The sequence below is a fragment of the Falco peregrinus genome, chromosome 3 (assembly GCF_023634155.1).
Source record: "Falco peregrinus isolate bFalPer1 chromosome 3, bFalPer1.pri, whole genome shotgun sequence".
NCBI classification, from domain to species: domain Eukaryota; kingdom Metazoa; phylum Chordata; class Aves; order Falconiformes; family Falconidae; genus Falco; species Falco peregrinus.
Genome location: NC_073723.1, coordinates 32,520,557 through 32,664,735, shown reverse-complemented (window position 1 = coordinate 32,664,735; position 144,179 = coordinate 32,520,557). Strand labels below are relative to the sequence as shown.

The 144,179-nt window shown below is 39.8% G+C and overlaps 1 protein-coding gene across 3 annotated transcripts; it reads right to left on the bottom strand.

Moving 5' to 3' along the window:
• Window positions 1-45,935: 45,935 nt before the first annotated feature.
• Window positions 45,936-110,466, bottom strand: TRIQK (triple QxxK/R motif containing). 3 transcript variants are annotated; one of them, XM_055800131.1, is made up of 5 exons: window positions 110,375-110,466; window positions 93,083-93,186; window positions 92,523-92,603; window positions 60,847-60,932; window positions 45,936-51,167 (listed from the first exon to the last, which is right to left on the bottom strand). In XM_055800131.1, exons 3-5 carry the CDS (start codon window positions 92,581-92,583, stop codon window positions 51,054-51,056), a joined length of 261 nt encoding a protein of 86 aa, XP_055656106.1. In that variant the 5' UTR covers window positions 92,584-92,603; window positions 93,083-93,186; window positions 110,375-110,466; the 3' UTR covers window positions 45,936-51,053. The 3 variants fall into 3 exon arrangements, with proteins under 3 accessions (XP_055656106.1, XP_055656108.1, XP_055656107.1); XM_055800133.1 differs by lacking the exons at window positions 93,083-93,186; window positions 110,375-110,466 and adding exons at window positions 94,885-94,890; window positions 95,454-95,592; XM_055800132.1 differs by lacking the exon at window positions 93,083-93,186 and having other exon boundaries at window positions 110,375-110,434.
• Between the last annotated feature and the right edge of the window lie 33,713 nt (window positions 110,467-144,179).

The window sequence follows — 144,179 nt, the reverse complement described above, 5'->3', positions numbered from 1 at the left end:
TAAAATCTGTTGTTTCTTTATACATTCAAGAGACCTATATGCCCATGAGAATGGCTTTTATTTTTGAATTTGTAGAAATGGCAAGAAGATTTTGGGATTTTTTTTCCTAGTTGGGGTTGACCCATCAGCAAAACTGTTTTCTTACGTATCCATTCATCGAAGTATTTGCTGAATGACTTTTGGTTTTGAATAAATGACTACAATACAATGTATTGCAAAACATCTCTACATTAGATATTCAGTTCCATAGTCTGAAAAACAAATTCCTGTGATCAGAAGCTCTTGCTCCAATCCCAGAATTTGTTTTCCTGAGATGAATTAGTTATTTGTTATTAGTATTGCCAGCAAAGTAAATACACAAGACCAGCAGCTGAACATAAACAAGAAACAAATTTTTAGTTAAAAAATGAAAACTACTGAAAATATTTTTAGAAGCATTTTCTCAGATCTGATTTTTTATACTTATCTCTTTTGATCCAGCCAACATCCAGAATGCACTGACACTCAGAAACAGTAGTGAGAAAAAAAAATTCAGCAGCTGAAAAACCCCAACATCTAATCTGTTCAGGAGGAATAGTGTTTCGAAGAGACTGGAATCAGAAACCATATTCTGTTTATTTTCTCTAAATGAATTGGACACATTTATAATAAAATCATGCTTTTTTTCTCTATTAAATTAATTTAGGTAAATTAATTATAAAACAATTATCTGAGTTTTTATGTCATGCAGGAAGTGTCATTTATATGCCAGTTGTATGCAAAGACAGAAAAGGTTGCCCTTTGATTTTATTGTAATGCATGCAACAATGAAACATGATTTAATTCAAACAAAGACAAGAGGATGAAAAGAATTTTTTTTTCTTCAGAAAAATCCAAAGCATTTGCATGCAAGGCCTTGAAGCATTTCCACATTATAAATTATATATTTATATGTAAATGGACTTCTGGCTTCTGTCCAGAATATTTGGCAAATTGAATGCTAGATTCTGCTGTCTTTACCTCTGTTGAGTTGTGAACTATTCCCTTAACATTCCTATAGATTTCTACGGCCTTGCATAACTTAAGTTACCATATGTAAGCTACATGTGAAGGGGTTTATAACAAAATGGGTGCATCCAGGAGCTGCCCACTTCCCATTTGAGAAATATAGCGTCCCATACCTGCGGAGCTGATGCAGGCAGTTGAACCTTGGGATAAAAACAAAAGGTTTGACTGTTCTTCCAATATCAGAAAGATTTTCTCCATTGAAAAAGGATCCCTTCCACACTGGCATGAACTCATGATAGCTCAAAATCAGTTTGTGTGGCTTTGAGGAAGCAATGGTAAAGGAGAAGAAAAGTAAAATTCTGCTGTACTTACAATAGCCCAGGGATTGACAAGGAACACCCTAATCACTGAGTGAAATTGTGATCCCTTGTAATGAAATTGGCCACTTCAAAGTAGCCAACTATGTCTTTGTTTTGCTCAGGAATACCAGGCTGAACCCAAGAATTCTCTTCTGAAGTAACCAGTTCATACCTTCACAACTTCAAGGTCAATTAATTGTTTCTTGGCAAAATTATTTTGTCAATGAATTGCTGACCAGCTCCTAATTATAAGCCTTATTTCATAGCCATCAGTAATGAACATACTGCTGGAAGGACAAGGGGTTTAAATGACTGCATTCTGACTCCACAAGATGACTCATCAAGTTAAAGGTGACAGACTAATAAGATCTATAACTTCAATATCAAGGAAGTGTAGGATGACATATAGCAGAATACACTTTCCCACTCTGCTTAAAAAAGGCAAAGTAGTATATTACTTAATCCTTTATTGTCAGTGGAAGAGAAGCCTTTGAGGAGATGACAACAGTGTGGGAATATGAACAATAATGCACTTGGACACCATTTTGCACAATTTCGCTTTCCTAACCATTTCCTACCACAAATAATTTATAAAATATGTATTTTGTTGATTATTGATATATATTTTGCTTGCATTACTTCTCAAAAAATAATTCCTTTAGTCTGTTCTCTTTTGGGGTTCTTGTTTGAAAAAAAAAAAACAAAACAAGAAAGAAGAATTTTCCTTTGCTTAGAAAACCCTGGATCTCCACCTAGAGATCTCAAGTTTCAAAGCAAAAGCTTTCCAGGTGAACACAAACCCCTTACCCCAAGACTTTTTTTTTTTTTTTTTTAAATTGAACTAGTGGTTTTCTCTTTGGAAATGCCATTGCAGCACATCATAAGAACTGTAGTCAGACATCTTAATGCTGCCATTCTTTTGTTTAGGCTGAATCTCCATCACCATATTTGCCTCCACCCCACTACAGGTAAGAAAGCAGGAATATATTGCAGGACAGCATAGAAATACCCAAGAAAGATTAACGTAGGAGTAAATGAAGCTTTACAGCATACTATCCAGATGGAGTCCCACACTTTTTCTGGAGCCTGGGCCACATCAGGTAGCTCTTGCTACCTCTACAGTGCATCACAAGAATCTATGTGGGCACTGAGTCCATAGAGCAAGAACAGAGATGGAGGTAACAAAGCATCATTTCCAACTGAACTATTTCTGATATATGCTGAAAGCTGAAATTTTCCACTACAAAGAAAAAGTAACTCCACCAAAATTCTTTTTTTCACAGTATGGCAGCGGAGATACAAAAATCTGGCATTGAGTGATAAAGCTGATATGGCAGCAATGACACAGGAGACAGGAAAAAGTCTGGTGTCACACAAAACTATTAACAGCAATATTTTGCACATACCAAGTCTGATACAAAGTCTGATCGTTTCCACATGTAGATTTCAGAGCATGAATTTATAAAAAAGCTTTGTTCCAAAAGGCTACGATACAAGCACTTTTGTTTGTACCAGTATCTGAGTCCCATAATATAATTTTACAACAGAATTTAAGGCAGCAGTAGTTCTGCTTGTCTGATGTTCCAAGAGAAAGCTCTTGATAATGACTTAAGAAAATAAATAAATTTGGGTTTTAAACTATGACTTTCTATTTTAGAACACATATTTGCTTAAAAAATGGGTTTCGTCTCATTTGATCAAAAAGCTTTTGCCTTGTTATACAGAACAGGGGGTGGGCTGTGTCATGAAATTCAGACACAGTAAATCTGGACTCATGTTTTAGTACTGGGCTACCCATGAGGTCAGAGACACAGCTGATCTCCTTCAATCTGGAGTCCCTCCTGGAGAGTTAGTAAATAACTAACTGTTCCACTTAGGCAGGTGCTGTTACAAGGCAGATTATAATTACATCTATGCTGTGGTTGCAACAAGAAAAACACAGTGCCCTGAGATCTGAAAATTATGAACGACTTCAGGTTCAACCAGCTTGTTTTAAAACATGGACTACAGCAAAACTAGAAAGCCCAATAAAATAAAATATCACAGTCACCTAGTATAATTAAAGCGAGTGAGCCAAATGATTTACTGGTTAACTGTATAATTCCCCTGGATAAGAATACATCTCATCTGTAGCGAACACCATTACAAACATAGTATCTCTGTTGCTTTTTGGGGGGTTACAATCTCCTGCAGGTCAGTATGTCACTGCCCTCTTCAGTGTGACACTAAACAGAAAAGGTGAAATATTGTTAATGCGAGTTTTGCTATTGATTTCAGCTAAGCCAGGACTTCATTCCATCTGTTTCACCCACTCTTAAATTTTAGTAACATTTATCTATCCTAAGAAATTTCAATGGCAAAACCTGCCACATTTGACATGTATGTAAATCTAGAAGCTTGGAATTTGGGGTGAAGGGAGACGAGCTCTCGAAAATTGGTTCCACATTCACCGAGATATTCTCAGGCTGCTGTGGGAATCTCCAACATGTTAGTGCTTGATCCTACCTCTCCCCAATGTCAAAAGCAACATTTCTTCAGATTTCAGCAGGAGAATGTGGTAACAGTCACACAGAAATGAGTGAACTCTGCCTTTTTATGCTATCCCTCATAAATCACCTTTGTTTGCATAAGGCCCGAGGCAAAGTCCATTGAAATCAGTATAAGCCTTTTTACTTTGGATCGAGTCCATTATCTCTGCTTCTCTTCCTCCTTTTTCTTTTGGCTGAAATGTCACATCTCACTTAAGCGCTACAAGGGTGGCCAACTGAAGAGATGGAGCCAGCAACAGGAGTGTCATGAGAATACATGAATGAGATATGTATATTCATAGAAAGAGTAATTTTAAAGCAGGATAACAGCACGAAGACGCACCGGTTGCTCTTACACACTGATAATTTACACATTTTACACATTATTACTTTGCTGTTCTACAGCAAAAATGTAGTTACTATAGCAACTGGTTTGTCATATGATCAGAATGCTATTTTTAATATCACTCAAATATACATATTAACATGCATAATATACGGACTGCTTATGAGGGCTGAAAATATATATACTAACATTTTTAAGCTTATAAGGGATAATATTTTCTGATTTCTTTTACTGTCTCTATTTTTTTAATATGCTATGTAATTAAAGACTCTCTTTGGGTCCTGGTGAACCCATAGAGTTTTTTCCTCTGTGGTACAGGAGATCAGAGGTGCCTATGGGGTTCAGAGCTCCTGACAGAGCCCCAGGGCACTGCCAAGGTCTGGCTAGATGTTACCAAGAGCTTTGGCTCCCGAGTACCTTTATCACCTTCTTCTCCTTCCTTTTTGTACCATGCTCCAGAGCCAGCTTATTTTTTTGGCTGACCTATGTCAAATAAATCAAGAAGACATCTTAAAGCATCAGTTTCTTTTCTCAGTCTAACATATAGGATGTTTATGGAAAGACATAGTCTAACTACAACAGACACAAATAAGCTGTTTCCCAGCAGCACCCCTGAAGTCCCGTGCACAAGACAGCTGGTGTGATGCCTTTCTCTTTGCTGCTAACCTGAATTTAGCAAATAATGGATTTTCAGTCCAGTGGTCGAAGTGAGCATAGGAGAGGGGATATTCAGGGAAAAAGCAGTTTTAGAATGGTGGTGGGAGGGTGTTGCATACTTTTTCTCTTAATCTAATTGACTATATTATTCACAAATTTTTGGTGGTGTGGGGGTGGGGAGAATAGCCATGCACTCAATTGCTGCAGCAGGCAGGGAATATACTCATAGCAGAGCTTCTCAAATTGCACCAGCTTACAGTTTGTTTTGGAGGCCAACGCAAAGCCTTCCTATTGCTCTATTGAGTCTTAAACTATTTAAGATTGAAACCGGTTAGGGAAGGGGAGGGCTACCAATTCAAATTATTTCAACCTTTTTGCTCCCTGTGGAGACTTAACATGCTGTCAAGCCCCTCTGACTTCAGCTGATGGCAGACTTAGGCGGTTTCTACTCCAATATATAAGTTTAACCTTACAGCTCCCTTCACACAGAACTCCATCTATACCATGCCCTACAGCTTCCAGCAAAGTTGCCCACGTTGCAGTTCTGAATTCTCAAAGGTAACCTTGAAGTATAACCCAGGTTCTTTCATGGCATAGGAAGCTTATAGGAATCAGTCTGCTTGTCACTGTCTTACGGATAGCAGAGAGAGGCGACAGATGCAGAGCTGCCAGAAGTCAGGAAAGAGGACTTGTGGTATTGCTCCTGCATGCCTGAGCCCAGGGGATCAGGTCAGTTCTAAAAATCCTGCAGAAAAAATAATTCACCTGTCTCTCAGCACATTCATATTATCCGTGGAGCCTTCAGTATGTGTCAACCAGAGCTTGTGCTGACTGGGTGACTGCGTTGCTGGTTGGCTGGTGTGGGCTAAAATTATTCTCAAATTGACCCAACTCGAGTCCCAAAGGAAAGTATCTCTCTCCTAGTGTCATACTGCTGCAGCGAGCCCACCACAAAGCACTCAGCTTCTAGGATGCCTGTCAGTACTTTTCACATGAAAAGATACAGTGCTCCTGATTCAAAGAGCCTGAATGAAATTATCCCCTCACCTGACCAAAAAAGGGTCCAAAAGTCAGCACCCCAAATGGTTTGGGATCATGAGGAGGTTTGCAGTTAAGATAGCTTTATCCTAATTCAGTGGCTAAATGGGTTGGACAAGTGAAAAAGATCTTCCTGTAGATAGCAGCTCTGATATCTTGGCATGAGAAATTTATATGTAATTATTTGTGCAGGAGGACAGAATCATGATAAATGCGTTATATAAATCCCAGTAAATATATAAATCAAAACTACTATCATATAAAGCTCTGTTTCTGTTCCTATGCTATTATCATGGTACACAATAGAAAGCTTCATTATCTATTTACATCAACACTCTCACAGGCCAGAATGCTTTTTTGCTTTCTGTTGCCATTATGCTGTATTATGTGTGGCAATGTCATAGCAACCCAAGATAATACAAGTACTGTAGGGCAACAATGTAATATTTCCTGGCTTTTGTTTTTGAATGAGACAGAATGAAACTACCCACTCTATGCAAGCAATCTACAAATACCAAAGATGTAACACAATGAGTAGCAACTAACAAAGCAACATTACTTATTGCAAGCAAGCATTTTTGTCCATTACATTCCAAAAAGGTTTAAAATAACTAAAGGGTACAATTACAGCATTGCAAAAGTTTGAGCAGTACACATAGCAGCGTAGTTCACAGGTTTGGTGTAATGTCACCACGCACTTACCCACATTTGATCTGACTGAAATACGTATGAGACGTCTGGATGACAATGATGTATCTATCACATGTGAACTGGGTCAGGTTCTTGGATTAATAGGCTAAAGGCTAAGGATCACCCTAGGATATGTTTATCTGGCATCCACCACAGCAGTACTATTTGCAATCAGAGTTGGTGAGAATAACTAATCAATATGTGCATGCAGAGTAAAATGACATTTTTAGTCACCTGAGACAATGAGTTCAGAGTGCCTTCTCTGAAATATGCAGTGACTACCATGCCGTGACCTTGGCAGAATAATGTATTCAGGCAATCAGGTACAGGAAAGAAAAAAAAAAAGAAAAAAAATAATAACAAAAAAGAGTATCATCAGCCAAAATGGCAAACTTTCCTCCTGCTGGACTTAGCTTGTGCCCTGAAATCTCTCTGATACTCTGAGGATGATGGAACCTGCCAGAGTTCGGCTTGTCAATATATTGGAATGCTCACCACAAAGTGCACATTGCTAGGGGTTTGGTGTGGTGCCTTTTATCTAGAAATGATATACAACAAGACAGTTCACACCAGCAGGATATGCTTTGTGGCAGGACACTGCATTAACTTGACTTTCTTTTCTTCTTTACAAGAGATTTTTCCCCATGCTGAACTAACCAGTTGCATTGGGACCAGATGACAACCATTTTGCAGACTCTGATATATAGTTGCTATGCACTGAAACTAGACATTTTAAAAGATCTAAATACGGTTTTATAAGCAGTAGTAGAAGTGTTCTTACCTATCAATGAACACAGGAAAAAAAATACCATTAAAGTTTGGATTAAGCGTTGTTAAGGCTGACATATGGAACTACTGACCTGATGTTCAGATGTTTGGGAGGAGGCAAGGAGCATACTTGGGCAAACAGGGAATGAATGAAACTGCTTCCTAACCCAAAATAAAGGAATATGCAAATCCCCTCAGGAATCTAACTTACATGGATGCCAAAGCTTTGCTGACCCCTGTGTGTAGGAGTGGATGAGGATGAGAGAAAGAACTCGCTTGGAGGCAGAGGAGGCAGCTTTGGTTAGAGCCAGAATTAGGATTGCAGTGAGGCTCTGCGGAAAATCCCATCCAGAGCAGAGGGTGCTGTCTAGGACAGGCTTGAAGATACAAGCAAGAGAAGACAAAGTAAACCCCCCAAACAATCTGAGGTCATTTGATCCTCCTGTGTTCATGGTACAGGATACTGGTATTTTCTTGTAAACAGAATTGTGTGTAACATACCTGACAGGATTTATTTTTTTTACTTAACTGGCATGATGTGCCAGATGTCCTAACTGCTGGACAGTTTCTTGGATTAAAAACAGAAATGCATTTTATAAATATAGTTGAGCCACAAGACTATTTCACAACCATTTAAAAAGTGCTCATTTTTATAGAGCAGATGAAGCCAGAGTTAATTAGCACCAGTCACTGGAGACAGCAGTAACTAACTCACCTTTTTTTTTTATTATTTTTCAAAATGGATTGCAATTACTCCTCCAGTAATACTGTGATAACAAAGTTTAATACACAGAAAAAGTATTAACAGCATCAACGATGCATCATGGGAGAGCAGTAACTTGAGAAAAAATAATGCTTTTTTGTTCAGATCTGGAAAGAAAATATTTTTCCTAATAAAGAAATGTATTTTCATCATTGTTTTCTAAACCCAGAAAGACTGCAAAGATTCAAAACAAGAAATCTTAAATAAGCCTTAAATACTTTTATAATTACATACATCTGCATTATTTTATACAGATGTTTATAATTAGGAATGCATTATTAGAACAAGCAAAGGTCTTTTCTCTCTACAGGCAAGCAGGGCCATGGTTTCAGGAAACTGAATAAAACCTATTTATTGTCCCTGCAGGTTTGTTGGTTTGGTTTTTGTTTTGCCCTTTTTTTAAAAAAAAATATTCTGATGTTTCATCTTAATACAGTTTGCTAGCAGAGCTCAAAAATAGCCTAGTTCTATCCCATCAAGTCTTAATAATACTGTTAAAGAATCAGATATAAAATATTGCTGAGAATACTCACGGGAATGGCTAAATCATTCACAACAGCATAGTATGGAGACTGTAAGTGCAAGGCTGTAAAAAACCCAGGCTTTTCATTATTGTCCCTGGGAAACTGTGAATAATGCCATCACTGTCCTCCCGATCAAGTTGGAAAATGAAACTAGACTTTCAGTTCACTCATCTTGGTAAATTAAATTTTAATATGTTATGAAAAGATAACAGTAGGCTGTTCTATATAGTTCAACATGCAGTATAAGTCTCTTAAAAATTCCACTGCAGGTAAAACCTGAAGTCTAAGGATACAAAATCCTTTAGATTTGTAACTATTTTCCAATAATATGGCATTTTGTTTCCAAAGAACTGTGTTAGAGAGGCATGCTGTAAAAATCCAGAGATGCTGCCAGTAATTAGGCAGCTGGGTGGGCTAGAAATCTTCTCCATTACACTTCTGTTTCCTTGCCAGTTCTTCATGTTCTCTCCTGAAAGAATGTTTTGTTTTTGTTTACATAGCTCTTGTAGGCAGAATGAATAAACCTTTTTCCCCCATGCTTGCCAGCCTTCACTAATACAATATCGGCTTCTCTGTTTATGGGCTTTGGACAGGCATTTCAGAATATTTGGTCTGACCAGAAATCAATTTTCCTGTCACTAGAAGAAAACATCTTTATAGCACTCAAAGTATTTTGAACTATCAGTCAGGTAAAATTGAAGATGAAGTTTACACGTGTTTTAGAAAAAAAAGATGTAGACAGAAACCTTAGGTAAGCTGAGTCAGGACCAGTCAGGCACCTGCTAAAAGGCAATTCCCTACGGAAAAAATACCTTTCCCTCCCAAATTCCCAATTTCCTGCCTCTCTCCTTCCTTCTACCACCATCTTTACACTGTGTTATGTCTGTTCTTCTGAGATACTTACTATCTCCCCATTCAAACCACCCCTTTGGGGCTCTCAGGCTGAGCAGGGCAACCAGACAATGGGAGCTCTCAAAAGAGAAGCAATTTCTTTTGCTGCCTGAAATATTTTGGCAGAAACTCATTGAGCATGCACGGGAAGAGCTTAATCAAATGCCTAAGATGTTGTGATTGTTAACTTCTGCTCAAACTATCCAAGTACATGGTCCTCATGGAAAGCAGCAGCTCAAAATCCAACGATTTATGTTGTTTCTTGGAATAGCAGGGATTAATATTTTACATTTTTAACATATGGGGCACTTTTTGTTTCCCATTGTCTGAAATGAAAAGAAAACAAAAAAAGAAAAAGAGTATGAGATTGATTTCTAATTTTCAGAATAATTACTTTCCTTTGGGTGGAATCTAGTCACAGTGTGTTTCAGAGCAAGGGAAGAAAGTTTCAGAAACTTATGAATTCTGAACAGAAATAGTTTTCAAATATAGCTATTTGTCTCTCAATGAATACATACTAAAACAAACTGTAAAAAGAAACAGTTATTAAAAAAAAGAGACACTAACATAACAGAGAAAAAAATAAATTTAAACAATTATAAAAAGCAAGAGTCATGTAGCCAATTTCACTGCAAGATCCAAAAAATATATTAAACAGTAAAAAGTTTAAGACTTTAGTCACAGTATGTTGTTACACTGGACATTCAGAAACTTTAAAATAAAGTTTTCACTATATAGAATAATATATACAATATGAGTAAAGCAATGCTGCTACAGAAACTTTAACTCTTTCACTACTAGACCAGTAGTAATTTAACACTGCTGAAGAACAAGTTCTTCATATTCACCTGGAACAATTACCAGTAGAATCAGTATAGTTTTGTGACATTAGATTTTGCATTTCATATTAACTTCTCATAGTTAACATTTTTAGACATTTTCAGGTCCTGTTCTGAAATGCTTCATTCTCTGCTCAGATCTGAATATTTCTGGAAGTTTGAGAACAAACAAAAATAAGTTATTCCACATTTTTGGAGTGGAACCAATGTTATTTTTTAGCAGATTAAAATTAAATACTCCGAAGATATTCCTTACTTCACCACAAACATCGTACATTACTATATTCAAGTCACTAAGTCTGTTTTCCTGTGTTCCCATAGATAGCGAAAGATACTTCCATTCTTGCCAACTGCAATGTTTTGGGCATATAGTCAGTTATCATCTCAGAGCCCTTCCAAAATCTATGAAAACCTGGAAAGATAGTGAATAAAAAAAAAGTTAACTGTCCATTTCCTTTTGCATCCACTTTCCAAATGCCCACAATCCATGTCCAAAAATCTACAGGTTTGAAATAGAAGATGCTCTGGGCACTAGTTTTAGAGGAACTTGGAAGTAGATCATAAACTTTATGTAATAAGCAGAACTCTGGAGATACCTGCACTTGCTCAGTTTAAGGCCAAAATTCTTTTATAATTTCCAGGTGTAATCCTTCACACTGCTGTGTTTACCTCCAAGAGACACAAGCACAGCCCCTGTAGCCAGCAGAACCAAGGCTTCCGTTGCACAGCGGCCATCCATCCCTACCAGCAGGGCTCAACCTGTGCCAGCTGCTGCCTTCCACGCGAGGGATGTGCTCTGCTTCAAAGCAGTTCACCGCCTGGATAAACAATGCTGCTGTTCATTTCGACAGCTTAAAAAAAATATCACCGTATCACTGACATGCCACTGAACATGTCAGAAGCTAGGCCATTTCGCTGCGCTGAAGTGCTTTTCCTTTTATTGCCAGGCCTATAACAAGATTATTGAAATGATTCAACAATAGTCAAGCTGCAGCTATAGATACTTGTTGAAAGTAAATAATAAAAGCATTTTATCAGAATTGCTGTCATTTTCCTGTTGAGGGATACATCTGTTTCATAAGTACATTTTTATGTGTGCCTGCCTTATGTGAACCTGCTCTAATTTAGTTACACTGATAGGTACAGTTGTAGCTTTCTTTCTAACAATATTAACAGATGAATAGGGCAGTCATTTTCAGACAGCAATTTGCCACGGCTACAGTCAAAGTGGATTGGTTTGAGATTGCACCCTAGTAAGAACAGGGGTTTTTATTATTATTGTTGCAGTTACTTTGTTGTTAGGATGGTTGATTTTTTTTTGGGGGGGGGTATTTTTTTTAAAAAAAACAGGCTGCTGGAAACTGTTAGTTATGCAGTAATTTGAGATAAAAATTTATCACAAGGAAAATAAATGGGGGTCAAAAACATTCTTATGAGAAAACCAGCGGTGAAGTACAGCCTACAGATACAGGAACGTACGGAGACCATCACTTCTCTGCGTCCTGAGTACTGTCTAGAAATGTGAACGGTAATCACACAACGCAGCTGCCTGACATACATACAAACAGCAAGGGCCATTTTTAGAAGAGGACAGCGAAGGAGAACTGTAAAGCAAGTGAATGTATCATTGCATTTCTGTGTGAGGAGAGGAATCTGTGCCTGTACTTGGAGATGCAGAAAAAACACATACTATTTGGAAAACCAAGTGCTTTTGTAGTCTGATTAAAACCTTAAAGGTATCAGCTAGGTAAGTCTAGATATTGTTACTAAAACCAGCAATCCCATAAACCCTGCCCAAGCACTACCAGCACCTAAAGGCAACTAACCACCATCCCTGAACCACCCAACCACCTTTGCTGCCAGGTAAGTTTCAACTTGACCAATTTCAACCCGTTTTAACTGACAACCAATGGTCTCAAATATGTGAAGTTCTACCTAGAAGCTGGTGACTCGACAGAGGAAAGAGACCTAAACCAACATCCCCACCTAAAGGAAAGCTGGGGTTCAAGTTCATAGGTTCCCCTTTCTGCTTGACCTCCTGGCCAGCTAACCAAAACACTGCCAGTGTCCTGGGCACTAACAGGCTTTCCTGCCCTGCCCAGCCTCACAGGGCTGCCCCCATCCTACCCATGGCCCAGGACCCCATTTCAGTCCCCCAGGACCATCAGTCCTTGCCTCAGTGACACTGCAGCAGGGCTGGTCTTCAGGTCCCCACAGCCCTGACCTGCTCAGCCATGGGGCCTGCTGAGCCAGGCCTACCTGCAGGTCAATGTCCTGGCCTAGCCTCGGCATGTCCCTGTCCCCAGGGAGGTGTGCAGTGCCCAGGGCTGGGGCTACTAGAATCTGTTATCTCCACCTTCCAGATCCTTTAGGCACTGAACCTGTGGTCCTGCAAACACATAAAGATATCTGCATATCTAACCCCATGTGCATGTGCTAGAGGTTCTCAGACTTAAATCCCTTCCAGGGGTTCAGGTAGGGAAATGATTTATCACTTGAATACCCACAAGGAAAGCCCCATGAAGATTTTCACCCAGTGTTTTCCTCATGGTAAACTTGCCAGGAGGAAGATGTTTCACACAAGTCTTCACCGACACACTTTATTCCGTTATCTAACCTTGCATTAGACACGAGCATCCACCCTGCATCTATTTTCAGTGACTCATAAGTCAAGGCAATGAATAACGATGAACAGCTCTGGATCATCTGTATTTCCTCTTCAGTGAAGCAATGGTTATAGTGATACCCCTGCCCCATGAACCCACCCCTCTTGTATGATGAGGCACAAAGGGAAAGATGGCCACAAATAAAATACTTTTCCTTTTAAATAATGACCTTTTCCTGGGTTAAGATGCTCAAAAGGTTAAAGATATTGAAAATTAAAATAAACCAATAAACATTAAGATAAAGCAAACACTGAATTAACAGCTTTTCCGTATACAAATTTCCACTGCTATGAGTATACAGATGTCAGAGTGTTTAATGCATGTTACTTCTCTTTAATTTCCTACTTGCTTGTTATCAGCTGGTAAATTTCAGGTAGCGGGAAAGACTGCCGAAGCTCCCGTTCCTTTAATTTGCGAGGAACCAGAACAAAAGCCCAGTCATCCTCCAGAGACAGCACGTTCTGAACAATTTTGCAAACTGGCAGTAATGAAATCCCTTCATCCTCTTTAGTGTTTGCACCTGACAGTGAAATTCAGAAACTGTCAATTGCTGGAACCTGGAAGTAACAAAGCATGTTTCAATATTGATTGCCAGAACCACCCCAAGAATATCTATTGGAGGAAACACAGGCAAAGTCTGCCCGTCTCCTTCCCTGGTCCTGAGCGATATGGGGCAGTGAAACCTTACAGGGTAAGTTCAAGATTGCAAAGACAGCTTGGACTGTGTCAGAAATTCTCTTTCAACAGTATTTTTTTCAATTCCCCTGGTTTTGCCTATAAAAGTACTACTTTCCCTCACATTTATCTCCATCCTCTTCTTTTAAGTAATTGAAGGAAGGAGGTTAGGCAATCAGCCCTGAGGGAAAACGTAAATCAAAGGTTACCTTCAGGGGTATTTTCCTTAAATTTATTTCCATGAAAACATACAATGGAAACAAGATATCCATTCCGCAACATAGAGGGAGAGCTGCGGCTGTATGAGCTCAGAGACGTGGCATGATGCAGGCTCCAGAGGGACCACTCCCCACCCCCAACCTCACCCTGGAACACTGAGGAAGAAATGAGCTCCTCCCTCCACAAAATGAGTCCTGCCTCCACTCAGCTTCGCAGGGGCTGGCAGGAGCGTCGATGTCAGCTTCTACAGAGCCAGAACTTCTCCCCAGGATATGAGATCCAGCACGGCACTGTTAAACACATCCTGAAAATCTGCCTCTTCTCATGAAAAAAGAGTTGGAGGTGGTTTCCCCCTTCTCCTCCATAGTGGAGGGAAGCTCTTTGCACTGTTTGTAATACATCCAGATATCTTCTTGAAACAAAATCTTTCCGTCATGAAGCATTTCAGCCAAAAACCTGGAGAAAACTTTGGTATAACTTCCCCTCTGAGATGACAGTCCTTACTGCAGAAATAGGAGAGTATAATTCTGTGACTGGGAAAGACCTTGACATCAGCAATGTGGGGAGTCATTTTGAGGAAGGGAAAATATTAGTTGAAATGTTATTGTTTCTACAATAAAAACTGGTCTCTTTGCTTGTTGGCCTTTTTTAAAGAAGCGAAACAGCTCAGATATTTTTATGCATGCACGTGTGTAGACAGATAATTTAAACAAATATATATGTTAGGTATTAAAAGCCTAAATAATTGTGGAAGTTTATGTTACCCAGAAAAAGCAGAGTAAGGTCTTTGAGTGCAGGGACTTTTCTTCTCAATTATACAAAGTTTAGCACAGAGAGTTCTGGAAAATACCAGAGATTCCTGGGAAACACAGTGGTATACAAGGTAGCTCACCTTTCTTGTGCAGCTGCACTTTTTCCTATCACTTGTGTTGGTAAAGGCATGCCCATCCTTTTCTTCCTAGCTTCTTCTCAAAGATTTGCTGCTCTTGCATTCAAATTTTAAAAAAAATAAAATAAATCATTAAACTAATGAAGACAATATGCAGTGCTTTAGAAACACAACTCCATTGGAGTCTCAGCTTATGGTTGTCATACAGACAACTGCTTGTCGTCCTTTTCTAACTGGAGTGGTCACAGTGAAGACATGAAAAAGACAAATGCTGAATCTTCCTGAAGTAAGCATTTCTTTAAGTCAGCTGGCCTGTGAGCAGCAGAACTAGCAAAGCCTTTTGTCCTAAACATACATGCCCAACAACCCACACTTACATCCACCACAGATCTTCCTCATTCAAGTCCTCCCACTTATTATAAGCTCCCATGCCCATCAGATGGACGAACCAGCAGTAGCTTATGTAGGGGCTTTTTGTGAAATAGGCATCCAGCAATTTGTTGAGGAATGCATGTCTGTTATTTTGCTGGTCAGCTACACAGCACACAGCTGTTGGGCTCATGCTGCAGATGCACTCTCAGCGGAGGTATTAATTTTGGCTATCCTCTTCTATCTGCTTGGTGACTTTCATAGATTTGGTACATTCCTATCTTTGAAGTCAGTTTTGGTAGAAATTAGTAAATGGGCTCAAAAAGTTAGGGTGGAGAAGACGACTAAGATTTTATGATTGCTTAAATCTTTTCACATAAAGTTAAAAATGCCTAGTCTCAAAAAAATCTTTTAAAAGATATTTTATCCACCAAATTTTCCATGCAAGTGGTTAATGTGCCACAATGAGCAGAAAATCTGGAAAAAGATGTTTTCAGACTACTTTTCTTGGGCCCAGCGTCTATTTTTTCATTCCCACATTAAACAAAAGAGCCAGTCATATGTAGGTTAATAAAGTGAACACAAGGGAGATGTACCTCCAAATTGGAGCCAGACGGTGAATAACATAGCAGGAATGTACTTAAACCTCGGTACCAGCTCGTGACAAGGTCTGCTCTCTGTCTTAGCCCTTGGATTTTGGAAAAAAGCTTCAGGAGCTAAGAGAAAAACTTTCACCCTGACAAATACTCCTTGGCTGGAAAAGACTCCTGGTTTAATTCAGCACAGATGTGACTTTTAATGAAAGCATTATGGCTTTGCAGCTGCATGGATGATACAAACCTTTTTAAAGGAATAAATGACTCAAAATGCTTTATTTTCACTGAACCATTATGCTTGACCTTTGCCGGGGTAAAATCCTAAGACCAGCTACAATGCTGTTTATGGTTACCTGCTTCTTATACAGTCTAATCTTGGGAAAAATGGGGCAGCCTGACTCCTGCTAGATGAGAAAAGAGCCCATACCTTCCAGGTGGGACTCAGCACTCTGCAGGATTAGGTACTTGGTGAGTATAGACACCAATGGTAAACAAAAAGGAAAAAATCTGAATGCACCAGGCAGCTAACAGCAAAGAAATACTGGGTCACATTAGCACAGAGTCACTAGATAACACTGAAAACTAGGTCAATGTGAGGAACACTGGGAGCTTTTTCTACAGCAGTCGTTCTCCAGAAATTAAGCTGGATCTAAAGGCTAGCTATTTGGCTTGCATTCAGACACCTGCTTCACGCAGGCATGGGGGTAAATTGTAAACTTTTTTTTTTTCTCTTCATTTCATGTCTTAATTCTGCTGAGCAAGAGACAAGACAGACACCTGTGTAATAAGCTTTCTTTACATTTAGTCAGGTAGCATCATCTTCATTTCACCCAACTTCTGTCTGACCAGAGAAAGTCCACTAGGCTCCCTCTTCACAGCAGCATCTCTGGGGGTAATTCACCACACATACCCTAGAATGGGATAAATCTGCTCCTAGAGACAACCTGTCTTTTTCTACATAAAGAAGCTCAGACTAGACAGTTTTCAGATAGCCATTAAGGTGCAGCAAATCCCACCCTTATTATATACAACCCCAGTGAGTAATTTAAAAAAAAAAAAAAAAAAGCCAGAAAAATAATGAGGATCAAGCAAATCTTTCCCATCTCACAGAACAAGCACTATTGTTCTAAACACAAAACTGAAAGCTACATTTAGGTAAGATGTTTTGGTCCATCTCCTTTCTTGCTATTCTTTCTGTATGCACATTATTCTCCTGACTTACTTCAAATTTGTTCCCCTATAAGGAAGAAGAAATCAAAACTCTGTGGTCAACATTTTCTCTCGCCCAACATGCCCTGTACAGGCAGTGCACTCCTCTGGCCCCGACTCAACAGAGCACTTATCCATTTATTTAAAGACTGATGAATCAAGGCCAGAGGTACCATCCTGTGCTCAGCAGTAAGCTAATAAGCCAAATACTGTGGAGTCAAGTTTGACATGCTACAAACTCACATTTCTCAACTCGGACTCCTGGAAGTCTCCACGTTACTGTAAAAATTTGGTTTCCCACTGACTATACCCTTTGTACTGGAGGTGTAATATGTTACATCTTCTTATTGATTCAGTGAGTTTTAAAAAATATTTACCAATATTCAGATAAAAAACTGGTATAACAGTCTCCAATAATTGACACGTAAAATGTATACAATATGCAAAGCACATGAATATTAAAGAAATACTATAAGAGAAAAGTGCATTTCCAAGGGTAACAAGAAAAGGAAATAAGAGGACCCTGGACAAGTGATGAGAGAGCCGTAACAATTCTGTTTAAAGGGAGAAAGTTTAAAGTTATTACTCTCTAGCAAATCACCCTGAATGAATTTCATCATTCTTGATTCAAATGTGGGGTTTTGACACATTAATTATGAAGAAACTGTTCCTGAACCATACAATATGAATAGAGATGCCATAAGTTTAAGTAAAATGCTATTACCTCCTCATTTTGCAAAATTCACAGTCTCATTCAAATTAAACAGCATTTCTCTGCAATAGATGAAATGAATATTGCAAAAATGAAATTGTATGCATGGGTTCAGCAACATTTTAATCATTTTATATATATATGTATGCATATGTGTTTGTGTATATATATATCAAGAATGGCATGCTGGCAACTTTGCAGTTTAATGAGTATATCTTTTTCCCATAGTAACATACCCTCTTATCTTCTGGAAAATGAGAAACATTCACTACAGCAGTATAACGAAGTAATGTTCGTTAAAACAGGGTATGTAGGTAACAGATTTCGATTACCGCCTTACACCACCCACTTAACTAAAATACAGAGCACTCAATGCATTCACCTGATTTTATTGCTTGTACCCTCCTGCTCCCCATTTATTACTGAGCTACCACATTTATATTTCATTTGGACAAGTTTGCTCCAGAATAAAGCACAACCAATCCGCACAGTAGAATGTTTACCTCCCACCCCTCCTCTTTTTTTTCCCCTCCCTTCCTTTTTATAGCCACAAGTTATTTTTACAAGCTATGGCTGATTAGTAGTCAGTTTGCTCCCCTTTTTAAATTTAACACAGAAAAACCTGAGCTCGATTTGTTTTTCTTTAATAAATACGTGCTTCTGAATAATTCAGGGAGAGCAGTTACTTCAGGTATTACATAATACTTTAGCTCAATTGATAACATTTTAAGCCTGTAAATCAGGTTTTAAATTTGCATGACAAGTACAGCACATATGACATTTAAGCTAATGACTTGCTTTACAAATTTATGGACCCTTCTCATTCCTATAATGCTAGAAAAACAGGAAGTTTTTGTGCTAAAGTATTTTGATTCCATAATGTTGCAAACTCTATGTTTCACATTTACAGATCTGTGTTCCTCTGCCATGCAGTAAATTTTCAGGTGGTAAAAGGTTTTGCAGAGGGTGCAAAACATAAAAAGAGAGACTGTAACAAGCCCTTTTCAGCACCAGCCAGAAGTGAACTGGAGCACTTTCCTGTACTATATATAAAGAAAAAAACTTTTAAAAATCTTTCCTTAGGGAACAGGGCAGGCTTTTGTAGAACTTCTTTTCTTATGAAGTGTCCTCAGCTCTATTTTGGCTGAGAGAGAGAAGCAAGATGACAGTTGCTGAACAGAAGCAAAAGCACAGCAACAAACCAAATATTCCACATTACCTCCGTTCTCCATTTTCACATTCAGGTTAGATGAATGTGCAAAGAAAAAACCCCACAAACAATAGTGTGGCTACACTGTAGGTAAATATGCAGATATTTTTGTCCCATTGGCATTAGGGCAGTTAGGTTTTCACTGGGTCCTTACTGTACCTTCTTTGTCCAGGTCTCTTAAAATACAGAACACACCTAAGTGTATTAATGCAGATTACATGGTTGTATATACACATACTGGCCTGATTTATAAGAACAGTCTTCAGTAAGTACTTAACACCTTGAATCTCCAGCTCAGCTGCACTCAAATGACTTACATTGGACTCAATTCTCACCTCAGCTTGCTCAAATACAAAATTCCCTGTTGTTCAGGAGGCTGATGCCTAATCAAATGCCAACCAATTAATGAAAAATAAGGGGTAAGATACCAGATACACTGCAAACCACCAGCCAGCACAACAGGAAACAAAGCTGAATGAAATGGTAATTTCAGAATGCTATTATTAATTTGCAATTGAAAAAGGAAGACTAGTCTTGTAGTTAAGAACCTATAATAGGACTTGGGATCAGGCACGTGATTTACTTCTTGGCTATGTTGAAGTCTCCCTACAGTTATTTAACTGTACTGGTCAATTTATTTTCCATGTTATTTTCCCATATATGTCATGATGATACTTATATCTGTTTCTCTTCCTGTCTTCCTGTCCTCTTTCCTCACCTTCATCCACAGAAGCACTGGAAAGGGAGCTGCTCTCTCTATAATGCTTGTTATGCAGATTTTCTATCCTACTAAGGATTTTCTATCTCTATAATAATCAAAATTAAATTTAATTTCCTTTTCATAAACTCCTCCCCCCTGCCCCCCGATGTGTAGGTTAAAGAAATATGAATGCAAAACTTTACCATAATATTGTTTCCAAAGAGATCTATTAGTATGGCTAAAGAAAAACACTAACTATCTGAGGACTCAGTGAAACTATTATCTACCTGCTAATCATGAAACACAGATGGTATGTACATTAAGATAGTACTTATATATTCCAACACTATCCAACCTTACCGTACCACAAGCCCTAAGCTTGACTCTGTAGAAGTACTGGGGTTTTGGTAATACTGAACTGCAAAAAACCTTCTGCAAAATAAATAGAAACAGATATGAATTAAACATGATTCAATATTAAGTAAGTCTGTGTTATAATTTTACTATAAAATCAGTATTATTCTCTGTTTTCCTATTAAACAATACAGTCAGCATTTCTCTTTAAGCAGAGCTGTCTTTTGGTGGTGTTCTAGGGCTTATATTATGCAAAACATCAAACTACAGGACCTGCTTCATGAATATATATACCTTTTTTTCCAGCAACTTCAGCAATTAACAAAATTTTCCATTTTTTTCCACTCCACACTGAAATACATTAATTGAATGAACAATATCTATGTATGTTAGACCAAAAGGGGTCGAGTGACTAGATAAAAGCCTTTTTTCCTATATCAGTTGGCCTACTGAAAGACTCCTCTTCACATAAATATAATCAATAAAGGCTAAATTGATTACTATTATTTAAGAGGAAAATGCAGAGATGCTCGAGTACACAGGAAAAAACCCCACAAATTTTAAATGCTTCAAATATAGTTTTACTTTAGCAGTATGTACAGCATGACATACCTCAACACATTAAATGCATTAATATATGTGTGCATTAATAGATCAACACCCAGAACACACTTGTTCATAATGCATTACAGAAGGCTCTTCTCTAATTATTTACATATTGTAAATATGCATATACCCTTCCTACTGTATGGAGGCTAAGATCCTTACTGCTTTGATGCTACCTTGGTTACTGTTTTGACTGCTCCGTGTAACTTTGAAGCACCTCAAGGTGATGCTGTGTTTCACTTACAAGTCCTTTCTTGTTCTTACATATGTGCTTAGCATACAAATAGGAAGGCTTCTATTTACAGGTCACACATTAAATGAACAACAATCTGTATCAGATAATCTAAAGAATATTCTAACCTATGCTTCTTGTTCATTGTTTATATAGTTGACCAGCCAGCTTAATGATTTGAAATTTAAGAATGATTTCTCTGCTGGCAGTGTTTGTGTTATTTTCTTAATTCTTTGTAAATAATTATGCTCAACAACTTTTCAAAGTGTTTCAGAAATAAATCTCACACCAACCTTCTGTTCTACCCTATTCTACTGGAATGACTTAAAAAAAATGTTAGTGGAAGCGTCATCCTTTGTAGACTAGTTTTCTCCATCCAAAATCTTATTTTTTATAACAAAAAGTACTTCAGAAGAGAAAATTATATTATTTAATGTAATGAAAAAAAAGCAATTATATTGTAATCAATAATAATATAAATAACTGGTTTTAACATTCAGAATAATCTTCCAAGCATACACATTTTTAAATATATTGTTTCCACTGGATATAACTATGAAGTCAATTTAGATTTACATACTCTTTTCTGATCTAGCTGAAGGAAGAATGATAAAAATCAGAAGAGCAAAGCATGGAAATGGTCTTGCAGGAGTGGAAGAGGCGACTTTTTGTAGTTAAAGGTGGAGGAAGGCTTCTGCAAAAGCTCTTCCAAATTGCTTTGTTCCTCTGAGTCATTTTAATCCCTTGGAGAGAATGTCTTCTGGAGTGACTCCTTGAACCTTTGTGACCAATGCAATAAAACACTAAAAGACCTAGAGATTAGAAAGAGAGCCTTGAAACTAAAAAGAGTGTTCCTCAGGGCTATAAGTTACACCAACAGAGTGAGAATGAATCCCAGTGGGAAGGGAAGATCCTGTATCCATACCATTAATTATCTGCTTCGTAATCTACTCCCCTTATAATTGTAATACTTTCTAAATGCAGCTCTCCTTTCTCATGCCTGCAGCAATGCACATTGTTCCCTGTCTGACAAACCCCCTCTTTGTTTGGGAATGGCAAGCTATGTAAACTGCATAATAGTCTTTAAGAAAAGAATTGGATCTTTGTTGTGTTTATGCTACACATTTCTCTTCTTCGAGTTATACAAATGATTTGTCCACAGAAACTGCATGGATGTTCCAATAGAATAACTTAAGAAATACTGATCTACATGTCTAAATGCAGCTTTACCCACTTTGTGTTTCTTCATTAATAATGTTTGTTCTTCCCTGTTATTTAAAAATAAAGAAAACCGATTTTATTCTTGGGTACCACTCAGGACACCAAAGGCTTGCTCAGAATTATCCACAAGAATCATTTAGACCATAGACAAATACGGTACACATGTTTAAAAGAGGAGGAATGTGTTTATTCCCACAGATCACATGACTCGTCCCCATGTCATACTAGTGGCATTGTCCATTGGTACAACACCAGCTGCAACCTCCACCGCTGCACCAGCCGGCTGGAGGTACTACCATCGCATCCCCTGCCTCACCGCCTGGCCATCCCGTGCCGTACTCTGCCTGAAGCCAGGCACCAGCTCTTGGGGCAGGGGCTAAATGCTGTGGTCTCTAGTGGCAGAAGACCTCCCTCGTCTTGCCGTTGTTGCTCTGGCTTTGTTAATGTGTGCACACTGATAGTGGAACATTTCTCACAGCTTCATGGTCCTGGCCCTTGAAAAATACAGGACAAGGAAGTTTTCAGAGAAGGTAGTAAGACAAGACATGCACACCTGTAATTTCACAGCAAAGTCAAACTGTATTTTATGCCTATACTCTACACAGCCACATGTAGTGTATGCCAATTTTAAAGGCTTTCAGCATTTTTTGCTCATGTTTTTTTCCTTTCCCCAAGGGTGCAAAATTACTAGAGCGCTAAGACTCGCCCAGTCTTAGTGAGTCTCAGTCTTGCTGAGTACACTCTTTGCTAAAGCCTAACTCCTGAGTATATCAAATATAGTTCAGCAATGTCTCACTTGTTAATGAAAGTAAGAAAGATCCTTAAAAAAAGAATGGAGCCTATAGTTTATGAAAGGATTTGTGGGAACTGGGGAACAATCACAATTCACTAAAACACTTGCTTTGCCAGCTGCATACATGTATTCTATCTCCATGAAGACTCTAATCCACAAAGCTGAAACAATCTTTCAGGGAAGGCCAATGTTTTGAGGGTTCATCATTACAAAGGCAAGCAAGATAAAGAACTAGTCATTTATAATCAGAGCTTTTAGTAATAGACACGCTGGCTTGAATCAGGAATGTTTCTAAATTATTTTGTAGTTATTCAATACCTCTTTCCTTCTTTGCTTTGAAATATTTTTTTTCCAAAAAAAATATTTGGGTTAGATTTTATTCTTAAGGGTTTCTGCTTAATTTTCTAATAGTTTTAAAACACAAAAGGAAAGTGGTAATAGAGCAATCGTTTTACATTAAGCAACAGCAGAAGAGTAATGAAGTGGAACCACAGTGTGTTCAAGTCCTTCATTTACAAAACACTCTTTTATCCCAAACACCTGCATCTTTCCCCAGGCTGAGGGAGCATTTTGACTTAAAACGGAATGTTAGAAGCTCTAGTGCATTATCGCTTCAGATCACCTACAGCCGACTGATTCTGGGTGTCAATTAATGTTATTACCACCTAATCAAATGCTACTTAATGCAAACTGTGGGCTATACCCTTGGCTTTTTATACAGCTTGGGATTCACAGTTGAAGAAAAGAAGCTGTTTGCAAAGGGCAGTTTACAGAAACCACAAACATTACACTAGTTTCAAAGCCAGACAGAGATTTTTTTTAAAAAAAACATATTTCAAGAGGGAAATTTTGGTGTAATTACTTTCAATGTATTATATGCAAAGTTTGTACTGTCAAGAGTATCACAGGTTTAGAGTGATGCTTTCAAAAGCATAAAGTCTTTATGTTGGGACTCACTCCCTGCTCTATAAAAACATTTCCAGAATTGGAGTTGGGGGCAGGGTGAACTGGATGATCTCCAGAGACACCTTCCAACCTCAGCTGTTCTGTGATTCTCTAATAAGTAAGCTTAACCTTCTCAGTGGTGGTCATGCAATTATGACATACGCCCAGTTATGGTACACAGCCTTGTGCCTTCTCACAGTCACAAGTGGTAGCTCATATACCACAGCCAAGGTATCTTCCTTTTCACCTTCATCTTCCTGTGAAAACATCTTAATCAACATCTTGTAATGTAGGGTGATATGTTCTGAATTCCTATCTTCTTTGTAAGCGTTAATGCAATATTCATGGTAAGAGAAGAGACAGAGCGTGGGCCTCCTGTGCTTGGTAGAAGGCCCAGACACACAAACATTAGCCTTTGCTACAATTATGATATCATATGAAACACAAAAATATGTATTGCAAAATGGTTTGGAACTTGGGGATTTAGTTTTTCTTCCCTGGATAATGCCAGGACCACTGAGACTCCTTGTTCTTTGTCCCAGTAACTGCCAACATCTCACCTCCCAATCCCACAGGGAGTCTGTTGATAGAGTGTCATATCCCTGAAAATGAACAAGGAGGAAAAATCCAAGGCCCTCTTCCCTTAGGGTTATACTCCAGTTGCTGACACCCTGAGTAAAGAAGACAGCAGCACCAGCTCTCCCCACAGGTATGAGCGTTGGTGACAGCATGAACTTTTCTACTAGATCAGAGCTCGGTAAACAGAACATGGACAAATCTCTTCCTGTAAATCCTGATGGGACAAAAAACCTGCAGTAGCCATACAATAAAAAGAGCTAATCCAGCTGTTTACTTCACTTTTCCAGTCCAAATTAATTCAAAAGTTCTGACAAAACTTTCTGACAGCCTTAATGCCATATTCTTTCTTCTGCCAGAGTAAGAGTAAAGCCAGCATGAAAGCATGAAGTCTAAACTGTGTAATGCATGCTCTGGCTGATTCAACAGAAATGTTCACATATTCATTTTTGATCCAGATCAAATCTGGACTTAACAGGTCAGATCCTATACCATGCAGCCACCACTGTCCTGCAAAGGGGAATAAGTGCTTCTCACCTTCTCGGTGCAGGCCACCCTATCAACCCGCCTTGGTTGGCACGTTTTGGTTCAGTGTAACAGTATGCTTCTCCACCTCTGATGCAATATCAGAACATCTTGCACACAAAAGTACCTGAACACAGATTGAACTCTTCCAATACCTTCTCAGGACATCACTAACTTTGGATGGAGCTGCAGCAGCTGAGCCTGTATGATGTGTTGGGTTAGTTGTAATCCTGTCACACAACATGTGATCACTACCTGATACATTATTTGAAACCCTGCCAAAACACACTTGAGAAATAAGTTATCTTAAAAATGATTTCTCAAGAATTCTTTTCTATTATAATTAAAAGCCCACTTTATATACACTAGGCATATTATTTCCTTAATTATTTTCAAACAGTTCCTGAATGGTTTATGCATTCATCCCCAAACACACCAGCCTGTTATGCCCCACTGGAATATAACATATGCTGAAAACTAATTATTTGAATATCCAAATGACAAATATTCTTTTCCAATATCTGTTTGCTGACCAAACTTTCCATTATGAATTAAGCATGGCTATAGAAGTTGCCTATTATAGGAAGAAAAGAGCAATGACATAATACAGACAAAGGCTAATTTACAGTACGGACTGGTCATGCTGCCAGATCTGCACTACAAGTTGCATGCTATGTCATGGCTTGAGTACAGAAACTCTCCAGACTGCACATCTGCATCACCAGATGAGTTCCACTTGACAACATTGCCTAGGTTCTCCAGGTCCACCACCAGACCTCATCTGGGCTCCAGGCCTTGCAGAATCCTATCTCAAAGATGTGTTTGATAAAGTCTGTCTGCCCAGTCCTTATCTGCTGCTGCTCTCTTGGTCTCTGTGGTCTTCTTTGCTTGCCTTTGAGAGCCACCTTGAACAATTTCTCTCACAGTTGGTCACAGCTGCTTCTATTCTTCTCTTTGGTATTATTTTCCAGTGAAATATAGACACAACCATCTATATTTAAACAAAATCACGATTATTCTCTTCTGACCAAAAAGCTTTAAAATTAATGGCATTCAGTCCCTGGACAACACCTTTCTCCAAAATTGAACATGGCAAAGAAACATTTTGAGCTTTCAGTTTGACCTGTTTAGATTTTATTACTGTATTGCACATGGCAACAATCTTAATAAAACACAACAACAATTTTTTTACTACATAATATCTTTGATCTTTAACAAATTATTTTTTAATATTTTTATATTTTCTATAATTTTTTATAATTATTTAACAAATCAAATCATTTTTTGTAAATCTTCATGTATCAGGAATCCTAAAATATTCTTCAAATTGCATAGAAATACAGGAATTATAGTTTTAACCAAGAGACAGACAATAAAAAGCTGGGGTTTCTGTGTGCTCCAAACTCATATCTAATTCCCAATCTAACTGCATGAGGTCAGTGCCTTGATTGTAACATCCACAGAAGACAACAGGTAACATCATTGTCATACTAATAACTGCTTTCAACTCAGAAACTACCAAGGTAGCTGCACCTCTGTGTGCTAAAGCTTACTATAAATGGTTGTGACCATAAAGAAGGCTTTTGAAATTTTGAAGTAAAATATTTGAAGTGGAGGAAGCTGTGAAACCAACTCCTAGAAACAGGGCAGAAAAATGCAAAGTGCAACTATTTTCAGAATATGACTCTGTAGTCAAGGCCTTTTTGATGTGAACGTGCTTTTGCAGTAATGTTTCCCAATGATTTAAAAGGTAAAAGTGTAAAAAATTTGACCCAGAAAAACACAGCCAGACAGTCAGACTGAGAAAAAAGTGAAAGAATAAAAGAGGTGTTTTATACGGACAGTGTTTTGAATGACCAATAAGTTAGTAATGCAAACTGAAGAGCAGTTTCAAGCTTTCTGAAGTTCTGGGATTTGATTTTTGGGTTTTTTGGTTTTTGTTTTTTTGGTTTTTTTTGTTTGCTTGGGGGTGGGGGGGAGGTGTTAGGCCCTAGTTGTAACCTATTAAGGAAGTATGGTCTTGCTGTAATTTCAGATTAAATTCTGTCACTTCTAATAAAGGGCGCAACCAGTTCTTTTTAAAGTGATAGAAAAGACAAGCCCATGAAAAAAAAGTCATATCTTGATGTAGTAAACAGTTGGCTGCAGAGTTTTCTAAGATAATGCTCAAAAGCAAACAAAAGTTGCTTGGGAGCTAGATTTATTTTAATGAACTTCCAGGAACATTTATGACATATCTACCCCAGTCACCACAGGTGGATATCCCTGCTGGGTAACACTCAGCTGCTCCTGGATAAAAGAGGAGAGAACAAACAAACAGAAGACACAAAAGAAAAAAGGAAGAGATTTATGTCAGGGTACACTTAATGAACACCTGCACTTCACAGGCCTGGGTAACTATCTACCACCTTCTTCCCTGCAGATAAATATCTACCAAGAAATTACTCCTCGTTCTGTATCACTGACAAATTAAATGAAACCCTTGAAGAGTGCTTAGAGGCGAACTATGCATAGGTTAATTTTCCTTTTTTGTATGTCAGGAAAATAATCATCATGGGAGCACCTAATTAAAAAGGACTCAGCCCTTTGTGTGTGGTCATGCTTGTTGCTTCGTCATAGAATGACTATTGATCTGGACAGGGAGAATGCAGTTAAATAGAGTTTCCAACTTTAGTGGTTCAGCTGCTTGGGATCAGAGTACCCTAACAGCTATCCATCAGAAAATCACCTGTGTAAATGTCAAACTGGCCACAGTTAGAAAAATCACAACATATTATTACATAGGGGAGAAAGGTCTCAACATTGTTTGCCTCACTGCCAGTTTAGGAACTTGGCCCATTTGTCCAGATCTGCCTTTCTTCCTCTCCTCATTTGAGATGACAATTTATGCATGGGCATCCTGGGCCTGCGCAAGACATTTATAAGCCCAAAACAAGCTACCCAAAGAGGCTAGTGGCCTATAATCAACCCTTGGCACTTTTCAACCTGAATGCAAGCTATATTTGCAATCCACGTGCCACAGCTAACAGGGACCCTGATCTACAAACATCCCACCTTCAAGAGTACTCTAAAGCTAATTCCACAGAGAGCATAGAAGGGCAGCAAAATAAGCAGTACATTCTAGATACTGGTCCAAAAAATATCTTCATCAGAGCATGGAAAACAACCACTCTCCAATGCACACTGCAGGCCAGCTAGTGGCAATTCAGCAAGGTGAGGCCATAAATTCCTCCAGAGTTGCCCAGACCAGAAGCTCAAATTCTGGCATGTCCAGCACGCTATTGTTCACAAGTGGAAAACTGTGCCCAATGTAGTGTGGCATCCTGCCCATCATCTGCTTCTGTAAACCACCAGTGCCCTTGTGGTATGAAAAACGTATGCTAACAGAGGACAACTTGTTTTTAAAAGATGGGCTAACAGGAATCTGGAATAGATGAAACGTGGATTTTAAAGGCTAGAGGTAGAAATAATCAAATTTACTTAGGTGTCCTGACCACAGGCTGGGATGTCAGTTCCTCTGGAAAGGGCTATTCCTGTTCAATGAACATAAATGGAAATTAAACATTAGTCCAGAAGAGCCATGGAGTGTCAGACTGTTTAGACTTGTTTTAAATTAAAGACATATTTAGGTACACAAATATGCATGTCTTAATCTCAGACTGAATCCTGCCCTGAACTTCTAGCCCAGCCTAGGAAAATACTGGTTACATGGGTTGAGGAGAAGCTACAACTGGAATAATCTTCCCCAAAATCTGCAATCAAGCAGAAATATGTGCAGAGATTTTTTAGCTTCTGACTAATTCAAATTCGAAAATTTCAGATTTTTAACCTTTATGAACAAAGACCAACTCTCAGCACAATCACAGAGCAGTTCTTCCTCAGGTGTTAAACCCTTACTACTTTTTGTTATTCCTCTAAAATATCCTAGAGGAAATAATTTCTTTCTAGAAATATTAGTGCTCTTTCCTTCATTCTTTCTATTCATATCAGTCCTCTCTGCTATACCACAGATGATAGCATTTTTGCTTTATCTTCTCTCTCTCCTTGTTTTACAGCCTCGGATGACTCCTTTTATAAGTGATTACACAATCTTCTGCGGCACTGACCTGGATCTGAAGAAAGCAGACCTTGTATTCTTATCTTAAATGTGAAACAAGGAGAAAAAAAGATGAAAATTCTATTTGCAAAAGATTCTTCACTTGGTTATCTATATTCTAACTACTGAACATGCATGTTTTGCATTCACAAATTTCGGATACATAGAGCACAACACTTAGAGAAAACAGCAGTACTGGTATTATTGCATTAATGTCAAAACAAATGTTCCATGCTCTGATGGCAAGAAAGTCAGTCCATCACCAAGGGTCAATCGCTTTTGCTAAAGGTGCCTTAGTTGTCATTAAAACAAATACACTGTTGTGACTAAAGCATCATAGGAATTATGCTCTGTGCCCCTTACAAAAGGAGCCTTGACATCCTACAACAAAACTAGACCTTTAGTACAAAAGGCCAAAAGCTTCAAATAGTCTGTGTATGACAGAAGAGAACAGGAGAGGTCAAAGTGTACTGCTTGGTGTCTTATGTGCTCATAATAGCAGCTAGTGAAAAAAATGGATTATCCTAGGAAATGGACCATATACTACAAAGGCAGAAAAGGGCTCTCAATGTTCTTTGCCAGCTTGACCAGGGGAAATCCTGACCCCAAGTTCTCCGTGTGTGAGCAGCTGGGTACCCAATCTGCTTCGCAGTCAACTTGGGACACCCCCCGTGCCCTGCCCAACATCCCGACTGACTGTCGCCAAACTCCAGTGCTACTGGGAAGGACATTCAAGAATGTGGATTCTGTCTCATTTGGGAAGCATGAATTTGCAGATTCTTTTAAATATATTGGAAGGTGTTTATCTCACAGTATGCTGATACAAAAAAGATACCCACTAGGCTGTAGTCTTCATAAACAAAACAATATATTGCCTCAAACTGAAAATAAGACAGTAATTCAATAGAGAAATTTATAGACAACATGCAACACTTGAATTCATTTTAAAGACTGCACTTACAGTCCCCCTTGGGTTAAAGCTTTTCTAACACATCAGGGAGAATCAAGCAAACAAAGTCTATATTTTTGCGTAGAGTGTTTTATGTTCAATACTTCAATATTTATGTGTGGCATTATTTACCCTACACAAAAAATATAGGCTTTGTCTCTTTCATTTATTCAACACTTCAGAATTGCTAATACCCATGGGTATATTACACCCACAGGTTTATTCCTCTGACAATCCTTACCTCAGGAAAATGAAATTTTTACATTTTAAATTAGAGCTAACTCTAATTTGCAATTGTAATATACTGTAAGAGATTATTATACAGTATGTGTGCCAAAGGAGCTGCCTTATGCTGGTAAGGTACACTGTAGTAAGGGCTGCTGTGAATGAATGTGACACATGAGAACGGGGAAAAAAAAATAATCAAGTAACTCAGGTTACTGAATATAACAACTCCATGCTGCTAAAGTAATTTCAGACATGGCTGATAATCTGCTAGAACCCACCAATCTCTCCAGCCTGGCAAGGAAACATCACTTGCACAATACTCACCTGCAAAACAAACAATGTCTTTGTAACTATGCAGAAAAAGTGATGCTCCCAGGATATCTCCCTTTTTTAATTGCCTTGGCATTAGCTTTTCTGTTGTAGAACATTTTATCAAGGAATCTTTCTGGATATATCGCATAAACATAAAATCCTCAGTGCATTAGTCACAAATGTGCATCTTCCTATTAAGCCTAGATTCTGGGTGTCAATGTCAATGATCCCTATTCTAAGAAACCACTCTGGAACAAAGCTGCTAATACTCTTCCCAGATCTCTCTGAAATGCTAGTTTATTAAGCTACCTTTGTTTAGTTTGACTCCCACACCAAGGAAGCTCCTGCTCCATCACCATCCTCCTCTTCCTTCAGAGCCAGAAACAGGACACCAGGTATAGCTTGGTTATACCATCTCCAGGACCCACTTCTGTACTGTGAGTGGTGAAAAATCAGGATGATGCTGTACTACCTTATGTAGAACTGCCTGACGCATGTCAAGCCCAAATTACTTGCTTCTTGCATGCCAGAGATCACTTCCATGGCCCTGCTACAGGACACAGAAGTTAATATATCTTCAGAGTGCTACCATTTCTCAAGGCATATTGTGTTGTCCTTAATGCAGCAGGAGAACAGAGCTCATGCTCCTTGACGGCTTTAGGTGCCCTGTGTAAAGGCCATCCCTCATGAACAGCCACAGGATTCATAGGATTTGTGGTCTGAAACAGGCCAGATGTTCACACAGAACACTTCCAAGGGTTGGAGTCCTCTTCCAAGTGTCCTCTTACAGTAGTTCTGTGTGTGCAACAGCCAGCCTTACATTAGAAGAGTTTTTTAAAAGGGCAGATATGAAAACAGAGCCCTTTGCAATCATACGTTGTTTGCTGCCAGTGACTGCAGGATCTGAGTTACTCTCCCTGATGTGGTCTATCAAGTGTTTCCTGCTTAAAACCAATAAGCTGTGAGAGTGTTATTTGTTCCCCCACCTCCCACTTTTTTAATTTTCACTGCAAACACAGCTTATTTACACTCTGCCTCTTTTAAAAATCAAGTGTCAACCAAGTGCTAAACTGCTGCTATTTGCCAATGTTTCATTAACACCTTATTAACTTCCAACAGCTGAAGGTGACTGGACCCTCACCTCTGTTTATTTCCTTAAAGTAACAGTTAACTGAAGCATCAGGATAGAGGCACCCCTGTAAATATGACTGAAAACAAATATGCATGCAGAATATAATCACACACAACTTCAGCCAGATCTGCTAACTGACACATCTAGCTAATTTTATGCACAGTCACATACTATCAAGTTTGGAGCTTGGATTCTTACTAGAGATGATAAGATCTCCGTGTGCTTTTTTTCCCTAGTCCATATCAGAAACTGGTTAAAACAGAAATACAAACTTTGCACAAATTATGACAGCAGTAGTTTGCTACCTCAGTTTAAATAGCAGGTAGAAAGGTGCGATCCTCTTGTCATGTAAATCAGCACAGCACCACTGATTCCCATAAAAACTGTTGTGGTTTACACAGCTGAGCCTCCAGCGTGTGTATATACATTTTTCTATGCTGGATCCCAGTCCATGTAGATATAACTGAGAGAAAGAAAGAAAGAGAGGAAGGAAGAGAGGAAGGAAGAACAAAAGGAAGAAAAAAAGAGCAAAACGCAAGAAATGGGACTCCCAGAGCAGGGAGACAGGAAACATCGTCCTTCAGGGGGACCCCTGATCTTTCTTTAGCTTCTCCCTATTGCCCTACCCTAATCTCCCTGTTTCCCTCCCCACCCCCTGCCCCTTCTCCTGTTCTCACCTGATTTGAAAAGAAAGGGACAGAACAGCTGAGAAATATCTTTTCTATCTCTCTGCTATTTTACAAAAAATCTTTCCCGCTGTTTTTTTCACCCACGCTTCCAGACAATCATTCTGCACACCTGGGAAAAAGGAGACAATTTGGTGGGTCACAATTTATAGAGTTTCTGCTCCCCTCATCAAATGGGCAGGACCTCCTGAGCTTCACTAATGCTGGAGGAGCTGGAGCTGTTCTGGTTGCTCTCCAGTTCATACTTCTATTTTTGATGGCATATTGGTTTCTACAACTGCATTGCACATGTATTAACACTGGGAGCTTGACTGTCAGAGCGCTAGTTATCACTTTTCATCATCCAAACAGGAAGAATTCAGATGTTCCCAATAAGCTGTCTAGGGGGAGGGCTCTTCTATTGTAATAGGCATTAAAGAAGAACTTGAACCAATCTTTTCTGATTTTGGGAATCATTCTCATATCACATTTTCATAATGTTCTCCATGCACATATTGAAAAAAAAGTTTGCTTTCTGAAATCTTCTCTGAACAAGCTGATAAATTACAAAGAAGCTAAGGTGGAAAGAATAAAAAGAGAGGAATTGGTAGGTATTTGGGAATAGTAGTACAACAAATCATATGGGTGATTACTAAAACACGAATAAAGTAAATGGGATGTTGGTGCCACTAACAAAAGTAATGTACCCCAGTCTCTGCAAGGCTGGACCCTTGAATTATTCTTCTTATCTCAAAATATTGTGTTAAACTAGAAGTTTTTTAAAATAATTGCTAATTCATAACTTGAGCATTCATATAGCTTATCTGATATGATCAATATTTTTTTTGCATCTACCCAAGAATAATCCTAGGTTTTACTAGTTTTGGTATAGGTTAGTGGATAAATTTTAATTTGTTTTTCTTTTAGTTTTCACTCTATTCTCCTTGTTACATGCAGACTTGTGTTCAAAGATTTTAAAAAGTCTGCAGTGCAGTACATTTTACTTGAGGATTGAAATGAATGCTTTGCTCTCTGTTCTGTCTCTGCAAGTACATTGGACCAGATTTTGGTCTCATTAGCACCAATATAAATCTGGAATAGTTCCACTAGTCTCTGTAATGTTACTCCCAATACATGCTGATTTAACTGAGATCACAAGCTGGTCCATTGACCTAAGTGGTGTCAGTGGGGATGTACTGAGAAGAAAATTTGATCTACTAAATTCAAATCCTTGAGGTGTTGTTCTAGCAGCCAAGTTATTTAGAAAGAAAACACTGAACTTGAATGTTGACCCTCCATCCCAGCTGGATCTCCATGTAAACTGTGCTCCTGCTGTAGCCTTTTAAATAGATCAGCAATTTACATTTTAAATAGATCAGCAATTCAAATTAGTGAAATGCCAGAATGTAGGTAGCATGGAGGGGGGAGAACTTAGTGCTACCTGAAATTTCTTCAGTGTTCAGCTGTGTAACTCTCCTTACATTTTCTGAGAGCAGGGACTGGAGGGGCTGTAAGGATTCCACTGCTGCACATCTGTGCCCAGAGATGACAGAAGTGGCTGCTAGGTAAAGGATGGGCAGACATGGACATAGCATCCCGGATTTTGACCAGACCTTGAATGGCCATAAAAGATGGACTCGGGCCCAAATCTTGCTGGGAAGACACCTGCCAAGAAAACAGTTCAGGCAACTGTGGGAGATACAGCCGTGTTCTGGCCTGGTGTGACGTGCTAGTACAGATGTTTCCCACAAGTCTCCTCCCGAGTATGGGATTAACCTGTGGGGAGCAAAGCGTGCAGAGCAGGGATGCAACCACCCTGCCACTGGCACTGGGCCGTAAGCCAGAACAGGCTCATGGGTCAGAGATCTCAGCCATGGGATTTTGGGTTGCCTCTTGGCTGCTATGCACAAGCTTAGTGCTCTGAGTCCAGTTACTTTAGATGCCCAAATGTTTCTGAGACCAAGAGGTGTTTGCTCCCAGGAGCTATGGGGTCTAAAATGGATGTAGGTGCCTCTAAGGTTAAACTGCGGTGGCCTGTAGGTTTTTAAATCATATTATTGGATTTTAGCACCAAAGTAGGTGGTCTAAATCTCACAGAAGATAAATTATTGGCATTGAGAGCAATGCATAAACACAAGAAAATGTAAATGGAAAGGCCAATGTAAAACCACATGACTATTTAGCATTTTCTTCTGAAGGCCCTGGCCTGAGTCAGCCTGCATGACACTGTGGGTCATCAGGCCCCAGGGCACAGATGTCTGTTCTTACGTCCTCCCTACGGAGGAGCCACTCGCACTCGCACAGCAGCCGTCACTTGTCAGTGAGGGCCCAACCTGTGTGCCTTGCAACAGGCTTGTGGCATGATTTGGGAGCTGGAAGCAGCCTGTTCTTCTGAACCAGCTGCGAGAAAATGTAATGCTGATAAAGAGTGAGATTTTAATGAGATGTTTTGTTGGTTTGCTGCTTTTTACTTTGCTTCCTCATTTATTTGTCTCTCCTTTGAGGTATTTAACTGTTGCTGCTGGGCACTGAAAGGACTTTGAGCTGTTACTTCCACCTTTGACCTTCAGCACTGATCTTACCCTGAACACACTGGGTGAATTTTGGATGATAAAATGCTGCTGCATTATTCAAGGCTGGGATCATTTCCCTCTCAAGAAACAGCGAAGCCTTGGTGCTTATGTTCATCTAGATTGCTTGCTTCACATGCACAGAGTTTTTAATTGCTGCAGCCCATTAAAGGCATGTAACGCAGGCATACATGCCTCGGCCCTGCAGTACTGGGTCTGGCTGTCCTTCGCTGAAGGAATACCATTGCATTTTATCTGCCTGCCTTGCGCCCTGACACACAGCATACAGTAGTGTCACGCACTTCGGCGTCTGCCTCAAAAAGCATCTGTGCCGATCACAACACAATTATTCTTAATCCCTCCAGCTCTGGTATTTGTTCACCTCATGCCAGGAGGAAGAATAGGGGGCAGTTGCTCGGGGTAAACACGAACAACCGTGGGAGATCCCCTCAGGAGCAGCTCTGTCACAGCGGACGTTTTCCTCATTGACAGCCCCGCGCAGCCTGTCGGCTTGGCTGCTGCTCTCCACAAGAGAAATGGCAGCATTTCAGGATGTTAAAGGTGTGATTGATGGGTGCTGTCGGTCCCTACCTGTCAGTCCATCGCACTGACAGGAGAGAGATCCCCCCAGGGGAGACAGCCTTACAAAATACAGCCCACCCATCCTGTTCGGTGAGACCCTAATGTCTTGCTGCAGTGCTCCTGTCAGGTGGTAATCTGCTTGGCGGGGCTGGGGAAGGGCAAGCAAAGAGCTGGGAGCTCTGTTTTTGCTGGCAAGGGCAGTGACATCTCTCTCAGAAGTACCTGGAGACTCCAGAGCAGGGCTGCGAGAGCAGCTGAGGCGGGCCGGCTGCTGCAGAGGTCTGGTTCAGCCCGAGGTTAGAACGGATCCTGCTGCTGCAGCTGCAGCTTGTAGGAACATCAGTGGGAGAAACTTGTGGGATGCTGGCATGGCTCCACGGCTTTGCATGTGCAACATTAAACACGTGCAGAGGGTTTGCAGTGTCTTCTCCTGAGCCTGAGGGATGACAGAGGTGATACAACCATTTACCCCGTGCTTAGCGGAATCCCCCATGGATGTGCATGGTGGTGCTGGCACGTGTAGGTGTGAATTCCTTACCCTGCAGGAGCAAGGCTCAACGTTGTCTGACTGTTCGTCTGGTTTTGCACCAACCTAAATAAAAGTATCCGGTCAGAATAACAAATCACCCTAGGAACCAGGGATTTTTTTTTTATTTTGTGTTTCCTAGCAGGAGATTTAAGACTGTTTTTCAACATTGTAGTTTAAAGAGGATCTTTTCATCCACAAAAGCATCTAAATCATACTTCAGACCATTCAGCCAGTGTCAACAGCGAGAAAGCAACTGCAAGAAAATCGTTGCCTTTCTTGCTGTCTCCTTCTCCTCCCCACCCTCTGCCCCCTGCCCCCACCCCAGATGAGCAGTGGTTAACCTCTGCAGAGCTTGACCTCCCTCTCCCTGCATCTGGCTCATGGCAGCACTGGGGCTCTCACCAAGAAACCCCAGCGGGGCCATCCAAAGCCCACTGACGTCAGTGGAAAGACTCCCACTGGCTTTGGAGGAGGCTGCATCAGGCTCAGGTTGAAGCACATCCACCTTTCCTTCAAAATTTTTACTTGACAGTTCATAGGTTGGCAGCGGCCATGCATTAAGACTTTTGGGGACTTGCTACAGTGCCTGCAAGGTGAGTGCTGACGCCACTGCTGGATCACTCCTTTCATCTGATGCCTCAGATATGAGTGCATCTCGCAGCTTCCCTTTCCCCTCCAAATCAAAGGCAGCAACTGCAGCTGCACAGACCAGCGAGTCTGTTTAGTTTCTGTGGGCCAACAGCCACCAGCTGTAGAGACTGCTGTGCTTTTTGCTGGATGGGAGCTTTTAATTCCAATAGACAATGTGTACAAATATTTCCCATATCAAAATTGTTCCATATCTCCCGAAGTTAATTAAATGCTAATTTTCTAATGAGGTGACAACAATGGCAACAACCTGTTATCAGCATGCTAGCTAGTGCCCATAGCCAATGGGTGAACACAGAACCCTTGTGCTGTTATTAAACTGCATTCCTATATTAATTAATTACTTTTGCAGCTGTATTATTCTGAAGCTGGACAGAAATGTGAATAGTAATTAAATAAAAAAAGCATTTACATTATTTGGAGATTGCAGAGTTGCTTTGTGTTATTTATTATTTCACAGTGTTGTTATAGAAACCCCTCATGTGTTTTCATGACCACTGCATGGTAGTTCAGCAAGAAATGGTGTGTCATGGCTTAACCCCAGCCAGCAACTAAGCCCCACACAGCCACTCACTCACTCCTCCACAGTGGGATGGGGGACAGAATCAGAAGGGTAAAAGTAAGAAAACTCATGGGATGAGCTAAAGACAGTTTAATAAGTAAAGCAAAAGCCGTGTATGCCAGCAAAGCAAACCAAGGAATTCATTCACCCCCTCCCATGGACCGGCAGGTGTTCAGCCATCTCCAGGAAAGCTGGGCTCCATCACACATAATGGTTACTCGGGAAGACAAACGCCATCACTTCAAATGTCCCTCCTTCCAGCTTTATATGCTCAGCATGATGTCATGCGGCATGGAATATCCTTTTGGTCAGTTGGGGTCAGATGTCCCAGCTGTGCCCCCTCCCAGCTTCTTGTGCACCCCCAGCCTGCTCGCTGGTGGGGTGGGGTGAGGAGCAGAAAAAGCCTTGATGCTGTGTAAACACTGCTATGCAATAACAAAAACACATCCCTGTGTTATCAAGACTGTTTCCAGCATGAATCCAAAACATAGTCCCACACTAGCTACTATGAAGAAAATTAACTCTACCTCAGCACATGGTGGAAGGAAAACTCAGGATAAAAGTGCTGTTCAATACACATTGAGAATAAATTAAGGCATAAAAGTTTTCTGAGTTGTGCAATAAGAATGACAATGCCACTTGACTTTCAGAATGAAGGGTGGCCATATGTCCGTCACATCTTCATGCTCAGAAGAGGACTTAGGTGCTTAAAACCTGGCAGAGGTGGAATTTATGTGCTTACATCCAAAACAGAGATTCTGCTGTCTAATTCGGGAGATTTCAAAACTCCCTCTGACTTCAGCTGCCAGCACAAAAGCTCCCCAGACATCTTGAATTCTGGTCGTACCAAAGAGCTCCTCAGTCTCAAGAATGTCAAGCTGCCCAACATCCAGTTCAGGCACCAGATTAGTTGTGACTTAAAAAAATAAGTTCCTCTGTTTATCTTCCCCCAGAGCTGGTTTGAGCACTCTGAAAATTCCTACCAAACAGCTCTGAAATTGGATTTTTCATAAAACACAGTGGCAGCTATCAATTTCTTTTGAAACATGGTCACTGGAGTCCTCTCCTTTTCTAAGCTATTGCATTATTTGAATGGGATATGAAAGATACAGTTCAATGCCTCACTCTGTCCAGTCAGAGCTCATTCCTCCCGTGAAGCACTCTAGTCACAAGACTTCATCTCCCTGGAAGTCAGTATGAGATTTTTTCACCCCTTCTCACAGAAAAGGGGTGGTAATTTCCATCAGGACTGTGATTTAGAAACGTGACAGCTGCTCCACCTTTGACAGAGATGGTATAGGCACCTACCATTAAGAGAGCATTCAGATGATGGGGAAAGGGACAATTCTTCGTGATGGCACAGAAATCCAAAAACTTATCAAAAAGGCATTAAAAAGTAGGGAGGGGCATGGGATTTCAGACAGGTTCCTGACTTCCAAATCTCCATGTCCTGTGATCAAGGTAAGGCAGCATGCTCCACCCTTGGGCACCTCCAGTAATCAGGGACTGAAAAATCGCATACTGCAATGGTGGAGTGTTGTGATGGGTAAAACCTTTATTGGTCTTGAATCCTCTTAAACCCTGGGGTTTGGATTTGGGAAGCTCCAAATATTTTTCTGCCATCAGCCAGCATGCTTCAGAGGTACAAAGGACAGATTTTTCTCCATTGTTGGAGAACAGGCTACATTAACAAAGACTGATCCAGATTTTATTAGCAATTAATCGTATGCACCATGTTTAGATAATCAGGTAAGCAGATTTCCATGTAGAAATTTTTACAGCCATTCTCTTAATGGTATGAATCTTGTCGGAATGAGCAACAGGTGAGATGCACCTGTAAACTATTTCTCCAAGTGCTTCACACAGTCAGTGTAATGATGTCCTACAAAGGAACGATAAAGCCTGCCAGGAAAATGAAGCCATAATGTGAAATTCATGTTCAAAACTGTTTAAAACAATTTGTTCACTGAATTCAGACAAATACCTCCAAACTGTTTTCATTACATTTAGTGCTATCTGAGTCAAGGCAAAAGCATACACAGCTGATAATAAACTATGAGCCTATTCACATTAAGCAATAGGTAGACAAATACCTTTGCTGTATTCCTCTGTGTTCTTCTTTCTACTCCAAATGTGGATAAATAAATTCTTATTATTCACTCCTAGTAGTTGAAAATAATGTTAATAACACTACTAGTAAAATAATTTACATTTAAATACAATGTTTCCTTTCAAATCATTCTACGAACTCTGCAAAATGATGCAGTGGGACCACTCTACCCAGCTACTGAAATGCAGCCACCTCTGGAGTGAATCACAACATCTGCTTAAACACGGATAACGTCAATGCTGTGTGATAGATTAGGATCACTAGAAGGGAGAAGTACTATAACTAAGTAACAATGAAAGGGAAATTGAGTTGAGGTTTGTAGGAAAACCACAGCTAAAACCCCTTTGGAGAAAAATCCTATGGGGATGTTTAGTAATTATTAGGTTTTTGAGATTTGCCTCATCCTAACAGCAAAATCCTAAACTGTACAGCTATCCCAAAACCATACTGGAGGAAAGAAAATCCTGTCTGTGTTGGACCAGCACTGCAGCTTCCCAATGGCTGTGAAATGCAGGATGAAGCCTGCAAGCCCCATGCGGTGAGCGAAATGAACCACATTTTAAGATGCCTATTTTCATCCCAACCTATCACTTTTATCTTAATGAATTTGGTATTATTCAGCATGATGGATTTAATTAAAATATTAAAAGCATTTAAATTATTAAGTATTTAATAATTAGAAATAAGTATTTTAATCCATGACTGAATAATGTATACAACCATTCAATTTTTTCTTTTTTTTGGAAGTAAGAGTCTAGGTGTATTCCTTTGCCTGTATTTTCAATTCAGAGCTATTCAGAAGTTGCAACTCTGCCACGCTGGCTTCCTGCAAAATATCTTATTTAATGCAGCCCAAGAAAACACACATGTATGTGGGAGACAGAAAGCGATGCTGTCTCCTAAAGTTATGCTAAAATCTCAGCGGTGGTTAGAGATAGAGCTGTGTGAAAAACATCAGAATAAAACAAGTCACAAGTCATAAACAGAAAGGGTATAATTATGCCAGAGCAAATTTAGAACCTTTACGCTAAAAGTTGAATTACGTTCCATGTGCCCCCAGTCTTTCTCAATGCAATATTCACACATATTTGTGCATATGCACCCTTCATACCAGCAACAAACACGGGCTATCTGGGGGCAGCTGGGGACAGCCTTTCAGACATCACGGGTCTGAAAAGATGTCCAACAAAACCAAACACAAGCACACCCAGAAGTAAATTCAATATTGCCACGGCATGCAGTGGGTCAGTGTGTTATGAGGCAGGCTGTTGCAAAAGTCACCTGTGGTCTCACTGTGGAGAGGGAGCAGACAGCCCGGAGGGCAGCAGCCCTTCGGAGGCATGTTCATGCATCTGCAACTCCAGACGGCCTTCTGCTCTCCAGAGACTTCTGGTGTGGGCACTTGCTCACTGTACATTCAGGATCAGCTGAGAATCAACCCTAATCCAAGCCAACCTCTACCCCCCCTTCATTTCTGACTGGAGCTGGATTCAGACGTGGTCTTCCTGACAATTTAGCTTCTAGGGTCTGTGTCCCGTGGGGCTCCTGCTCATCCTCCCACGTGCATTCCTGCCTTGGTTTTGCCTCCAGGGTATTACCTGCTTAGGTCTACCGCACAGATAAGCCCTGTCAATACTTAAAGTGCTGGAAAGGCTGATGCAGCAGCAGGGAGCACCTTCAGCCCCCCTGGCCCTGCAGGGACTCAGGACTCCCAGAGCAGGGAATACCACTGGGAGAAGTGTGTAGTGAGGGCACAACCATGAATAGACTCCTGCCTTCTCCAAAACAACCTGCCTTGCTGAAGGTGCTGCACCCATCTCTGTGAGCAAGGGCAATCTGTGCCAGCCTCAGTGAATCAAGCTGCTATCTGCGTGGGCTTTTTTTTTAAAAATATGCAGCTGCCATATATCCAAAAAACAAGTCATTAGGAGCATTACAATATTAATCAAACCAACTTTGTTTTTCAGAGGGATGAAAGCCAGCGATACAATTCACAAACAGTGGGTGTTGGTGGGCAGCAGTATTACGCAGAGGTTTTCAGGCTCTTTTCTCCTGTGTGAGCAAATTTTCATTCTTGGAGAGATACCCTGTGTAATTGCTGTTGAAGGGTCACACAAAGTTTGTTTTTCCTAAGCTCCAAGGCAGAATGAACTCACTGAAGGCTTGGGCTTCAGATGGACCGGCAATGCTGCTCCTTTGGGCCATGGCACTGCTGTGGATTTCAGGCTCTGGAAGAATGGGCTGCTCTGGTTGCTGGTTGCTGTCCTCATTTCAGGACCATTTATTCAGCCTGCCACATCACTGATTTTTCCTCCATTGGGACATAGATGGCCCAAAGATTTCTCCACTGTTCTTTCCAAAGAGGAACAACAGTGTCTTTCCTGGAGTACTTTATCCCAGTTCTACCTCCAAGGATGGCTATGATGTCTGCTTCTAAATGGTTAAGACTAGCATATAGCAGAGGTTTTACAGAATATCCTCTTTTTCCTCCTCATTAGCTTGCCAACTTCAGCTCTCAGCCTATGCTAAGGTCAAGGAACACTTTGCGAGAGGGGCAACACAAGATAAAATCTCTCACACGTGACAGCCCCTGCATTCCTCAAGACTTCTGAGACACACGAGAACTTGACAGTGCGTGAACATGTTGCTAGTGGATGTGGGTTTGATATTTGGTTGTGAGGCATGCAATAGTGGGGTACCTATATAAGCTATAATTTAATGAACCGAGAGCTTTATTTCTGCAGCTCTCTAAACTAGGGCAGTTAGGTAGCCTGGTGTTTTGTAATCCTGTTTTACTTAATTGAAGTATTCCTGTTGGATGGGTGGAGAGATGTATTACCCTGTTACTAGCACATGATGAAAGGAGGCAGATATCATTAGCGTACAAGACTCCTTCCTCAGACCCTATCAGAACTAGGGCCTCTGTAGTTCCTCTGGAACAGAATTAACATATTTCTCATTGAAATGCTTTTCCTCTCATATTCAGCTGCAGAGATTTCCCCATTACAAGTATTAAACTGTTTGGTTATCCGTAATGTGCCTAGATTTTGCAAAGGTTCATTTACAAATGAATCCCTACTGTTAGGTTAGGAAAGGTTTATTTTAGCACTTGCAGTTCCTAAAATCCTGAGTTGTTAATGAATTGACTAACTTTTCATCACCCTTAGCACGAGAGATACTTCTCATGATCTCAACTCTTACTCCTGAACAGCAAGATTGCACTTGGGTCCTCTCATAAGTTTTCTTGGGTTTGTGCCATTGGAGGAGGGAGTGCATAAGAAGCAGCATCTGGCAATACATCTGCATCCAGTCCCTGCTGACATCCTGAGATCCATCTGCCCAGGCTCACTGCTCCCTTTGCTTGGAGCGTGACATATCTGGTACCACACTGCCAGACAAGCTCAGCAAATACTTCTCTCTCAAAAGGACGCTGAGCCACTTTTCCAGTGCCTTCACCTTGTGTTACCTCATTGCTAACCTGATGGAAGAGTATGCGGTCTCTTTTCAAACTGCTCACTGCAATCTGGAAGGGGTCAGCTAAAGACCCTTGACGTGAGCAGGATGGAAGGCCTAATTTAGGTGAAAAGATCAAACCCAGCCTACTCCAGACCAACGACCCTGCAGTTTCAATTCTTTACAAAGGACGTGAAAACTAAAATGGTAACAGATAAATGTTGATGAGTGGATGTGACAGATCTGTTCCTCAAAGCTTTGCAAGGAAGCAGCAAGGAAGCACTAAAGGCCCCCAGGACAGCTCCATAGTTAAGGTGATCAGTTGAAAGTTCTAATGTTTTTCTGTTATTCTACACCATTTGGTGTTATAAATCATTGTACACACACCCTCTGGTAGACCCTTTCAAAGCAACTGAATAACTCAGTGCTTAACCAGGATACTTTAATTTTCTTAAGTTCTGGGAAATATCAGATCATTTTTCATTCTGAGATGGCAATGACGGTCCCCCAACTAGTAGTGGAATAGGAGGAATAAGGGCTTTAAAGTGGAAACTACTCTAGAGATCTGTACCATAAGGAATGATGAATATAGGACAGAGGAGTGAGGCATACTTTTATCCTTTATAAATATGCAGTGCAATGAAAGCTTCGTTTCCGTATTTGTATTATCTTTTAAATTTAACATGTTTTGTGCCTATGCACAACCCCTGTGCTGTAGGAATGATTGCTGTTTCCAAATGCCCGTGCTCACAGGGGGCACTTTTTCTTTCTTCCATCCGTATATATTACATTAAGATGTACAAAGTAGAACTTTTCTTGTTCTGTAGGTAGGAATTCATTCAGTAAGAGACAACTCTTCTGTGTATAAGAGCATAACATAGTGCAGCAGAAACACTTGTGCCTGTGAATTTGAGGGTAGATTGTCTCAGATGCATTGCCTCTCCATCACCCTGTAACGCTGACATAGTCCAGTCACAGCAGTGTGTATACAGGAGGTTGAATAATGCATGTGAAGAGTCTCTTAAGCATTTATTTTGTTCTTTTCAGTTGTCCTTCAGGCATTACCTACTCCATCATGACATCAACTTGAAAATTTCCTATTACGGAAGGTAAAACTTGTTGACAAGGAAAAAATTCAAAACCATTGCTCTTGTTAAGAGTCATACATCTGATATTTCTGTGGAGAATTTACCAAATTTCAGCCTCTCAGTCTTTGGAAAAAGTCATACATATTACAAGGAATTCGTATTTTGAGGCAATCCTTTACCAAAGGGAGGTAATTATCATTCTGTAACATTTCAGATGAGAAGCTACATTTGACCCGGCTGTATCATCCACAAACAAAATCACTTTCCTATTAATTAAAACTGCTAATGACTGGCTTATGAGAAAAAAAAAAGTGGACATATTCTCATGAATAACACAATCATGTTTATAACTTGTCTTATTTTAATGTGAACTCACAAGCCTTCACGTATAAGGACAAGGACTGTCAAACGGCATTCACAAAAACAGAGCAGATTTTAACGGGCTGCTCTTTAAAATAAAAATCTATATAGCGTACTGGGAAAATTTTCCCCACAAACATTGCCTAACTTTAAATGAATTTGTGGCTTTGGTAATGATCTGAAGAAGCCGTTCTACTCTCTTCTTTGCTCAGCACATCCCGTTATTACTGGAGCAGCAGAGACACAGTGGTACAAAGGGAAAGTTCTGCCTGAGATGAGCAGCTCAAGACTGGCTACAGTTAATGAACAGATACCACCAATATGATTGTTTGCCTTTCAAGAAGGAACAGTTACAAGCTCATTAGGACAGTGAGAACCCAGGACACTTGTCAAAACAGCCCTGCTTTAAGTAGACAACCACAGCTCATCTTTCAAGTGAGAAGCTGAAGGAAGCCATCAAAAGGGAAGAAAGCAAAACCTGACTTTCACCGTGCAGGCTGCTCTGAAGGCTCCTCAAGCAGGAAGAGCTAAAGTTGCCCTGAATTTGTAATTTTCTGTCCTTCCCAAACCAGAGCAAGTCTTGCTATATTACACAGTAATAGTTACTTGAGGCCTCTTCAGCTTCAGCCAGGCGAGAGCAGGGGAGATGGCAGGTCACTGCCCAGCCCCTCCTTGCAAAAGAATGATGCCTACAACTTTCCTATCAAAGGCAGTAGGCATGAGCATGACATTCTTTGACTGGAAAGCAGTCCCACAGACACTAAGGGAAACAACAATGCAGAAACAAGTCCCAAAAGGACAACAAAACACAATTTTGATGGCACCTCCCTGAGAACCTAATAAATAAAAGTAAAAAGCCTGAGCATCTCAGCTTCTATTTATTTGTGGTAACAAATCAGGCACCAGTGATGGTAGGAGGCTCACCCTGTAGGTTAAGCTCTGCTCTGTTCTTTTTTGTAGCCTGTCCAAAGCAATCCAGGAGCGCAGCTCTACTCTAAACACCAGCAGCTCCCCACCGAGCAGGGGTGATGCCTTAGGAGTGCAGAGTCAGCAAAAGGACTCCCCTGCCATTTCCCTCCCCGTCCTTTCTCTCTGCTGATAGTATCACAGGAGAAGAAGGTGTCTCCAGAGAAATAGGAACATTGCCAGTATCAGTACATTTACAATTAACTCAGTAACAGACAAAGCTACTCTAGAGTGGCATAATGTGACTTGTTTTATACATGAAGGCACCAGCAATCAGCCTTGACTTATGCTTTCTCTAAACCCCCCAAACCCTGTTTATTCCTTACGTAAATAAATGAACCATTGATCCAACGAGAAGCTGCTTTGTTTCAGACATCTTTATCTCCTCCTGGCCCTTTTTTTGCCCTACAAAAAATTAGAAGTTGAGGTATCAGAATTTTCTTTTCTTCTACCCTCTTCTTCTTGAGCAACAGAGTGAGCTATGAGGTGGCTGTCTCCTGGCAGAATGGGCCATTTTACTTCAGTTTTCTTCCACTCTCATTTCCAGAAGAACTGTGATAGGAGAATGACACCAGATTGTCACCAAACTCCATACTCACCTCCTGTGGCTTCACTCTTTAAAATTCCTACAACCTCTTTGTGAGTTCAGCAAAAAGCAGCTCTTCATAGCTCACATTTATAACTGACCTGAGCAGATGCCTTTTAGGAAGAAACTGGGCAAGGCACGAACTGTGCTGCATGGCTGTCAGCTTTTATCTGCTTTTTTAGTGATTCAGAATAAGACAACAGAATCAAGCCTATTTGACTAGTCATGTATTTATTTGTGGTTTTAACATGCAAAACCAGTATAACAATTAGAGAAGTTAGAAAAAATATAGCACTGAAAAAAGTATTCATGCAGAATGAGGCTTCGACTTGAACTATCCTCCACAATCACCAGTTAGTTGATTTGTCCCAATATTTATAGTTCATCATTACAACTGCCAAAACTGGCAACCACCAGGATTGTTGTCTCAATTAAGGACAGTAAACAGATTGTCCCATTTTTTTTAATGAAAAAAAAAATCTAAAATGTAATACTTCACAGTTTAACATGTTTATTCATTTAAACGAGCTAAAAAATACTGGTGTGACATCTGCTTGAGAGACATTGGTACCTAACATTTTGGCTGTCTCCCCACCGACTTGGTTGTGATTAAGGGGGGATAAAAGGAAGAGTACAGGATTCTGTCAATTAAATGCATTGATGAACTACAAAAAATATTTTTCTACTCTTGGAAAAGTGTAGAAATACATCTACAAAAGAATGCATTACAGCAAACTAAGAGGATGATGGGGAAAACTGTTGCAAAATATCTCTGTTGGCTCTTTCAGGGAAAAATATTGTAAGCGTAAGATCACAGACAATCTTTGCTGGTTTATTCATCTCATGGCTTCATTTCCCAAAGTGCAGGCATAAACCACTACAAAGTCTTTTTAAGAAGCAGTTCCAACATCACATTTCTGCCGTCTTATTGATGTGCCATATTGTTATTTTCTTAGTCATAAGCACCACTAATTATTATGCTACTGTAAGTAAAACTTGAAATGCGTTCAAGATCTGTAGTATCCTGTTTGTTGGCACTCTAACTTGCCTAGTCTGCATTTCAAGTACAGTCCTTTACTGAGGATTGTCCTGAATGCATCTGACCTTCACTAACTGGCTCAGTTGTGCCTTACAGGCACAATCCTGTATCAGAGCAAAATGAATCATCTCTCTACTGGGAGCTGCTAATAACATTTTCCTCCCTGAAAGAGCAGCATTCAAAACTTGGCCCTAGAGTCAGCAGATAAGCCTCTTCTATGGTAGCAATTTTCATGGAAATGGGATGAGTGGTTTTGTATGGCTTTTACTGTGCCTCATTTAGTAGGGTTGTTTAAAAACTGTTTGTTTTCAAACACAACGTTTAGGTCAACTGCCCTGGATGACACCTAAGCAAACATTACTTTGCTCATGTTGGGGATGTTTGCAGTTACATGTTGCAGCATAATCTTGCAGTCTACCTGTTGTCTCTGCTACAGCTGGTCTGATACATGGAAGGAGCTATGGCAGATCCTGAATCACATGATGTCTATATGATATGCAACAGTGAACTTTAAATAAAGCCTTCTTCAAGAAAAGTTTAAATATATCTCTAGGGTCTATTAGGGAAATGCTTAACATGCGTCCTAAGCTTCCAGTAAAATATATTTATGGACTCTAGGAAGTAGAGTTAAAGTCTTTCCTTGGCAGCAGCACTAGTAAAACTACTATACTGAGGCTTCTGTCCTGAGATAGTCTACCTGCTGGTTCTGCTTTTGTAAGATCAAAGAGAAAAAGAAAACTGCTGAGGAAAGATTTACCGACCAAAGTCACTGCTGGAAGACTGTTAGGCCTTCCTAGCCAGAGACTCTTCCAGACAGGACATCTGCTCCCACCCACAGCACAAGGACCCAGTACGGGTATCTCTGCTGGAAAAAAATTCTGTTTACTCCACAAGCACAGGGCAACAGCAATACCCATGTCTACCCTTTCCCCAGATGTGAATATCCTTTAAAAAACCTGCCCCATTAAGCCAGGTTTGCTGTGGAAATGGTTTGATCAGCAATGTTTCTTTGAAACAAGTGTATAAAAGTACTACTTTTATAGCAAAGTCAATCTGTCTGAAGTTGATGGAGCTACATGGAACAACTTTGTCTGCAGAAAGAGATCTGGTCTGTTGGTATTAGGTAGGATGCCAAGGGACCTTCTCTTTATTATCTTTTAAGTATTCATAGGCTACACTTCGTTTTAATATGAGCTTAGGGGCTTTAGGGGCTAGAACTGCCTAGAATAATCCAGATATTCTAAAACTGGTGAGTATCACTGCTCACATTTGAACATTGTGCAGGTTAGATTGCTTTAATGTCCTTTCAAATGTATATATAATTCAGTGTGTCCAAAATTAATAAAAGTACCAAAGTACTCAAAATATATTTATTAATAAAACAGACACTGAGCAACTCATACAAATATAGGTGGTCCAAAACCCAAGAGGTATATTTCAATCTCAGATATGATAAGGGCAAAAAAAGCCACATGTTTGCAAGATTAAAATTAGTCTCTACTTTAAAATAGCAGGCATGGACAATGTAGTGCTCCAGAAAGAAGAAATAACTTCAGGTCAGATTCTGATTTCCCCCTGGAGTAAATCTGTTGTAAACTCAGTGAATTGAGGGGAATCACAAGTTAGTAAAATGAGAATCAGACCTCACTGATAATATTGTTGTGCTTGTGCCTTTTGGAAAACCAAGGATGAGCAATTTGATGAAAAGTGGGGGCTTTTAGCTTTAAAGAATATAGACATATGACTCCTAGAAATTATTGTAGTGATAAGAGAAGAAGTTTATTTGCGGCAATATCTACCATGTATTTCTATGTACACTGAACAGAAGTCTACCCAGTTTATCTAAGCAAAAGGAAATTTTCTTGTTACATGAGAGTATCTTTCATGTAAATGAGAAGGCCCAACAGAGAAACTGCAAACTATGGCACTTGTGGGCAATATGGACTCATAAGCCACAAATCAGGGGAAGCTGTTTCAGTCATACACGCTTTGGATTTTGTCTGTGAGTCATAATTACGGGAAATGCAATCCTCCTGTTCTAGGAACTTGATGTTCATAAATTTGACAATGGAATAGCTTTCTTTTTAATGTAACTGATTCAGAAAGCAGGTTACAAGACAACCTGCATGAAAGGGATAACTACACATCTTTCTCAGGCTACACATCACCCAGATTGCTACGTGCAGACGTTAAGAAAGCAATCCTTCCAGCATTTTATGGAACAAGAAAATTGCTCATGCAAAGTAACAAAGAAGAGGTCTGCAGCTTCTGTGACATGTGGTGCAGCACTGGTGAAGTCACATCCAAGGAGACAGCTTGTGATATGCTTTTGACTCCACTGAAAGTCGGGCCATGTGTCAGATAATGCTTCACCATAAACGCAACACGTTGCTAAGCTTTTGGTCATTTATGTATTAGTGGACTATAAGTCATACGAATGCATAAATGGTAGGATTTTGTGTCTGTAACAGTCATACTTAGAAAATGAGAAATATTTGCACATATATGTTTACGCCACTCTCACATTCTTCTAGGAAGACTGTTGTACTCTGAATTTCTAGAGGAGTTGTTTTGCATTGCATAAAGTGAATGAGGAGTATGACAGATAAGAAGTGGATCCTTAGAGACTCATAATGTATACGGTCATAATTACCGTACGGTTTAAAAATAAACTGTATTGATCTAAGTTCCTTAAGTGGTGATAATGGGACTGTGTCAATTTAAAATAAATATATTTTCCATTATAATATTTGCTATAATTTGTATCCCTTTGTCTTCAAAATCTTAGTCAGGCATTTCTGGAACAAGTCAGTAAAGATCTCAGTTGCAACTAAACTTAACATTCAGCGCTGAAACTGGTATCAATGATAAAGCCAAGCTAGTTTGCTAATAGAATGACAACTTTATGATAACTTTTCTGGAAGTCAATCTGCCTACGCTTCTTGCCACATTCTGCACCAATGGCTCTATGCTTTTCTTGGTATCAAAGTGAATCCGAACTAAAGAAAGATTGACCACATTTTTAAAAGGGTCAGAACTGAACCTTTACAACCACAAGTTCAGTTATATGCCAAACTTGAAGCAGAACAGGATAAAGCCAGAATTTTACAGCTCCCTGCAGCTGCTTTGACATACCGACTTCATCAAGTGGCTTATGGTTATCAAAGGGATCAGAAATGTTATCTACAGTGCTTATTCTGAAAGGTACTTTGCAAGAACTGAAGGATGTCACGGAGCCAAGATTTTCCCAAATATTAGTACACATTAAAAAAATGGTTTCGTAATACTTAAAAATTCTCACATTAGTTTGATGATTAAAATGATTGTATAACTGGAAAGCATTTTTTTTCTTTTTTTTTTTTTCTTTTTTTTTTTTTTTACAATATCCCCCTAATAGGTAGAGCAAGTTGATACCACAACCAGCAGGAAGAGTATAATTAAAATACAATTTTGACTTTATATTAATAATAGAGCAATACACTAATTAAAGCCAACATCGACTGAACTTTCTATTTACACTAGTTCAGACAGCACAGGAGGCAAAGAACTGTGTTTCAGAGGCATATGCGAATGTTAGAGCTTCTGTCATCCAGGTGCCATTTCTGACAGAACACATGTGTGCTGAACAGTTGGCAAAGAATGAAAAAGATTACTGCAGATATATGGGCACACAGAATCTGGGATGACATAAAATTAAGTCCATATAGGAGGTGACAGACTGCTTCTAAAAAGATATTTTTTTCCTACAATTTCTTCCATCTTAGTGCATGCGCGTGTGACACATGCACAAGAAAGATTAAAAGAGAGAGAAAGGATGAGGGTTTTTTGATATATTTTAAATACAAATTAATAAAAGACTTTTTATCTGGTATTTCTGCTTTCTTTTGAGAAAGGAAAAGGAAACTAATTTGGCTATTAGGAAGCTTTGATTCCTAAATTTAGTCAAGGCAGACTCTCCTCCTGTGAAGTCAGCATCAATACCCATGATAATAATAGCACCTGTCTTTTGACATCAAAGTTCTCTGCCTGAGAAAAAAATAGTGTAAACAATAAACTTCATATACTGATGCTCCTGGCTTTGGTGTTAACCAAATATGCTTGCCGGGCATGAGTGTTCTTCTCTTATTTTGGAGATCTGGAATGTAAAAGTGACTGACGTATTGCAAAACTTTCCTATGAACTTGGACTGCAAGAAATGGCATCATTTACTGTCTCACAGTGAAGGGACTGTGTGTTCCTATGTAGTCTTGTTGAAGCTGAAGAAATCTTGACGATAGATTCATTGCATCTGCTAGTTTTCATCTGGATCCAGATCAAGGTCAACTTCATCGGAAATATTAAGATAAAAGAAAGCATAGAAAGCCAACAAAAATACCAGTATAGCTGCAAGGACAAGGGCAACTTCCTGTAGAAGTAAGAGGGGAAAAAAAAAAAAAAAAAAAAAAAGAAACAAAACCTGTTAGAAACATTACCATATTTTCAGATTAATCAGGAATAAATATTATTTCCTTTCTATAATGCACATCAAAATAACATCAGACATCTATAACTGCATAAGGCATTGACACATTAATGTTTTCTTCTTTGTGATTACCATTTCAGAATGTTACGAAATCCATTCATATAATAAAGATTTTGGTGAGTCTGATGTACTGCCAGAAAGAGGATATTTGGCTTAAAGATCTTTGTTCTGACCTAGAAATAGGAGCTTTATATCCTTTTATTATGGTATTCCTTCTTTTTGGAAAGGAAAGACAGAATTCACAAACCACAGTTTTGAACACAAATTTCAGTTATGAATTTACACTGTGAATTTTGATGTTTTCTAGCAATATGGTACTGCTTTTTGCCAACAAATTTGTAATTTTTTAATGAAGCAAACACAGTATGGTGGAAGTCAATGAAAATTGCTACCTCTACCTCCCAACCTCCTGGCATGCATTACAATATGGAACTACAAAATCCTTCAGAATTGGACGAAACTTTTCTTCCTTCCCCTCTGCAATAAGGCAAAAAGCACAACAATTTGCACTTGCGCTTGCCTCTCTTCCCATAAAATATTGCAACTTGCTGCATCTTCCTTAATTAACATAAAAGAGTCTTCCAAAGTATACATGATTTATAGCAGCTTTCAGAAGCAGAAAAATGTTTTTGTACTACACGTCATACTCATTATGTGACTGCCTATCATCATATTCTGTCTTGAGGCTGGACTCTGTTAAGCTCCAACTTTGGATCTCAGATATAATAAATCATAGTACGATCATCCTCTTTATAACACTACTTCTTTCAAAGTCACAGTATTTCCCATTTTTAGGTTTTTATTTTCCTAAAAAGCACAGCAAAATTCCTATAGTGTTGACTCTCATTTTGGTAGACAAAGAAAGAAGAAATATAAATTTGAGAAAAATCCTTATGCTCCTTCAGCTCACAGAAAGTGCAACTTCCACAGCTAACGACATGCACTGGTTCATTCCTTATCATCATGATGTATTTTTCAAATTATGCACTGAGGTGCTCAAAAGGCACTGGTTAGTTAGCACTCCCCAAACCATCTTCCCACTACAAAAAGAAGCAACAACATCCCTTCCAAATCTCAGCTTCATATTAACCTACAAACCATCTACATCAGAACAATCCAGCTGTACACTTAAAAGAAGAGAAGAAAAAGAGTTTGCTGACACTATAACTAATCTGAACTGGTACAGAAGACCTACTCTGCCAGTGGGACTGAATGAAGATGCCTACACCACACCCAGACAATCAGTCCCCCTTTACAGTTCAAGGAGAGAATCTGGCCCTCTTTGGTGTAAGATTCATTGTGTCCTCTAAAAGAAGTCACGTAGGTCAGGTGAGTTCTTCCTAAAATGTCTGTTTGTCCTCTTAGACTAGAAGGGGAGTGGAGATGATACCTCTGGCATGGAGACCTGCACTGCAGGATGAATTCTATCCAGTATCTCTAGACCGGTGGTGGCTTTGTGACCACCTCTGTGTGTCTGCTGCCATGAAAGAGTTAAAGTTGAGTTAGCTTTATTTTTTAAAGTCTAGCCCATACTCTGGCATTCTTCTATAGAACAGCATTTCATTTGCATTTACATGAATGCATTATATAGTTTATCAGAATGTTGGATCAATAATTCAACATATGCCATCTAATAAACTTTGAAATACTACTGCCGAGTTGGCATATGCTCTATAGGAGTCTTTGTTCTACAGAAACCTTTGCTTTACATTTTATATGGATGATTAATAGAGATGTGCTTTAAATTTATTTTACCATATTAAAATCACTGCTGTAAATTTGCTGTAAATTTAGAATTATATTATCCTCCAAACCTCATCCTCCTGATTTCATATGATTTGATTAAAAAAAAAGAAAGTACATCTAATTCACTAATATATTAAAGGAAAGTGATTTTCGCTTTGTTGCAGTTGCAACACGTCAGTATCTCACAAAAGGGCATGGCAGCATCAGACAGGTTTCATTTATTTCCTTGTATCCACAGCTGTGCTCCCAGACCCATCTGGCCACACAGCTACTAATCTTAAGAGGATGTAATAAACAAGTGACATACAACTGCAAGCTCCATCTGCTCAGGAGAGTGGACAACAAAACCGTACAATGCAGGCACCGTTCACACTTGACACAGAGAGCAAATTCATTCCAGTATTAAAAAGTTTTCCCCCTTGTTTGGGTGCCACGCTTGCCACACTTTCTGCTTTACACAAGGTTCACCTTTCCTCCCCCTTCTGCCCAGTCTCTCTTATGAAATTCTGTGGTAGCAGCAGTGAAAGTTTGAAGAATGTTTGCATTAAAGATTTGTTTTCCAGGAAACAGAACTGGGAAAATCTTGATTTTTATTCTCAGGCTGCCTAGTAACTGCTTTGAGGGGCCTAGTTATTTAATTCCTCTTAAGTTTTACAGTGAATAACACTGATATACAACAACGCTACTTCCCTTACACAGGCATCAGGAACCGGGTGGCTGGATCAGTATTTATTAACTCTGGGAATGAAAACACTTATTGAAATTCCAGGTTTGAAAATTATGCAAGAACCTTAACTCTGAGTTACTGAAGAAGGCAGAGTAACAAAAACCTAAAATAAATGGCCTAACAAAGGGCACCTGGCTCTCAGCTAGAGAGTCTCTTAAGAATTGCATCCAGTTTATGAACTTTTATACACATAAATTTTGCAAAGTAAATAGCAAATGAGATGCTACACCACTATACTGTCTTTGTAACAACAGTATATATTGTCATTTTAATTTGTTTTATAGTTATCAGGCTTAGCTATTTGTATTTTAAGCCATGCATAGAAATGAAATGTTAAAATACTCTTCGCTTGGCATATATAGCTCCCTTTCTCTTGCACTTCATCCCCATCATCCCTCTGCAAAATCCATTTACTCTGAGGATTTCACCATGAATAATTAACCAATATAGAAAAAGTCCTATAGAAATAAACTTAAAATGATCACAGGGCTTTTTCTCCTTTTTTTTTTCTTTTATAACATGATACAGAATGCTAGGAAATAGCATCCCTGCTCTCAAATCCCAAATTACAGTCAAAGGAGCCTTTAAAAGGAACAGAATTTTCTATTATATTCTCTTATATTTAGAATAATGTCTGCAGAACCCTACTGATTTATTTTTTGTCAGTTTTATGTGTCTCATGCCAAAATACAGGGATAACGTCCTCAGATTCACCCTGGTGGAGCAAGTTGCAGAGTTGTGATCTAAACAAGATTAATTAGGACATGAAAAAATAGGGGTGAGGAAAAAATGCTGGCTATAATAGCACAAATTTGGACGCTGTGTAGGGTAGCATCCTATCCTACATGTACAGAGAAATATCACACTTTCAGGAAATTTCTGATTTTTTACATATTTTCTATGTTCCTGCAAAGAGAACTGTACATTTTTAATATGAAACCAGCTTAAAACTAGGTGAAAAAGTACCACAATTGCTGTCTTTGAAATGCTAAACCACCCCTAGCTATTTCTGAAAAGAGATGAAAAGAAAATCACGCTGACTAAAGATACCTGTCAAAATGAAACAAACACACGTAGACTTGGCCATCAACCTTTTTATCCCATATAATTTCTAACTGGAAGACTTTATCTGGACATTCACTGTGATACGTTTCTAGTTTCAACAAAATCATATACAAAAATGGATGTTTACTTCCTTACTGCAGGACACCTACACTTAATACAAGGTAACAAAAATAATTTATTAACTTTTATCAGCAATTTTTATATTATCAGTTTTTTATTGTAAAAATTTCAGATGGAGGAAAGATTGTTATTGTCTCAAATAATGAGAACAAGGTACTACTACACAGTCATCTAAGAGGCCTGGCTATATGATCACAAAGCAACAGGAGTCATTTTAATACAGCTAAATGCAAGATAATATATACAGGTATGAAAGATGTAGATAGTACTTAGGAAGTGGAGGACTCTTCTTGAAAGACTGTGACTCTAAAAAGATCTTTGGATTTAAGGGGTAACCACTCCCTCAGTGTGATCTCTGGATGTGCAAAGGCGGAGAGATGACTGGTATTTGTTTTATCATAGAGAAGAATAAGATGTAGTTTGGTTACAACATATAACTATATGTGCCATACACCTGTATTTAAGTAAGGCGCTTCACAGTGTGGGGTCCTTTTATCTTGTTTACAAGAACCTCCCAAGGTCCAGCTGCTGTTAGATAAGCTCAGTCTTGAAACAAGATGCCATTTCCTAGGAGCAAGAATGATTGACAATTCCAGTTACCTCTTGGGGAAAATATGGACTTCCATGGCTGTGTGCTTTTTATGGTCAGATCTGTCAAAAAAGTACATTTTTATTTAGCTATTGGGAAGAAAACTTCAGCTTGGGCTTGTGTGGAAAGGAGATCCTAACTGCCAGCCTTGGAGCTGGCAAACCCAGCCCTCCAGACTGAACTCCTCCTCCAGGGTGCTGGGAAGACTGGGATTACTTACATGGTCAGTGCTATATTATGAGCCTCTGAAGTACCTGAGTGTTAAAAAGTAATGGCACCTCATACTTCAGTGCTCCAGCCTTTTCTACATAGGAACAAAAAAAGTTTCTTTATTTTTCAGGAAATTTTTCTGCAACTGTACTGGTCTGATTTATGGGATTTGAGGTTTTGTTGTTGTCAACTATTCTTTGAAGTGTTATGTTGGTCATCAGTAGAGACCAAAGCCTGAGAAATACAGACTACTGCTCCAAGATTGTACAGAAAATCCTCCTAAGCTCCTTCTTGGTGCATCTTGTTCACATGCTCAAACCACCATGATTACTGTACTTATGTGTACAGGTCAGGCCAGGGTCAGATGGGAGCAATCTGATTTTGTTTTTCTCTTTGTATGTTTTCTTCCCCCCTCCCTTCATTTCAAGGTCAGGGATCAAAGCCTGACTACCGGGATCACTGGGAATATCACACTTTGTTCCCCGATGGCACATTAAGCTGCCCTGCTCTTTATGTGAGGCACATAAGCTGGTTTGAAGACCCAGTATTTTGGTCATTAGAAAGTGCTTGGACTTCCTAGAAAGTATTTGGATGAAATTTCATGATCTGTAACATATAGAAGGCCAGATCAAATGATCTAATAGTCCCTTGTGGCCTTAATTTCTGCAAAGCTATGAAACTATATTTCTAACTTGGCAAATGTGGTTCACTAACTTAGCAGATTATGAACAGCATGAAATCAGAGAATACCCTTTGCCAAAATACACTAGGAATGTCTTCTTATCTATTCATACATAACTTGTTCCAGATGAGATAAAATCTTAATAGTGAGCTAGCTAGCTACACATTAGATTCAGTAGATATGCAAAAGAATGACAGACATTAAGCTCCTACTTTTTTAGGAAACATTTTTTCCTTAGCTCAATCGATGTACTATGTTGCTAATAATTCTCTATGGAGTGGTATTCTGCAGCTGATTATGTCTTTGCAAGTGAGTGTAAAATACTACTGTTCAGATTTGTGTCTAACTTTCAACAAGAGAGAAAAATTCCAAGATTCATCCCATGGACCACTGATTCATTCTTGCAGTGTCTGAAAAAAATCCCTCCCCAAGAAATCCCATTACCTTTGGCCTCCACATATCAAACCCCAGTTATCTGGAGCTGAGCTTCCACATTCCTCAAACCATTTTCTGCTTGTCACCCTCCTATTGGCACCTCTTCCTCACCCACTGAGAGCAGAGTTAGCACCAAAGGTGCAGACCCATCGCTGCTTCACCTGGTAGGACGAGCTGGTGGGCTTCCACCAGCACGAGCTCCCACTGGGGGGATAACAAAGGTTAGTGGCTCCCTTTTTTTGCTACAGCTACAAAGAATTTGGTCTTATCCAAACACCAGGAGACATACGGCATACTGCTTTCTGTCTGAGTTGTTTCTTGAGACAGGGGTTCTGCTTTTCCAAGAGGCACCATCTATTTTGACACTGTCTGCATTAATGTCACATATACACAGCCAGCACAATAGCTCTGCTACAGTACTTAATTTTTAAGCATGTTTAAAGAGAAAATATTAGACACCCAATACTAACATGGTCACCCTGCTTGAACTAACTTTTGATAGTTATTAGTGCTTAGCTGCTTCTCTGACATTATCAACATGGATAAAATCTCTCATTGGGGAAATTAAAAAGTACTAAATGCCAGCAACTGAAAGAAACTTTGTTACTTTAAACCTTGCATTAAAATGACAAGGCAATCAAAATTTGACAAGACAAGCTAATTAGTATGCCAGCGATGAAATGTGAAGGATCTCCAGGGGATTGGTTCTGAAAAGTTTGATGTCATTTGTAGGGCCTTTTTTTTTTAAAGTAAATGTTGTCAACTCTCATGGTAAAATACACAACAGTTGAATTTCATTATCTTCACAGAAATTAAGGACTAAAATCCCTTCGCTATTTTCCAGTTCTCCCCCCCAAATACTACACTGAGTCTTAGTTTACAGCCAGGAATATAAGCCCTTTAGGACACTAGTGCAAAACAACTCTGGAGTATCAATAAGCACTAAAAATCCTGTCATGTTAAGTGGCAGTATGGTACTTACTGTGTTAGGTGTTTCACAGAATTATAAAAATATTCCTCTTTCTCAGAGAGCTTATAATTTTACATGTATGATAAGGATATCCTTCCTCTACAGTATTTGTCTTAACTGCAACTTAGCTTTTTATAGGAAAATGTTAATATATTTTGAAATGCTGCCTGCTGCGTCATGTACTGAAACCTGGATAAACAAATAAAATATATATAGTAAATACACGTATGTGTGGGTTTTCTCAAAGATTTACAAGAACTCTGGACATTTCTATTTAAAGTGCTGACCATTTATTTCATTGCACTGTAGTTACACCACTTTTTTTCCCCTCAACAAAGTTAATCAACTGTCACAGCACAGAATCAGGGCCTACATCATATAAAAAGACTAAAATCTCAGTCTTTGGAAGGTGAATCATGTCACTCATCACCATCAGAAAACTCTGCGACAACTGTGACGATCCCTTCCCAAAGGAAGCACCTGGGCACACTCAAAAGCTCTGAATATTGGGAAACAATCAAAGGAATGCACATTGAAGCCTCAAAATAATTTCACGAATATACATAACCTGATGGGACCTCAACTCTGTTGACTCTTCTGACAGCCACAGACATGAGGAGTGGTTTAATACCCTGCTGTCACACTAAGCAGGAGACTTCAGGAAATTTGTATTTCGAAATTTATCCAGAAGACAACAGGAGTATCTGGGATAGGTGTGGAGAATGAACATAAGAAGATTGCTCTAGGACAGCTGGAGGAACTTGGAACTTAACAATGGACTGAGCAAAACAAGCCCTGCCTGAGGAAGAGGTTCCAGGGCTTCACAACTAAGCAGCCTCCCCTGGGGCAGGCAGGGCAACTTCCCTGCAGGCACACCAGGAACATCCACTGCCCGTGGTGAAGCTCTGCTGACCTGGCGGGATGGAGCAGGTGAAGAGTTGCCACTGCAAGACAAGAGGAGGTGCAAGTTTACCCCAAGACGTTAAATATGCTTCCACAGTGAGCACTTCAGGGTCTGTCAGCTGAAGTGCAGAGTTTTATTCTACAGGGACTGCCCGTTCTCTGGTAGAAGTATTGTAGCATTTAGTAAGCCTGAGGTTGTTGGCATTAAGCAGGCTCCCTGAGAAGGATGCATACAAAGGCCCTGCTTTCCGTCCCCCACAAGCATATATCCCTGGAGGGAAAGGTGCCCAACTTACCTTCCCTTTTGCTTCACCTCTGTCAGCTTTTCTCAGCAATTGGGAAGCAAAGCAAATGACTGTAATCTGTTCGGGGATCATCCAGAGTCACATTTTAAGGTCCAGATGTGCAAAAAATATTACAGCCAGGAGACAATGTTTTAAAGAATTTCTTTTTTTTCCCCCCTTTTCTTCTAAAGGCACAGGCAGAATTGCAAACCTCAGACACTGGACACTGAAACTGGCAGAACCCAGAAACACAACATCCCATGACCTGCAGAGCATGTGTGCACCTTGATGGTAAAACTCATTCTTACCTAGAAGTCAGCTGGTGTTCTGCTATAACATGCAGGGACAGATTTCTACAAAATAAACTGCTTTTAATTTCTTTACTCACTAATACTTGATTCTTCATTATACGTATGATTACACATATGCTTTCCTATTCTCCCTCATTTTTAACTAACAATTACTTAGGAAAATAAGGAAACAGAACAGGTTTTGAAGGACCAAGGTTCCTATTTTTCTCACTTGTGAAACACATGTAATAAACATGCAGATTTTAAAAGAACTAGGCTGTACAGTAGAAGTCTCCAAGTAGAACATCACTTTTAAAAGGTCATGTCATTTAAAGTAAAATGAAGAGAAAAAGTAAAATTTAATAGGAAAGGAAGGAAAAAACATTGAACTCAAAAGGTTAATAATCTATCCTTTAAACAAAAAAGGCAATCTACTTTTTCTCATTAAAACTTGACACACAGCACTAACGGAGGAGATTATGTTGTGAAAACATACTGCATCGCATGGTAATGCTTGATCGAGATCAGCAATCAGGAGCAAAAAGAAAGCACTGTTTCGTGATTATAATAGCAAATTCTGGAAGACAACCAAATACATCATCTGGCAGCTCAACAGCTGTTACAGCTTGGTAGTAATACCTTGGCATTTGCTATAAGCTGTAACTTGAAAAAATTGATTTCTCATCTGCCAGAAACAAGAAAATGTTCTCCTTTTAACATTTATGAAGTTTCTTTCACTACAATACCCAGGTATTTGTTCCACTTTTTTATAGCTCGGTTTTTACTCTTGCTGCTAAGCTAATTGTATATCAATTTGATTCAAATATAAGTTTGAGGAAAAAATACTAGATGCAACTTAAATAAACAACGTGCATTCACATAAATCCCGTTTTGATGACACACGGGGTAGCAAATAGCACAAAATATTCCCAATTGTCCTCCTTGCTCATATGCACAGCCATGATCAAATAGTCATTATTATAATGCATACATGCCTGAAAAATGGACGATTCCAAAATAAAGTTCAGTACCTTTCCATGTGTTTTGCTGTTTAGTTAAGCCTTCTTTTTGCTGGTCAGAGGTAGTACACAAGGATGTAGACTGAGATAATAATGCTGAGAATTTACAATACTTAACAAACTTGTCTTTAAATTACTCCTGGGTATAGGATAGGAAGAGGAAGAAGGAAGACATTTATTGTCATTTTTATAACTATATGAAATCGTTAAAGCATTTGTTCTGTGTGCAGAAAGGCTCCCTGAAAAGATCAGTTTTCTAAGCATATAGTACTTCATTGACCTTAAAGTAAGTATGCATCATAACAAGGACATGGACTACTTAAAATCTTTTAGCATTTCAACTATTCTAGTTATTTTAGGGTTAAGTAAAAGCAATCCATCATAAATATTTCATATTCTGGCATTGCACTTAGATTTTGAAGTGTCATAAACAATATTTCTCAGAAATCAATATTCACACACAGTACATCTATGGGGAAAAGTACACACAAAGGTGGTATAAGCTTTCAAATAGATCTCTACCTTTACGCCTAGTGCAGTTTTCTTGGCCTCTGCTTTTAATCTTGTAGCTCTTAACATAGGCCTGGTTTTCTTATAATCTTGTTTTCCTAGAGGAGAAAAGCACATTTAATGAAAATGATGCAAAAAGAATATAAAGAATGTCAGCAATTATTTCAGTTGACAAGTCAGATCGAACATTTTGAAAACATCCCACAGACCAGCACTTGAAACAGGAGCAACTCTGTCAGACAGGGGCTTAATCCGTGGAACAAGAGTCATTAACAGAGGCAATGATAACAACAAGCAAGAGCCGACAGAGCAGCCTAGAGCCTATTACTCCAGAGGGCCATCAAAACACACATACGGATAACCACCTACTAGTACAATGTTTATTAAATAGTTCAGTAAGCATCAGACAGCAAATAAGTAGATTAAAAGTGGATGACGTTTTTCCCTCTCATTTCAATCATAACAAAATTTTCATTATAATTTTTGTCGTTTAGTCATCCCTAATGCATATATGAATGTGTAATATGGGACATTATGGTGAGTGTAAGTGTTTCATCATTTTGAACCGGAACGTTATTTGCAAGCATCAGAACTCAGAGACATGCAGGTCAGTCCAAGTAAGCACTAACAAAATGACTGCTTCACACCATCTGCTTGTAGAAACATGTCACACACAATCTTGTAGAAGTGTCTTAGACTTTTTAAAAGTTAGAGGGACTAGCTCTTGCAGCCATAAAGAGCACAGAAAAGTACTGGATTACTGTGAGTCCACAAGAACTGAGTTCAGAGGAGGACATACTTAGAAATGGCATAAATCATTTATCTCAACTTAATAATAATAAAGCATAAAACACTTGATATCTCTCAGGAATATTTTTGCTCTCTGAAGGGCCTGTTACTGCTGTGCTATGTACTACTAGGCATAGCTTCTTTAAGTTAACAGAAGTCAAGGTACAGACACAGTCACAAAAGAAGGAGAAGGAAAAGAGGAATCTGTGAAGAAACTGCTCAGAGGGCTAAGAGCCTCAGTACAACCACTTTGGCTTTTCCAGCCTTTTTGTCCTTATTGCCCACTTCCAAAGCTGAGCTACGATGCTTAAAGCAGAAATGTTTGGCTATTTGGCCACTAACCTGATCTCCGTCTGTGACAAGATGACCTGCCTAGTGGATGAAGGAAAGGCTGTGGATGTTGCCTACCTGGACCTTAGTCAAGCCTTTGACACCATCTCCCACAGCATCTCCTGAAGAAAACAGCTGCTCGTGGCTTGCACGACAGGCATACTTTATGCTGGTTTTAAAGCTGGATGGATGGTCGAGCCTGATGAGTGGCACTAAATGGAGTTACATCCAGTCGGTGGCTGGTCACAAGTGCTGTTCCCCAGGGCTCAGTTCTGGGCCCAGTCCTGTTTAATATCTTTGGCAGATGACACCAAGCTGGGGAGAGTGTTGCTCTGCTGTTGGGCAGGAGGCTCTGCAGAGGGATCTGGGCAGGCTGGACCGATGGGCCGAGCCCAGTTGTAGGAGGTTCAACCAGGCTCAGTGCCGGGCCCTGCCCTTGGGTCACAGCAGCCCCAGGCAGCGCTGCAGGCTGGGGCAGAGCGGCTGGGAAGCTGCCTGGGGGAAAAGGGCCTGGGGGAGCTGGCTGACGGCCGGCTGGGCATGAGCCAGCAGTGTGCCCGGGGGGGCAAGGGGGCCCACAGCATCCTGGCCTGTATCAGAGAGTGTGGCCAGCAGGACCAGGGCGGTGATCATCCCCCTGCACTGGGCACTGGTGAGGCCGCACCTCGAATCCGGGGTTGAGGTTTGGGCCCCTCGCTGCAAGAGGGACATTGAGGTGCTGGAGCGTGTCCAGAGAAGGGCAACAGAGCTGGTGAAGGGTCTGGAGCACAGGTCTTGTGAGGAGCGGCTGAGGGAGCTGGGGGTGTTTAGTCTGGATAAGAGGAGACCTGTGGGGACCTTACCTCTCTCTACAGCTACCTGAGAGGAGGCTGTAGGCAGGAGGAAGTAGGTCTCTTCTAGATAACAAGCAAAAGGACAAGAGGAAATGGCCTCAAGTTGCACCAGAGGAGGTTTAGATTGGATAGTAGGAAAAATTACTTCAGTGAAAGTGTGGTCAAGCACTGGAACAGGCTGCCCAGGGAGCTGGTGATATCACCATCCCTGGAAGTGTGCAAAAAACACGCAGATGTGGTGCTTAGGGACATGGATTGGTGGTGGACTTGGCAGTCGTGGGTTAATGGTTGGACTTTATATTCTTAAAGTTTTTTTCCAACCTAAATTATTCTATTATTCTATGATTTTTAAACAACTAATTTTATCTAGTTGTACATTAGTCTTCATTATTGTTACATTCAAATAATTTAACCTTTCCTATAAACCTGTGCCCAGTAGTTTTGTGTATGCAACACTCCCATATGCTCAACTGGATGGGATCTTACATTCATAATAAAAAATGCAATCTTCTCATTTTATGGTCACCTTCAAAACTGGGATATTATAGTGCAGTGGTGAAATTCTGCAACATGAACTGGGAAAGAAAGATCTTCTCCACTGATATATTGGATTAATGGAAACATGCCTCTACCTTTGTCTACTCTATCACTCTGCTCATATTCAATGCAGAGCTCTTCTCTGTAGCATATTGTGGATGCTGAACTCACATTACCAATTTACTTTTATTGTATAATCTCTCCTCAATCCTAGAGATTATATATTGTGAAGGTCCCCATATTATCCTCTGGTCAGATATTATTCATAAAAGACTTGAAATAACTTAGAAAATACTCAATGATAAAAGGAAAAATAACTGAAACCATGTCTATTGGGGAAAAAAAAATAATATCTAAGGAACCTTCTTAAAGGGTGGAGAGAAGAAAAGATGACAGAATGACAATTTATGTCAGATGCTCCAACATATTCAGCCAGTCCAATATATCTTCTTTGCAGGACAGGACCACTGCAGTGTTATTCTTCAGAAGTCAATGATATCTGATAATAGGATGCATCTGGAGTACAGTGATTTTTTTGAATACTTAGGGAAAGAATGGCAGGAACCACCAAAATGGCTGTCATGAGATGAAGCCAGCCAGAAAGAGAACGTGTTTCTTCTCCCTAAAGTACTGCAGTCATACTATTGCTATGAAATAGTTAAAGAGCTGTCAGAATTTCCATTATTAATGACAGGAGTTTATAACTTATAAAAATTCACTCCAGGCTGAAATTTGGCACAGATATACCCCAGCCTTGATTTTTTTTGTTTGTTTGTTGGGAGCCAACTCTCAATAAAGTGATGCAGCTGTTCTTACTTACTTGTGAACAAACTACAGAAATTTATCCAAGATGTTTTAAGCATTAAAAATACCTTTGTTTAAAAGTACATAACTGACAAGGACTAAGTTCAATTTCAGTTCTCATAATTCAGGTTTGCTGCTCTCTCATCTGGGGTAAATAAAGCAGGACAGCCAGAGCTTTCCCTTCCAGTGATGCAACAACAGTAGATAATGAAAACTGGAAAGCTCTGTAAGGCCCATTAGGAATGGGAAACAAGTCAGCTACTGAAACCCACCTCCCCTTCCTTCCACTGCCCATTTTCCCTCCTCCTCTCCAAGGCTCAGCTGCGAAGGTGACATGAGCAGGGGTAGATACTGCACAGGAGACCCAGTCTGTGAACTCCATTTATCAGCAGGACCAAGGCTACTCCCAGAAAAAAAACTTACTGGTGTTCTTTCCCTTGGTTTCAGGAACTCTGCTACTGTTTATTCCAGTGTCATGGCTATGGCTAAGACCGGATTCTACTTATCTAGAGAATACTTCCAGATTTATACCAAATCTGTTATGAACGACTAACACTCCCACCTCCCCACCCCATGTATATAACAAATAGGCTATTTCAGTAATGGCTCTAGAGCTGGTAGTTCTCTGAATCTATGCACCTGCAATTAATTTACCATTCTCTTTGCTAAATGTGATAGCCAAAAGGAAAAAAAAAATATGGTGGGGAAACAGTCTGAGTCCACCAAGTGCAAAAGTTTAAAAAGGGCATCTGTGGAGCTCTTTGTAATGAAAACCAGATTCAGCAATTGTACTGACAGACTCTGAAAACATCTGAACTTTCTGAGGCCTTGGGAAAGACATCTGCACTACAGGACTATAAAGAACTATGAAATGCAAAGGCCCTACCATGTGAATACTGATCATTACCACCTGGAAAAGAAGCAGAGATAAGTAATACAGGCTCCCTACGTTCTTTTGGACCTGCAAACTCAACCAGTTGGAATATGTATATTCACACTCCCAATGTCTTCTAGTTTTATCTCACCTATACTGCAATATTTCTTGTACATTTATCTGTCAGAGTCATCAGCGTAAGCTGTTCCTTCTGCCCAGGAAGTGACCGTCAAAGCCCGCCAAGACAGATTCATCAGACAAAGCCCCGTTTGTCTGCTTTACCCAATGGCTATTCAAGGCACTGAGTTTTCCTGAGGGAATATACAAAGGCAAGAAGATGAAGACAAAAAGACAGAATTGGAAAATTTCCACACCAAATCTTACTTTTTATATTACTTAAGCAAAATCTTTTCCTCTTCTACTTCTCATTATTCTTATGAATTCGTCACCTCATCTCTCTAACTCCCATGTCAGGCTTCCTTAATTTTTCCTTACAATTACCCCAATTTCCACTTTTTTTTTTAAACAAATTTGCCACTTCTTTCTTTATAACTTGTTCCAAGTCCATCACTTTCCTTTTTTAAGGCCAAAGAACTAGTCCATGATAAGGTAACTTTGCGTAATGACTACAGCCATCACCTCTCTGCTTGCCCTGCCTCCTGCCAGTCCCTCCCAAGACCAGGTGCCAAGATCATCCACCTTTCCATTTCAGTGCTTGAAGTTGCTTTGCCCTTTGGAAGCTCTCCAGAGGTCACCATTCACCTCACCCCTTCCTTTCACTTTCTTGCACATTTTTTTCCAAAGGAGTGGAAAAGTGACCTCAGTAGCAGCTGAACTGAGTTGTGCCCTATTTACAAATCTGCTTAGAAAACTTTTCACAGGTAGAAATCAAGACTATTCTAATAGCTTCCAGGATTAGGAAGGGGTGAAGATAAGGGTGAAATACAGGGACTTCTTGAGCTACTAAAGACAGCTGTATTGTAAAAAATGCCAGTGTCTCTCTCAGAGTGAATATTAAGGATTCATACCATATGCAAAACAAGTTGGTTTCTCCTCATGTAACTAGGATTAAAAATCTATGGGTTACACAAGAATTTTTGTGATTTATCTCTAGTCACAAGGGAAACGAGATCCCATATATCTTCTATTCAATAATCTTAATAACAGATTAGAGATTACCTGATCTTGTATATTCAGTTTTCTTTTTAACTAAACCTCCAGTGACAGCATGATTAATGCAAAACTTAAACTAAATACATATGAGCTAGACAAGTTCATTAGTTCTGGGTGACCATTTTTTTTTAGCCTACAGAAATGTTGTGACATTACCAAGCAATACGTATAACACTGTACCTTCACATACATACCAAGCCCTGTTGTACAATTAAATGTGAATACAACACACTGAGAACTGTATTAAAGAACACTGACTACATTTAAGATTGTGTTTAAAGATGCTGCCATTTAAGATACAACCTAAACAAATCTATAGAATAACTTCATGAGAAAAAAAAATTGATTCCCATCCAATCCCTTCTAGATATTTACTCTCTCATTCTAACAGTAGCTCATTACTGGAATTGAATAAGAGACTAAAGCCTAGGCTACCTCTCTGCTTTTCAATTCATCAGGCTTAAGCAGAAACAGGACTGCATCTTTGGCCTTTGTTGATGCTCCTGTCCAAGCTTATTATCATATGAATATCTAGTTATTGTTTTATAAATGTTCACATTTCAGGAGCTCCCCGCTTTCTTTTCTCTCAGCAGACTTTACAATATCCACCTTCATTATCATCATGTGGCAGCATTGCTCTCTGCCTGCATTTGCTACTTTAAAAATTAATGCACTGCTATTTTCTGAATACTGTACTGCGTAAGCTGCTTATGAGTACATTATGCTATCAAGCAAGCACATGCAGAAAAGCTTCCTAAACTGTTATTCTTTCAATGAAAATACAGCTGGTTCTGCTTCAAAGGCACTTCTTTTCACCTGCAAATGGACTTGCTCCTACACTTATTCCTCAATTCGTTGTCTTTTATTTGTGTCTGCAAATCTTTAATTGCCTTTAATTAGAAAAAAGTAAATTCAGTGCTTTAATCTTGCAAATACATTCAATCATAATTCTGTCTGGGATGAATACCAAGTTCTATTCACTGACTGATCTTTATAACAAAGGTATATAAATTTATTGTCCGTTTATATAGACCACACCAATTAAGCCACAATGGAAAAGCAAATAGATAAGAGTCAAAATATTTGAAATGAGAAATATGCAATCTAAATTTAATTACTCAGACAAATTATTTGAAGATGAGTTATTTACAGCATGCCAAAAAAACTGACAGATAGTAAAATTCGCTAATCAACATTACAGATTTAAAATTCCTTTCAACACTTTCACTATAATTCATAACAACCAACAAACTGCTGTCCTGAATCTTTCTGTGCTGGTATTATAGTCATAATAAAAACATTAGTAAGACATTTTCCATACAGTAGCAATCCGTTTCATATGTTAAAGTATTGTTTAAGGTGTAATAAAACTACAGCTACTGGGTAAATTTTAGTTACCAGTCATATAAACAAAGTACACTAATGTAAGTGATGCTGAAACCCATGCTAAAATGTATACATAGCTAATTAGAAACTACAGAGACTGTGGCAAGCTCTACTGTCTTTCTAGGGTTTCCAAAGTCTTGATTTTGAGCATCCCCTCCTTTTCCCCACTGTAACAGGGGAACGGGAAAAGTTAGATCTTGCTGATAGAGGTGCACGTCCAGGATGGAGACAGATTCAGCCACACCATCATCCACAACCTCCTTACACGCAAGATACAGAAGGTCACAGTCATTGCACCGGACTTCAGTTTTAGGTGACTGCTTGTTTAGGTCTCTTCTTCCCATAGAAGAAACTTCTCCAAAGAGGGAGTGACAGCAGTTTAGGACAGTCTACATCAGGGGCCCTCAAACTTTTTAACCAGGGGGCCAGCACGCAGATGCAGTCATCTGTGGCTGCTAGGTTTCCCCCCCTGACCAGGGGGCTGGGGTGGGGTGGGTTCAGTAAATACCGGGGGCTGGATTGAGGACCCTAGGGGGCCATATCCAGCCTGCAGGTCGTAGTTTGAGGACCCCTGATCTAAAGCATTCACTATCAGTGCCTATTTTATTGTCATCAACAACAGAGAGAGCACCTAGATATTCAGCACCCAAGTCAGGTGCATTGGTTTCGCCTCTAAGGTTAAGCAGAATTAATCTGAGCCAAGGAACTGTATCTAAAGGACAAGTGGAGAAGGAGAATCAGTTTCCTACGTGCTTTTGTCTGGACTCAGGACATTTGCAGATATAGTCAAATTACCTTTGAAGTAATTATCTTAAGTATTACTAGTACTATAGAGAGAATATCACAGAACCACGAAGGGACTGTAAAATGCATCTAAAAACCACAGTTTTACTTCCACCCTTGCTCAGCTATGACATGGTGATTCCCAAGCCACTTAGCTATGCCTGTACTACAGATCCACTGTTGTGAGGTCTTGCAGCACTCTCCAAACTATCAAGCTGCAACAAGACCTTTTACCATCTCATACCAGCACACTCTTCATGCAGTCCCTCTGCTGCGCTACCTTACCTTGCCTTGCCTTCACCTCATCCAGGACCCCCTCTCTCTTCTCTTGCTTCTTCTTCAGCTGCTCTCCCTTCACTGGCTCTCAACCCCTTAACAGAACCAGCCACAGCTGCACCTTATCTACATCGGCCGACCCTCCGCCCCTGAAGCCAACCACAGCTGTATATTATCAATGGTAATTAACCCAGCTTCATTCTTCTACAGTGAGGATGTACCATATTTATTACACTGCTTCTTCTGAACCGTTCCTGTGTACCAGCTATGGCTCCTGGGGCTTTAAGCTACAGTCTCATAGAATGGTTTAGGTTAGAAGGGATTTTTGGAGGTTATCTGCTCCAACCTTTCACTCAGAACAGAGTCAACTTCTAAACTGAATCCAACCTGAAATCAGATCCAGTTGTTCTGGGAGCTGGTCTAGCTGAGCTTGTCTAGCTGAGTTTTGAGTATTTCCAAAGGTGAAGATTCCACAACCTCTCCAAGCAACCTTTGACCATCCTTCTGGCAAAAACACTGCCTTCCCACCCAATGGGAATTTCCATGTTCTAACTTGTTTCTTGTCCTACCACTGTGCACCTCTGATGAAAGTTAGGCTTCACCCTGTCTGTAGCCTCCTACGAAATACCTGTACACAGCAGTAACATCTCAGCTGAGCCTCTTCTTAGATCTGCACAAACCAGCTCGCTCAGCCTCTCTCTGTACAACCTGTGCTCCAGATGGTCATCCTGGCCCTTCACTGGATGCACTCTATTGTGTCCACGTCCTCCTCCTAGTTTTCTTGATGATGGGCGTAGCATTTGCCTTTTTCCAGTCATCAGGGAACACTTCCCTGGAATCAGCTAAATGGCTGACAACTCAGGAAGAATTTGGCCATAAAATCATATTGTCTGAAATACCTTAATGTAACTATAGTAATGTAATTAAAGTGCACCAAAAGAATTCCGTAGGGTCTGTAAACAGCAAGTCAATGGACTAAAAAGTTCAAATCTGTTTGTACTTTCAACAATTCCATAAATTTACGGTAGTTGTTTTATAACAGGAAAGAATATGTGTTTGGTTTTTTTCTGCGTGTCCTGGGACTCCTCAAAACTGAGCTCTATCATTTCACACACAGTAGCAGAATTTTTCTTCAAGTATCTTTAATAATGCCAGCAGTTAAGGTGTCTGGCACGAGGAAAGTGTTTTCTCAAGTGCTTTGTAACACCACCTAGATCCATAAAGGTACCTAGGCACCTATCTTCTAAGCTGTACAGAAGTATATGATTAAATATCTTTGAGAGACTTTTAAACCAGTCACTGTGTATTCCTTGAGTAACAGAATTTCAATCCAGTGAAATTCTGTGAAACTCTGCTCTCACGTGACACATCGTAAGCATGCATGCCTCATCCATTACACTGTAACTCTAAAACTGGAAATAACTATTTATTTAGGATGTTACCAGAACCTCTGAAAACCAAAATTCCACAGCAATTTCAGGCCTAACCTCAGTTAAAATCAGACAGCAAATCACACATCAATAACAGTGTTATAATCTATGTTTGAAAATTGGCAACAGAAGTCCAGTTCACATTACAGAAACAAGCTCTCAAGTATTTATTATTGGGTTTTGTGTTCTTAGTGTCATTCAGATGTACTCAATGACCATTCTTTTCCCGAGAAGCAGAAGTGAGTTTTTTCTTTTTAATTAGTGTGATTCCAAAGGGAGTTTTGGGGTCTTACGTTAACAGAAACGTTTTGATATGTCTTATACCTACTCAAGAGTATGTCTGTACTCAGAAAAGGCATGAAACCCCCCCACAGCCTCTCTATTTTATTCAGGTTTAACAGCAGCTCAAATCACTGACCATTTTTCAATCTTGAGAAACGGAACAGCTTGACACTAATAATACATTTGCAAAGGACACATCATCATTTAACACAACATTAAGTGCTCAGGGACAACTTTTTACCGTAGACACAATGTGCTCTGAGCTCAGGGTTGACATTTAATGCTACAAAGATAATCCAGCGAGTCATTCAAGAGGGGTAAATTAATTTTCAAGCAACTATATTTCAGCTTTAAGCCAACAAAAAGGATGCATTAAAATGAATAAGTTCCTTTTATGCTGCATGTAAGATTAAAACCACCCCAAAATATAAAGAATTCTTAAGTATACCAAAATATACCCATTTAATTATTGCTATCTTTTCCTGATTCCAAGACAGAAGTCTGGTAATATAAACATAATATACTGACTGGAAACAGAATCCCTCAGAAAATCCCTCAGAGTTTGATATGAGTTGCCATGAAAAGCAACATTTCATTAAAGAAACGCTTTACATTTAAAATTTCTATTAGACATATGTTGATTTTAATGAGGAATTAAGAACACATTTAAATTAGCACCTTTTCTGATACTTCTTTTAAGGAATATTTTAAAAGTCTATATAAGCATTTAAGAAAAAAAATCAGAAAACTGATTATCAATAATGTACAAAACAAAAAATAACATCAATACTTTAAATCAGCTATTCAGCTGAGTAATTTCATTGTTCTCAATACCTGTAGAATATACTCAATTAACTGCAAGGTCATAATAAAAGATCTGAAGAACAGCACTAAAAATATTGATGCTTACTAGATGCTATTTGGTGGGTAGTCCTCTTTCATGCCTTTTAACGCTAAATCACCTTTTACAATCTTTTGCTCAAGCCCAACAGGTGCATGTCTATAGCCATTAAAAAGTAACAGCTCCATGTAAAAGGGGTATCTTCAACACACAGGATGACGTTCTTCAATTAACCTTTCCAATATTCTCCTTAACATTTCCTACTCAAACAGACAACTATGAAGACATTAAACACCTTACTTAAAAACAATTTAACACAATTAATTTGAAACAGATCACTGGGTGAGTGCTTCACTTCTTTCTTCTCCACCTACATAATATATACATGCATTGATGTGCATATGTAGTTTTAAAAACATTTTTGTTACTTTGCTATGGAACAACTACTAGCAGTTGCACTTTCATATATACAACCATGCTGTAGTATAAATTCTGAAAATGAGAAAAGCAAAATAAAAATACTATTGATCATGATTGAAGTACCCACCATTAATGCAATTAAAAGCCATATTTTTATCTAACATTTGATTAGATGATTTTTAGACAACAGAAACTATCGTACTATTTCTTTGATGCTGAGAGGTGCGAACAAGGCAGTGTAAGGCATGGTGAGGGGGACATGGCGCACAGAGTCTTTCTGCCTTTCTGAAATAGACTGCACCCAGCTCCAATTTGGTTTATGCTGGTTTTATTAACTTTGCTGGCCGCAAATAGAGAAAAATGTGATATACCTCGAAATAAGTGGAAACAGGCTTGTGGTCAGAGCTTTCTAGGAAGACGGAAGTGGCATGCAACACCACTGTTCCAGAGCTGTGCCAGCCCTGAGCGTGCTCTTCTGGTCTTTGCCATCTCTGTCCCTAGAGGCCTCAGACTTCTTTTAATATATCCCATTTGGAGGTGTACTCACAGCTCACTTAATAGGGGAAAAAGCTGAACAGGAAACGATCTGCCAGATAGAAGCTAAGTAGCAAAGACAAGAAGAGGAAGAGAGATGATTACATTGCTGTCGCAGATACCAACCTGGAGGACACATCCAGCAACCATGTTCCACACAGGGACAACAGAATCACAGAAAAGCAAATCCTTAAAAATAAAGTTGGTACACACTCACTAGCTTTCCCCCAGTGCTTCATTAGGCTTATAATGAAAAGTTTCCTCATGTCCAATATCTAACTCAAATCTCCTGTATTGAACTCTTAGCACATTATGTTTTGTCATATCCACCACAGTCTTGGAGGACACTTGATTTATTCCCTTCTTTTTTTGCATAAGGCTTTTACTTATTTAATGACTGCCATGACATCTCTCAAACCTTCTGCTCTCCAGATGGAACAGCCCTCAGACCCAGCCCTTCAGCCTTTGTTTTCTGGGCTCTTCTTGTTCTCCTCTGGACTTATTTTCTGATCTTTGCACAAAATTGAACACAGTGCTTCATCTGAGGGCTTACTGGTATCTTTTATGTATATATTCTCCTTACACATTCAGTCATAGTCTGCCTGTGATTCTACTCACTGTTGCAAACCCTCTCCCCAAAATTATTGCCTAAGCATTTCTTACCCATATTCAGTCTGTAGGTTGGTTATTTATACTAAAGTTAAGAATGCTGCCCTTTTCCCTGCTGGATTATATTCTATTTTTCCAGGTCATTTCATCAATTTCTCAGATTTAGTTTTAATTCTAATCTTAAACTCTTAACTCTTTATGCCTCCCATACTGGTATAATTTGCAAACTAAATTCATCATCCCACTTGCAATTAGAATATTGGGTCCAGGACAGACTGCTATTGATCCCTCATTACACCTTTACAAACAGACAATAAACCATTAGTAACTACCAAGAACAGCTTTCATACCAGTTTAGTACCCATCTTGCAGTAGCTTCATGTTCATGCGTCTCTTGTTTGTTTACCAGAATACATTGTCAAAAAGCCTTGACAAGGTCAAGGCATATGGCACCTCTTCCTCTTCTCCATCGACAAGGTTTGCTACTCTGTCAGAGAAGAAAATTGAATTGACTTGACAAATCACATTGGCTGTTGCTTACCTCCTTGTTCTACTGTAGGTGCTTACAAGACACTGCCTGTCCCTGTCCTGAAGAGCTTACTGTGAAGGATGAGGAAGCTGCATTCAATAATTTATGAGTATTATATGTCCCATCTGTTTGCTTGTTATTGTGATGTTGCCTTTAAAATTACTAGAGGTTAGCTCCAATAAAAGCTAGCCTGTGCTTAGGCAGGAAGGTAGGAAAATACTACTAACAGTTCTCCGCAGCGAACACTTAAAGACAATAAAGGAAAATATAGAGACTGATGACCAGGTCATGCAACTCAGTTGCCCACAATAAAGCATATCCATGTAACAGATGTTCCACAGACCATCTTCTCTGTTCTTCTTACATCTACCACTACATAGCCAGATTCTCCCACTGTCTTGCACAAATTACTTTCTTTTGGCTTTAAAGAACAGGAGCAACTGAGGTTACAGAAGTCAAAGATACTTTACTGGGGTATGTTTTTAGGAAAAAATACAACACAGGTGTAAATTAATCTAAGACCATGATCAAAAGGAAAGAATTACCCCCTTCCCCTTTCCCCGCTAAAGAAAACCCCTTCAACAGCCCGAGCCTGTCTGAACCAGCGAGAAACTCTTCCAGATCACATCTCGGGCAGTAAGTTTAACCTCTTGAGCACAAGAACAGGACCAAACCAACCTCAGCCTGAAAAATGTTTTCAATACCAGTAACTTGAAATTTATTCCCAATTACTCTGGTGTACATCATGCTACTGCCAGAAAACATCACTGAATCATTCACAGCAGCGGCAGCTGAATAAGCACCACAATATCACCAAGTACTGTAATAAAAATATCAAACCTTCTGGCTAACGGGTCGGTGGGGTTTCAGGAGAGGAGGATCCCTCTCCCTCTGCTGTAGTCAACCACACATTATCTGATGTGTCCAACCTTATTAGGTAACCAGGGTCTGCCCCTGGGGGATGTCACAGTGGGACTGTGGCACCACATGGATCTGGAGTCACCCCTTCTTCCATGCACCCTTCCAGGAGCCACAGACCTCCCCAACCAAAGCTGACCAGCTGTCCCGCTGTGGCAGTTTGCATAGAGGAGGGATGGTGACAGCTACTCCAGGAAGGGAAGGATGAAGGATGCAACCTGTTATCCACAGGTTCCTTTTCCCCAGCTGGAACAGAGAGGTCTTGGGGGTAGCACATAAAACCTGAGCAACTCAGGGAAAAGATGGGGCCATATGAAACAGAGCACAGGACTTCCATCGCAGATACCACTTCACATCCATTTCTAGCAGCTTCACAGTTTTCTGTTCTCACACACAATAGGATAGCAGTATTTGAACAGTATTAGTACATCACCCAGCATTAAATCATTTTAGGAATGATTTTATGACAAACTAAAAAAAGCCTTGCTCAAAGAAAGAACATTGACAAAGTCACACAATGAACCAGGAACAGAGCCTCAGAGACTGCAGCTCACGAGAAGCTGGAGTCCCTTCTCTCTAATGAGCTGAAATCCCTTTTAACATTAGCCTGCATCCTTGCTGTCAGGATTAAAAACATTCTCTGCTTCAGACTGACTCACCATTAATTCGCCACTGGTCACAACTTGCTAAAGAAAAGCTTCCAAAGTCTGAACCAAACAGAGCTATAACTTGTGGGTAACAGACCAAATTTACTGATTTAGTCTAAGTATGGGATTCATGGCATTCACCTACGAGTGGAGAAGCTGCAAGAGATGGGGACAGCCTATGAATGATCACAGCCATGTTTAAAAAGGGAAAGACTAGGGGAAGGAAGAAAAGACATCTGGGTGAAGAGACTTGCATGAGGTCAGGCACCAGAAAAATGGCACAACCGTGATCATGAATGCCTTAACCCCTGATCCAGTGTCTTATCCAGTGGCTAATGCTTTTCTCAGAATTGAAAATAAATCGGATGCTGTCTGCCAAGATGCAGTAATTCCTTACGAGTAAGTCGTATCATTCTGGACCAGCTGTGTATTACAAGACCATCCCAAAATACAAGTTGTAATTTTTTAATTCTGCCTAAGTAAAAGGTTTCCAGTAATACTGTCAGCATTTGCAGTTCTCACTTCAATGAAGCATATTGCGAAGGATGCTTTGTCAGACCTACATATCACTGTCATTCCAGGAGTCAATGCACTGACAGTCTTAGCAGAGGTGGATGTTACAAGATACTGTGAAAGTGATTATGCAAGAAGGAAAAGCAGGTTTTTGGAGTCTCACTCCAGCAATGCAGAAATCAGAGGCTTTTAATGGAATTAGCGGAGAAGGGAACATCTCTTGCACACATCACCATTATCCCTTAGGATCCTAAAATTACTTGTGAGGAATAATCTCTCCAACTCACTCGCAATTTTAGCACTCCTAAGAAGTACCTATCTTCAGTTAGCCCATAATTTAAAATGCTTTCCTTCAACAGAAACACCACCTGACAGGTCTTAACTAAAAGTGAATGACAGCAGTAGCAGCTTACTTAAAAGTGTAAAGGAAATGCATATTTATAAGCACCCAGAGTAATGGTTTACGGACCTCAGAATGAAAGGTGCAATATTGTCTTGAAGGCATATTAGGAGACACAATTTTACCTTCAAAAGTCAAACTGAGCTACAGCCAGTCATGAGGTTCGTGTTTGGATAGAGGAGCCTGACTAACTTTAAATTTATCTTTTATTTTTCCAGAAATACTACTCTATCCTTTTCCCTTTCTGAAGGCTCATAGAAAAGGAACTATGCATGTGTGCATGCATTAAAACACGTGAAATAATGGCATCTTACTCCTGACTTGCTGCCTCACAGGCAAATGTCTGGTATAATTCATAAATACTGCAATCTTCAATATATAATGAAGAACAGCTAGGCTTTACTTCTCACCTTATTTTTAGGCATACAAATTTGACATGTAACTTAAATACTGTATGTACCAATCACTCTTCCTTCAGAGTGATGGTAACAAGTTTACCTGAGACCTTTTGATTTTATTCTGTCATTCGCGCCAGCATCAGTGCTCTACTGATAATTTAATAAATCAAAGTCAGTGGGTTTCAGCAATAGTTATTTTGAACATGAGTATATTATAAACAACTTAAATAGTGAAAGGCATGTATTAGGGCAATTTATTAAAAGAAACAAAGATTGCTCCCAGCATCACTTTTTCCGAAACTTTATTCCACAGGATGATCTTTTCAGTACCCTGTCTCTTGTAGGAAACATACAAAAGCTGGAGAGACTGCTGAGGAAAATAGTCTACCATCTGGAAAACTATTTGAATAGAGCAGATAAAGCACGGAGCTGTTTTCTATTCCTGAATCTTCCACAAAATTACTGTATGACCTTGGGAAATCTCTTTTCCTTGCAAGACTTTGGTATTCATCAAAAACTCTGAGATCCTGGTCTAACAGTATAATAGAAGTGAAAAACACTCATGAGTGTTATCTATTAGAGATGATTCTCTGATGGTCTATATTAATTTCTTTTTAAAGGTTTTAAAATTACATTTACAAATATAATGAGAAACAATTAAAAAAAAGTACCTGAAAAAGTAACCGGATCTTCTACTGACCCTTAAAGTCAATTTCTTATTCATTAAAAACGCATGTTAAATATTTATAAACCCATGCACAAAGCAATTTCAGTTTCTGGAATTAAAAGCATACAAAATTCAACAGAATTCAACAGAAAACTAACTTTTAGCTATGCTTGTTTCCTCACAAGCTGTTTATATGGATACTGCTCTGATCTGATAACCCCACACCCCCCTCCCTTGCTGAAGAAGTCCCTGTGCCTAGGGTCACCTAGTGTGGTCTAGCATGCGATACAGGACACAGAACTTCAGCCATGCACCATTAGATGACCAGTGGTCCTAGTCCAAGTGCATGTCCTGCAGATGAGTCCTGATGTGCAGCCATCGGCAGACAGAACGCCCCGCCTCCCGTGGTGATGGGCTCCCAGCAGACAGGACAAGCATTGCTCAGGACAGATGAGAGAGGTTATTTATAAACTGTCTGAACAGTCCTCTATTGGCGTTTCTTGCTCTGATTGATTCTGTTCTTTAAACATACCAGAAAGGCCACATTTATTATACATAGCATGCAGAGTGAAAAACAGTCAATCTACTCCATTTTCAGAGTGATTTTTCATTTCCTCACAACCCAGAGGTGTGTCTCACATTCGGAGAGTGAATTGTTTTTCTGAACGTCTCATTTCATAGATAGGTATGGAAACACAGAACAAAGCAAAGCCACGCACCCTCCCTGAGGCCCGTTTTTCAACAGTTCAGTCCCTCAGAAGAAAAGAGACATGACTTCACTTTCAGTAACAACCCAGTCCTTTATGACAGACACACTTTTCCTAGATCAAGAAAAAGCCCGTAGATCTGATTATGCCAAGTTCTAAGAACTTAGCAAAGGGGTTTTGCATATGCAGAATAGAGGACACTAAATTATTAAGAAAAAATTACTGCAAGTAACATTTGAGTGAAACGTGCATGTAATGAAGATTTACATCAAGTTACTTCTTTAGTTCTTTCGGTACAACCCCCAAAGTTGTAGCATAAGTACAATGCTAATTTAATGCTCATGTCTTAATCTGTAATTCTTTTCTCTTATGATAAAAGGGCTATAGAGTGTGGCAAAAGGTCTCACTGATAGTTCACTCCATGGTGTTCTAGTAATTTAATTTTTACAGTGTTTCTCCACAGAAATATGATAGGAAAAATATTTAGGTATCCACCTGTACTTTTAATATAGTGCTAGCAAGTTCAAAGGCAAGCACTGAAGTCAAGGAATAAATATAAAGTTCTCTTGTCCTAACATGTGTACCAGAATACAGAATTTCTTGAATTATTGCTATTTTATGATAATGTATGTTGTTCAGAAGCCCCTTCCTCTTTCAGTAGCTAAGTAAATATGGACAATAAGACTCATTGACCAAGTTTATGATGTGTAGTAAATGAGCCAAGAGACCAATGGAAGATGACAAGTGCATTTATGGTTAGGATAATAGATGAGGACCAGAATATCTTTTCCTCTCTCAATCACATGTTTTGAGTATGACCTTGGACAAGACATTCAAGTTTTGATTCATCAAATGTGCAAGCAGTCCTAGATAACAGTCTTCCTTCTTCTGACTTAGGAAAATTGCAGAGATTTGATGAGATAAAACATGGTAACAGTCTTACCTTATTCTTCTCCAAGGCCAGCATCCCACACCATGACCAAATGGCAGCCTTAGCTGATATGTCCCTGTGATATTTTAGTGACCAACAGTCCACGTAAATACATGTGCCTTGACCACTTTCTAGTCCAAGTGTTTACTCAAGTATAACCCACTCTAGCCAACATATCAACTTCTTCCAAGATTTACTGAGAATGAAGCTCTTCCAATATGCCCTGTACTGGCATGCACTTCCAAGATCCAAGTAATTTTGTGCTGAAGACTTCAGTAATGCTTAGTGCTGCACACCCACATGAATGTCTTCCAAAATGTGCTATGCTAGGTTAAAATAATTCTTGGTAAATGACTGATCTTGCATATGCTGTTCAATAAATAAATAGATAGGTGGAGAAGGAAAACTCCCTTAGAAAGCCTTCAGTCAGTGATGTATGCAGTGGAGACAACCCATATTACTATGCCCTTATTCCACCACCTTTGGCACCTGCTGTAAACTGTTTCCAAACTCTTCCTATGCACACACTGAATACAACCCCAGGTTCCTTGACAACCTACAAATACCATGTGTTTCTCTTTTCTGTCCCCCCCCTCCTGCCCCTAGAGGTGAGCCAATTGCTAGAAGTACTTGGTATGAACCATTTTTTAGTTTTCCATTGACATTTTTGATGACAAGAATGCCTGAGTCACATCCTATTTGTACCAGTAGGACATCCTGTAACAGCTAGAGACAAGGGATGACACAGGAGAACCCTGTCAATGATATACAACTGGGGATCCCCTGAGAAACTGCACACTATACTTACTACCAGATTCTCCTAAGTACTGCACTTCTTTAATATAAAGAACAAAAAGAGCAGCAACACCAAATGTACACCCAGTAGTTTATTAAAAAATCCCCAAAACAAACAGGAGAAGATGATGCTGTGGAAATTTTTTGATAGTTTCACCACATTGAAGGCTGACAGCACAGGCACTGAAAAACAAAGGTTAATGTTACAATCGAAATGTACCTCTTTTCCCTCATCTCCCTCCTTTCAGCCTGGACTTTCAGCAGGAATTTCATATTCTCTTCAACAAAAAAGGGAAGAGCCTGTGAAATTCAAGATTATGTTTTCAGTTCTCCTGAAATCTTGATTTTGGTGAAAATACTCAGTATTAATTTTTCCACAAGTAAAACTACAGTCAAAGTTATGGTAATCCTTCCAAATGCATTTTCCAGCTTTAAATATCTCTGAAAGCTGCTCCACTTCACAGTGAAACTTAGTCCATATGGAACATATGACTAGAAAGGACTTGGTGAACTGAAATCCAGCACTGTTAGTGAAGGCACCCACAGCATTCAGTTTTGTTCAAAACTGATCATAGAAAACGATCAGTTGGAAAACAAGTTAAAGCTTTGGGAATCTTTTTATCTTCAGCCCTATCAGTAGGACATTACTCAAGAAGCTCAATATCCTGTTGGTAAGAAACTGCCTTCTAATTTCCAGGTATGTTTCTTTATGGACATGTTATACACAGTTACAGACTGGATATATATGGACTGTTGTCCTTCCCAAGTGTTTACTCCCAAAACACTCACTGACAGGAACCAAATTTGTCTTAGTGTTCAGCTGTGCTAAACAAGGCTCTTCTTGGTCACCCTAGCAGTTCTTTCAGCACCTCTTTCACTTTCAATTCATCTTTCTTGAATGTGGATGAGCAAAGCTGTACTTCAAATGCAGTCTCCAGTCCACTATTTAATAGCTTTAATATTTACCTCTACTTCAAATACATACAAGGATAAAACACCCATTTTTTTCATGACCATGGGTAATCATCGGAAACAAGGGGACATTTACTCTAAGGTTTCCAGCTGATGAAATGACAGCATTGGTAGGAAGCTATCTGGTCATCAAAGTAAAGATATAAGCCATATTTTAAGATGCTGATGCAACCCACCGTGATATTCCCATAGAGTGACGTATAACAAGTACCATATCATTAGTTTTCTGTTTCTCCATCTGCCCACGCACAGGAGTGTACTGAGCACCTCTGAGAACTTTTTCTGTGGTAGGACTCTATGCCGGTACCACTCTAAGCAAATATTCCCAGCATTTCAGAAACAAATGAGAACAATAGCACAAATTAACAGAATAATTCAGGATGGAAGGGACCTCAGGAAGTTACCTACTCTAACCAGAAGCTAGGCCAGGCTAACTTCAAAGCTAGATCCCATGACTCACATCTTCATACAGTTCAGTTTCAAAAAAATTCAAGAGATGGAAATTCTGCAGCTTCTCTAGGCAACCTGCACTGGTGTTTAGCCTCCTTTATTGTGAAACTTTTCCAAAATTATTAATATATAATTTTTAATTATGTTTATAAGTTAGCAGCATGCATGGTTCTCTGATAGTATTTTGACAATAGTCAACAAACAAATCGTGAAGAACCACAATAAGCCTTTCCAGTACCTAAATGTTATTTGTTTTATCTTCATACTTACGGATTGGATTTTGCTCCCCGTTACAAGGATAAGCATCTGAAGTAAGTTTGCTAAATTCAGTAGTGTCAGATACCTGTCCAAATCTCCACCACCATAAAATCCAACCTTCCTACCATGGCCTCCTGACTGTAGGAAGTGTTTGTTTCTCTTCAGACTAAAAAATTACCTGAAAGGTAGTTGGATAAAGCAAAAAAGTCAACCATGAACTATACTTTTTAATTTCTCTTTTTGCATCAGTGACAGAAGTAAGATAGGGAAAACAATCCTCTGTGGACTACATTCTTTCTGCTTTGCCCACAACCAGAATGTTTTAATCTCTCTCTCTTTGAGGAGTACATGAAAGTACTTCCCTCTTTGTCCTTTTCATGACAATTCCTCATTAGAATTTGATACTTTTTTCTGCACAAACACAACAGGTCATACTCACTTTTTCCATGAAGCCATTAGGACAGAAACTCTTCCGTGGAATATATGCTATGGAGTCTGTGGTTTTCCAAGCTGCCTATCAAGATACATGGAGCCTCCTGTGTTACAGACATGAGTCTGATTTTCTTGTAACTCTACCAATCGTTTCCATCTGGTATTGTACTTAGCAGGTTGATTTTCTGAGACACTTCACACTATGAAGTATGTTAAGGATTGTACCTTCAGTTCTATTTGATTTGCAATTTATTCAATGTTTCTCCCTGTGCAGTGCATTCTAGTTTGCACAGTCCCCGTCTATTCCAGAAAAGACACAGCAGACCGCAGCCTATCTTTTCTGGAAAACTATTTCTTCAGAGATAATACCAGTACTTACTTCACTCCATTTCTCTCTAATGTTCAGTAGGCAAAAGACACTGTACCTATACCTGAACGTTATGGAAAAGGCTGTGCCAAAAAAAGAACTGCATTCAGGTTTTGGTGTGCCTTCCTCAACTATAGAAGACATCATTTTTCACTGCAGACAGCGTAAAATACCTCTATAAATAGACAGATTTACACTATCATAGTTATTATTCATAAAGTAATTCAGGCAGTAGTACTGATTTGACCTACAGAGGCCACTGGACTGAAATCAAAAGTGATTCTAAGAAGCCGGGGGAAACCCGCACAGGAAGCAAACCCTTCTTACAGTTCGTAATCTGTTCGTTACGCATGTTACATGGAATAAAGACTCTTCCTAGACTCACTCAAGGTTGTGTGACACACTTGGCTTTGCAATATGTTCAACAGCAATACTGGCTTATGGCACTTGTTGACTTGAGTCTTACCACACACTACAGTGCACCATCCTGCTCTCCAATGCATATTTGCTCCACTGTGCCACCCCAGAGGATGGTATAGTATACACTGTGACATGGCAACAGGAACAAGTAGAGACAGGTAAGTGTTGCTAGAGATTACTTTGTAATGTCAAACTGTACCCTCTGGCTATCTGGTTGTAGGTGTCCAAATGTAATTCTACCATGCCAATAGGAACTGGAAATCAATGGCACGCACATTGCAATTGTTAGAACAGTCCCTGGCACAGTCTGTGTCCAGAGCAACCCTCTCCCAAGCAACTCCTACACATGGCTCAAGAGTTAACATGCACCTGGAACAATTTTCAACAAGCAGTTTGCCAGCAGCCACTCTCTTTTAAGGATAAAAGAATTTAACAGTATGCTCAGAGTCACTGATGCCAGTTGGCCTCTGTACCAGAAAGCAGTACCAACCTTGTTTAACCTACAAGTGAAGATGTGAATCACCAGCCTAAACTCATACCTTTCACCCATTAGAACAGAAGCCTGCTTACACATCTCCCTCAATGCCTGTGAAACTCCTAGGAGGCCCCACTTGCATTCTACTTTCAATTTATAACTTGTTCCAGCTCTTCAGTGACAGTGACTGAAGATCCCTCAGGTCATGTCTACACAAACAGTTGCACGCTCATTCTGTCTGTGAACTGGTTAGGTAGCAGCCAGCTTCAAAGCAGGAGATGCACTGCCATAACACACAGTATTGTGGCAAAGTTAATTAGCACTGCTAAGAGGCAGGTCAGCACGAGCACTATGCTCAGGAGGTCCAAAGCTGAGGGATTTAAGGCACCCTCTGAGTTTAGACTTACAACAGCTTCAGTGAATCTGGGGCACACTCTCACCAGTGTGCTGTAACCTTGAGCTGAAGGGACCATGGCTAATGCTGAGACACTTTCACTCCATATGCTAGTTCATTATTCAGCGCCTCTCTGTTTTGACTGCCAACAAATAATGATGTTTTTCAACACTTCTCCACTAGGAACTGAATGCACAAACATTGCATCATAAATGCCACCCAACATCTGCCAGGCAGTTACCATCTTCCCATGACTATCACCTAGGCTGAACCTGAACAAGTGATTTAGTGATGAGCTGCATCACATCCTCTTACCTATCACACCCTTGATCATCCAAACCCCAATCTTTATGAACGAGAAAGCTCACCGGTATTTGATTAAAATACCATAAGAAAATTATTTCTAACAAAAAACCTATGCATTCTAAAATTACTGTTATTTTGTTAATGAAAAATCAAATATCACAATCAAGGGTATCACCATTGCTACAAATCTTACAGCACCAATGCAGATATGGCAATAATGGTAAGATATTCACAGAAAATAAACTAAGGAAAAGGCAGGCTTTTTCCACCTTTTCTATTTAACAGGCAGTCAAAATTCTGAAAATATTATTTAATATATGAGTAATTTTAGAACAGTACCAGTAGCTTAGCAGAACAAAACTCAATTGGTCCCATGGTAAATATGGTATCCGTGTAGCTGGGATGATGACAAGGACCAGATTTCAAGTAAAGCATTTCAGAGATTAAACAACAGATTAGTTACTTGCCTTATATTATCCGTAAATTAACTGCAACCAGAGCGCTCAGTCAAAGCAGTGTATTTGACTTCCCACATTCCAATTCTTATTGTAGAGCTCTTTGTTCACTTTGTGGTACTTTGCTGTACTGATCCAACTGCTATACAAATGAAAAATCTCTAACTTTGAATGTGTGAATACTTTCAATACTGCTTATTTTTAATCAGCCTTTACCATCAAGAAAAAGCAAAAGCTAGTCACATGATGTTTGCGATTTCTGTAACTCTAATTCAGATTAAGCAACCGCCTTTTTATATTTTCATTCTAGCAGTTTGATCTTACTGAGATCATCCTCCTGCTGCCGTTACTTCATTTCCCATCCAACACTTAAAGCCTGCAAGTAATATGTTGAGCCTAGCAGACAATCCCATAAATAGCTCGAGACCTCGAAAACCACAATGCAGCCAGTTCCTAACTTTCTTCCAAAATAAGGCATAATAGAAGCAAAAACTTCCACTGAAAAAATATTTTTAATACAAACCAGTTACAGAAATCCCTGACAATGTGCAGTTAATGGACCGCACGATAGCAATCACCAATGTGAACAAATTCATTACAAAAGCCAGATGACTGTTCCATGATCATGCTTACCCTGAACACAGACATCCAACGCATTTTTTTAAGGCCATAAATAGGTGCAATACCTGTTGAACTACATAATGCACATGGTCATGTCCTGAAAATACAAAAGTTCCTTCAGTTGAATCTCTTGAATTGAGCCAATGGGATTCTATGTCTTTCTTCTTAGACCAGCGACCCCTGCAATGCTCGCCAGACTCCCTGCTGTCTTCGTTTCTGCTAGTCCAGACAGCAGAGGAGCAGCGCAGGTCTAACAGACTGCCACCCTCCGCTGGGGGACAATGGCTGGACAAAACTGAACTGCACCAAAAGGGAAAAAAAAAAGCACTACAGCTCATAGCATTGCAACTGGAGAAATACAGTTACAACTATGCATTATGTCCACCTTAAACATCTATCAAGCACATCTTGATCGATGCATGTGCACTGGGCATTTCACTCTTAGCCTTCTGCACTGCTGGCTTATGATGAAATACAAGGAAATCAGATTGTAGTTCACTGCCCAATTCTCCTTGCATTTATACTGACATAATATTAACTACAAATATAAGCACATGCACCACATGCAGAGAATGCATATATATGAACACTGTATACACAGAAGAATTAGGTCTGAGATTTTTTTAGAAATGGGTGTCTAAAGTTAGATTTACAGATTCACATTGAGATACGAGTACTCTGAAGTCCACCCTTCACACATACGAGCTAAGATTTTCAAAGCTTGATGAATTTCTAAAAATGTTAAACTGCTCTGCCTCTGAATGTAATTTATACATGCTGATGTGTCTATAATGAATTTTTTATGTATTTTGGAGAGGATGCAAAAAAGTTGGTTTAGGTTGATTTTTTTTGACTGCAGAAATGAATCCATTGAAGAATCGATCAGAACCTGAAAGTACAAGCACAAACATGTATCATTGCAAGAGCCCTGTAGATACCACATACCTTACAGGAACTGCAGGTGCTTGAAATAACACCATGCTGAAATGCAGTTCAGCAGTTGGAAACAGCATGTCGAATTTCACTCTTTTACACCTATGAAGAGTTTGTAGCAACTCCGCTGAGTGAAATGGTGATATTGTTGATGAGATTAAAATAAGAGCAGATTATGAACCTCCATCTGTATAAAAGTACTAAACAAGCGTAGCATAAATATATAGTAAAAGTAGTATAATCAAACAAGTTCAAAGAAATTAGGAATTTGCTGTGGAGAAGAGATGGCAGCCAAGGGTTAGATACAACGCCTTACTCCTCAGCATCTCTGCATGGTGTGTGCACATGCTCCCACAGCCCCCTGGCTCTACAGTTGCCCCTCCTGTTCCTGCTCAGGCTGGGGCTGCATCTGTCCAGCAAACAAAACCTAAATAATACCCACGCAAACAGTAGTACATATCCAGATCTACCACCACCTTTTATGCTTCAAGCCAAGGCAATAAAATACAGCTTTACTGCTTTGAACTTTAAAAAATAAGTGATCACATACTGTATGTGCTTAAAATCCATCATCAGCCTTCACAGAACATATTTGAAGACATCCCAATCATCACAAAATGTGGATTAAATTAGTACAGCCAGACTAGGCTTCACTTCATAGCAGTGTTTTCCTCAGCTGCTCCTGCTTTAGTTTCCAAGAAGTGATGCCACTGGCACAAAAGTGAAATCAAAACAGCAACCACTGACCAAATACCTAGTTCAATTTTTGTGGCAAAGAAATTAATTCTTCATAAAACCTCCTCCCAAACAAAAGAAAAGGGACTACACGTGGTATCTGTAGCACACCACTCTGAAATTCTATGAAGTTCAGCATAGGAAAAGATTGTAAAACTTGTCAACAGTCACACGTAATAGCAAAAGGAGGGTTTTTTCCTACTTTTCTTTATTATGTGCTTAATAGTACATTTTTACTAGAAGAATTCAAGAGATTAAATGTAATATTCCACATGCAAAAAAAAAAAAAAAAAAAAAAAAGGGCACGCCGCGCACTGGAACTGCCTATTCCTTGGGTTGTTTTTACACTCTAACTAAATAGTAGGAGAGGACTCTTCCCTTTTTGTCTCAACTTGGAATAACAAGTATTTGTTTCTGTACTTTTCCTCTCTCTGCCTTTCCTCCAATAAATAGGTGACTGACATCAAACAGAGGTGGGGGTGGAGATGACTAATTAAAAAAATAGTTTGGAGAATTTTCATTCCATTAACATCAGTCCTGCTACATCTTTGGCTGTGGCAGTGGAGAACAATCTTGATGATACAAATGCTGCCTTCTGGTCCTATGCCTTTTCTTAAAAGACAAAAGATAGAGGAATTCCCATTTTGTGACAAATGGTACAAATTTGAAATTTTCAGCAAAAACTCAGTCAAAACTTTTTTTGCTGTTGCTGCTGTTGCTGTTGTTTCAGCAATGAAATCTAAAATTTTCATGCTGATAAACATTTCCTGATCCAAAGCAAAACAATCACATTTCACTTCAAAGTATGTAATATATTTCAGAAGAAAGTATCAAAATGTAACACTATTCCTTTTATTAAGCCAAAAAGGAAGACTGTTAGTGGCCAGTTTGCTTTGAGTATATAATGGCTTAAGATAAGGAAGGTGGAGGAGGGATATTAACTGTAAAAAGAGAAGACAAGCAATAACAGAAAAGAGAGAAAAAGGTGAGCTGGTAGAAAGTAAAGATGCTTCTTTTAGCAGCAGGGCAAGTGGAAGTGGCAATCTGCCACAAGAAGGGCTTCCCTCTGGAGACAGGGAGCCAACAGGTCCATGCTCACACCTGAGCTTGTAGCTGAAGGTGGGAACACCACAGATGTTCTTGCTGCCACTAGTCCCCATCCGTCCACCCATCTATCCATCCACCCACCCACCCATCCGTCCATCCAAGGTCTATTCCTTCATATTGCCAGTGCAACCGTACTACCACAAACGATGCCTGGTTTGGGCGACTGGGACTGCTTTCCTTTGCAATCACCCAGCTGAGCTACTCTGAGCAGGAAGCTGGGAGGCAACGGAGCCCAGCTCTGGCCACCATGCTCACGCTGGGAGACAAGCTCTTCTCCTTCTCATCAGGGCTACAGTGGGACCGTAACCCTTGGCACTAGGATGAGGTGTTGTTCTTCTGAACAAGTCACCAGTTCCTCACACCGAGGAGTTTTAAAAGGGGTGAGTTTTACCCACAGTTTTATCTGTTAGTTCAGGTGGGCAGTTCTCTCTCTTCTCCTGCGCTGCTACAGCCAGGGGCTCAGGACTCCCACCCAGTCCCCCTCACCACCCCCCATCACTCTGCGTGTGCTGTGCCAGCAAGCTCCACCTCCACCACCAGCCATTTGTGCTCAGACTAGCACCTTGTGCTTTCCAAAACAAAAAGAGAATTTATTTTCATTCATAACTTTTACTCCTTCCTAGGGGATGTGAGGAGCCTCGTTTACTCCACAGATACCCTGGGCTATGCCTATACAAGCTCCAGCCCCTACAGGATCAAGCTAGCAAGTCAAGATACAGAGCAGACAATAAGCAGACCTTTAAGTCTACAAATTGGAGGTTGAATGATTGGCAAACAACCTCTCCTCATGAAAAATTATGCTACAGCAACACAATAGTAACGGGAGCCAAAAGTATGTCTATTCCTGATTTGTAGACCAGGTTTTAGTTATGCTATAATCCTCTCAGTATGCCTGCTTAGGATCCCGCAATCACACGAGTCATGAACACTACCCACAAATCCTGCGGCTTCCATGCCGAGCAAGCGACACACCAGATGAAGACGGATGGAAAATATACATGTGGAATTGTTCTGGGAACTTAAAGCACACATAACAGTAAACAAAGCAAATATGGTGCAAAACCTGTTGCTATTTTCACAGCATTTGCTGAGCAAAGCTGCATAAATGCAGAAAGATGCAAACTGCCTCACACCTTTCCTCTGATCCCAGCAAATTAAGCACAGCAGCACAAACAGCAGCAGTGAGAAGGAAATGCTATGCAGAAGAGCTGCCCTGTTTGCTGTTGCACTACAGGTATATGTTTGGGTATGTGAGAGAGAGCTGAATAAAGAGCATAAAAATTACTTTTCCTCACGCCTCCTCCACAGCCTCGGCTGCTCATGGGGAACTGAACAGGGAGAGATTCCCTTGGTACCATCCTCCCTCCTCCAGGCACAGTCTAAGACAGTTTGAAAAGGTCTCTGCTGTTGCTGCCTGTCCCACTTGGGGACAGTCTTCACGAAGCTAGTGCCAGTTTGGTCTGGTAACTAAAAGGCTGCCTCTGCTCCCCACGGAAAAGGCAGTTGCCACTGTCGGATACTGGAGCACTTGCTGAACAAGAGGCACTACAGAGAAATTTTGGCTGGTGGCTGGAGAGATGGCTGAAAGCCAACTGACAAAGAAGAGCAATATCAATCTCTGTGCTGGGGGAATCCTCTGAAAATGCTACTGAAGCGAAAAGCAACCGCTAACGGCACAGTGGCAAACAAGACATGAGTGATCCTGCACTCATGGAGGAGAGAAAAAGGCAAACAGCTGAAGCGAAGTGATCAACATGAACTTGAACTGTGGCACAGGGCAAACATGTGGCATGCCGTATGGAAACTCGGAACAAAACAGAAAGCTTGGAACAAAATTAAATTAAAAGTCTGCTTTTATTTCAAATTACTCCACCAAACATCTAACCGAAAATTGTGCTGAAGCTGACATGACTTTGTGACATGTTATTCCTTGAAGACTGCCATTTTCCATTAAAAAAAAAGGTATTAAAAATGTTTCAATCTGGTTACCTTCTATCCAGCAAGGCTAGAAAACATTAAATCATAAGCTAAAGAATAACACCACACTATTAGTCAGCAAGAGAGAGCTTTTCAACCAGCATCCATCATAATATTTTCAAGAATCCATAAATACTGAACACCTGGAAAGGAAGGACCGCAATCACTCCAAGCATGAATTTAGAACTTTAAAAACATGTATTTATCAAACGTATTTAAAGACAGGCCCCAAGTATCCTCCCTTTGCCCACTGTTTCTAGATATAACCTGTCTGGGAAAGGGCGATCAAACATTCACCTCCAAAACAGATGAGCCTGCAGCATGACAGTGTTCTGTATTCTGGGGGGTCTTCTACTGAACAGCCTCACACAAAAGTATCCCTGCAAAAGCACCTAAACTGCCAAATCCAGGGATTATTGGATGAATGGATTTTAAGAAAAAAAAACTGGAATTCTTTCTGCATAATTTCCAATAAGTATCTGAGTGAAATCAGATTATGAAGAACTAGATCAAGAGGAGTTAAAATTAAGGATCTGGAGCATCTCTCCTGTGAGGAAAGGCTGAGAGACCTGGACTGTTTACCCAGGAGTAGGCTCAAGGGAGACCTCATCAATGCATATAAATACCTGAAGGGAGGGTGCAAAGAGGATGGATCCAGGCTTTTCTCAGTGGTGCCCCGTGACAGGACCAGAGGCAACGGGCACACACCGGAACACGTAAGAAAAAACGTTTTACTTTGAGGGTAGTCAAACACAGGAACAAGTTGTCCACAGAGGTTGTGAAGTTCCCCCTCCTTGAAGACATTAAAAAGCCATCTGGACACTGTCCTGGGCAACTGGCTCTAGGTGGCCCTGCTTGAACAGGGGGGTTGGACCAGAGGACCTCCAGATGTCCCTGCCAACCTCAGCCATCTTGTGATTCTGTAATAAAGTAATAAAGTGACTTACTATCACTTACAGCAAAACTATTTAAGTAGGAAAAAATCAAGTAATGGCAAAAAAAAAAAAAAAGATTTCCATATTCACTATGACAAGGAAAGTTCTTTAATGGACAATATTTCTCAGTAATACACCTATTTGTCCTATAATACACCTAAAGGCATAATGAGACCAGAGGGATTGCTCCACTAAGCTCAGCTACCAGACCTAAAGCTAGCCCCAAATGCTTATACATAAAACTCAAACACGCCCACAACATTAAAGTATAAAACCATATCCATAAATTTTCAACCCCCTCAGATTCATTAAGTTCAGAGAATTAATTTCCATTGGCAAACTCTATGGCTATATCAGTGAATGACCAAAGTGGGAGCTTAAACAACCATCACCAGAGCAAAAGGCAGTGGATAGTCTATTTTAGTCCTCGCGCTCTGTCCTCAAAGGAATACTACAATCATAGAAACACCTCCCGGGTTATATAGTTCATTTGCCTGCCAGTGTGACATTCTTCCCTACAATAATTTTTAATGCTTGCTTTTGCCAAGTTAAGAGCAATGCGTTGCATCTAAGGAAAATGACCTTATTATGAGTCCCCTCAGACACTGTATTTTGCAGTACTCAGTGGATCACAGTACTGCATTGAACAACAGGGAAGGTGTCAAACTGTTCAGACTACAGGCTAGCCCGAAACTGTAGAGTCAGCAATATAACAGGATCCCCCTGAGTGCTGGGCTGTGGTACAAATACTCTCGCCCCCTCGCTACAGCACAGTGCCCTCTCCCCTGCTCAAGGCACAGCTGATCAGTCCTGGCACCTCACAGGTATGAGATGTGCAACCCTGGTGCCCCACGGTACAAATGTGCAAGTAATAGCCCAAGCTGTGGAAGAGCAGGAGGTAATTTTGTGAGTCTCAGATGCAGCTTCATACCCCTGTGGTCCTCCAGCAGCCCAGCCTCCTCTCCAGGGATTCCACTAGAAATCACCAGTCTCTTTCACCCTGCAGAGGACTTCATAAAACAACTCCCACCATGGCCACCTGAAGGTGTTCACAAAAGGAAGAAAAGCAACCCTAAAGGAGGTGGCTGAAAAAGAAGTGACCGCAATGAAAAACATGGGGAGAAAATGCCAGAAAGCTGATGCAATCATCCTCTATCCAAACATCCAGTTACAGGGAACAAGTTGTCCCAAATGTCCCATGGTGAAATATTTGTGGTGTCATCTTCTGCTCAATAATAGTTTCCTTGCAATGTTTTCTGCACAAAACCCAAATCTCACAAAAGCACAGAGCACATCTATGTAAACGTTTTTCAGCATATCTGCTCCTCATCCACAAAGGAACTCAGAAGTTTTCAGCCACATTCTCAGAGAATGAACTGAGGAAGCCAGCCACGCAAGTGGCCAAGATTAGGAAACACAGAGCATTCCACAGCTATCCCAAACAAATAAAAGACAAAGTAGTCCCTTACTTCCAACTTTAAATGCAGAAAAGATGATTAAAGCAGTTACATCAAAATAATAAGGCAGCACTAAAAGAATTAAGACATGATAAAAATAAGATTGTTCACACAGCCCTAGCTCTTTCACCATGAGGATGTACATTATAAACAACCTTTTTTCCCAGACACTTGCTATTTTTCTGCATATTTAAACACAGATGTGGGTGCTTAGCAACTGTAAAACAAAGTAATCTACTTAAGTAACTGAGTATAGATTAAGGTACTTCATCTTATATACGAACTTTTAAATAATAGAAAAAATACAATATTTTAACACCTAGAGAGACAGAATGCTCACATATGTATTCCAAAAATAAGTCACTTACCTTTGCATTTAAGCAAAGAAATAGGGATTTGAGTCTGCTACGTAGGCATCTGTGTGCATGTGTACATGTATGCATTCATCTGTGTGCATGTGTGGACTTTGTATACAAGTTACCTACATATACAGTGGGTAAGAACAGAAAAAGACCTAGGAAAATAAATTATTACACATGTTAAAAGTATTGCATTAGTGTGAGAAAAAATGCAGTTATACAGTGTAAAGGTCTGTAATGTTCAGTATAAAAAATTGTTACAAGCAGGAAGAGTATTTTGTCAGAAATGCCCATATTTTAAACTGGAGACAAACAAGAAAATCAGGAAATTTCCAACAGTTCAGAAACATCATGGAGCCGCTGCACTGCAGTATCCCACTAGTATTTCCAAACACAGAACACAGAATTTATCAAGTTACTTGAAACACCGTCTTCATAAAAGGTTTTGCTGAATGAATTAGTCAACAGTACACAAAAAAAAAAGTTTTGTTGGAGTGCTCATTATTTTGCACCACTCACCAGCGAAACAAAGTTTTTGAAGAGGAATTATACATTTTGTTACACAAACTGGTCTCACTGAAAAAAAAGGGTTTTTTTTAAGCACACAAACTTTTCTTCATATCTCTTACCTATTTGTTTCCTGTACTGATCAACAGGAGTCCTTGCTGTAGAGGCATCTTTTCTACCCATCGTTTTCAATCCAAAAATCACTGTCAGTATCAGAAAAAAAAAATAAATAAATGCATTATTCCTATATAAGTTACTAAGGAAATCACTGACTTATAACATCAGAAAAAACTGTAACAAGCAACATTTACATGATTATACACAAAGACATAAAGCTTTCCCAGAGTACAATGAGACACTGGAGTTAATCATCACTATTCTGAAGACTATTAGATAAATTCTAAACATACCTTCTTCCCCATTGCATGGGTTATTAACACTACAGAATGCATGTTAGTTTGAATAATTTTTTTTAAAAAAAAGTATTTAAACTGATTGCACTGTAATTCAGCATTTGGTACCATTGAATTACATTCCTATATAATTTTTTTCTTTAGTAAACCAGGGAGTGAATGTAGTATTGTGAGCAGGTTCTATTGTTGGCAAACATGTTTACATGCAGGAGTCTGAGGTAGGATTAGGCATGTGTGCACCTACAGGTGTAATTGCTCAGAAAAACCACCTGCAGATGCAGCCTTGCAGCCACCTTGAGCAAAAGAGAGAAACAGATACCTAAAACACAGCAACCCCACACTCTTCTACCTTCCTGCCATCGGCTCTAGAGATCTGCGAATGAAAAGGAAGCGGAAAATAAAAATGAGAGCTGGGGCTGTGCCCATTTTACACCTCTCAGCCAACGTATTGAGACTTTAAACCACCTTCAATGCATTTAGGTAACAACCATCCTGCCTCTTGAATGGGCTTCTCACAATGCACAACACAAACAGGTGACACTAGGAGTGCAAAGGGAACTGCACTATCACTCATCCAAAGATGCTCTTTTCGGTTCTTTGGTGCTCCCACACTACCTGTGTAACTGAACAAGCATAATCCGAGTAGTGTTCTAGCAAACTCTCAGTGTATCCATTTAATGTGCAAAATGTTACGGTCTTTTATTCATCCCCTCACTAAGCTGCCACTCAAAAGATACACTAAGATTCTACAAATGTGCTAATTTCATCTCTTTTTCCACAGTAAAAAACCACACGACTTTTATAGCCACTCTTGTTGCTCAAAACACTGGTTTTTGACCATTTTGGCTGGGCTGAAGGCATCACCCATCACAATGATGATAAGCCCCACCATTTGACCACCTCTACGACACCAACCCCCGCACTCACAAGAGGACTGACATTTTCCAGAAGTGTCAGATTTACCGTTTGAGCACAGAAGACGCACAACAGCCAACACTTGCCTTTTTCCAGCCAGCCTTGGTGAGCACCGTGTCAAGGGCAAACTTTGGCTGAACCATTGTGGGTAGCCACAAACCACCCGCAGATTGTGCACATATGGCCTTGGAGTATCTGCAGGAGTTTTACTTTTCTGTTAGCCATAACCAGCTGTGCTACGGCACGATGAACTTCCCCAGGCTCTGCCAAGGCACTCTGTCTGGGAAGCGCAGTCCTTAAAGGCACTGCAGTGCCAAACCACGGGTCAAAAAGCATGCCAAGGCACTGCTGCATGGGCTAACATCAGCATCCCAGCCCTAAACATCCACCATTATTTGCTTTGTTACCTTCAAACAAGGCTTAAGGTACAGCTGCAGGAATGATCCCACCAGTTATTTGTGCATTTTAAAACCACAATTTTTCTTTCTTTTGTATTTATCTGTCATGTAAGAATTATTGGCATTTAATGTAAAGTGAGAAATCCAGGCTCCCTAATTTAAAGTGTGGGATATGGTATAAAATGAATTTAGGTGCTCAAAACTCAACCTTTCTTAAAGGTATTCAGGAATAATAACAAGGTATAGAAGACTACCAATATTTTTCAACCCAAATTGAAAACTCAGTTATAGTATTCTAATGCTTTCATACACTATTTTTGTTTAATTCAGAGAATATTCCCATTTTATGTAAAACACATAAGCAGTGAACTGTAACCCACTGGGGTTCCTCTACCCCCCCACCCCCGCCCATTATGCTTCCCAGCTATTCTCCTGACTGAATTGTATTTTTCACATAACTTCATGAGTTTTTCACATAACTTCGTAAGAGTGAAAAATTAAAGTCTCATTTGAACTTTCAGCTCGTTGAGGAAATAACAGATATATTTTTACACCACAATACTAGTTCTTGGCTTTTTTATGCCACTGCTAGAAACTGTTTGACTTGCTTTTTTCAATTTCAACAGCCTACTAATCTTTTGTAACAAAACGTCAGCTGTGAAAGATGCTTGCAGTTTTAGCAGTGCCAATAAAACACAAGAAGAAAACACAGGCAAAAATTACTTCCCGACTCCGTATGAGCCACAAGAGATGCTCACGTTTGCCTGTGTGGCTCGGTATCACTGACTCCCGCATCTAGAACCTCGACTCCTCTTTGTTCTTCAAAGGGATGCAGTAATCATCATTCATTTCCACCGCTTTGATGGTTAGATAGCAAACGCCCAAGAAACCCATGGAGACATTAGCACATACAGCCGCAATGTCTAATAAGACAGCTATTTGCATAAAAGATCAGCCACAATTTAGAATGTGTTGTGATAGATGTGGAAAGGGAATAACAGATCTATATTAGCATGTACGAAACCGAGATTGTTTTCACAATTTAATTCCTCGGGGACTGTGGCTCATCACCTTCTCTTATAAAGAATACTGCATTCCCTGAGGAAGCAACTTGCCATGAGCCAGAGTTAAACTAAAATATGGATTAATAAGAGATAATATTTATTATTTATGAACCTTATTGAGGAGTGGTTTCCAACATAACTTTCTGATCACATTTCCATAAAGGAAAAGCCTGGAACCTTTATGAATCATGAAACAATTTGAAAAGTGCCTTTTCCCCATTTAAAATAGCAGTGGTTGTCCTAGAATCATCGGTCATCTTTACTGTAAACAAAACTTGCACTCAAGTCTTTCCCAGCTGTCTCTGGCCACTCCATGGCCTCCAACATCAGCAAGTAGACAATCTGGCTTTTCCTATATTTCTTTGCCAAATGCACCCTGAGCAGCATTCAGGTCCCTCGAATTTTAATGACTGTTTAAATGACCATTTAAAAAACATGGAGTTTGTCGCTGCTCTTTTTACAAGCTACTAAAAATTCTTCAAGAGTAATTTCAGATCACTTGAAGGCAACACAAGCCCTCTTCAACTTTCAAGCTTTTACAAAAGAAGATTTTAAGAAAACAAAGAGAGGCCCAATGGAATAATTTTTTTTGTTTATTGCTATTTCAGAGATACTGCAAGCTCAAAATAAGTCTTTGTTTCTGTGGTCCTCTTTACTGGTTTTTTCACTTTCTTTCTCTTCCCGTCTAGTAATTCACTTTTGAAGGCTTGCACCCTTAGAAGAACACATGATTTTTCTTTTCCTCCTCTTTTATTCATAAGCCGTGACTGACAATAATTAAAATGCACAATAAATTGCCTATTATCACTTCCAACTGTCAATAGTATTTTATGAAATATAAATCAGTTCTGAATGTCCATTCAAGGTCTGGCGACAGGAGTGTTTAGATCCCAATTCACTATTCTTGATGCATATGCAGCTTGTATCAATAAAAAACAATTCAAAGCAATCACTTTAATGAAATGGAAACACACCATGAATGACTTTGGAAATACTAATAAAAAATAAGTACAGGGACTACATAGCACAAAGACTGCACTTTGTGCATTGATGGTGCAATACAAATGGTTAATAATAGTGAAAAGGCTTGAAGTGTAAACCAGTGAACACTCAAAAGATACGTGTATGCGCACACGTACAAACTTTCTTAGCAATGATATTCGATTGTATGTCTGTATTCTTCAACAATAAGCTGCCTAAATATTAAACAGAGGACATGTTAAAGAAATAATCAATAAAATTACTGGGTTTGTACCTGAAATACAGCTAGTTGGTTGAGAGAAAAGTAAGTAAAACTTCAGGATAGAAAAGAACCACTACAGAATGGGGAAGTACTGGACCAAGTCTTCAGCTGTAATGGAAAACTCAGGTGAATACACAGTGAGTATCTGTATATATGCAGAAGTACCTTATCCTTAATTGCAAATGGATATCTAACTCTAATTTTTTTTTTGAGGGGTTAGGGGGAATTGTTCTTTGCATGCAATGAAGGTTGACAATTTGAACATAACCCAAATTATTTTTTAATATGATTAAAAGCTTACTGATGGCAGTGACAGCTGTTCTTTTACCAGTCAATTCCATAGCTCATAGTTAAATAAATAATGGAAACTAAAACCCTTACAAGATACAAGGCAGCAAAACCAGCCTTTTATCCTCCTCGGGTAAAACCCAAGGAACACATCAGATCCCCTGCGAACTACCCATTACTGCAAAAAATGTGTTACCACTGCATTTAGAGTGGGAAGCTGTCTGCATGTAAGTATTTTGGAAATCATTGCTGTTCCTTAGTTTAATTGGCTGAAGTGTACTGCTGAAGTACAGTAACTAAGAAATGCAGTGGAAGTAACCTGCAGCCAAAATTGCAAGAAAAATGCAGCTGAATTCTTTACCTATATTTTAGCCAAGAGAAAGAATTTTAAAACTTTTACTACTATTATTTAAAAAAAAAACATACAAACAAACAAAAAATTTGAAAAAAAATACATTCATGTTCTATTGATGTCTTACAGTAGTCTTTACCATTCTGGAAAATCCCTTTCAAAGGATGAGACTATTACTTTAAAGGAAAAAGTACCTGCCCATGGTACTTCCTGGAGAATCTAGTCTACTTTGAGGATTTATTTCATTTTCTTTTAATAAAGGATTTTATAATTTCTTTACTTGATTTAACCTTGAAAACATCAGGGGTGATTCAAATTGAATTAAATTTGGGAAAATTAATCAAAACACCAGATTTCTAACTCCAGTTGGAACAAGTATTTCTAAAATAACCTTAACTTTCCACGTAAGGACAACAAACACTACACCATATCCCATCATCAAGACCATCTAGGAATTACAACTTTTATAATGACAAATATCAGGCTGTTTCATAGCTTCATGTAAGTACCAGGAATAAAACGCGCATTGTTACTTCTAGTAAGTGCTCTTTACACTCTAGGGAAAGGAGCTGCACTGTTGTTTGTTAGTTATATAGTGCCTACAAAACCCATGAAATTAGCTCAAAATTTATTTAAAGGTAGTACACAGGTAATAGTCCATATGAATACTCAGCATATTCTCTTGGATGTTTCAAAATCCTGAGGCAATATATTATGAAAAATAAATTTCATCACCCACCCAATCAGTTCCACCTAATTTCAGGAAGGTGAGACACCCAAGTTATACAGGAGGCCGCCTCTGCTCTTACTCGCTATGCTCCTAAACCTCCCCTAAGTACCTAAATTTTGATGGGATTACTTATGCCAAAATATTTGCATTTACTCCTCTAGCAAAAAGACTACTTACTTTTACTAGATGTAAAATGTTTTTAAATATCTGAAGAGCTGAAAAGATTATCATGAAGTGTATTCATGACAGCCAGGAAAAAAGTGAAAATTTCAAGGATTGCAAAACCTAAGATTTCTTTTTTTAACTTTGTATTATGTAAATTTGGGTTTTTAAACAAAAAGAGACTATTAAAAACATCAAAGGTTCCATCTATTCCCAGTAGAGTACAGTTTGTTACAGCTTCTATGGCAAAAAGAATAAAAATGTATTACATGAAGACTCACTTATAAAAACATTACTTACACAGAAGATAGCTGTTTACCAATTGGTGTTACACTTCTTATAAAAACAGTACGACATTTTGCAGAATATTCCTAAATGTAGCAATTATAGGCACCTCACATTTACTTTTCATTATTAAGGTTTGTTATTTGTCTTCAGAACCAAATGCCCTACTCACTTCAGAGCTGAGTAGAGCTATACCATCTGTGAAACATACATTCATTTTAATACGAAGACAGATCTTCATCTGAACAAATTTAAAATACCAAACGTTCAAAGATGAACTTTTTTTTTCATTTTTATGAATATATGACAGCATTGGTGTGTCAAGAAAATATCCTTAAAGAAGTTAATGAAGGAGAAAAGCATAAATGTGGTTCGATTCTGCCTTGCCAGACACTTAAAAATGTAGGATTTCCCAGAGGAAAGAGTAATAGCCACTAAAGGGAAAATTACACGATAAATGACACCATATGCAGTATTTCAGGATAACATTCTTCAAAATAACAGAGTCTGTTTAAACTTTGGGGTTTTTTTTAGGTGGGGGGAACACTTTGGTAGAAATCAGAGCTAAAGAGGGTGGGAAGAGAATGGGCATCCAGACTACCCGATGCCTGGAGGTGCATCATGAAGGATGGGTGCAGCTTCTACAGGAGTGACGGCAGATGCTGTCCAGCCGCCCCTGCCCTCTGAGGGCCTGTACGGAGGACACCTCCACCAGGGTGACAACTGCACAAGACAGAAACAGAAACACACTCTCTGCCTCATGAATTAACAGTTCATCGAGTCAAGAGCAACCACAAGAAACACTTATTTGCTCTGTTTCAGTAACCGGAGCATCAGCAGTGAACATTTTGCGGTTCAGTTAAATCCAGGCAGTTTTATTCCGTCTTTGATCCCCATCACATGCCCATTCAGCACTTATTTCCTTTAATGAAGTAGGGGATAATTTAAATAACAGGTATAAAGCTAGAGGTCATAGACCTTAAATTTCAAAATCAGCTTAGTCTGCCTAAGCGCTTCACCTCTAGTATGTTATGAAGCTACAATTCTTGTAATAGAGTGCCACATGGTTTCACCGAGGTCTTACTCTAAAACCTCAGAAACTTTGTTTTGCCTTGGTAGGTGTTACAGCTGAGGAAGAGTGACTTCTTTCCCTTCTTTCAATCAGAAAATAACCCCTTTACTCTCCCCTCTCTTTAGTTTTGGGAAGTGACCAAAATTCGGGTTTTTTCCAGATGTTACTCCTTTCCTGGGACTGCTGCAAGACATAGCTTGCTATAAGCCTGGGTGCTTTAATTATATACACTTGCTAATTCCTCATCTGTAGATTTTAAGCTTAGGCTCATTTTTGATAGATATTAAATTCTTATTTCTTCCCTAAGTGAGAAGAAATATTTAGGGAGTAATTATACTTTCCTTTAGCATATCCATCTTAAACTACAGTTCCAACACCATCCAGAGGACACAAGGTCTGTTTCACATTATCAATATTGTAAAATGGGATAACAACCCCCAGTGAGAATAAATTTTGTAACTTTTGAAGTTATTCAAACAACAACAAAAAATAATTAGGAACAGTAAGTAATTCCATATTCATTTTTTTTTTGTTTGTTTCTATTGTGCCTTTTTTTGGGTTGGTTTTTTTTTTTTTTTGCTTGCATTACCTTGGACCATAACAAATATAATTTTTTTCAGTGATTTAAAAATTGAAACAGTTTCTTTGAAGTAATATATCAAACAAGAAAATCTGAAACTGCTAGAATTTTTTCTCTCGTCTCACCCCGATTTAAAAAAAATCCTTTTTGAAGTATGTTGGGCTAGGTTTCAGCTTGATTTTTCCCACATTAATTCTAATATTGATAGCCAATCTATTTTGACTCCATTTTCATTTAAATGTCTATTATTCAAGAAGATAAGCAGCTCTCAGCAAACAACCTCTTCCTGCTGGACAACCAACAAAACTTAAAACCTGAAGAAAACAGTCACAAATAAGCCACGCAGGCACAAAGCTGGGAGTCAGACAAATGTTCCCCTCTGTTAGATATTTCACTGTAGTATAATACGATGTCCTACCACATGACTTCAGGTCATAGTAATTGCTAAAACTGGTCACCACATTGATAGTCTAATGATTGCCTTATTTCTCTACCTTGCGCAAGCATGCAAAAGTTGAAAGCAGGCTACAAATGACAGCAGCAAATAACACTTCAGCACATGTACACCTAATCGTAATACTTCAGCAAAACTGAATTATTAGTTCCATTACTAAACCTGCTGTTCGAAAGGACTTAAAAGGTAATCTTTCCATCCAGTGTTCAGAATGAATGTGGGTTTTTTCTTCCTTTCTCTGAAACTACTGCAGCTCGATAAGTATTAAATAGACTGATGTATGAATGAAAAAAAAATAGGTTTATGCCACTTTTGTTGTCTCACATGCTGTATTAGGCATTCAGGAAAGCAACTCAGCTTAAAAAAAAAATAAATCTATACTAGTCACCAGGCAAAAGAAATATATGTAAAGAGTTTTAATTTGGTGGTTTTGCCATTTACGTTTTCTCTATTTCTTAATAACTGCTTAAAGACAGAGTGACCTGTTAATACTTCCCATAAAGATAAGAAGATAAAGCTGACATGCATTTCTTTAGCCTTAATGAAATACATCAATTTTTTGTATTTTTTTTAAATTGTCTGAGGCAAAAACCAGTAGATAAACTGGTAGATAACTTGGCGTTAACATACCAAATGTAAAGTTCAGCCCTACAGCACTTAATAATTAGCTTAATAGTAGGGCTTAGTGAACAGGCCCATAGATGTTAGCAGCAGCATTTTCAAAACCAAGTCCTACTCAATTGGTTTTGAAGGATTAGGCCATAATTGGGTGAAGAGTTTAATACGGCTTAAACAGCATCGGCTCACTAGTTTCCAAAGTAGTTCAAAACAATAGGCCAAGCACACTCTCTGCAGATTGTATCTAAATTACTCGGGCCTTGGCTCCTGAAACCTAACTAGAGATTCCATTAAAGGCAATGATTTTTAAGATAAAGAATAAAGTAATTGTGTACATGATACCATCTCTTGAGGAGCTTTATGTTCTATTTGGGCAAAAAGGGAATGCAAGATCATTGGTATCTATCAAAAATCTGAATCTTAAACAAAAATTGAATTAAAGGAATGGATCAAAATCAGGCTAAAACCTTCATATGCACCAAATGAAAAAAAAAAAAAAAAAAGAAAAAAAAAGCTTCGATGGCTATCAGAAAATGTGGCAAGCTGTTTCCTTGCCTCATTTTAAGGCAGATGAGACAAATGTGGAGGGCAGTTGGGAAGAACAGGCAGCAAGAAAAGCTGTCAACCAGCAGAAAAGTTATCAGTTGAAATAACAGTCATGTGAATGTCTGAAGGTCCTGGATGCACCCATTTCTGCAAATGTGTGCTTGGGCTCTTCTCACAGCTTTCCCTATAAGATCACAGGATGGAAAGAGATTGTGTCCCCACCTATTCACACTGCTCCTGAACAGTGTGCCTGCATCACTAAGAGGAAATTCCAATGGAGGTTAACGCACTGAAAAAAAGTACTCCTTCGGATGCTTCAAGTCACACAGTACATGTGAAATTCTATTTACTGATTAGATTAGTAATTAGGTTAGTATTTACTAATAAATATTAGTGAAATACAAAATAGAACACTTTTTCATGGGTTGGTGCTTTTGGAGATAGCAGATTTTTAAGACCCTGGGTTCTGACATGTGAAAGGCTGGCCTTCTCTGGCCTAAGAGATACCTCTGATGAGAGATTCAAACTAATTAGGAATGGAATGGAAGTTATGAGACTCCTAAAAGAGATCATTTACTAAGTACGTATAAGCTTGCAAGCATTTCTTCAGAAACCCTAACCTGAGATAAAATGGCAGATGCCAATCCACCCCATTCACTCTAATTTCCTGAATGCATCTCTCTTAAGCACTAGGGGTTTACACATGCCCATGGCTAGAGTCAAAGGAGAATGTGTGCCTTGGCTCTGCCGTAAAGTTTTATCAGCAGGAGGGGGACATACCACCCGAATCTAGTCTTGTAGACTGAAAACAACAACAAAAAAAACCCTGCTAGAGCATACAGTAAAATGAGGTCAGCCTGTTTTTTGTAAGAACAGATCCAACACCAACATCACAAGAAGGTGCAGGTTCTCTTCCTGCTACAATTGCTCAGTGCAGCCACTACTGTACCAAAACTGTACAACCCTGTAACCAAACTTACTAAGTTTAAAGAGAGCTGGGTCAACTCTGATAAGGACTTTAGCTAAGTTGCTTCTGCTTTTAGCTTTCGAAATACACTCTCCCATGCACTCAGCTTTACAGCCATCCCAGTTGTTTTCATACTGATATATTTATTTTTTTATGAGATGAGTTAATGAAGATGTATACCAACATAGCACAGGGGAAACATCTTTCCAGGTTTTCAGTATTTCCAGCACTAAGCATCTACAAAGGCTCAAAACCAGACACGAGACAAGTTTGGTCAGAGAGCCATTGCCCTGAGCTTTTTCCTATACACACCATTCCCTCCCTTTGAAGGTCTCCTCAAGGTACAGTACATATTCTATAGAGTCCTTCTATGGTCAGGATACAGAATTGAACCAAGCCTATACAATATACATTACTTGTGTGCAATAAATGACAAAATGCAAGTGGCTTTGAATTCTTTGCTCTGCATATATGGCTATGTTTTAGTATGGTACCCACATTTAGATCACAATTTCCATGGGTCTATATAAACATGCATGAAGAAAAACAGGCCCTCCTCCCATGTAGAACTAGAAGAATTCATCCAGAAGCTTTGCTTTGTAAATCATTTCAGATGTATTTTACTGAAGCCATAAAGGATATTAGCAAGTGCGCTGGGACCTTTTGTTTTAAATTATTATGATCTGTTACTCTAACAGAAGTTACTAATATTATTTAACCCCACTGGTGTACTTAAAATGAAAACAGTCTGAAGCTTTTTAAAATAGGTTTTGTCTCTACAATAATCATTTCACCAGAATACCTTCTTCCTACTTAGCTTGTTGGTCTGCTGCTTTGTATACCCCGAAAGACACCAAAATAATCCAGGCTTTCAAATTACCCTGTCTTTCAGAATAAAAAGGTAAACAGCAATCTAAGAATGCTTTGTTAACCTTTTCACTGCAAATTACAGAACGATATATTCATAAATTAAATAGCATAAGTAAACAAATTCCAAAGAAAGCAACATCCATCCTTGCTCTATTTTATGACTGCAGAACGAAAGCAACCCCCAAATTATTAGCTGCTGCAATTCTTTGTGGTTCCATTAAAACCAAATTTAAGTTTAATCACACCAAAGTCTAAAGTTTAAGAAAACATATTATAGGAAGTTTTCCATGATGCTTATATACAACAAAAAAGAAACAATGCTTTCCATGCCCTCTGCGATAGGAAGAAACGACAAATTCACACAGATTCAACATACCCCTACCTAGGACACTCAACATTATGTATGTAGAACTAGATTCAACATTCCAGCACTGGTCTTATTCAAGGGATTTAAATCACCCTCCTACCTCTCCCCTCCACACCTCTACCAGGCAGCACCAGTCCTTCTTGACACTACAGTGCACTTGAATTCCCTTTGGCTACCAGAGCTTCCTCACAAACCCTGTGTCTTCCCGCACTCACAGCTTTACAAAATAAAAATCTTCCATTCTGCACACACAGAGCATTCATTCTTCCTCAACACATGCAAACTAGTTTTTAACGGACTCGTGTTACTATGATCTCAGCCACGCTTTAAATTCCATCCTTTCTTCATCATCCAGCAATCACTGAACCATCCATCGTTTGTCACTATCGCTTTTCTATTTCCACACAGTTGACTAAAACAGCGAAAAGCATCACACCTGACATAAATACTGGGCAAAGTCCCCACAAGCTCTCTTCCATTGACAGTGGCTTCCAGCCATTACTTCTGAGCGCTGGCAGCTCACCAGCTCTTTATCTGTTTTATTGGTACTGTACAGTACTAATTTTTAAATTAATTTTAGTTGAGCAACAGTAAATCAAGGACCTAATCAAATGTAAATGTTAGCTATACAAATAGTGTACTTTCAGTTTGACAACCATGACACAAAACCAAAAGAAGTAATGCACTGCTTCAGGTTAACTGTTTCATTTTGGCAAGAACGTAAGTCATACAAACCCGGTCCAGCAATAAAGTAAGTGATATAATCTTAGTTGCAGGCAGTGTAATCAGCTCCGCACACAATGCTTACAATACTAAAACCGCATACTGGAAAATTTCTCTGGCATACATACTAAATGAAAGAAAGATTATGTTTTTTAATGTGAGCCTTTAGTCATGATCACTTTTAAGAGCAGGCAAAACCATGAAGTGACAGTTTATGTAGAGATGGTGATACAGCAAAGTCAAGTAGTGAAATGTTCTCCACACTGACTGGGTACAGTAACAAGTTGAAAAAACATAGTACTTTTTATTTTAAAGTTTAAAACCTGTTCAGCTTGTGACTTGTAACTACAGGGGAGTCTCATAAACAAGCTTTGGGTATCCGAGAGGCTTTAAGGTGTTGCTGACCCCAGATGTTTAATCACCTCTCTGCCAGGGTGAGAAGCCTGTAAGAAAGGGCAACAACAGGGGGTATGTTCTGCCCCCAGGACCCCGTTCCCAGCCGATGCATCAGCGCAAGCCACCCAAAAATAAACGTGCGTTAAGGTGAGGGAAGTGAACTGAGGTGCAGATATTGCTGGCTCTTGCACACAGACTGCAGCCTGAGGGGTGGGGAGAAGGCAACCAGCTGGCGGCATCTTAAAACACAGCATCTAAGGCTTCCAGAGCACATCTGTCAGAGCCATTCGTGAATAAATTTGAGCATAAGAGTTTGTAGAATTGAGAACTTCATATGTAAAGATTACAATGAAAACACAATAGATAAAAGCACAAAAAGCTACAAAGGCTGATTGATAATGTAAATGTGAGAGGGAATTATCATGGGTAAACTTAACCTTTTCTGCATTTACACCACACAGCACAAACAGAAAGAAAACAACTGAAACTTTGAAATCTACCACATTTCCAACCCAATCTGTTTCCTCACTATAAAAAACAGTTCATAACATAAAAGGTTATTTTGTTCCATTATTTTATTTCCATGGAAATACATGAGGATAAATTTGGCTTTCTGACTAGAGGCAATGTAACCCCATCTTTTATTTTGTTGTCTGTCTTAATAACAGAAATAACAGCATTAGTAGCCAACAACAGACTTCTGTACAAAATGGTGTCCTTCCGTCTGCCCTCTGGATTTTAACTTCCCAATACTATTCTCAACATTAACCCAGTGCTAACCTTTGCTCTTTCCCTCTCTCATACCTGCCCTTTCTGGTATAAGTGACTTCTCCACTGTAAGCTTCTGCTGTCAGAACAGTCTTTGCCCATTTATTCACTTCACCAGTTCACCATCTATTCCTGGAGTTCTACTTCACCCTTCCTCTCCTGACTATCTCCCATCCTTCTTTACAGCTGCTATTGGGTTTACATTGGCTAATTCATCACACCATGTCTTTCCAATTCTGTCTTGTTTTTGACAGTAAAACATACTGGATGAAGGACAACGCCAAGAACAATGGCAACACATGAATAAAGAGTATTTTGCTGATGTATGAATTATCATATGTAACTGCAAAAAATCCTAGGACACAATACAGTGTATTGTATAAAGCTCTATTATATCATTGCAATACGTGGTTAGAGGGGCAAAATCAAACTTAAGAATCACTAATGCTGATTTTTAGCCTTGCTGCTAAAAAAAAAAAAAGCAGAAGAAATGGGAAACAAAGGGATTAGCACGGTCCATGTTAAGAGTGCCTGGAGGAACTGTTTACTCAGCCCACTGAATTACAGGGGTATCTAGTGATACAAAAGCACTGTACTGACATTTTCTCTTCACCTTCAAAACATAATTATAATGAGTAAAAATCTATCAGGAATCACAGACTGTTGCAGATAATTTTGGGATATTAAAGCTGCATTATGCAAGTCCTACTTGGAAAAACACATGCAAGTGCTTTTTTTCCTCCCTTCTGTAGCATTACCATTGACCATCTATGTTTGCCTTTATATGAAACAGAGTTGCTTCCTAAATGGCAACCACCACAGTTTTTCTGGAACTATCTTTCCTTCTTACCTTCTTTCCAAAGAGGAAAAAATATATTAATATCTTACCTGCTTCTTCTGTGTGTGAAAAAATACTTTGAGACTAAAACTGATTATTAAAGAGCCTTAACACAAATTGTGTTTCATCTCCTCTACCAACGATACCATGATGTTTATGTTGTGCATAATACTGCAATGATATATGAGATCATCAGCTTGCTAACTAAAAAGTTTCACTGTGCCTGTGATTGATAAACTATGGAAGTATTAAAACATTAAAAATGTTAATCTTTGTAATAATCTCCTGAAAAGTTTTTATATTAATTTAAACCATCGATCATTTTAATATTTAATCATTGCAGACTTCATTTGAAATGAGGATAGCCATTCACTAAAAAGCACTTCATTTTTTATTTTAAAAAATGATCAGCTAGTATGCATTCTGTAAATCTCTTCACATTTTTTCCTCAATAAAAAGTAAACCTGCAAGCAAATCAAAAAAATCTGCAAGAGCAGAAAAATTTGACGCAGAGTTTGTGTCAGAAAACATATACTTTTGCAGTCCTGTTTCCAGGGAGCAACTGTATTACAACAGTAGTATCATAAGACAGTTGGAGGATTGAGGGAGACTTCTACTATAAATGAAAATCATTAGCTTCTTTGTCTAGGCCTTACAGTCACCTATGTTTCGTTCTCTTTATGTATCTCATAACATGTAAATGTAACAATTTACTTATGAAGAATTAAGAGTGACTTGGCTCTGCCAAGGGGATATTAAACAGGTTTAGGTTTTTTAACATGTAACCCCATTTTGTAATGTCAGCCTGCTTTAGCAATGTATAAAGACCTTCCAAAGTATCCTACCCTAGCAGATAATTCACAGCTTGTCTTGCCTAATTAAAAATTCAGATTAATATGGAAATATACCAAAGGAAAACAAAACCAACAATCTCACAGAAACTCTACAATTACAACTGCAATTAACTAAAACTAATCTTGATCATATCTGGTTTCTTTTGAAAGACTTAAAACTATATAAGAAACAAATCTAATTCATGGTCTCAAGAAACAAATTTAACAGAAAAATCCAAGGAAAATGTCTTCATTGCACTGCAAAAATCCCACCCTCATCTTCTTCTCTATGTAGTCTACTAAAATTGGATGCTTCCTGGAACTACTGCCATAAAGTACACTGAGCCTGAGTCATCCGTTAAGATTGGGTTGCAGGATTTGGCTGAAATACTTGACCAAAGTAAATCCTAGATATGACTAGCATTCATTCTGTATTTGTGACCAACAGTGAGTTAGAAGATTTTCCCATACCTATGCTATAAAACTGGCACACAAACTGGCTTCCTTTTCTGAAGAGACTGCAGAGTGTAACAGCAAGAGCTATTAAGATAGGGAACTGGCAGAACTGCATGTAGAATCTTCCAATGCATATAAACTTACACTGTATAGTTCAAGTTCATAAATTTATTTAAAAAAAAAAAAGAGAAATAAAAGCACTGCCTTTATTGTTGATCTTACAAAGAAAAGTAAGTATCTTGCTGCATATCACCTTTTGCTAAAGTCTGTTTCTAAGGAATGATGTATTGAAAAATCCTGCTCATTCAGTATGATGCAGTAATTGAATTCAGGAACTCAGCTGCTTGCATCTGAAATGGAAGAGTTAGTCCTGGTTTTATGGAACTTAACAGAAACACGTATGTGTGCTTGTGTGTAGATCAACACAAGATTAATTATAAAACGAGTTTCACCAATGCTAACAGGAACCTCTGGTTTAGTCATTTGATTTGAAGTAATCTTTCAAACCCAACATGTATGAAGAACTTCCACATCTGTGCTGAAACAACCGAGTATTTTCTATATCGCTTCTGCAGATACAAAATACTATTTTAGACAGGCTAAGAGGGCAATTGTAGAATATTGCTGTAAACCCTACTTGGTCAAATTAATAAATCAAATTCACAAAATTACAGGATGTTGATGCTGGAAGGGACCTCTTGAAGTTATCTACCTGGGCTCATCTACCCATGCTCAAACAGGTTCAGCTAGAAGACAATACATAAATTATATCACTATAACTTACAAAATAAATTACAAGAAGAATTTACATGTTGAACCAACAATAACAGAAAAAAAAGTTAGCAATTGCTCTTTCCTAAAAAAATATGTCAACTGCTTGTATTGATGTGATTAATTTATTTCAAAGTCAACACTTCTTCTTTGTTTTCTCTATGCTTACACTTACGGTATTGACTGAAGTAGGCTTACATCAAGACAGAAAAAAAGTCCTAGAAGGGTAATCTTACTAATTCATGATCAAAGATAATCATGCCAACAAAAGCATCTCCCAATTTTTTTCCTTAGTAAACAGACAAACTATTTTCTGAACAACAAAGTTTGTCCCTAGCCCATTTTGTACCAAGAGGTGAAGTGATTCAGCCAAGGAAGACAGGCCAAATAGCACTACTTAAGAAATGGTTCAATTTTCCCCATACTTGTTGTTAGGTTTACGTGTATCCCTTACACATAATTTTCTTCAGCTTTCCACTACGGAAGTCACCTATCAGCAGCAAAGGCTGGAAGAAAGTCAACATGTGTTCAGTAACAGGTACCCTTCCATTCTGATTAGCTCTTTAGGAATGAGCCTGGCCCCCAACAGCAAAGAGCTTGAGCCCTATTACTGCGTGTGAATGTGTGTGCTGTACATACAGCCCAGTTATAGCATAAGCTTTTTGAAGGGAGCTTGCTGGTACTACACTCCATCCTCCTAAGTATGTAGGCTGATGTAAGGCAGCGCAGTTTGAGAGCCACACGAATATGCTGGCAGAAATCCCTGCCAACACTTCACATTTTGAAATGTTGCAGCTCCCATATTTCTGTCCAGGCTTTTCAGAGCATAAGCATGACCAGCACACTCTACAGAAAACACAAAGGAGTCCAATGTACCCGGAACACACCACACCTGCAAGGTAAACACAGCCAGCTCAACAAGCCCAGGTTGTATCAGATTTACTGCACACGCACAGCCAGCCAGCCCCATACAGCCCTGTTACACACCGCACGTGCAGCAGCCCTGTGTCCTGGTCTTGCTGTGTGGGGGGTCAGCCTACGCGCACGCATGCACACACACACGAGAGCAGCTGTTTGTCCAGCTCCCAGACACCCGGAAACCCCACACAGACAGGGTTTCACACACACATACTCAAACACACTGAGCTGGCGGGCAGCACGTCAGGAGTTGGGCTCATGAAGGAAAGCCGTGGGGTGTCCTCACACTGAAGCACTGCAGGCTTCTGCCAGCCTGACAGCCGCCGGACCAGGCCTCGAACAGAGCCCTCGCTGAGGAGACCCCACGGCAAGGGGTTTATTTCCCTCCAAAATGGCCAGTCGCAGCCTGGTGAGGGACCCTGCCTGGCACAGGGCTGACAGACCGGGCAGCCGAGGAGCCCTCGTTACACCGTCAGGTTGCACGGCCAATCCCGGCCCCCGGGGCAGCCGCCCACCCGCGCCTCCCGGGCACCGCGCACGCCGCCGGGGGGCAGAAGCCTGCGGCGGCCTTTCCCGCCCACACCCAAAATGGCCGCGCTGGCCGCGGCCGCTGACCCTTGCCAGCCCCTCAGCCCACGTTCCTAGGGCGGCACCCGGGCGCCCGCGGCACCGCCCCGATTGGCAGCGCGCTCCGGCCAATCGCGGAGGCGAGCGCTTTCTCCCGGCCAATGGCAGCGGAGGCCCGCGGCGGACAGCGGGCCGGCCGAGCGCGCCGCCAGTGCGGACGCTCCCTGCCCGCAGGCCAATGGCGGCGCCGGAGGAGCGGCGGGGCAGCGCGCTCCTGCCGCCCCGAGGGGGGGCGGTTGCCGTGACAACCACAGGCCCGGCGGTGCCGGCCGGCCCTGGCGCCCGCGGCCCCTCGCCCACCCCGGGAAGCGGCGCGGTACCTCGGGCCGAGCGGCAGAGCTCCGCCTCCAGCCTCCTCCCTCCTCTCTTGGCGGGGCGACTTCCTGTGCTGGCGGGGCTGCCGCCGCCTCCCGCCCGAGCGTCCCCGCCTCCCACTCCCGCCCGCCCTGCCGGGCAGCGCCCTGTACCGGGGAGGTTGCTGCCCCGGCCCTGCGGCACCTGCCCGGGCCCCGCAACCCACAGCCCGGCAGCTGCGCCCGCAGGTGGACCGGGGGAGGCTCTCTGGCAGCGGCGGCCTCCGCTCTAGCCTCCGGCTCGGCCCCGCGGCGCCTGCCCGCCCGCCGGTATGCCTCGCTCCCGCCGCCCTGCCCTCTCGGGTGCCTGGCTGGGCTTCTCAGGGGAGACGCGTTGCGGGAGGCTGAAGGTTCAGCCGTGGAGCAGTTCAGCATCCGCCCTTCGCACCCCCCGCTCGGTTTTTAGTCCTACCTGTGTCAGAGCTATTGCTCCGCATGGGCAGGATGAAAAGCAATTGGCCACCTTTACATCATCACCATCAAAAGCCTGCTTCAGCGGGAACTTACATTTAAGGTCCTAAAACAGAAAGTTATTAACCTTGCCCGGTAATTTTTCACCACCTTGAGGTGATGATAGCTTGCAACAGATAATTCATTTACTTCGGTGCAAGGAGTAAGCTACTGACTCTTGGAACAGCTCACTGCTTAGTATTGCAAGTGCATGCTTTGCTTCCTGCAAAATGGCAGTTGATAACCAAGTGTAACACTCCCCTGTAAGGAAAGATACACACATAAAAATATTTGCATTTGTTTACCTCTGCAAGTTAGGAAGTGAAAGCCATACCCAGCTGAACTTTCCCATCTTTCTAGATGACATGCATACAGAGTGGAGAATGAGCCTACAACAAAGTTGATTTAATCAGAGTTTCCGTCTGGCATTTGTACCAAACCACAGAATTTTCTCCAGTCATTTCTGTACCAAGCTTAATGAGTGGCTAAAATGAAACAGCTTTCTTAGAAATACAGCCTGTCCTGATTTTGAATGATGAGACCCAAAGCTTTTTTTGTACCTTTTCTGCCAAGAAATCTCACATTAAGGTTATTTAGCTGCTTTGAACATGGCAGCTCACTGGACGCAACCTTTCATTTTCTTCCCAGGGTGTCTTGTCCCCTGTGGGACAGGGGGTGTCACACCCACTGTGGGTACCACCTCTTGATTTTTCTAACTTCGGTGTGTTCAGAATTTTACAGTGTTTTATTTCATTTATACTCCTAATGATAAGCCAGAAACCATATACATGTAAAATATTTTAATACTTTATTTTGATTTTTTTTTTAATAGGATGTGGTTAAACACAAGATTATGCTCATGGATATTTGAATATGGTGTTACGTGCAAAATAGCATTCAATCACATTCAAATAGCTCTTATACATTATTTTTGACTGTGTAATCACAATCAAAATAAACAAACATGAAGGAATATCAGAATACGTATACCCGGCTGCAAGATTTTGCGTTTTCTGAACCACTGCTGAGGAGTTTGTCCTTATGAGTCTGTGTAGGAAAATACATATGGTTCTAGTTCAGTTTCACCTAATTTCACCTAATGACAATATTAATTTCACCACCAAGTTATATTCTTCTAAGTAATAAACCTGTATATGCCCAGCAGCCTCAATATTGAATCCATAAAGAAGTCATAAGGAATTATGACTTCATGAAAAGGAGCTGTACAACCACTGAGAAATTTTTACCATTTTCAGTTTCACTGTCTTCAATATTTTTTTCTTTCTTAATCCTCATTTTATGGGAAAAATGCTTATTTCCCATTGTGAGGTTTCTTCTGCAGAGAAGGCATGCATACTGGTGGAATGGTCAGAAGGGCGGTTGACATTTACATGATAGAAAGTATAGCTGACAGGCTTGATGTGTTCTGTAGGATAAGAAGCAGCCTGGGTGGAGTATATATGTCAGGATATTTATAATCTGCCTATTACAGGTATAAATACACAAAGGATACAATTACTAAATATGTAACTATAAATTAAGAGTATATCAATCAGAGAGGAATATTTTATTGATGTTGCCACACTCATCAATTTGGTGCCATATCCCTTCAGCAGACAAATTATAAAATCCAAAAGTGCTTTTTAAACTTACATGGTTTTATTTTATCTCACAAAATTTTGAAGAAAAGGTATTGGCTGTTGTTTTCAGTGACTGTCTTTTCCTGGTTTTCCTCCTATTTTTCATTACTTCACAAGATCTTAAACTTACTCTGGCAATTTGACAAGAATTTTTGTTCTCCTATGCAGTGCTTTTCAACTTTATGATTTCTAAAAAAATTTTGAATAGAAGCTAAATTAAGCCTACTGAAAATAGGCTTCCTTTTCTTATTTATCTTTTGCAGAGCTCCTAGAAGCAGTCCCTGAGCTTTTGGAGTTCAGTAGATAAAAGATTGGAAAATAATGCTCAACATCTTTGTTCCAAGTTGACCACACAGATTAAATTCACATACAGAACACTAACTATCAAAAATGCAACAACTTGTCTACTGTGTAACCTGATGTCTCCTCATTTATGGCTAGCCACCAGGTTAAGCTCAAAGTTGTGAAAGAATGTTCTTAATTATTTTTGTTCTATTCATTTTGCCATCACTATGAGTCAAGAGTTTTGCCTCATTTCCAATCTGCACCTGTAGCCTGAATGTTGCCACTGAAACAGCTGTTTGATTTGGGCTACTCTTCAGGCCATCATTAAATCTTTCAATTAATACCTTACTCCAGAACCTCAAAAGGTACGATATTCCCCATCCAACCATGACACTAAAACTCTTTATGCTCCGTTGCTTCCTAACAATGTAGTTTCTGGTGGCTTTGATAAATACAGTCTTGCTCTGCTTGTATCCAACCAGAACTGCTGCTGAAAGAATCTCCTTAGTTCATCTCCTTGTCCATGTCATTCCTCACTCCAGTGTTTCCCATCTCCGTGCCAGCTTTGTATGCACTTTGCCTTCATTTTGAAATCCTTTATTCCTATCCTGACTTGTTTCACTTATCTTTGATATGTTGCTTCTCACCTCTGACTAACCTAGGATACTAGCTTCCACTGTGCTTTTATTCATGATTCCTTTTTAACAAACCTGTTTTGCTTTCCCCACGTAACACTGTTACTCTCAAATCCATACAAAAGACAAGCATGGCAGGATAGTTACTGTAACATGCTGCTGCCAGTATGCTGAGCCTGCTCCTATTGTGCTTCTCTCATTTTTATTACTTCTGTCTGTTAGTTCCTATCTCTTGTCTTACATTTCAGTACTTTCCTCTTGCTTTTTGCTTGGTAAGTATTTAGCACCACTGTCCCTAAAATCTGACATCCCTAAAACCTCTGCAGCATAGCCTGTAGCAGAGCAGCCCCAGACAGCTGTCCTTACCCCTGCTCCCTGCAAGGGTAGAAGGGATGTGGACCCCATCCTCTTCCTTCCAGCCTTCCAGCTGAAAATCTCAACACGGTGTCAGTCATGATAGATGGTGTATTTTGTGACGTAGACAGCCTGCCATTAGGACAAACATTTTACTGAAGAACCATCTGATAGTAATGACTTTCAGTCACAGACTGACCTAGGCTGGCTCGAATCAGTGTGCTGGGGGTGAAAGGCTCCATATTCCATTACCAGTACTCTGAGCCATCAAGACTGCTCCATTCCACCCCTACTTAATCTGTATTGATAGACTTGGTAGCGTTTTCCTAACTGCTATCATCCATACAGATGTCTGCCGTCATATTGTTGATACAGTCAATCAATACTACATTAAATGTTACCATCAGTTTACCCTTAATTGTCTAAAGTAGATGTGGTATTTTCATTATTTATACAACTATGCCATTAAATTATGCATTCCAGATTAAAAGAATAAAAGACTTGTTTACATTATTATTATTGCTCTGGCATCAACTTTTGGATTTCTGTGTAAAGAAATTAATCTCCTATCGGAGGGGGAAATGGGGACTGACAGGCACTAGCTCCTGTTGCCTCTGGGACATAATTATGCTTGCAAATACAAAACCAGAAAAATCATAAGCTTAACACAGTAGACACTCTTGAAAGTTTCATCTCAGCATGAAGCTATGTTTTAATTATTATTTTTGTCTTCATTGTTCAGATCGACAGCACCAACTAGAATAAGTGCTTATCCTAGTTAATTCTTCATGAGGCTTATGTCACTGGAAGATGCATTTAATTTATTTCCTTTTTCTTTTCTTAAGCCAGCACTAAGTGGTTATCTATAAACATTCAGCAAAGGTTTTACTACTTTAGGGCCAGATCCAAAGCCTGTTGAGTCAATTGGAAACTTCAAAGGTCTTTGGAACAGGCCCTATTACAAGACAGAGGTAAGCTGTGATTTGTTTGGGGACCTTGAAGAGTAACACACACACATGCACACCCTTATTTATATTCTACAATATTAGTAGATTTCCTGTATGGTAAAGATTGTTGTTATAAACTGAATTTGGGCACTCTAACATCCTCACATACCTCAATAATAATTTTATATATATATATATATATATATATATATGTGCATGTCCTGATTCTAACTGAAGATTAGTAACAATGTATGATGTTTTTTCTAATACAGTCCTTGGAAATATGATTCTATGTAATACATAGAGTCCTTACACTTGAACACCTGTCATCTGTGTTGTGGGAGACAATTTTCATATTTACTGATTTAATTACATAATTACAATGATGCATTTCATATTGAGAAAAATCACATATTTCCAATATCATTGTGATGGTATTTTTGTTATTTATTCTTTTTAAAAAGTTAACCTAATAATTATCAATAGAATATTTATAGCATCAGAGGAAAAGCTCAGCTTCCAAGAATGAATGTGGGTTCTGCCATGCCAAAATTAACCAAAGAAATGGGCTGCCTCCAATTAGTGTGGTCATCCAGGAAACAAACCTGTTTACAATTTTATAAATTATTTGTAATATAGTTTGGGAGCCATGTTCTCCATGTTGCAGGATAGTGGCCCAAATTGCCAGGTTGATACAGTTTTCAGTTTCCCTCGGAAATCTCCTCAATTTTGTATGAATAATGAAATATTCCATTAAGTATGGAGTTGGACTTACTTCTCTCCCATCCCAGATGTGTGCCTTAAATGAGTTATGCACTTTTCTACACTACTATCTCATTAGCTAATACATAATTAAACACATTTGTAGGAGAAACAGAGAACTTTTCCTGATACACTCAGTTACCCAACAGCAGAATCCTTGGAGCCCTCTCCTGGGAAGTGTGGGGACCTGAAATCTAGTCTTTATTTCCAATGAAGCAGAAAGAGGGGTTGAAAACAACTCCCACCAGCTGAATGCCCTTTCTTCTGGACTGCAAGGTAAAACAGGAATTTCTTCTCCTGAAGAGTCCTGTCCTTGGAAAACTTTGTGTAAGGTGTGACCTGAGGAGTGACAACTGACCAAATGCTATCATGCCCGTGAAACTGGCATGAAGATGCAGCAACTCTCTGAGAGTCCAGTGTCTAAGGGACAATTAAATGTTGGACTTAATTTTTATGTGAATGTCACCTAAAGCAGCAGTTAGATGTCTAAGTCCCTTTGCATATCCAGCCAGAGGGACTCTGTAAGACCCCAGACTTGTGAACCTGTCTGTTTAATGCAACAACAGAAATTTACTGGACGATCTGATCACCATCTATGAAAAGCTATCTGAGCAACCAAAATCTGGTAACAACGGCTTCCTTAACCTTCATATATTGTAGAAAGAATATATATAAAGAGCTAATAGCTGGGAGTTCAAGCTCAACAAAATGAGAATAGAAAGAAAGCATATGCTTTTTCTAAGCATTATGCTGAATTCTCCATTTTTTTACTGAATAGGTGTTTTTTCCACTCAGAAGAGGAGACCTTTTCCAGTGAGGATGTCTCAAGGCTTTTGAGAAGCTGTAAAACAAACTACGGGGTAATAATCATCCCTCTCAACTTCACTCTCTATGCTTCTACTCAGCACGCTACAAATAAGTAGATAGTGTTTTATTTCTTATTGCTGTTCATTGTGTGCACACTCTTTTTATTCGCTACGTAGTAGACTTCTCTCAATAGTTTAAATGCCTTATAGTCATTCATGTCACTCATATTTGAGTGATTCAGAAATAAAAATTAATTAATCTTCATTGCAAGTCTATAAGATAAAGGGATAGTGGAATCACAGTTTTACAAATGGGGAAGTGAGGAACAGAGAGCAGCTGGGAGGAGCTGGGAAACTACAGACCAGGACATTTGACTTAGGTACCAGAGAAAACAGTTGAAACTACAATAGCAAATAGAACTGGATGGATGCCACACATGGGGGTGGATACCCCATAATTTTTGAGGATGAGGGTCATGCCTCCTGCATCTGTTAAGAGTCCTTTGAAAGAGTCACCTAAAAATGTGGCTAAGGTTGACTGGTCAAAATATTAGAACTGGAAAGCCAAAACAGCTAAGTTGCTATAGGATAAAAGGCAAGTTACTTTTCTTGTATAAAACCTAGAAAAAATAAATAGAAATAATAGCTCTGGTTTTGTACCAATGGGATAGTAGTGTATTCACAATGATCTGTCTGTGATCCATGCTGTTCAATACAGTCCTAAGTGACTCAATAATAAAGCAACAATATTTTCTGATTATACAAAATAATGAAAAGCAATCAGAAGTAAAACTGGCTTCAAAGATAAGCAGAAACATACCATGATATTCAGGGATTACATTTTAAAATGACTGATGAAATCCAGAAATAAGAACTGTGCATACACCACGGGAAAAATATCTGTACAAATGATGGACAATAACACCATCATCTACAAACACACTAAGGTTACTCTGTGTCCCATCATCCAGATTGTTAGTGAAGGTGTTAAACAGGACTGGACACAGTATTGACCCTTGGGGTATCTGCTAGTTACTGGCCTCCAACTAGAAATTACGCTACTGATCACCACCATCTGGGCCCAGCCATTTAGCCAGTTTACAACCCAGCTGGGTGCCCATCCAGCTCATATATCAACAGTTTGTCTATGAGGATCTTTCAAGAGGATACAGAGGGAGCTGGTGGTCTCCATCATTTATCAACAGTCCTGGCAAACTGGAGACGTCCCAGAAGACAGGAGGTTGGACAACATGATGCCCATGTATAAGAAGGGCAGGTAGGAGGATCCAGGGAGCTACAGGCCTGTCAGCCTGACCTCGCTGCTGGGAAAGGTTATGGAGCAGGTCATCCCGAGCACTGTCACACGGCACGTGCAGGACAACCGAGGGATCACACCCAGCCAGCATGGGGTTATGAAAGGCAGGTCCTGCTTCATGATCCTAATCTCCTTCCATGACAAGATGACCCACCTAGTGGATGAAGGAAAGGCTGTGGATGTTGCCTACATGGACCTTAGTCAAGCCTTTGACACCATCTCCCACAGCATCTCCTGAAGAAAACAGCTGCTCATGGCTTGCACGACAGGCATACTTTATGCTAGTTTTAAAGCTGGATGGATGGTCGAGCCCGATGAGTGGCAGTAAATGGAGTTACATCCAGTTGGTGGCTGGTCACAAGTGCTGTTCCCCAGGGCTCAGTTCTGGGCGCAGTCCTGTTTAATATCTTTATTGACAATCTGGACAAGGGGATCAAATGCACCCTCAGTGAGTTTGCAGGTGACACTAAGTTGGGGGGGAGTGTTGCTCTGCTGGAGGGCAGGAGGCTCTGCAGAGGGATCTGGGCAGGCTGGACCGATGGGCCGAGCCCAGTTGTAGGAGGTTCAACCAGGCTCAGTGCCGGGCCCTGCCCTTGGGTCACAGCAGCCCCAGGCAGCGCTGCAGGCTGGGGCAGAGCGGCTGGGAAGCTGCCTGGGGGAAAAGGGCCTGGGGGAGCTGGCTGACGGCCGGCTGGGCATGAGCCAGCAGTGTGCCCGGGGGGGCAAGGGGGCCCACAGCATCCTGGCCTGTATCAGAAACTGTGTGGCCAGCAGGACCGGGGCAGTGATCGTCCCCCTGCACTGGGCACTGGTGAGGCTGCCCCTCGAATCCTGGGTTCAGGTTTGGGCCCCTCGCTGCAAGAGGGACATTGAGGTGCTGGAGCGTGTCCAGAGAAGGGCAACGGAGCTGGTGAAGGGTCTGGAGCACAGGTCTTGTGAGGAGCGGCTGAGGGAGCTGGGGTTTTTTATTCTGGAGAGGAGGAGGCTCAGGGGAGGCCTGATCTCTCTCTACAGCTACCTGAGAAGAGGTTGTAGGCAGGGGGTGTGTTGGTCTCTTCTCTCAGGAAACAAGCAAAAGAACAAGGGGAAATGGCCTCAGGTTGTGCCAGGGAAGGTTTAGATCGGATATTAGGAAAAATTTCTTCACTGAAAGGGTGGTTAAGCACTGGAACAGGCTGCCCAGGGAGGTGGTGGAATCACCATCCCTGGAGGTATTTAAACAATGCATAGGTGTGGTGCTTAGGGACATGATTTAGTGATGGACTTGGCAGTCCTGGGTTAATAGTCAGTCTTGATGGTCCCAAAGGTCTTTTCCAATTTAAATGACTCTATGATTCTGTGATTCTGTCTTCTGGGAGACCATGTCAAAGGCCTTGCTGAAGTCCAGGTAGACAATATCCACTGCTCTACCCTTGTCTACCATGCCAGCCATTTCATTGTAGCAGTTCATCAAGTTAGACTCCCCTTGGTGAAGCCATGCTGACTGCTCCTGATTTTGTTGTTGTTAATGTGTCTAGAAATGGTTTCCAGGATTAGCTGCTGCATCATGTCCCCAGGGATCAAGGTAAGGCTGACTGGCCTATAGTTCCTTGGGTCCATCTTACCCTTCTTGAAGACAGGTGTGACATCTGCATTCCTGCAGTTTTCAGACACTTCTCCCAGTCACCATGATTGATCAAAGATTATTGAGTAGCCTCGCAATGACATCCACCTCAGTGCTCATGGGTGCATCTCATCAGGGCCCATGGACACATGTACATCCAGTTTGCTTAAGTATTCCCAGACCTCTTCCACCAAGGGTACATATTCCTTGCTCCAGCCTTTCCTCCTGATCTGGGACCTGGGAATCTGAAGGCCCATTTGCTAGTAAAGACTAAGGCGAAGAAGGCCTTCAGTACCTCAGCCGTTACCATGTCCTGTGTAACCAGGGCTTCCATCTCATTGAGCAATGGGCCTGTATTTTTCCTAGTCTTCCCTTTGTCACCAAAACATACTTGTACATTAGGTTTACCCAGGACTGTTCTTTGACACTGAGGTCCTGGCACGTGCCCATATTATTCCCTCTGACCCTCTAGAACAGTGTGGCTACGTGCAGGCTACCTGTTAGTAACCATTGCTGGCAGACAATGACTCATGCTTCAGGAAGCTTGAACCATGCCTGGGAATAGTTTGGGAGAGAGCTAGCTGGCATAGGCCAATACTATATTGGTGACTGTTGTAGCTGTTTAGTAGCACAGGTGATCAAATGCAAGTGCCAGGATCTGGCAGTGTTTGTTGTACTGCTATAGATATTAGCTGTGTCTATATTACCATTCAGGAAAGATCCTGAAGTCACAGTAGATAGTTACCTGAAATATACAGGTCAGTGCTTAGCACAGCTTGAAAAATCAAAATGGAATAATCGGTTGCTTAGAAAGGAACAGAGAACAAAACTGAAGTCCTCATTATACCACAGTATGCAACAACATGTTTGCATCTTGAATACCACATCTTGTCACATAAAACCAGAAAACATTGTGGAGGTGGGTAACAAGGATGATCAGATTTGGCTACTGTAAAAGAGAAGATTAAACTGATTAGAGCTCTTTGTCCCAGAAAAGAGATAACTTGAGAAAGGGATACAAAGTCATTGCTTGCAGAAAGTGTAAATAAAAAGCAATTGTTGCTTTCCAAAAATAAAAAAAAAGAGGGCACCACATGCAAACATCAGGCAGCAGATTTAAAACAGAGATCCTTACTGGACCGTGGACCTGCTTACTTGCTTTTCTTTACCTGGGATGCTCATTGGACCCAGTTTTCTTCCCTGCTCTGCCTGTCACATGCAGATGCAGTGGGCTTGGGTCCAGCTGGTGAAGGCAATGCTGGCAACTCCTGGCCAACCTGCTTTATGAAAGAGACTTACTTTTGCTCCTTCCTGACAGTAAATTTGTAATTTAGCCAGAAATTCCATACCTTACTGTATGGTAAAACTACATATATGTATAGATTTGCATCTCAAGTGGATAAATAAGACATTAATCTTTTTTTAAAAAAATAATTTTGTATTATTTTAAAATTACTCTTATATGTCATCAGAGTAGTGGTTAAGGCTACTTAGTGGTTAAGTTACAGTTAGTGGTTAAGGCTACTTTGTAATATTTCTTCTCCGTTAATATTTGTTTTATGTGGGCAGTGTTAGACTTTTATATATATCATATATTTTATGGATGGGTAACAAGATTGTTCAATTAAATGATTACATGATTCAAACTGAAGTAAGTATGGTTCCTGCAGAGTTTTGTCTCACTCATCATGACTGGTTACATCTATTTCAGAGAAAGTACAGTTCATCACAGACACCTGTACAAAGGTGCCTACATTCTCCAGAGTCATAGTTTACAGTCAGTACAGAAAGTTAGATCATCTTATCTCACAGTCTTTATATCCTGTGCTATTAAAACTTGTCCACTTACTGTTGTGCTGAGGTTTGCTGAGCCAAGGGATGTGAGTCTGAATGAAATGCCTTGTGCAATCTGCAAAGGAGTTACAGAAATCCAGGGACGGAGAATCAGTCATTTTTCTGCTGCACTTTGTTCCCACAATTAATCACCTTCATACTTAAGATCAAAAAAATAACAGCCAAAGAAAGTGGCTCCTAATTTCTCATTTGAACCTATTTGATTCCCTCTTTCATCTGTTGGCTCATGTTCTGTCTCTATTTGTCAGAGAAGTCTTCAGCATCTTTTCTCTGTGAAGGTGCTTATACACTGTAATCAGACCACAGTCTAACCCTCTTTTCAATGAACTATACTTGATGAGGTTTGGGAAGTTTTACTGAGTTTTTTTACTGTTAGGCATTTCCTTCAGCTCTCACATAATTTTTACAGCTGTCTGCTGCAGTCTATCTAATTTTTCAAAATGCTTTTCAAAATACAGATGAGTTATTGCATGACTTATTAAAAAAATTATCCCAACAGTGGCAAATTCAGAATTACAGTACATCATTAACCCTGACCATTACTCTATTACATGATTTTTTATCCAACAACTGAGTATGTGCTTTGTCAAAGCTTTGTTTTGGCAAACTGCATTGAATCATTTGGAATCAGTGACTATAACAGTTTCAAATCATTGTTTTTTACATTAAAGCCTCCCACCTTTGTAGGCATCATTTGTAATTCTTTGCCTTCATTTAAAAATTGTTTAATGGTTCCAGATTAGCAACAGGTTCTCTTATCACTGTATTAATTCTATCCTCAAAGTTATTTACTACCTGCCAACATTTTGTCCTCATTTTTTATCAAAATGAATTTATATTTCTAGCTGGAGTTTTGTCAAAAATCTTAAAAGCATGGCCTGCTGTCATTCACTGTAAAACCTCAGCAGAATTATTCTTCAATAATAGCTACTCTTTTGGTTCACCATCTCTTTCTTAATATCTTTAATGCATGCTCTATTGTTTTGTTATTACCAAAGTCACGCTTTACCATTTCTTCCCACAAACACAAGCGGACTGCCAAAATTTCTTAATTAGCTTAATAACAAATTCACAATTAGAAAGCAAGTCTTTTAGTTTGACAGCCTTTGCCTAATTGATGGGATGCATCGTGGCTACAGGCCACTGAAGTGTGGAAGCATCCTCAAGGTTGTCCTCTGGACCACATTTACTGCCAGCACTTTTTTGCTGTCAGGAGGGAAGAGGGCATCAGTGGTGGCAAGGGCTCTGCAGCCGTGCAGGCACCAGCTCCCTTGCTGTGCGGCTGGCATGCTGTGCCTGGCAGGGCTGCCCCCCCCAACACCTTTTCCCTTTGGTAATGATTGACACAAGGCAGAAGGATCCTTCCTAGAAAAATCCTGGCATCACCTGCTAGGAAAAGCAGATGGGATTTTTTACACAGCCTGAATTCAAGGATAATGTGGATGCTTTCTCTGTCAGCACTTCATACCACTTAAGTACAGACATAACCCCTGTTTCCTGGCTGGCCACAAGTCCAGATGTAAGGTAATTAGTTCCTTAATTCCCTTTTACTGTGATACAGCTTTGTGAGTTTCATTCTCCCCTATCAAAACTGTATCTAAATATCAGACCCAGAGAGTCTGGACACTTAAGTTCATAATGGTGGGCAGCATTCATGGAAAGCATCCCCATTCTCCTTGTTTTGCAGGGGTGGAATAAGAGTAGAGCAGTAACAAGCTGGAACTCCTCAAACCTTACAAATACTTGCCAAGCACTGCTCCAGTTAACTGAGAAAATACTGAACCAAAATGATGCAGCTTCATGCTGTAGTGTTTTATCCTAGTTGCTGCACATCATTACCCTTCTTGATGCTACCTTGCTTTAATGGTGACATGGATTCTAATATTTTTTTTAAAAAATGAGAGTTGTATCAGAATGGTCTAAATATAAGCTAAAAAGTATATTTTCAGGGTTAGTATAGCCAAAGTGATCCATCTTTTCATTTTCATCTGCTTAAAGCATCCACTGACTCAATATCTTTATTCTAATAAAACTTTTACCAAAATGAAGGGCAGCCAGATCTGAGTGTAGTTGCTTCAACACATTTTGTAAATACATTATTATTAATACTGGTAATACTAATGATAGGTTGAACTATGTACCATATAAATATACGACAAAAAGATATTCTTTGCCTGAAAATTTCTGAAAATGAGCTACCCTCCAACAACAAAGTAGTGGGCACAGTTTGAAAGGAGAGTCATTAGCTTCCAAGGAGCTGTTAAAAAATGTCAACACCATTTTATCTTAAGGCATTAAAAAATACCTAATGACATAATAAACGTCATGCGTAAAAAAAGACTTGAGTAACTAGAAATAACTGGAATGTTCTTTGTTCAAGCCCAACCTGTATTTATAAATAAAAAAGCTGGTTTCTCAAAAGATCAGGAATTAGGATTAACTTTCTACTGGGAAATCTGTTCCAGGATAATTGAATTCTGTAGTGACAAGGAGGAAGTACATGCAAATAATTAATTAGCAATAATTCATCATGGAGAATTAAAACTTACCCTACATAACAAGGCAAAAGGTAGCAGTTTTATTCTTAGTTATGAAGATTTTTGTACATATTTTCTTTCATCCAGTATCTAATCTCTTAGTTTTTACTGATAATATTATTCCTTCCAGAGTTATATGCAAAAATCCTCATCCTGCAAACATTTATGTATATACTTTACATTATACAATCCAGTGCTAAGTTAAGAAAAGTTCTAGCTTCTAGGGACTTCAGTTCTCAAATACTTAATTTAAAAATCAGCTTAAAATAAAACATTTTTTCCTCCTTAACAGGCTGTACATTTTCATGTTAGCAGAATAAATAATAAATTAATGTGACAGGAGGCAGGATCAGTATGAAGACTGAAATGCTACATTTACAACTCTAACGTTTTGAGAAAAATGTGATCAAAGGCATTTTATAAACAGAAATTTTCTATTTCCCTTTTGGGGTAAATTGTCTTTACTGTGTGAAGAGGAGTACTACTGGGAACAGAGAATCTTGTTTTGAAATCTGTTTTCCTAGAATGAGTGCTTTACTTTTGCAGTTTCATAGCCGTTAGTCTTTTTCCAGCACTAATCATGCAAGTGATATCATAAAAAGTAACTTTTATAAGTTTTAATCACATATATTTCAAATCTCAAATAGGCTGTTCAGACAATACACTGTTTAGAAGACCCTATTATACCATGCAGTAGTGTGTGATGAGGAGATGCTACATTTATTTTAGGAGAGAAAGAAATCTGTATTTCATTTGTTACACTGCTAACTTCACTTTAGGTAATTGCATTCAGCTTTATTATTGCCCAGAGCAATAACTGATTGTTAGTTATTGAAGTCTGAAATGATTTTCTCATTTCCCAGGGGAATCTGGAGATTTACATGGTGCACAGCAGTAACTAATAGATATAATCTGGTCATAATGTAGCCCTATAATGTGTTATTTACTTGTTGAGAACATGGATGTTGAACATTTTAACATTTCCTCGAGAAGTGTGGCAGATTTTACTCATGATATGTGATCTTTAAGTGTATACTGCTCTAAGTTTCACAATGGTTGAAATGCCAGCAACCATTAAAAGGTATATAAAACACTGGAGATCACACACCTGTACTTACACAGCTGCACTGGAACTTGGACGGATTTTATCCTTGGTTTCTAAAATGTATGCATATGAATTAAAAATAACCTATGTTAAGTAAAAATTCACCAACAATAGATACTCATCAGTTTCACTTGGAATATTCTTATATGAAGATAATTACACCAGGACAGAGGAAGGTTTTATGGAGCAGAGCCTGCTTTTCTTGCTCTCCTCTGAATTGTTTGTATCTATTTCAGTGCCCATGTATATGCAGCCCTGAGTATTTTCAATACCTGTGTGCCTTGTTTTATGAACATCCTGTGCCGTTCTATAGTCAAAGGACATTAAGGCTGCGCAGTCACAAGCAAAACATCCCTGGATGTATTGTGGAAGCAGCAGACATTTTAAAGATCGGATAATTTGCCTGAGCATAGGCATCTGATGCCATTTTGCGTGCTGTGGTGTACTAAGAGCCTCCCCACAGGACTGACACGTAAGGCACAGAGCCTGCAGGTCATTTTGGCCTTCTGAAGCAGCCAGGTGAAGTACCTTGGGGCACATCAGGTGTCTCATGACACCCCTTTTGTAGTCAACAAACTATCCCTCTGAAAGCCTGCTGCATTTATGCAGTGCCCAAAACAAGGGACCCCAACCTAACTGACCTTCTTTAAGGCAGTAAAATAAGCCTTAAATAACAACTCAGCAGTTTCGCGGTACAGATGTCTGCCTTTGAAGCCACATACAAAAATAGGGTCATAGCGAAAGAAGAAAAAAACACCATTCTGTAAACTTGGGTTCATTCTGGCTTACTTAGTCATAATACTCCGTTTTGAGGTTACAGTAAAATGAACTGTTAATGTTAGATAAGCAAACCAATAATACGAAGTAAAGTGATCTTAGCTTTATAATATATACTGGTAATGCAAGTATGTTTTACATGATACTCAAGTAGATAAAATACCAACTGCTGATTGTATAACAGTAGTAAACATGTTTTATTAAAGTAGGTTTTCCTTTCCATCAAATATGAATGTTTTATGAAGGTTTCAAAGTATTCCTCATGGAAACATTAAGGAATCTGTTCTTCTCTCAGTCCCCAGGGGATTTGTGACTGTTATTCACATTAAACCTAATGAGAATTACTGACATAAATACCTGGTGCATCAAGAGGCAACCAGGCTCTTAATCCTTAGCATCTTCATCATACTTTCTGCACAGGCTCCACCTCTTCCCAAGCTGGTGGTTCTTCCATTCCTAGTGCTCATTTCCTCATATACAAATATTCTTGCTAATGTAGGAGCACCTCCTTTAGCGTGGAAGATTGCTCAGGGAAAATCCTCCTCCTTGACTAATCATGCTGTGCTGCTTTCTTCTTCAGTAGAGACAGACCCTATACCACATGGCTAAGACCTGGATGCCACTCTAAAGTTTTATTGGGATCCTTATTGGATGGGGAGGGAATCAGAGCCATTTCTGCTCTCTGTATTCAGCTCCAGACTGTTTATTGTCAGAGTGGAAGATGAAAGGAGAGAGAGAAGGAAGAAAGCAGTAAAGTGAGGGCTGCAGGAGAAAAGGGGGGGTGGGGAGGGGAGTGAGAAAGGACAGGACGGGTCTGTACTCTGATAAAAACAAAATATGCAATTAAGAGTTCAAAGCCATTCCTTTCCAAACAGCCATCAGAAAGAGCAAAATAAATGAAATTCAAACACCACCATCCTCCCTTGAAACACCAACCCTTACTGCTCAAAACCCAGAGCAAAGAGCCCAGCCTGTGTCCTGGAGTTAAGTGTCCCCTTAAAGCCTGCCACAGCTTTTAAATGTGAGATGCTCAGCGCACAGTTCCCCCTCTGTCTCAAAGCACGATCCAGAAGGAAGGTGCTTCATTTGTTTGACTCCTCCTATGCTAGCCTAGATTCACTGCCTCATCTGTGCCTGCACAAACTATAAATAAAATCACCTGAAGCAAAAAGACTGGGTTCCGGTGGGTAATCTTACATATAACACCGTGATGGATCACTGCCGATAACAAGTACTAAAAATGTCACATTTCGCACTAAAGCCATACATCAGGCAACTCCTGCACTGGACTGTCAGCCAAGGCCCCATATATAATCACTAACAAATTATGGCTTGAAAGTTTTTTAAGGATTTTAGTAAAAATTAAAATGACTCAGTCACTGCAAATCTTGTAGTGCAGTTCATTTTCCTGTGTCTTCATTCTGACCTCCTGTGCCTCCAGTTGCTCTCTGCTAGTTCTTTTTTCCTACCTCAGTCACCTCCATGAAGCTCTTTCCTCTCTTTTGTTCCTGCACTTGCATATCATAGAGAGATCCTGTATTACAGAACTTTTCAAACATTTTATTTAGCTTCTCATGATAGCTGTCACTGCAGTACTTCTGACCTTTTGCTAATCCTGACTCCTTCATTTTGGCCCTTTTAGATTCTATCAGAGAGGCTTGTTCTTAGGATTTTTTTTTTTTTTAATAAGTAAAAAAACTGTACAGAGCTAGAAGATAAGCTTTTGAGAACTCGTCTTACAATGATTTGGCCTTGTGAGTTTACTTTCTGTAATTGCTGTCATACATGCTACATGTATGTGCATCTGACCAGTTCAGAACAGCAGCTCTCTGGCTTTTAATATGAGAATCCTCTTTTCTATACTAATTATAACTCTGCCTTCCATTATGTGTTTGTCATAGCTCTCTTCACCCCAATATTAGGTTCACTTCTGATAAGACCACTTCTGCAAGACTCATCAGCCATATTCCAGATGAATTAGATCAATCTGGAACAGACAATTAAAAACTTTGGATGCACAGGTAAACAAGAAATATTTCATATGGCAGTGAAGTAGAAGACTTGGTGTTTGGTGGGTTGTATGCCAAGGCAATGGGAATGCCTGATACAAAAATATTTGAGCTAGATGATAATGCTGGTCAAATAACAAAGAGCGTGGTAATACATTTATAAAAGAGGAATACAATGACAAAGCTCACCATGGATGATTTTTATTTGTTTATTAAGATTTTGAAACATCTGAGAGCAGAAGGACAGGGTATATTTCAGTGGAAGTATTTCTAGCAAGAAATCTAACCCTTTTTAAAATAGACATTAAGGAGAGTGCCTGGTGTGGTGCTTGTGATAGCCAGGATGTAGACTTAGTGATCCAGGGGTCTTTACACTTTCTTGACTTTTTTCACTGACCTTGAAAACATATCTGGGACTCTTTTTTGGGTGCTATATAAACAATCACCTCTGCTCTGTGGCTTTACGTTGCTTCCTTCCAGTCTATCCAAAATGCTGCTAACACTTCCTCCTCTGAACACATCTATCTGATGAGATCCAAGTCATCTTTTTGTATTTTAAATCTTTAAAAAAACAGACATAATTTAATTGTCTCTGTTATCTTCATTACTAAACAAAGTAGGAAACTAAATGCATGATCCATGCTGATGTCTTAAAGAACCAACTCTCCAACTTGGTAAACCTAATTCTGTGGAAGCCTTAAGAACCGACTGGATAAATGTGTCAATACTGTACATATCCTCTTTGGCTTGCTACCATTTTCCTGTTTGGGACAGATTAACTCAGCAAATAAGCTAAGTACACATTAACCATATTGACTGTCAGGTGAATAACCTATCAATTTTATATACCTAAGTTAGATTGCATTAGCAATAGAGAAACAAAGACCTCTTAAAATCAACTTCTAGAATTAACTGTTTCGGTGCTTACTGCTGTTTGGCATTCTCAGGCTGTGTGTAAGAGCTATGAACATTATTGTCTCCTTCATTTCCAGGAGATACTTTATTAGCAAAAGTGCTTTTTCTTGGAGGTAATGGAAGTTTCCACCTTTCTGTTGTCCATCAAAGGCTGACAAGCAGGTCTTCAGCTGCTGAACCAACTTGTGCAACTGGAAGGGAAAAGCTCCTTCTACTGTACTCAGTTTATAGCTTTTTATGATACTAGTAATTTTTGCTGCTCTTTTAATTTCTCGGAAATTGTTTTAATACCTCCTTACACCCAGTGCCCACACCTTTCTTCTTATGAACTTTCTGAATGAAAGAAAATAAATACATAGTTGGTTGTTCATCTGTTCATGCAAAGGGATCAACTTTCCTTCAAACCATGCCTAGACCTCTTCAAGATTTGCACTGAAATATGACCGTGTGTCTCCTAAGATATTCCATAAGGACACCTAAGGTCAAGGCCTTAAAAATTTCCCTAGACCTTGCGACACACAAATCCTAACACCCTATCTGCTACAAAGCTTTTGGTATTATTCATATGGTCCATTGAACTCCTCAGGATAACACAATATTTTGATGGTGATGGCAGGGAAGTCACTGCTCTATTCTGTAGTGCCCTACAGATTGATAAGCTTTATTAGTAATTAGTAGTGTATTCAGCAAGCTGAGAACCGTCATTGTGGAATACAAGTGGAATACAAGAATGCAGTTTTAGGGAGGAAACATCAATGTCCCTGTGTACAAGGGGTAGATATTCTGAACCATAACACCGAGTCATACATAGTCTATTACGTGGTCTTCCTCCCGTCTTTTACATCTTAGGCTGCCACTGTTTGTTTACAGAACAAAATTGCAGTTCTTATGACTATCATTTTTAATTGACCAATTTACGAATAAAGCTGAACTACACAAAAATGTTGTTTTTCCAAGCTGGGGGGGATTATTAAATGACCTTGTCAACTGCTGGAGGATAACAAAAACCAATGTTTTGCAGTGAAAGTGAGAATTTTTCCCTGTTGAAAATTGCCTGTTGTTTTTATTATTGTAAGAACTGGTCCACTGAACTTAGCATAGCCTCTGAGGTCTCAGTGAGAATCCTATGATTAATGAGGTAGCCATTAATGTCAGTAGATTGAACAACTGAAATCTGATTATATTAAAGTGCTTCCCAAACATTAGGGTCACATTAACAGTTTATTGAAACAAGCTGATAAAATTTAAAATGGTCATCTAATTCCCTAGGGTTCCTAATTGTTGCATGATAAATCACTCTGTAGAGAAATCTATTACAATGTTCCAAATGAGAAAATGTAATTTACTGTACCATTAGTGGGGTGTTTGAAGCACATCAGTTCTTTCATGGGGGAGTTTTGCCAGAATACAACAAAACTCTGTATATGGAGGCTTTTTGGTTTTTTTTCTTTTAGGTCAAGATAATGCTCATGCCTTGAGCTGCCTAAATTATGTAAGAAAAATGAGGCATCTTATAGAAACAAATCATCTGACAGTGACTTGCAAGCTTATTACTAAAGGTCTAGCATGAATGAGCATTCATCTATGTTTATGATATTACTCTACTTACAAGCACATTTTTGCAGAGATTAAAAAGTTTTCATGACTCAATTATGGTAGCTTCTTAAAGCGAAAGAATCAGCTGAAAATTCACGTTTCCGGTTTTAGAACCTCAGATGCTGAAACAAATCTTTGCACAGAGGACCTAAGTTACTCTGATGTCTGCGGGATTAGGGTCAGTCTTCATAGTTTTTTCTCCTTTTGGTGTCAAAAATTCCCACATACTGACCTGTATTTACATCTTGTTCTGTGCTTAGGTAGAATTTGAGCTTCGGAGATTAAGATATGTATTTCACTTTGTGCATGTAAATAATGCGGTTCTAATACTTAGTAGTTTATAAAATTTATTTCTAAGTTTGGGGGCAAAGGTGATCATTGCTGCTGTGTTTGGATCTTTCCAAAATTCATAGAAAACTAAAAAGGGCATTGTAAGTAGAAAGGCCTGTAACAATCACAACTGATGTGGATAGACAGGCAGATATCCCTTTGTCTCAAAACCAGGCATCAGACAAGAAAATGAAACCAAAATGCTTTAAAGACTAGGATACTTGTCCACAGAAAAGGGGAAGAGAGTTGCTAGAGGACTGGAGACCAACTGTTGTCTTAAGCAGCCTTATTTTTCTTCAGTCACACTAGAGTAGAAATGGCACATTGTAAAGGACAGCCATTCTGTGATGGAGGGATACCAAGCAACTGAATGACAAGCATCTCAACACGCGTTAATTCAGTCTGTTGTTTGGTGATAACCCCAGTCAGGTAGTCACCATGCCCATGCCCATAACTTGTAGCAAAAATGAAAAATGGGTTTAGGTCTCACCAAAACTGTTATTAGACAAGGGGAAAAGATCTCAGCTTCATTCATTTAATGAACAGATTGCTAAAATACTGTAAAACAAGTGATTGAATGGGATAAAATGCTGACATTTATATCTGGCATCCTACCAATTGGTACCTGGTTTTTTTTTTAAATGTGCCATTCTACCTGTGACAAAATTCGACTCATATTGCAGATGAAAAGGAGATTTGTACATGTTCCACATTCAAAAAAACGGGTGCAGGATGTGGAGTTATTAGTACTGCTTGCAGCTTAGTAGCATCTGGGAATCTCAGCTGCACAGAGAGGCACAAGCACAGGACAAAAAGACATGTTTCAGTAAGTTTCAGAGGATAAAAGAAGATATGGCAGATGGATGTAAGGAAGTTAAAGGGAGCATTAAAACAAGCAGCAGTCTCAGCATTGTTTGCTGTAGGTTTCACAGAAAAGGATAATTCTACACTGGCTGTACAGAGAATAATAAGGTGCAGCTTTGTGAAAATTTGCTGTTCCCAGAGAAAACACATCTGCAAGAAGAATTACTGCCACTGCTTCTGTTTTATGCAGTGCCTCAGTGGTCAGAATAGCCTCATGGGAGACTCAAGAGCAATTTGCCAGCCTTAGTGGTGTGGAAGTCAAGTTGAAGAGGATGCAGAATAATTTTTGAACAAAAAACCTCTAGATTTTTTAAATGGAAGATACAAGAAAGAAATAGGGTGGCAGCTGAACAGCAGTATTTTTTAAGATTATAAAAATATCTGGTTTTATAGTGAGAGGAAGAAGCAAAATGAGATTAAAAGCAGAGAATAAGAATGACACTCAAGTCACTATCTTGAAGGAGCTCAGGGGATTTCAGGCAGCAGACTTAAAATACATATTTAAACTGTGGAACTCATTGCTACAAGATGTGTGTGTGTGGGGAGTTTGTTTCAAAAATAGATTAGACTTTTATGTAAGATAAGTTCATTACTACCTATTAAACATGACTGATGCAAAGGAACCTGTGGCTTAAGAAGCCGCTAAACAATGGTGGGTTTTATTTTCCTTTCTGTATCACCTGCTTATTACTTTGCTTTGAGATACAAGGCACTCTTAAGTCCTGTGCAAAAAGGGTCACTAAAGATGATGAGCATACCAGTCTTTAAAATATGCTGACGAAAACACTAGACTTTCGTGGGCCCTTTTGAAACCTGTGGAATGGGTCTGCCTGATCTTTCTGAAAAAGTGAAGCCTGCCCAGACTTTAAGTTGGGTCTGATAGCACAAAGCATGGTTCCTTTTTAACCTCTCCTATCTTCCCATGGCCTGATGGGTCTCAGACATCCAGCTGCCTTTCCCCAATCACTAAGCCCAGGGTTGAAACTGTAGGATCCAGATCACTAGATTAGATCTGATTTCTCTTCTCTGGGCTGTGCAGTTCTTTGTTGTCATCTCCATTCATGTTTGACCCTCCCATTAAGTTTGTTCTTTTCAGTGAATCAGTCATTTGGACACACTGGAAGATGAGGAAGGGGAAGAAAGAAGAGTCCTAATGACCAGTAAATTTTGCTGTGGAATGCTTATTAGAATAATGCACTTCTTTGGTTTTTTTTTTTCTGAGATTAAGAGATAGGATGGAAAAGCAAAAGAAAACATGTAGAGATGAGATGAAGAACTTCACCTGAGGAAGGAGAAAGCAAAGGTAAGCCAAGAAAAGGACATACATTGAGGGATATGAATCAGCATGCTTCTGATTCAAGTTCAGCTGTGACTGAAGTCAATCCAGTGTAATTCTGATTCAAGTCAACATTTATTATCCAGTTTGGAAAGCCCAGCATAGTTTGAAAGAATTTGGAAAATTAATAACTGAAAAATATAGCGAGGTATCTGACAGGAGCTGGGCTACGTGACAGGGCTTCTGCCAGGGAGAAGCTTCTGCTTCTCTCATCTCACCCTTTCCATTGCTTCTCTCTGTCTTCTCAAGTCTGATGCATGGGATGGAGGATTTAGGAAAGAAGTAGAGCAGCACATGTGAAAATAATCTGGTGCTGTCTTTATACAAGCACCAGCACGGGGAGTGAGGAAGAAAGAAGGGAGAAGGTTCCAGTCTCCATTGAGTGTGTCGATACAGTGAGTAGGAGGGCTTCTTTTGGGTGCAAATTTGCCTCATGCCTGTACATGGAGTAAAGCAGCATGCATTCGGACACACCATTACACTTGAAGTTTCCCTCTTACTGGAAGCAAGAGGGAAACAACACAACAAGACACCATCTGGGTGGTCCACCTACAATGTGGCTGCAGGATCCTCCACCAGTTTGTCCTCTGTGCACAGGTGGTGTGTGCCTGGGACTGGTACCTTGTCCAGACCTCTTTGCCATTGAAGTCGTAATGTGGACTTACAGCGCTGGAGCCATACAAGGCCCCAGCAAATCCAGCTTCTGTCCTTTCTTGTTTGTGCCATACTGATGTATGGTACTGTTGACCTCTGTTTTGTAAATCCACATAAATCAAAACACAACACAGAGGGACAGAAAAAACACACCAAGGAAATACACCAGTAGTAAAGTGGAGCCCAAGCAGTCACTGATGGAACTAGCGCACAGCTGTCTGCCTGGAGGACAGGTTTGAAGATCCAGCCTCCACCCCTGTCATCTCTACACCAATTTTCTCTCCTATGCTTAGTGAACAACAAGAGAGAAGCTGCCCCATCTAGCACAAAGATAGGGTTTCATTCTGCCAGGTTGTCATGCTGGTTACCTAAAAAAGCCTGCCTCTCCACCCAAAGGGACACCGCTGGGATCTGCGTTATACTCACTGCATTACTGGGCATCCTGAAGAATCATTAAGAAATAAATAAATAAGAAAATAGAATAACAAACTAATAAATTAGCAGACTGTTTCCCTGACAGTGACTGATTTCCTAGACTATGTGATGTTAATTCACTGCACAGCTATTGGTTTGGGAGGCACAAAACTGTACGTTACTTGCACACTTTCTCTCCCCTTTTTTATTCTTTAGGAGTTGGCTGACTTTGAATCAGCGATCGCAGACTCACAGTGGCTGTGGATGTGCCCCCACAGAGTTTTTTTAATACACTATTTTACTGGGGAAAGGTTCTTCAGATGTAACTTGTCTGTCAATTTTTCTCTAATTATTATTATTACTGCAATCTGTGAATGATATCTACGAATTTCTAAGGATCTATGATAACTATGGATTTCTAGGTTTTGGCATTAGAAATGTGAATATTGCCTAAGGTGCAATTCAGCTCCTCTGAAGCTGCTGAAGGGTTGCATGCTGGTTTGCAGGGACTGCTTGCACCCAACACATTGCAAATTGGCCCTTTGAATGGTTGGCAGTAGAGTTTTTTGTGATACACTTTGTGTGAAATTGCCTTCTTGGTTTTGGTAAAACCTGAAGTCAATAGAACTACTGCAGAGATGAATTTGGACCTTTGTATTTTGTTTATTCTAAAAAAGAAAAAAAAATATAAATTGCCTTTATGGAATAAGGAAACATACATACTATTTACCTGAAAGCTCTCAAAAGCTTTTTCATAAATACATGTCGCATTTCTGTTCATGTAAATGTATATTTGTATTTTTACAAAAAAACTACTTATTAGTAGCACAGTTAAATAAGTGTTTTGGATGTGTAGTAGGAGTTTCTTAGCTCAAGCATGATTTACCTTATCGGCTATAATGACTACCAGGATAAACACATATTTTGCTGTAACTAAAAATGCATATTATTAATATTTTTATAATAGTTTACATTTATATAACGCCTTTCATCCCAAATACCATAGGGTATTATGTATGTGAATAATCCCATTGAACTAGTGTGAATAGTCCATTGAAACCAATTGGACTATTCACACAAGCAAGACTATTAACATGAATTAGAGCTATAGAGCCTGGCCCTCATTCTATAGTGTATTTTTTCTCCACAAAATTGACACTTTCCATACATGTTAGTTTTAAAAAATTAATTGGAGAGGAGATGAAATTGCAAATGCTGCTCCTTTCAATATATTTACAGAAATTCACATTTATGAATAAGAGTAGGAGGCCAAATAATTTTCTCTCTCGGCTATTAACATGATAGTTTAGAGCTGATTTAAAATTAAGATATCCCTTGTTAATAGCTCATCCCAGAACAACTTACTACAAATAAGGAGCTTAACCCTAGAAATTTTTACTTAAGGAAGCAGGTTTTAATCATGCTAAGAATCTTATTTCATTCTGTGGGATTACTCGCATGAGTTATGATTCCAGGATCAAGATTAAGGCCAGATAAACCAGTGGCTAATATAATTGATTGCTTGTTGGTCTATATTAAATAAGCATTTTACACTGAAACAGCCACTTGAGGAATCTGATTTGGGTGACCAACACTTTTCAGTGCAACTTTTCATTTCTCTGTGTTAGAGATGATCAGAAAGCAAACATTTTGCAAGATTCTGGATATGTTATTTTTTACTTAGCCAGCTCTAACTCAACAACATAGCAGGAGTAAAATTCCATGACAAAATAATTTAATTTGGCACTATTCCTGGTGAAAGGATCCTTGCTCTACTGTGCTCCACATTGCTTGTTCCCGCCTTCTCAGCCCACCCTGGCCTATGTCCACCCAAGCAGTTGTGGAGCCATACATTGATTATGTCAAGGACTGATCTGGCTGAAAACTAACCAATTATTTTCTGGCCAGTTTAGCTTTAACCTCTACTATTTGCCCATCTGAACTCCATGACTGCACAAATAGCTGTGCCAGCACGAGGGAGAGTATGATGCTCCCCTTAAACCATAAAATGGTGGAACCACTTCCTTCAAAATTGCCCATGAAACTACAGAATTAGTGTGCAAGGGCTGAGGTCACCAGGGACCTGAGCATTGGAAAGGCTTAACACTCAGTGGCAGTTGCCTTTTCTATAGGCAAAAACAGAAATAGGTGCCTAGGAAAGATATCTCAGCACACAGAAGTAGCAGTGGTGATATTAAGGGGGAAACAGCAATGTAAGGGTTGTGTGGGTTCTAAGAGGCTCTTATCCACCCTTCTGTACATAGGCCAATCAAGATTAAAAAAAGAATTTTAAGAGACTGTTGAAGTGGGAAGATCAAAAAAGAAATGCAACATGGTTCTTGATACCTGTATTTGGTTTGCTTGGCAAGGTTTTGGTAGGAGGGGGCTACTGGGGTGGCTTCTGTGAGGAACTGCCAGAAGCTTCCCCTGTGTCTGACAGAGCCAATGCCAGCCGGCTCCAGGACAGACCTGCCACTGGCCAAGGCTGAGCCCATCAGCAGCGGTGGTAGTGCCTCTGGGATAATGTATTTAGGAAGGGGGGTGGGGGGGAAAGCTGTCCAACAGCCGTTGCAGCCAGAGAGGAGTGAGAACACGTGAGAGCAACAGCCCTGCAGACACCCAGGTCAGTGCAGGGGGTGCTCCAGGCATCGGAGCAGAGGTTCCCCTGCAGCCCATGGTGAAGCCATGGTAAGGCAGGCTGGCTCCTGCAGCCCATGGAGGTCCATGCTGGAGCAGATATCCACCTGCAGCCTGTGGAGGATCCCACGCCAGAGCAAGTGGATGCCCAAAGGAGGCTGTGACCTGTGGGAATCCCACACCAGAGCAGGCTCCTGGCAGGACCTGTGGAGAGAGGAGCCCAAGCAGGAGCAGACTCGCTGGCAGGACTCATGACTCCATGGGGGACCCACGTTGTAGCAGTTCATAAGGAACTTGCTTTGGAGAAGTTCATGGAGGACTGTCTCCCTTGTGAGGGACCCCATGCTGGAACAGGAGAAGAGTGTGAGGAGATATCCTCCTGCAGATGAAGGAGCAGCAGAGACAACGTGAACAGACCACAAACCCCATTCCCCATCCCGCTCCGCTGCTCAGTGGCACAAAGTAGAGGAAACTGGGAGTGAAATTGTGCCTGAGAAGAAGGGAAGGGTTGAGGGAAGATGTTTTAAGATTTAGGGGTTTATTTCTCATTATCCTACTCTGATTTGATAGATAATATAATAAATTAAATTAATTTTCCCTATGTTCAGTCTCTTTTGCCCATGATGGTAATTGCTGAGTGGTCTCCCTGTCCTTATCATGATCCACAAGCCTTTCATTACATTTTCTCTCCCCTGTCCAGTTGAGGAGGCGAGTGATAGAATGGCTTTGGTGAGCATGCGGTGCCCAGGATCAAATCACCACAATAGCACAATGGTTGAAAGAGTCACTGGGAATGTGAGAAACCTCCCTTCAGATCCCCATAGTGCCTGATTTGGAGCATTGACCCCATTTTTCTGATTCATATGAGGTGCCTGCACAATGGCTTAGGGAGCCAGCCTCTTGATTTTCTTATTTGCCTTCACACTGCAATACAAAGCAGAAGACCTCTCACAGGAACATTACAAGACACCTACCCCAGAGGAGAGCATGCCCTAGCAGATGGGGGACTCCCCTGTGGATGTGTGAGACCAGGGCTTACATTTTTGTTCTAAAGCAGGCAAAGTGATGATGAGAAAAAAAGAGGAGAGCCCCATTCACCAACCAATTTGATAAAACTGAGCATATAGAATGATAGAATCATAGGATCATAGAATGGTTTGGGTTGGAAGGGACCTTAAAGATCATCTAGTCCCAACCCTCTGCCATGGGCAGGGACACCTTCCACCAGACCAGGCTGCTCAAAGCCCCATCCAGCCTGGCCTGGAACACTTTCAGGGATGGGGCATCCACAGCTGCTCTGGGAAACCTGTTCCAGGGGCTCACCACTGTTATAGTGAAAAATTTCTTCCTGATATCTAATCTAAATCTACCCTCTTTCAGTTCAAAGCCATTGCCCCTTGCCCTGTCACTACATGCCCTTGTAAAAAGCCCCTCCCCAGCTTCCCTTAGGCACCTTTAGATACTGGAAGGCCACTAGCTCTCTCAGCCTGTCCTCATAGCAGAGGGGCTCCAGCCCTCTGACCATCTTCACAGCCCTGCTCTAGGCTCGCGCCAAAAGGTCCATGTCCTTCTTACGTTCAGGGACCCAGAGCTGGATGCAGTACATGCCCACTCAGCTAGACTCTTACATCTTGAGTCATGTCCAGTGAGGGGGCAGGTCTGGGAATTCCCTAGATGAGGGCTTGCAGGAGTGATCACTGTGGTCTTGCTGATCTCCAGATTACCCAGAGGTCAGGCACACAGCAGATCAGTAAGGTTAGCTTGGACTGTCACATTGCCAGCGTATTGGCAATTCCTTGGTGTCTAAGGAAATGTAGGCATTTGGGAATTTAGTTGCTTTTGAGGACCTCAGTTTCTCCTGCTACTGAAGTTTACTTATTCAATCGGCTGAGCAATGCCAGAGTTCCTTCACAGATCAGTCCTAAATTGTTAGAGAAAGTGTCATTTACTCAATATCTATATTATATTCCATCTAAAATTTCCTATGCCCTGGCCTAGAGACTGTATTACCCCACCTCGAGGAAAGGTCACAGCCATAGGAGGAATATGAGGACAAAAATTCCCCTTTCAGCTTTGTATGCATTACATGGGGTTGGTTATTAGTTCTGTGTATTGCATGGCCAAAAAGGGCCTTATTCTCTCTCAAAAAGCAAAGAACCCCTCTAGGGCATTTATGAATCCCTGTTTGAAGGTCTCACATGAAAATGTGGCAAAGGATTTTTCAGCAAAATTTTTAAGAAAACATATTTAATACTTTGTTTTCTTAAGTATTTATTTCAAATACTTCAGATTCACTATGCTTTTAATACTAATGTCATACTTAAAATAAATCACAATGTGTACTTCCTGTGATCTTTTCAGAATGCAATAAAACAGATTGTTTTTAATGGCTGTTCCAGCAATGAAAAATATCTGTGTTAGGTGGAAACAACAAATTGATGCTTTTTCAATTCCTTTTAATGGCATGAGGATCTTTGCAACATGCTGTGAAAAATATTCTCTTAATGATAGGCCTGTGGCACAACTTAAGGAGTCATCAAGAAATAAATGCTCTGCTGTCTGGCTGGCAGCTTGGTGTCCCTTAATTGAAGTATTATAAGATTCTGTGCAGAGTAAAGCCTCCAGGGTTTTGTAGCTAAATGGCACGGACACCTCTGATGAGACATGCAGATGAAGATGTGTCAATACAATCTTCACCAATTTGCTGTAATAGCAGAGACTGATTAATTTTATAACCATGGGTGCTTCTATTAGCTAACCTAAGGAATGATTTAGACTTTATTAAGCAACTTATTTCTATCTTTTTCGAGAGACTTCTACAACATAGTTTATCTCCAAGTGCTAGACAGCAACACTTTTTCTAATAAGTATTCTAAATTTATTATTTAAGGAGGGATCATGAGCATGACTCAGTTACATGCAGCTTAGTGGGGGCAAATCTTTGTGACTTGGCAAATAACTGTACTAGGCTGGTGTTTCTCAAAAAATAAAGCAACTTCATATCCTATACAACTGAAGTGGCAGCTCCTATACACATTTTTAATGTACGAAAAGGGAAATTGAAGCAACTAAATCAAAAGCATGCGGCTTTATATTTTTATCTTTTTTTTTTTTTTTTGCTAGACTATAAAACTTTTATTATTTTATTATAATTACTTATGGACATCTAACATGATTTGGTTATCCATAACCAACCAACACTTTATATTTTATGGATTGCTTCAATGAAATATGAATTACCACACGGACAATGCATTTCATGATTGCTCTGCGCAGTGCTGACTGTGCAGTCATGCTACACTTTCTCCCAGGAATAAGGAACCCAAAATTATTCTTGTGCATTCTGGACACGGCAGACAGTTTGGAAAATGATCTTTCTTGTCTGAATGGAAAAAACACAAATTGATTGCTGTCATCGGTTTCCTTACCCATTCAGCAGGAAGACCAATGGCCATCTTTTCCATTGCAAATGCCAGCATGCCCCCACTGCAGAAACTGTACGCCCTGCGTTGTACCCTATTAATGCCTCCTGACATGGAACTGCACCCTTATTGCTGAAGGAGAATACTTTGGCATTGAGTGGACACAGTCCTCCCTCCTTACGAATATGGAAGTCTTACTTACTAAGAATACTGGAGACATACTGATCTTGTCTTTTTGGTTTTCTCTTGGTTTTTTTGGTTTGGTTTGGGTTTTTTCCAACTAGCCAGCTCTCATACAGACTAATAAAGAATATGCTGTTCACAAAAGCCAGGTCCACACATCACAAATTATAGCCATCAGCATGGGTATGGAGTAAACCACTTCCAGAACATGGGTCAAAGTTTCACTCATACACAAATGACAGAAAGCAGTTACTCTTCACTCACCATGGTCACGGGATCTGGATACAGTATAATTCAGTCTTGTGCTTGTTTTTTATAATCTGATTCTGGGATGGATGTTTACTGCATGAACTCATCTGTTACAAGGTAGGAGAGCTGCACATACAATCTGAGGTTCATATTTTTCCCCCACTAGCAGAAATGTGAATGTGGAAGGGTGTTTCTCTGGATAAAGGCTTGTTTCTCTCTTCCCTGCTCCCCTACTGTGTTTTGATTTTTTTGCTTGTGTGATTCATCATTTTTATATATTCATCTGAATTGTGGCTGAATTAATAAACATATTTAAAAATTATTTATTTGAAAATTATTGGTTTTATTGTTTCGTAAAGTTTCTTCTCTTTGACCCACTATTGTAATTATGAAACAGCAATAAAAAATTCCTCAGTAATGAACAACAAATTTCACTTGTTATGCCTATGTGCCACTCACTTTAATAGCAAGATTCTCCAGAATCACAGTACTTCAATATTTCATTCTTGCAGGCACCTGAAAGTTCAGCCTACAAAATTACGGGAATCCCTACTTTTTGACTTGCTTGAGATCTTCTGAAGGTCAAATATTTTCTAACTTTGCCTCCTGTAGGCTCCATGTACATTTTTCTCATGTATCTGGTGCAAGTAATGTGCTTGTCAGTGGCTGTCTGATCTAGCACAGCAGATCCACATGCTTGTCACTGCAGACACATTCAAAGCAATCATTCTCCAAAGGTTTGTGGGAGCCAAAGCCAACTTGCTTATGAAGAACAGAAACAGCATCCCTTTGGAATTCAAGCAAACATTGATGAACACTTTTTATCACACTTGCTTTGCTTTTTTCTCTTTCCTACATATGTAGGCTTCATTTTTTCCCCTCTTCCAACTGGGCTTATTATCATCTCCACCATTTCAGAGTTGCAGGTCAGAACTGGAGCAGCATGTGAAATCTGACTGGTCTATGTCAAGCAGGTACATGCCAACTATACCTAGACTGTTTCTCTCAGTATATCAGGCTTGTTCCTCCTGCAAAGATGAAGAATAATGCTGCTGATTCAGGTTGCATTTGTGTTAAAGTGAGTAAGAACCTGCTCTGATGCTTACATTTTCTCACTGAAATGCTGTAGCAGCTCCATGATATCTTACTACCAATTAGTTTTGCCTTTGAGACCTTCACAGGGAAGTGAGACTGAGACTGCTGAGAAAAGGTACGGTGGCATTTACTAAAGGTCCATTCCTTTGTGCTTCAATTTAGAGCACAAAGATTTTGCTAAGGGGAGACATGGCTGAAAAATGTCTTTTTAAAGTATATTTATATATATGTGTCTGTGTGTGTTTGCATTTACACATTAATCACCAGAAATATGCCTTAAAAAATAAATATGCATCTCTAGATCACTTTCCAAATTAAAACAGAGGCTATTACTTCAGGTTATAGTTATAATTCAAGCAGTGCCCCTAGCACCCTGCGCTCTGTGCCCTTGTGGAGAGACTGGAAGGAGAGCTCAGGTAGGCTCGCTGGCACCATATTACCCCATCCAATGAGGCTCCCTAACCCTTGAATCCGCGCTGCACCTAACACTGATTGAATCACTAAGCACTATTGATTTCAGCTTTCTAGAGAAGCCATTCATACAGCCCACAGTGTATAAAAGAGCTTCTATTCTCCTTGAAAATGATTTAATATAAATAACTAAAATAAATGCCAGTGGGAGATCCGTGAACTTATTAAGAAGAGGTAGACCTCTTGATGTGTTGCACATAGACTGAATGTCTATGCATATAGATTTAAATAATGATATGTGTATTTTCAGTCCAAATCTGGCACAGCAGCAGAATGGACCTCAGAGTGAGTGCAAATACACCAGACAAATTACATAATGTGCATCTGCATAGGGAAACCTGGAGCCCAGGCACGCTGTATCGATTAATCCTACCCCAGAGGCTCCTAAAGGTTGGAGAATGCATGCTCATAAGTGTAGACTGCATCCCCTTGTCACACAGGTGGTCCCTGGAGACCCATTTGCACTAGCCTTGGTAAGGCGTTTTTGTGTCTTCAAGGGTGACCAGAGTGGGGTAAGAAATTCTGCCTTACAGCCAGAAAGCACTGACTTGGGTCCATCCTGCTTTTCAACTGCATGGACATGCTGTTTTCTTTGGCCATGTAATTTGGTTACAGATTTCTAACAATCCGAGGAGGTTTCCAGTGCACCCAGAAGACTTTTCGCCCCTCTGCTCTCTTCTCACTGCAGTGTGAGCATAAGCACGTTGGCAAGACACCAGGGAGGAGGGACCCTGTGCCTTCCCCAGCTTCCATCCCTGCCCACCTAAGAAAGAGGATGGCGATGGCACTGCGGCGCCTGCCCTGCATCCGTGTAGGCCAGAAGGAAACAAAGAGCTCCTGCTTTGCAAAGAAGCAGTGCACTGCCCTTGATGTTTTCCCAGCATCTCCCGGTCTTTAAATAGTCTTGTTTGTTTATGCTTTCTGGAGGTGAAGCACGGTAAATACAATACTACGCCAGATCCAGGCATTTCAAGTTAATGCTGATTCATAGTCTGCTGCAGTCTCTCTGTCACCTCTGATAGACTCTGGATCAGGCAGATCAGGCAGATACTGAGGCACTAGCAAAAATGTAAAACTCTGCATATGTGTGCACACATACACACAGTGTTCACACAGTATATATATCCATGCATTGCTTAAAATTTTTATACTAATATAGCATAATGTTGAATTATAAAGTGGGCCCATTGCTCTGTTAGCTTTTGAAAAATAATAGTAATAAAAAAATCTTCCCTAAAAATGGACAAGATTTTTTACGTTATGTGTTCTTAAGGCATGACAACCATCGAAAGAGCTATTTAGTATGTTACATGGTTTAATAAAAATAACTTGTCTGGCAATGTCTGAAAGCTTTTGCAGCTGCAGGGGTACTTCTTGGAAATAAATTTGTGTTTACACAGGTGCAGCCATATTTAACAAAATTTTTATATGCAATGCAAACAGCTGCCTGTCTGTTTTCTTTGGCAGAGCTCCTTTCAACTGAAACAATTTGTATCAAACATATCTCTCTGTGATACCTATATAAACAATAGCCAAAATTCCTGCAAAAGGAAAAAGTTTTCAGTAATGTGTCTTTTAGATAAACTGTAAAGCAGAAGTTGCCTGATTAGAAAAGCCTGTCCTTTCATGAAATCTTTTACATTTGAGAAGACTTCAGGAATCCACCGGGGAAGTATTAAGCACTCTGTAGGATAACTCAGGGAGTTTTATCAAGTTACAGTCAAGCTGCAGGATTCTATGATCAGTAAAAGATGCTTGGCAAATTAGGTATTTTCCTTAACACCACCACTGTAGGTAATGAGGTACACTATTTTATTCAACTTTTGCCATATTTTTATATAGAATGAAGTCTTTGCCAAAATATTTAGCTCTAAGTCAATTATGATTTTTTGACCCTACTATAAATATTTTGTTATATTTTTTTCCATTGTATGAAATTCTGGTTCATTCAGAAAAGTATAATTAACAGGAGCTTTAGTAACCCTGAACTTTTCCAATTCTTTGCAAATACTCATGCTTTTGAAAGGCTGCCCTATCGCCAGCTTGCTTTCTTTCAGTCAAAATTCAGTAGATGAAAAGTCTGTGGATTTTAAATTGTAGTCTGGAGTCTGGTTTTCATAGACACCTTCCTCAGCCTTCCCTGTTCCCAACCAAAACAACAAATAGGAAAAAAAGATCTCTCCATTTAATTCATCTTGATGTTCACAATTTCTTCCACTATTTGTTCATGTGCAAAAGTTTTCTTTTCCATTTGTAGCAAAAAACATTAGTGGTTTTTTTGTATTTGCTGCTATTGATTCACGTTGGTTTAAAGATTATTGTACGCATACACAAAATACAGCTTTAACGTTAGTATCAGTTTAATTATTTTAGCACTGATGAGGAATAATTTTCTGTCCACGGAAGAAGAACAAATTCTCCCAACAACATTATCTTCTCGTGAGTGGGGTTTTTTTCTTTCTTTTGTAACCATGCAATATAGTCTGTGAACCCATGCATGTGATATATTTGATTGGTCCTTTTACTT

Excerpts from the sequence above, each read along its gene's own strand:
- TRIQK (XM_055800133.1), bottom strand. The coding sequence starts at position 95,577 with ATGCTGCTCAGGGTGCATTTGGCAAAGAAATATAGGAAAAGCCAGATT. Across the intron at positions 60,933-92,522 it reads TCAGTACAGGAAACAAATAG|GAAAACAAGATTATAAGAAA; the intron begins GTAAGAGATATG and ends TTTCTCCTCTAG. Across the intron at positions 51,168-60,846 it reads AAACTGCACTAGGCGTAAAG|GAAGTTGCCCTTGTCCTTGC; the intron begins GTAGAGATCTAT and ends TTACTTCTACAG.